The sequence below is a fragment of the Pecten maximus genome, chromosome 10 (assembly GCF_902652985.1).
Source record: "Pecten maximus chromosome 10, xPecMax1.1, whole genome shotgun sequence".
Taxonomy (NCBI): Eukaryota; Metazoa; Mollusca; class Bivalvia; order Pectinida; family Pectinidae; genus Pecten; species Pecten maximus.
Genome location: NC_047024.1, coordinates 35793462 through 35937640, shown reverse-complemented (window position 1 = coordinate 35937640; position 144179 = coordinate 35793462). Strand labels below are relative to the sequence as shown.

At 35.8% G+C, this 144179-nt stretch overlaps 7 protein-coding genes across 21 annotated transcripts in view; 4 read left to right on the top strand and 3 right to left on the bottom strand.

Moving 5' to 3' along the window:
- LOC117335480 overlaps positions 1 to 9143 on the top strand; it is a 35475-nt gene extending 26332 nt beyond the window's left edge. The window contains exons 6-8 of one of the 5 annotated variants that reach the window (XR_004534414.1): positions 255 to 406; positions 3959 to 5427; positions 5784 to 9143. Coding sequence is in view for 1 of the 5 variants with exons in the window: in XM_033895505.1 (XP_033751396.1) it covers positions 255 to 406; positions 3959 to 4752 (946 nt within the window). In the remaining 4 variants the exon portion in view is untranslated. Of the gene's footprint in view, positions 1 to 254; positions 407 to 3958 lie in introns of all 5 variants that reach the window. The other 4 variants (XR_004534413.1, XR_004534412.1, XR_004534411.1 and 1 more) reach the window with 4 other exon arrangements.
- Positions 9144 to 13735: 4592 nt separating this feature from the next.
- LOC117335833 (isocitrate dehydrogenase [NADP] cytoplasmic-like) lies at positions 13736 to 29579 on the bottom strand. Its single transcript, XM_033896067.1, has 12 exons — positions 29482 to 29579; positions 29347 to 29386; positions 26325 to 26431; positions 23987 to 24073; positions 23480 to 23640; positions 23064 to 23210; positions 21963 to 22030; positions 21227 to 21295; positions 20272 to 20423; positions 18300 to 18440; positions 16144 to 16306; positions 13736 to 15659 (listed from the first exon to the last, which is right to left on the bottom strand). The coding sequence occupies exons 1-12, from the start codon at positions 29495 to 29497 to the stop codon at positions 15572 to 15574; spliced, it is 1239 nt and encodes a 412-aa protein (XP_033751958.1). The 5' UTR covers positions 29498 to 29579; the 3' UTR covers positions 13736 to 15571.
- Positions 29580 to 33710: 4131 nt separating this feature from the next.
- On the top strand, positions 33711 to 52338 carry LOC117335360 (SPRY domain-containing protein 3-like). Of its 10 annotated transcripts, none has more exons than XM_033895312.1 (13): positions 33711 to 33802; positions 36803 to 36960; positions 37297 to 37412; positions 37839 to 37926; positions 38276 to 38420; positions 38989 to 39174; positions 39635 to 39784; positions 40396 to 40516; positions 42195 to 42376; positions 43186 to 44193; positions 44294 to 44657; positions 45014 to 45377; positions 45478 to 52338. In XM_033895312.1, exons 1-10 carry the CDS (start codon positions 33770 to 33772, stop codon positions 43318 to 43320), a joined length of 1314 nt encoding a protein of 437 aa, XP_033751203.1. In that variant the 5' UTR covers positions 33711 to 33769; the 3' UTR covers positions 43321 to 44193; positions 44294 to 44657; positions 45014 to 45377; positions 45478 to 52338. The 10 variants fall into 10 exon arrangements, with proteins under 10 accessions (XP_033751203.1, XP_033751204.1, XP_033751201.1 ...); XM_033895313.1 differs by having other exon boundaries at positions 45014 to 45425; positions 45582 to 52338; XM_033895310.1 differs by having other exon boundaries at positions 45014 to 45581; positions 45678 to 52338.
- Positions 52339 to 60018: 7680 nt separating this feature from the next.
- Positions 60019 to 84941, bottom strand: LOC117335893 (syndetin-like). Of its 2 annotated transcripts, none has more exons than XM_033896150.1 (26): positions 84832 to 84941; positions 83316 to 83393; positions 80433 to 80537; positions 79649 to 79720; positions 78413 to 78537; positions 77994 to 78147; positions 77599 to 77681; positions 76909 to 77050; positions 75939 to 76079; positions 75544 to 75808; positions 75196 to 75367; positions 74214 to 74312; positions 73601 to 73691; positions 73118 to 73327; positions 72516 to 72616; positions 72039 to 72127; positions 71245 to 71336; positions 70952 to 70978; positions 70364 to 70486; positions 69525 to 69622; positions 65965 to 66061; positions 65486 to 65644; positions 65118 to 65239; positions 63677 to 63775; positions 63169 to 63259; positions 60019 to 61466 (listed from the first exon to the last, which is right to left on the bottom strand). In XM_033896150.1, the coding sequence occupies exons 1-26, from the start codon at positions 84880 to 84882 to the stop codon at positions 61353 to 61355; spliced, it is 3000 nt and encodes a 999-aa protein (XP_033752041.1). In that variant the 5' UTR covers positions 84883 to 84941; the 3' UTR covers positions 60019 to 61352. The 2 variants fall into 2 exon arrangements, with proteins under 2 accessions (XP_033752041.1, XP_033752043.1); XM_033896152.1 differs by having other exon boundaries at positions 75679 to 75808.
- A 106-nt stretch (positions 84942 to 85047) lies between these two features.
- On the top strand, positions 85048 to 128754 carry LOC117335932 (chromodomain-helicase-DNA-binding protein 1-like). The gene is made up of 25 exons (XM_033896216.1): positions 85048 to 85271; positions 92974 to 93086; positions 98879 to 98985; positions 99086 to 99215; positions 99542 to 99664; positions 101726 to 101882; positions 102733 to 102891; positions 103261 to 103374; positions 103912 to 104082; positions 105157 to 105270; positions 107371 to 107485; positions 108230 to 108383; positions 111730 to 111882; positions 112257 to 112359; positions 112546 to 112691; positions 114944 to 115023; positions 115235 to 115455; positions 117128 to 117226; positions 117783 to 117853; positions 119174 to 119288; positions 119797 to 119905; positions 120114 to 120184; positions 120475 to 120619; positions 121882 to 121957; positions 126004 to 128754. The coding sequence occupies exons 1-25, from the start codon at positions 85160 to 85162 to the stop codon at positions 126118 to 126120; spliced, it is 3075 nt and encodes a 1024-aa protein (XP_033752107.1). The 5' UTR covers positions 85048 to 85159; the 3' UTR covers positions 126121 to 128754.
- A 5581-nt stretch (positions 128755 to 134335) lies between these two features.
- On the top strand, positions 134336 to 135580 carry LOC117335373 (tigger transposable element-derived protein 4-like). Its single transcript, XM_033895332.1, has 2 exons — positions 134336 to 134769; positions 134947 to 135580. The coding sequence occupies exons 1-2, from the start codon at positions 134735 to 134737 to the stop codon at positions 135524 to 135526; spliced, it is 615 nt and encodes a 204-aa protein (XP_033751223.1). The 5' UTR covers positions 134336 to 134734; the 3' UTR covers positions 135527 to 135580.
- Positions 135581 to 141565: 5985 nt separating this feature from the next.
- Positions 141566 to 144179, bottom strand: part of LOC117336251 (sulfotransferase 1C2-like) — an 8774-nt gene continuing 6160 nt past the window's right edge. Inside the window, exon 6 of the mRNA XM_033896725.1 lies at positions 141566 to 142106. Coding sequence (XP_033752616.1) covers positions 141994 to 142106 — 113 coding nt within the window. The 3' untranslated portion in view covers positions 141566 to 141993. The remainder of the gene's footprint in view (positions 142107 to 144179) is intronic.

Here is a 144179-nt window from a genome sequence, read left to right as displayed (position 1 = left end):
TCAAAGTCTAGATGTGTATAGTCTCTAACTTTTGTGGCTGTAAATTTTCCTACTATTAATTCTAAATATCGTATTGAGAAAATTAAATATACAAAAAATCCCCAGGAAATTACTGACTACATGTTAATCTGTAACCAGGAACAACATCGTTTATAGTAAGGTAAACTACTAGACATTATTGTTTATAGTAAGGTAAACTACTAGACATTATTGTTTATAGTAAGGTAAATTACTAGACATTATTGTTTTTACAGGAAGAGAACTGAGATGATTATAGAGAATGACGGTCTGGATGTCCAAGAGAACAGCCTGTTTCATGGCACTACAAGCTCGGTACTAGATGCCATTTGTAAAAAAGGTTTTGATTGGAGAGTGTGTGGAAAAAATGCTACAGTTTATGGTCAAGGTAAGGGCAGACACTATGAAAAATAAACATAGCCCTGTATGACATCATGCATACTCATGACACTGTCTTTAAAGGCTATTAATATTCATAGAACTATCATTGGATAGTATGAATACTGTATACCTGGTAATTTTCGCCCCCGTTTAATTTTCGCCCTTTGAAGATAGGGCGAATTTAAGATGAAGACGAAAATTTCAAGCTGAATTGAAGGATTTATAAACCATAGTACATGGGTCAAGTGTAGTCAGATCACAAACATACCCTCTTATTTTTCAACTGTAAAATCACGTACTAGGCTTAGTATTTTCAATCAAAAAACGATAGATACCAAGTTATTTTAAAAATTCAGTCATTTTTATACGCCCGACGAAAGACGGGACGTATTATGTTATCATGTTGGCGGGCGGGTGGGTGGGCACATATGGTGTCCGGACCATAACTCCAATACTACTCGAACCAGGCTCTCCATACTTGACACAAATATACATCTTGATGAGCCGGAGTGTCGCATACCAAAATCATGCCCCTTACCCCCGTATTTGTGGAGTTATTCCCCTTCAATGATTTTACTTGTCCGGACCATAACTCCAATACTACTCAACCCAGGCTCTCCATACTTGACACAAATATACATCTTGATGAGCCGGAGTGTCGCATACCAAAATCATGCCCCTTACCCCGTATTTGCGGAGTTATTCCCCTTTGATGATTTTACTTGTCCGGACCATAACTCCAATACTACTCGACCCAGGCTCTCCATACTTGACACAAATATACATCTTGATGAGCCGGAGTGACGCATACCAAAATAATGCCCCTTACCCCGTATTTGCGGAGTTATTCCCCTTTGATGATTTTGTAACTGCTCACCATTCACTTAATAATGATATTAGGAGACTGATTCTTTCCAAAGAGGTTCTTTTAATGTATATATTCTGTATATAAACATGTGAACTAATTTTTGTGTTGTGTCTAAACCAAGGTTTCCCATATTTGCAACATATTAATATATACATCTCATCATTCAAAGTTGCCTTTTGGTTTCGAATTCACACCATTATGTGTATCAATATCTCCTTCCAACTTTCCAACAATGATACTTCATTTTAAAGCATTACAACCTGTGAAACTACCCCCTTCCAAGTGTCAAATATTGCGGCGGGCGTATGTTGTGGCCCTCCAACGGGCCCTTGTTTTAAAATTGTGTAGTCCGGTCATGATAAAAACGAAATACAGAGTGGCATCAATTTCCTGCCATGGATAAGACTAATTTTATGAGTTCACCCTCCCTTAATTTTGGCTTCCATTCATGTGCATGTGAACAAGAGAAAACACTGGTCAGTCATTAATCATGGTGCCGTGAACTTACAATTGATCGTGTTTGCTTAAAGTCACCCATGCATACCCGATACTACTTGAATTAGCACAGACTAAAAGAAAATCTGAGCACAGGTAAACTTTCTTTGTTATACACTTGATTACATTTCACATCTGGTTATAAGACAATTGGGGAACTCGATAAGTCCCGAGTGGTCCGAGTGCAACCTTATTGAGAATTCCGAACGGAATTTTACGATTTTACAAACGAGGAAAAGGATATTTCTTGAAAACCATTTAGGGCGAATTTTAAACGGGGCGAATATGTTTTGTGTTGGTCAAGGGCGAAAATAACCTGGGGCAAAAATTACCAGGTATACAGTATTCATAGTACTATCATCGGATGCTATGAATATTCATGATACAGTCATTGGATGCTATGAATATTCATGGTACAGTCAAACTTGTAATAGCGGACACCCTTATATAACGGACACCTGTCCATAACGGACACTTTCAGGAATCCCCAATGAAAATCACTATATAAATATCATGTATATAGCGGACACCTTCCTAATGCGGACAGCGGACACTTATTTTTGTCCGTAAAGTTGTTAAAAATTCCGTATAACGGACACGCGAAACCATAGCTGTGTTGATATTTGTGTGTAAAACGTTTCTAAATAACAAGCAAAGCCTTAATTACTCAACTCCCCTGGCAGCAATGCTAACTTAGGAAGCCACTTCATCAGTCACTAATTGTCCTGTTACCTGTAAGTTGCTGTAACAATGGGCAGTAATTACAAGAGAGTGACCGATCGCCATCGGCAGAGGTGTTTGTTTACTCAACCCCACCGGTGACAACTAAGCTTAGCCATTCAACCATAGCCTAGACAACAAGAATGGTCAAGGGGTAATTAAATCATTATCAAGACCAATAAAAGAGGGACAAAGCAATAGTTATGTCTGTCATAATTGTTTTACTTACAAAATCAACCGTATGCAAAATCTGACAGGGCAGGCACATGGTTGTCAGCCGCCATTTTCTCACACTCGGAACTCCTCGGAATATGACTACGTAACATATTAAGAACAGCTGATGAGTTCCGAGTGTCTTTGTATACACTATACTAATTGACAGAACCAGAAAACGGTATTTATTAAATTAAATCCCTACATAGATTTCAGAAAATATGTCTCAAAATAAATGCTTAGGGATTATAATTTTCAGAGGAAAATGCACTTTCATTTATAAAGAGTTAATGTTGTAATAGAAAAGATATTTCAAACATATTTATTTTTCAAAATATTGAGGATTAATGAAAATTGTTTTACTATGATAATAATTACCTTTACATTTTTGACTATGTTGAGTATTTGTCTGAATAGATATTCAGTATAGTATGATATTGTGAAGATTTTTTTGGAACATATAGGCTTAATATAAATTATCAAAAATATCAACTTCAATTTTTGTGTCAGATGAATTTTAATTAATTAATTTTAATGAAAATTAATTAATTAAGCATTTATCTTTAATTATTTGTCTTATATTCATTTGTTTAAGTGTTTAAATATAATAAATCAGGAGACATATAGTGTACTATCAACAGACTTTGGTTTGTTTCTTCGTTTATAAGGGACATAACTCGTTGAACCTCTATATAAAGGACACCTCTCTATAAAGGACACTTTTGTCTTGTCCTTTAGGTGTCCTTTATAGACAGGTTCGACTGTACTGTCATTAAAGGCTATGAATATTCATAGCACTATTATCGGTTGCTATGAATATTCATAGTACTGTCATTAGATGCTATCGTATTATCTAAAATAGATTACCTGTCTTTGGATGCTATGAATAGTGCATGTACTGTCATTAGATGGTATGGTATTATCTTTGGATGCTATGAAATATTTGCTACAGTATTTGCAATATTAAAAAAGCCAATTAATTAAAACCTGATTATAGATACTGTACAGCACCAAATATTTATGGTAAGCTTTTCAAGGTTCCAAGCTATTACATCAATTTTTGGTAGAATCATTTTGTCTCAAGTCAATTGGATCTTCAAAATTTGTTGTATTTATTTACATGTCTCCCTGCCACAAATAAGAAGGAAATTTTGATTTGAAAATATTTTAATATTTAGTATAAACACATTATATTTATTATATTATTATAACATGCATACTATTTCTGTTTAGCTATGACAGACTTCTGTTTACTGTCTTCAGGTTCGTACTTTGCTGTGAATGCTTCCTATTCTCACATGTACACGGATAATGGGAACGAGAACCGTCGTCGTGGACGTGTTGTCACTTTGTTGTCTGGGATGCCTCGACCAATGCCGGCCCATGTGCCATACCTGTCGACACCCCCAACCTCAAACGTTCTGTCTACACAGATTGGGTTTGGTCCTTCAGCAATACAAGTGTACCCTCCACCTACTCCGATTACTTCCATCTCCACCGGAGCCAATACTAACCCTCTCTCCAACATCTCTACGCCATCTAATCCTTCCAGCTCCTCCCACATGGTAGCTCAGGGTCTGGGGGCTCCTCCCCCTTCCGACAAAGGATCCAATAATTCCAGTCAGGTGCCACAGCAACAGGCCGCAGCATCTTCTGCCCAGCCAGCTCCAGGACCAATCAGAAACAGGCGTATCACACATCAGCTCACCTCAATACGCAGACAACTGAATGTGCTGCGTTCTAGTGTGCAGCAGTTGAGGAATACCTCTATACCTTCCCAGATTGGTCAGCCTGCTCTGGGCAACCCAGCAGATATTCAACCATCTAACAAAACTGTACATAGAATGTTTCTGGCTAAGGTGCTTGTGGGTAAATACACAGGGGGTCACAATGGACTGAGGAAGCCACCTCCCTTATACCCGTGTACAGATCCGTATGGCAAGTGCTACGACTCTTGTGTTGACAACATACATAACCCAAAAATATTTGTCATCTTCGACACAGCCCAGGCTTACCCTTCCTATGTGCTGGAGTATCATTGTGAAGAGGGTCAGTGAGAATTGTGGTGGTGTGCTGTATGGACGTTTGGATGTGTGTAGTTAGTGTACAGATGTAGTACTTTTAAGGTTGTCCAATATGTTGATACTGTTATAATTACCATGGAAATATATATGTGTGTATACAAATAGAAATTGCTGCAGGCATACAACTGTTTTAATATATAGAAACAGTGAGTAGTATTTTGTAAGTTTTTAGTGGCTGTGATCATATATATGTATAGCATTGATTTAGTCTCTTTCCAACTTCATATTTACGGAAAAGTCATGGACACATTTGCTACCTCCTGACGTTGCTACAGAAAGTCACCCTTAATGTTCATACATCAAGCATCAATTGAAATGTTGCTAGTGTAATAAATTAACTGGTCACACTTCAAGTGTCGACTGAGGCGTCTCTAGAGTAATCTGTTAACTGGCCACACTTCAAGTGTTTACTGACATATGGTTAGAGTAACTAGTTAACAGGCCACACTTCAAGTGTCGACTGAGGCATCTCTAGAGTAACTAGTTAACAGGCCACAGGTCAAGTGTCGACTGACGCGTCTCTAGAGAAATAAGTTAACAGGCCACAGGTCAAGTGTCGACTGACGCGTCTCTAGAGTAATCTGTTAACTGGCCACACTTCAAGTGTTTACTGATATATGGCTAGAGTAACTAGTTAACTGGCCACAGGTCAAGTGTCGACTGAGGCGTCTCTAGAGTAATCAGTAATTAACTGGCCACACGTCAAGTGTCGACTGAGGTGTCTGTAGAGTAATTAGTTAACTGGCCACACATCAAGTGTCGACTGACGCGTCTCTAGAGAAATAAGTTAACAGGCCACAGGTCAAGTGTCGACCGACGCGTCTCTAGAGTAATCTGTTAACTGGCCACACTTCAAGTGTTTACTGACATATGGCTAGAGTAACTAGTTAACTGGCCACAGGTCAAGTGTTTACTGATATATGGCTAGAGTAACTAGTTAACTGGCCACAGGTCAAGTGTCGACTGACGCGTCTCTAGAGTAATTAGTAATTAACTGGCCACAGGTCAAGTGTCGACTGACGCGTCTCTAGAGTAATCAGTAATTAACTGGCCACAGGTCAAGTGTCGACTGGGGTGTCTGTAGAGTAATTAGTTAACAGGCCACAGGTCAAGTGTCGACTGACGCGTCTCTAGAGAAATTAGTTAACAGGCCACAGGTCAAGTGTCGACTGACGCGTCTCTAGAGTAATCTGTTAACTGGCCACTCTTCAAGTGTTTACTGACATATGGCTAGAGTAACTAGTTAACTGGCCACAGGTCAAGTGTTTACTGATATATGGCTAGAGTAACTAGTATTAACTGGCCACACTTCAAGTGTCGACTGACGCGTCTCTAGAGTAATTATAAATTAACTGGCCAAAGGTCAAGTGTCGACTGAGGCGTCTGTAGATTAATCAGTAACTGGCCACACTTCAAGTGTCCACCCTTGGTTTTTAACAAAAATAACAAATCCCGATGATAAATTCCAGAAGATAAAATGGGAAACATTGAAATATTTTTTAAATATCATTTTTGAATTTGCTTTCCTCATTACAAGGATTATATGTTAATCTATATGTTTGACGTAGTTTTCATGATTTTTATTAGATACAAGAAAGACTGACATTTTCTAGGCCACTTGCAGTAGTTATAATAATTTATTAAATAGTCATTTGTAAGGCAGTGTAAAAGTTAAAATGGGGGCCTGCCCAGATGTAAATAGTTAATGTGTCATCATGAAACACAGATATACAAATGTTATACGTTATGCTGAGGTACAGAAATTACATAATTGTAACAGATCAGAAATTTTAAAATATGACATGTGATTCACCACTTCTAATTTGTTGTCATTGGAGTAGTTTTCTTTAACAAACCGAGCTGTTCTAATATCAAGAGTGCCACTATAGAATCTTACGTTTCCTAGATAATTCACAATAGATGTGTATGGTGTCCATGTTAAATATCATTGAGATTTATGTGTATATATATATACTTACAATCATGAAAACACTCATCAGTGATATTATAAGATCGTATTCTATGGATGATGGCCATGGTCTTCATTGGTGTTTATGTTTTTGTCTTCACAGATTCCCAAAGTCAATATGACCATGAATCTGAAATCTGCAAAGTAATCTAGCTGTGGTGAAAGCTTTACAAGCTTTACGAGATTTTTTTTATTAGCAGCAAATTCAAGTACTTCATAATTCTACACCAAACTTCCTGTGGTAGAACATGTATAACTAGTTATACTGTAGTATGTGTGAATTACCTGTCAAACATACTAATACATTGTACCATAATTCTACACAAAGATTCCTGTGGAATGACTTGTAGCTATTTATAGACATGATGAAACTTTCAGTAGAATACCAGTTCGTCTGTCTGAATTACCAGTACTACACCAAACTTCCTGTGGTATCTTGTATCAAACAAATGTGTGTGATTTGTTGTCTTTCAAATATCAACTGTATGCTGGAATCTCTGTACATTTTATAACTTTTAATCCTTTAATTAATTGATGATTGATATTCTTGTATAATGCATTGGATTTATTCACAATTTTTAAACTTTTTGATCATGAGAAATTTAATTGTATGATAGCCTGTTTCTTCTGTTCTGTTACTAATATTTTAACTGCCAGATATTTACGAATTACCTTGAATACATCTTGAATACATTCAACTAGTAAATGAATCGGTTAACTCACCTTCGTCTTCAAAATCCAATGTATCTGATATTGATGCATCTTTCTCTGGTCTTGTTCCCTTAAATGCTTTGTGTTGTAGAAGCTGAGAGGATCGGTCGCTTTACCAGCCCAGCTAGTGGTAATTTGCATTTACCGGGTAGCTTTATGGTAGGGTATGTGCCAAGAAAGAGTGAGAGGTTGCTATCTCAAGACCTTCATGGACACGATATTTAGATACTCCTTCCCTATTAAAGCATAAAGACGTTAGAACTCTTTGATTTCAAAGATGAACCCTGTCCTACATTTGTAAATAAAATTTGTTTTATAATCAACAACTACAAGGTAGAGAGATTGACATCAGGGCCTTGTGTTTGTTGAACGACTGTGTAGGAGGGTGTATACTTAAGTTAACCACAGCTGTAAGGAAGCTCTGCATTGACATGCTATATACATGATGGACTAATTACGGTAACTGGTGGTTAGGTAGTGATGCAGGACGTTGTTACCATACTATGTATATATACGTATATAATATATATACATGTAAGTAAATAGTGCTGCTGTGACACTTAGAAATGTGCCAACTAATTTATAATCATCACAGAATATCGATTTGAAAAAAAATTACTGATGATTTCACTTTTAAATTACAGAACAGGAAGTCTACTTTGTCTGAAAAATATCTGAATGAAGTTATCAAATTATTGTATAGATTTCTGTCTAAATGCCTAGCTATATATACTGTATTACTTATTTAAGATGTTTTCAATATTGTTATGTTTGAACCTCTTGATTAAGAGGCTATTTTTATGTGATGGTTGTTGTTTTTATGGAATCTCGTGTAGCCTTATAAATTCTGACACCAGGATTAACTGGAGAAAACTGAGTCATCTCTTTTGCTAACATATTGTTACCTAACTGCATTCAAAATTTCCAAAAAAAATCTGAGAATGAGAGACAGATGTGTAGCTGTTGATGAGAAGTAACACCTGCGGCTAAAAGAGCATATTCCAAGAGGGAAAGGTGAAATTATACATATGTATTAAACTGAGTAACAGGACTGAACTTGTATGATAATATGGTGATGTTCTTCTCAGAAGTCAGTGATCAAGTTTTATTGCAATTAGAAATGAACAATGCTCCTAGTATTATTTTTTTGGGGGTCAGTATGAAATCCAAGATGACTGCCCTAGCCCCACACTGATGAGACATTTCAAAAAAATCATTCTTCTATGCAGCTGTTTAAACACATTTCTTAATTTACATGCCTATTATTTGATCATGTCTTAACCAAAGTAAAAATGATTCCTTTATGGTCATAAACCTTTGTCATTGAAGCAATTAACCCAAGATGGTCTCCATGGTGATATATTGGTTCTGACTTACACATAAAAATAGTACAATGATTCAGGCCCAGAAGGCCTATTATCAAGTAGATTTAGATTTGAAGATAAATAAGTAGTGCTTTCAATAAAACTTCCACTTTTGTTGCGAATAGTTATATGGTATGAAAGTCTGTGAAAAGTTGATTGTTTTCACAATGAAGATTTATGTATTAAGCTAATGTTCGTGTCCAGTATTCATACAGAAGAGAGACTAGCTGTATAGACCTGTACAGGCCTCGGACTGTGAGGCTGTCATCAAGTGTACAATCATATTATTTGTACTACAGAATAAATGTAAAACATGTCATTCTCAGTCTTCTTTGTTTATCTCCAATTACTGTTAAAAGCTCGCTTGTGTGATACTGTGAATCACAGAATCAGGGGTATCGGAAAGTCCACTTGTGTGATAGTGAATGGCAGAATGAGGGGTTTTGAAAAGCTTACATGTGGTATTGTGAATCACTGCACATTGGATATTCAAATCTCACTCTTGTGATATTGTGAATTGAAGAATGAAGGCCATTCAAAAGCGCACTTGTGTGATATTGTGAATTGAATAATGAGGGGTTCTCAAAAGCTTATTAATACAATGTTTGCCATGAAATATATATTTATACAATGTTTGCCATGAAATATATATTTATACAATGTTTGCCATGAAATATACAAGAGGCCAATGGGGCCAAATCGCTCACCTGCTATCCAGAGATCCTTTTCATACATAAACATAATTAAGACCAGTGTATCAGAGACTAAATATAAGATCTCAGGATCTCGCATTTATTAGCTCACCTGGTCCAAAGGACCAAGGTGAGCTTATGCCATACCGTTGCGTCCGTCGTCCGTCCGTCCGTCGTCTGTCGTCCGTCCATCCGTCAACAATTGACTTCTTCTTCATAACCACACATCAGAATTTGACCAAATTTGGTCAGAAGTATCCCTACGGGTAGGGGACTCAAAATTGTACAAATGATGGGGCTGACCCCCTGGGGGCCTCTGGGGTGGGGCCAAAAGGGATCATTTTTGCACTATTGATATAAACGACTTCTTCTCTGAAACCAAGCAATGGCTATCGCTCATATTTGCCTGGTAGCATCATTATGGGGTGGGGATTCAAAATTGTACAAATGATGGGGCTGACCCCCTAGGGGCCTGAGGGGTGGGGCCGAATGTGGTCAATTTAGCTATATTTATATAAACGACTTCTTCTCTGAAACCAATCAATGCCTGTCACTCATATTTGCCTTGTAGCATCCCTATGGGGTGGGGATTCAAAATTGTACAAATGATGGGGCTGACACCCTAGGGGCCTGAGGGGTGGGGCCGAATGTGGTCAATTTAGCAATATTGATATAAACGACTTCTTCTCTGAAACCAATCAATGCCTGTCACTCATATTTGCCTTGTAGCATGCCTATGGGGTGGGGATTCAAAATTGTACAAATGGTGGGGCTGACCCTGAAGGGGTCTGAGGGGCGAGGCCAAAAGGGGTCAATTTGGCTCTCTTAATATAAACAACTTCTTCTCTGAAACCAAGCGATAGATATCACTCATATTTGCCTGGTAGCATCACTATGGTGTGGGGATTAAAAATTGTACAAATGATGGAGCTGACCCCTCAGGGGTCTGAGGGGCGGGGCCAAAAGGGGTCAATTTGGCTCTCTTAATATAAACGACTTCTCTGAAACCAAGCGATGGATATCGCTCATATTTGCCTGGTAGCATCATTATGGGGTGGGGATTCAAAATTGTACAAATGATGGGGCTGACCCCCCAGGGGCCTGAGGGGTGGGGCCGAATGTGGTCAATTTGGCTATATTGATATAAACAACTTCTTCTCTGAAACCGAGCAATGCCTGTCACTCATATTTGCCTTGTAGCATCACTATGGGGTTGGGATTCAAAATTGAACAAATGATGGGACTGACCCCCCAGGGGCCTGAGGGGTGGGGCCAAATGTGGTAAATCGGGCTATATTCATATAATTGACTTCTTCTCTGGAACCAAACAATGGATATCTCTCATATTTTACTGGTAGCATCACCTTGGGGTAGGAATTTGAAATTGACCAAATGACTGGGCTGACCCCCTGGGGTCTGAGGGGCGGGGCCAAAAGGGGTCAGTTTTACAGAATTGATATAAACGACTTCTGCTCTGAAATTAAGCAATGGATATCACTCATATTTTCCTGGTAGCATCCCTATTGGGTGGGGATTCAAAATTGTACAAATGGTGGGGCTGACCCTCAAGGGGTCTGAGGGGCGGGGCCAAAAGGGGTCAATTTGGCTCTCTTAATATGAACGACTTCTTCTCTGAAACCAAGCGATGGATATCGCTCATATTTGCCTGGTAGCATCACTATGGGGTGGGGATTAAAAATTGTACAAATGATGGAGCTGACCCCCCAGGGGTCTGAGGGGCGGGGCCAAAAGGGGTCAATTTGGCTCTCTTAATATAAACGACTTCTTCTCTGAAACCAAACGATGGATATCGCTCATATTTGCCTGGTAGCATCATTATGGGGTGGGGATTAAAAATTGTACAAATGATGGAGCTGACCCCCCAGGGGCCTGAGGGGCGGGGCCAAATGTGGTCAATTGGGCTATATTGATATTAGCAACTTCTTCTCTGAAACCAAGCAATGGATATTGCTCATATTTGCCTGGTAGCATCACTATTGGGTGGGCATTCAAAATTGTACAAATGGTGAGGCTGACCCCCCGGGGGCCTGAGGGGCGGGGCCAAGAGGGGTCAATTTGGCTGAATTGATATGAACAACTTCTTCTCTGAAACTAAGCAAGGGATATCGCTCATATTTGCCTGGTAGCATCCTTTTGGGTAGGGATTCAAAATTTTATGAAGGAAGGAACTGACCCCCACTCCCCCCGGGGTGCAGAGGGCGGGGTCAAAAGGGGTCAATTGGTTTAAACAACTTCTTTTCTGAAACTAAGCAATGTATATCACTCACATTTGTGTGGTAGCATCCCTATGGGGTTGTGCCAAAAGTTAATTTTATTTCATGGATTAATGCATTTTTTTTACATAAATCCTCACATACCCATATAAAATGCCTATGATATATTGACATAGCAATACCAGTGACAAATATACTTAATCATCATTCTTGTTTCATGTCTCATGAAATCCAGGTGAGCGATACAGGCCCTCTGGGCCTCTTGTTTGAAAAGGTGTCTTAAATATTTTGGTCAATTTAACTCTTTCAAATTTAAATTATGGTCCAGGTAATTCATTTGGAACAAACTTCCTAGCCTTCACCCAAGCATGCTTCAAGCCAAATATCAGGTCTCTGTTATTGAAAATAAGTCGGAGATATTTTAGTCCATTTGACCCATGTGATCTTGAATGAAGGTCAAGGTCATTCATTTGAACAAACTTGGTTGCCTTTCACCCAAGCATGCTATACAGGCCCAATATCAAGTCCCAGGGCCACTTGGTTATTGAGAAGTCATTTAAAGATTTTAGCTTATTCTACCCCTTTGACCTTGAATTAAGGTCAAGGTCATGCATTTTAACAAACTTGGTTACCCGTCACTCCAGCATGCTGCAAACCCAATATCGGGCAGGTGAGCTAAAAATATTACCTCATTTGACTAGACCAGGGACAATATCTTGACCAACAGCCTAATTGGCATCATTCAAGTAGCCTCGACAATTTTAACTTGGCAACCATCTTAATCATCAAATCAAACTTAAATATATATGTCCTGCAGTGAACATGTCCCTAATTTTTATGGGGGTCCCTTCTGTTCTTATGGAAAAGCAAATGGCAGGGTTGATATCCTGTCTTCACATCAGTAAAGTTGAGAAATAGTGTTAAAAAGCTTCCCAAATGTTGACAACACCCATGGTCAAAACAAATTTAAACAAACATACAGTTTAGCATGCACAAATTTCAAGAAAAATCTCTTGTACTTCTCGAGAATTTCATAATGGGTTGCCAAGTGGCAGGACGACCACTTAATTAATGTGGAAAAGTATCGGATAACCTGTCCCAACACGCTGGTTTTCTCAATAAACCACAGCAGTGTCCTAAATCAAGACCACTGTGCACTAGCTTCCTTCTGGGCAATCAGGAGTGATTACTAATGATGAATAAATCTTGTTTCATGATTATTGTAAAATAAATACCCCCAAAGTTTAAGTTTGAATTACACGACCTTTAGAACCCACACTTAACAGATTCCAAAAGCTTCATGCAGATCCCTTCAGTAGTCCCGAGAAATACTGGACACAAATTTCAAAGATCCTTAATTCCTCAAGCTAAAAAGATAGCATGAATTACTAGGACCCCTGCCAAACATATGTTGAAAGTTCCAAGAAGTTCATGTCTACAGAGAAATAGTACTGTTATATAACTTAGGATGTCAAAATGGTATTCGGTGGCCATCTTGAATATGACCAGACTCAAAACATAATATTCATACATGTAGCTAGGGCATATAATGAACATGTCCCAAAAGTTTCAAGATGATTCAAGATTTGTTCTTGAAAAATGGCTGTAAAAGGATTTGTTTGAGAGGACAACAGACAGGTGGCCGCGGTGGTCGAGTGGTTAAGGTGTCCAAACACTTTATCACTAGCCCTCTACCTCTGGGTTGCGAGTTCGAAAACTACATGGGGCAGTTGCCAGGTACTGCCTGTAGGCGGAGGTTTTTTCTCCAGGTACTCCGGCTTTCCTCCAACTCCAAAACCTGGCAGTCCTTATATGACCCTGGCTGTTAATAGGACGTTAAAAAAAACAACCCAAACAGACAGATGGCTGTACCATCAAAAAATGATTGGAGATGCCTACCATTATAAACAACAAAACAATATAAATTTTTTTTCATAATGCCAATCTATTAAATTTGCAAATATTTAATACAGTACATTATATATATATATATATAATTTCTTTAATCCATTTATCATGACATCAAATTAAAATGTTAGTAATTTTTACCCATAAATTAGATCTTCACATTAAACCAATTAAAAACATGTGATTGCACATAAACAGTTTTTTTTAAAGTTAACAAAAATATAATTCAATATCAAAATTATATTTTTTAATATCTAGACTACAATAACATTTCAAACCCTGGTAACTACATCCTCCAAAACAAAGCAATACTATAAACCCACCATCTTGTGATTTCCCTACTTTTCCAAGTTGTTACAATCTCCCTGTTTCTCACCATTGTAATCACATTCAAATTCACACACAATCATGCAACAAGTCAAAACAATAGGATTCACTTTCTCCTTTTTTGATTTTAAATCACCCAACACCTAAACTTAAGTTATTGTTCCTATACAAAGTATAAAACTGATTACATTATAGGTACAACTTCAAAAACAGACTGAAAAAAAAAAAAAAAAAAAAAACAACTTGTGATAATAAAAGAGATCAACTCGAACCTGAAAATGGTAAATTATGAATACATTTAAACAGTATAAGTAGATAAAAAATAACAGTAACACCAGTGTAGGGGTAAACTGTAAAGTTAAAAAATTTTAACATTGATTGTATCTTTAAAATTTATTTGTAAGAGATTACAAAGTAATGAAATATTACATAAAATATATCCAGCAAAAGTTTAAATAGTATAAAAGAATATCTGATTAAAATATTGTACATTTACTGACCTCAACATTAGTAATATTAAAACCCAAATACAGAAATATCCTACAAAAACTTTATCCAACGGAATAAAACTTTGTAGATTTTATTTCGAAAACAAATTAGTGACTGAAATTTGAGAACACCATAAGATAAATAGGTTATGATCCTACAAAGCTGGTGTCAGGAGAGATGGAGATTTCTACTTCACACAGACTTCCAGGCCATGAACACGACAACTACATGCTCCATTTAGTACAAGCACTGTAGAATATAACCAACCTGATGATATCAAGCACCCATATCACATTATGAAATGTTGGAAGACTTCTATCTATACAAAGACTTCTGTAGAAAGTTCGATTAAGCTCCAAGATCTACCAGCACATTCATGGAAAGGCCCTACCAATCTGTCGATACCGTACTAGCAAAAAGCTCACTTATCTGTTAGACACTTTCTGAAATGATGGCAAAATAACTTCATGGAAAGATGAATATCCGTCAATCTGCAAGATACTAGCTACGACTTGAGAGATACTACAGTAACAGCCAACCCATCAGAGTGATCATGGTAAATAGGAACTTAACCAACCTGTAGTTAGAAGGGAAATTGAAGATGAAATGGACATTAAAAAAAAAGACCTCAAATTATCGAGAACTACTACAGACATGACATAACAAAGTAGTTGCAAACTCATTACATAAACAATCACGAATTGTACATTTTGATTTTTTAAAACATTATACATTTACTCTATACAGTAAAGAAAATTAACTTAGAACAAAAGAACATAAATTTTCCTTTAAAAATCAACTAAAAAAAGAGAAAGACATAACTAAACAACAAAGTCAGTAACAGAATTATTGTGGAATTAACTGATTTTGGCATCATCATTCAAAATTATCCAGTAAGCAAACAGGTGCTATGATTGTTATGGTGATCCCTTAGCCGATCAAGATTTCTGTCCAATACTCATGTCATTAAGACATGTCACAACATGGAAATATCATTAACTAAATGTTGTCATCTGGATCCTAAATTTGAAAATCCTAATGAAGCCAACATTCCAACTGACTTCACAGTCGACTTGCTGGTTCATCCTCCATGTCTAGTCAACTTAATTGGCCCATTCTCTTTTGCAGATCCTCGGCTACTTTGTCGATAAATTCAAATGTGTTCAGATAATCCTTGCGGGCAATTCTGAAAGGAGGGGTAGAAATCAATAATTAACATGATTCTACAATACATAGATTGTATTCATGAAATGTTATAACCGGCAAAGCAGAGGAATTTTACAGACCCTACATGAGTCTACAATGCATAGATTGTATTACTGAAATGTACTTATAACTGGTATATAGCTGAAGAGTTTTACAGAACCTACATGAGTCTACAATATATATATATATTACTGAAATGTACTTATAACAGGTATATAGCTGAAGAGTTTCATAGACCCTTCATGAGCCCTACACAGACTTTTTACTGAAGTAATTACAGGTTAAGATGAAATGTTATACAGACCCATCCTTTATATTAAGTTTAATGTTCACATCTCTCTTATTTCACTCTATTACAGCTTCATTAAAAAGCAACATATCTAAATGGAACCTTCCTCATGTATTCCCTTGATGTAAGGAGGCCTAGTGCCACCATGGTGATAGATACTGTTATATCTACTTACCCATTCATTCCTTTGATACAAATGGCCAAATCCTTTGTCATAATTCCTGACTCTATCGTATCCACACAGGCACGCTCCAGGCTCTCAGCAAATTGTTTCAGGCTACCATTCTTGTCCAGTTTGGCTCTATGTATTAAACCCCTTGTCCATGCAAATATGGATGCTGAAAAAATTAAATCTAAATTGTCACAGCACAGAAGACAAGACCTTTCTTTATTCAAACTAAGTAGAATTTGAACAAAATTAATACATACAAATTGTAATAATTGAACTTCACAGTCAAATATATTTAGACACAACAAAGTACTGAAACACTTTCAACAACAACATATTGGCAAAGCTTTAGCTTGTCCTCATAAAATACTTTTTAATGTCAGGATGCCTTTGGCACCTGCCGTTTTAGTCGTGGTGGATAAATTTTGTTAGCCACACTTTTGTTTCCAGCTAATAACTTCTCTTTTCTGTAATACAAATGATATACATCCGCAGCCTAATATAGTTCCTATTTCAACAGCAATTATTGACACGATTTAACTGATGGTTCCCGTGTTTACAGCAATTATTTAAAATGAAATATGAATGTTTGGTGTTCTAGACTATTTTCGATTATAAATATATACATTTTCCTCATCAGTATATGCAATTTGTTGGCGTAGGATTAAGTAGTTCTGTCTCAATCTTGTCTTGAAAATGAAAGTTAAAAAAATTAAGTTTGCTAATCGTCGTGGAAATTTACATGCGTCCACAGAGAAACTATCCATATGTCTTAGACTCGTATGTTCATCCTGAGTTCATATGCAAGAACATTTCATGTAAGCCTAAAGTTTGGTTTGTTTTTGTTTAACGTCCCATTAACAGCCAGGGTCATTTAAGGACGTGCCAGGTTTTGGAGGTGGAACCACAGGCCTACAGTCAGTACCTTGCAATTGTCCCACGTAGGTTTCGAACTCACAACCCAGAGGTGGGGGGCTAGTGATAAAGGGACACCTTAACCACTCGGCCCCCATCCCTAAGCCTAAAACCAACCGTGTTTAAGTAGTCAAATGTTTACAATTCTATAAATAGTTTTGCAGCCAAACATTCCACGGGATAACTTCAGCTGTCACGTGATAATAAATTATCGGCCAAAATGGCGGTTATGTCTAATGTGTAACTAAACCAGTGACCGTTCGCAGTTTCATATTTATTTGTATGTCGCTAGAATATATATAGAAATATCAACATGAATTAAGGCAAGTTGTAACAAACTACATTGCCGTTTTTCATGAGGATTCATTGAAATAAGATTATTATTTGTTTATTTGAAAATAATCTAACGCTTATGATCCATGACTGTTGTCTTGTTTGTCAAAACTGTACTGGTCAGTAGGCCTATATAATTATGTCTCGTCGGACAGCGTGACCGACAGCGTGAGGTTAAATATTATCATTTTCGATGTTACTAGTAGGGGTCATAAAATAGATGTTTGCTAGGCCTAATTAACATCTTATAATATAAATTTTAAAAAACTTAGGCTGTGTACATCTTGGATTTTATCTCTGCATGTTGCACATATAACCGTTAATAGACCGATTTGTCCTTCAGTTGATTTTTTTCAAAGTTTACAATCAGCTTTACTGATTCAGAGGTATATCAATACTCTTCCACAAACATTAAAGAAAAAGATCAGGGAAAGAACTATACTCAGCTCTTGAAAAGTTTTCAGCAGATAAATATGTTATACATGTTTTCTTGAATAATATAGAATAAGAATAACCAGATTATGACATTTCATCTGATACAAATGTAGCTGTCTGACTATAAAATTCAATTTTAAATTTCTTATTTTATGACCCCAGACCCTGACGTTTCTCAGGGCCTTTGGCCCTTTGATTATTGTTAAATTATCCTAACTAACTGATACAGTGAATTTTTTCTTTCTATTTCAAATACTTTTTCTTGCTACATCTATTTCAAATACTTTTTCTTGCTAAATTTTCCGAACTAATTGATACATTGAAGTTTTTTTCTATTTCAAATACTTTTCTTTGTTAAATTGTCCTTACCAGTAGATTTAGTGGAGGTTCATCAAAATATTTTCTTTGTTAATTACCCTTAACCAAAGATTTGGTTGAGAACTTTTAAAAAGTATTTTTCTTCAATAAAGTCTCTCTACCTATAGAGTTGGTGGATGTCTCCTTGCCCTGTTGGTGCATTCTGTAATGTCTTGTAACTGTTCCATGGGCAGCCTCCGACTCTATTGTTTTACCGTCCGGACAAATCAGGACACTAGTCATCATACCCAAGGATCCGAAACCTGGAATAGGGAAATTGTCAGTACTACAGTACAGCAGATTCAGACAAAACATTTAGAAGCACATGACAATCCTGAAAAAGAGCCCCATGGGCCTTAATGCTCACCTGAGTTCTGATATATATATTTCAGTCAATTTGACCCTTTTAGCCCCACCCATCAACCTCTAGGAGTCCGTCAGGTCCAATATTTACATACCTTCAAACTGATAATTCTAATCAAGTTGATATGCTTCAAACTGATCATTCTAATCAAGTTGATATGCTTCCCGATTTAAACGAATATATCCCCTCCCCAAGGGGAAATATGATACCCAAGGTAAGAAATTGATAATTTTAATAAAGCACCTCAAGACCCTTCCATAAATAAACAAGGGCCCAATGGGCCCGAATCGCTCACCTGCTATCCAGTGATCCATTTCATAAAAACATAATTAAGAATAGGTGTATCAGAGACCATATATAAGATCCAAGGTCAATTTAACTTTTTCAAACTTAAATTATGATCAAGGTCATTCATTTGAACAAATTAAACTTAATAGCCTTCATCTAAGAATGCTAAAAGTCAAATATAAGGTCTCCGGACCTTTCAGTTATTGAAAATAAGTCATGGAAATATTTTAACCTATTTAACTGCTCTCACCTTGAATGAAGGTCGTCATTCATTTCAACAAACTTGGTAGCCCTTACCCCAGCATGCTTCAGACCACATATCAACTCCCTGGGACTCTTGGTTATTGAAAAGAAGTCGTTTAAAAGATTCTAGCATATCTGACCCGTGTGACTGTGAATGACGGTCAAGGTCATTCATTTGAACAAACTTGGTAGCCCTTCACCCAAGCATGCTACAGACCTAATATCAAGTCCCTGGGTGTTTTGGTTAATGAGAAGAAGTTGTTGAAAGATTTTAGCCTATTTGACCCCTGTGACCTTGAATGAAGGTCAATTTCATTCATTTGAACAAACTTGGTAGCCCTTCATCCCAGCATGCTACAGGCCCTGTATTAGGTCTCTGAGCCTCTTGGTTATTGAGAAGAATTCGAGGTTGTTTAAATGGAAAAGTTCATGCTGGACGGACAGCCAGACGATGGACGGACGCCACGCCACTGCATAAGCTCACTTGCCCTTCGGGCAGGTGAGCTAAAAAGTATTTGATTCAACATATCTTGGTGTTAAGAAAAAGATTTTTGAAATTTCAGTCAAGTTGACCCTTTTTGGCCTTGCTTATCATCCCCTGGGGGTCAGTAAGGGCCACTATGTACATACTATTAAACTGCAATCCCAAACTGATAATTCTAATCAAGCTTGAAATAATTTCAATGAAAAACGTGATTTTCCATACATAAACAATAGTAAAATCCCCTCCCCTCTTCCAAGGGGGTTGCACGAGACCCCAGGGTCATGAAATTCACAATTTTGGTAAAGCACCTTAAAATCCTTCCATCTAAGAAAAGTATTTCATTCTGCCATGTCTGGGTCATGAGTAGAAGACTTTTATAATTTCATGGCATAAATTAATGTCCAACTGATTACATGAACAAAATTTCAATGTCAATTACATGAATTTGCCCCATTTTTGCCCTGCCCCACAGGTTTCTGGGGGATGGGGATCACCGATCATATAATTCACAATTATGGTTGACCTTTTAGCCATGAAAGGTAACTGCAAAATTTCATTGAAAGTAGTTTGAGAAGATCAGAGAACATTACCTGACAAAAGGTCCAGAGCAGGTCACTTGAGATTAGATTTCAGTTAACCTCAAAATCGCTATTCCAGATTTTATTTTCAACAAAAGACATGAAGATGGAATAAAAAATAGTCTTAAAATGCTTACCTTGAGCAACCGAGTCCGACTGGACATCTCCGTCATAGTTCTTGCAGGCCCACACAAAGCCTCCTTCTGACTTCATCGCGTAGGCCACCATGTCATCAATCAGACGATGTTCATACCAGATGGACTTAGCCTCAAACTTGGACTTGTACTCTCTGGAAGAAGTATTTTTTAGTTTAAAATAAGTGAACAAGTACAATATTGTGAAACTCATTAATATCGAGCGCTAATTAGATACTAAATTAATGAAATCAAATTGATAAAACTGAACAGGTGGAGTTAAGTCTCTCTATATGCCTTATTTAAGCTCCTCCATACTTGACAACATAAAGGGGTGGAGAAAAAACATTTCTACGTACTCCTCTACTGAAAATAAGGCTTCTTTAATGTAATCATCCAGACTAAAAGTTGGTTACACAGGTTTTCTTACATCAGCGATCAGTGTTTTTCCTGGACATTTTAGGAAGTTGCCATCTAGTGCAAATTAGGAATTTTTTTGTGTATTAAGCGATTTTAAAGAAAATTGGAAACAAATTTTCATGGATTTCATGTCCTCGTATGAAAAACATCAGATTTAAAAGATGTTGGGAATTTTGATGATTTCACTAGAAAAATTAAACAACATGGTACACAATTGGGAATGGGGCCTCCTTTGGACCCAAATATAGGCAGGAAATGATACACATGTATGTATTACGAAGTGCTGTAGCTATAAAATATCTAGTCACCAGTGGTACAGAAACAGGGGGGGGGGGGATATGATAGAGCACTCTCATCAGACATTAGTATGCACATATATAGCTAGCAGTAGGCAACTGTTTTTTTCTGATTTTTTTCTTTAGGTTGCAAAATGATGTAACTTGCATGCAAGGTTAGTTAAACAAACTTAGTTAAACACAGTATGTTGTTTATCTACATGTATACATGTATGCATCGGACTGTCAAAACTTATCCGTACCTGTCATAGATGTCTTGAAAGATGTCCTTGAATCGACCATCATATTTCTTCAGGATTGTGTTCTTAGTGCTGGAAATTAAGATACACAATGTATAAACAGCTGTGTTGAGGAATGGTTTAAATATTTTCACACAATACTGCTTTATGGTGCAGGTTAAATGTCTCTCTACAACATTCTAATTTTAACAAAGTATGTTAATAACCTCTTCTCTTTTTAGCAATATGTGCTTTAACAGGATTTATTACATAATGATGTCCGATACTTGTTTTGAACATGTTTTAATACAACTGAAGTATTAGCATTATATGCTCAATTATGAACTTGAAAATATGGCAAACACAAAATGATTTTCTAGTACAGGACTGATATACTCATTGAACTTAGAATATAATCACTTATACTGTAGATATCTTATTTGACAAGAAATACATTACAAACAAAATGACACTTTATCACTGCCTGATATGGTCACAGCAAATACAATGGATGTGAATACATTTTCATAATTTACATCAAACTGAGGTTAATATGGATTTTATCTGTAACATGTTGACGACTTTATTCCGTCACCTTCAGCAGGCAAATGACCAAGGAAATGTATGTTCAGTGAAGTGTGAAAATATTTAAAATTATAATCAAATTGACAGCGTAGACTAAGTTGGACCAGACAACAATGTTGACAAAATTAGAGTAATTCTCTACCACTGTGATGGTTGTAAGTTAAATATCACATACCTCAGGTAAAGTGGCCAGCCTTTCTCCAAGGCAAACACAAATGAACTGTGTGCAAACTCTGTTATACTCTGTAAATAACCAAACACATATTAATGTAATATCAAACATTTTACCCACAGCAACAGGTTGATTCTAGCTTTTATTAGAGTAAGTTTGTGGCTTCATGGAAATGGAGCTAAAATGTAAACTTTATTTATTTTACAACTATTGCGAAACAAGTTATATCAACTTATATTAATTACACTTGTTGGCCCGGATGGAAGTGAGCGAGGGGTCTTACTGTGGGAGGAAACCGGATAACCCAAGGAAAACCCATGTGGTCGGGCAGGTGACCCCAGAAATGGAGCTAAAAGTAGTCTGATTTTACCAAAAAATGTAAGAAAATTGAAATAATTATATATTTCTACTATCAAACTCACCAAAACATTCACATTAACCCTAAAAAGAAACTTTGTACAGAACATCAACCTTCTTAAACCATTACTTACTGAAAAAAAGGACTTAAACCCAAAGCCTTACCAAAGTGTGATGGACAGGACACTTACTACACAGCAACAATTTCTATATCAATTTTCATCCAAATCTCTCCTTAATTATACCTACAGCATCACACTGTGAATATAATGATCAAATCCGTCCTTAATTATACCTAACAGCATCACACTGTGAATACAATGATCAAATCCGTCCTTAATTATACCTACAGCATCACACTGTGAATACAATTATCAAATACGTCCTTAATTATACCTAGAGCATCACACTGTGAATATAATGATCAAATCCGTCCTTAATTATACCTACAGCATCACACTGTGAATACAATGATCAAATCCATCCTTAATTATACCTAACAGCATCACACTGAATACAAAGATCAAATCTGTCCTTAATTATACCTACAGCATCACACTGTGAATACAATGACCAAATCCGTCCTTAATTATACCTACAGCATCACACTGTGAATACAATGACCAAATCCGTCCTTAATTATACCTACAGCATCACACCGTGAATACAATGATCAAATCTGTCCTTAATTATACCTACAGCATCACACTGTGAATACAATGAGTCCTGACTACTTGGTCTATATACCTTATCTGTATTGTACATTCCTAAAGAGACACCACCGCCATCTTGGAATTCAAACACTGTGTAGTTGACTGCTTCTCCGCCATCACTTGGTGTGAACTTCATCTCAAGTTTCCCAGGACCAGGTACCACAAAGTCTGTGGCTTTGTACTGGTAAAGATGGATAATTTATACTGGGCATTTACATAGCATTACCAAACATTGATATAGGGTAATCAAACATACCATTACCAAACATTGATATAGCATTGATAAAGTGTCATCATTCAAAACATTGATTTAAGGTAATCAAATATAGCATCATCAAACATCTTTAGTATCATCAAACATTGTTTAAAATATCCCCATTGTACAATATGGCTACCTGAACATTAAAACTGTTATTTCATCAAAAATTAAGTTATAAATTTATCAAGTACCTGATCTCCATAAGCATGTCTGCCTATGACAATACTCTTTGTCCAGCCAGGTACCAGACGGGGAATGTTGTTACATATGATGGCCTCTCGGAATACTGTTCCTCCAAGGATATTTCTAATTGTCCCATTCGGAGATTTCCACATTTTCTTCAGTTTAAATTCTGTAGATCAAATAATAGTAGTACAAAACAAATTTCACAGAGTAAGTTTTCTATTTTCTATATCAAAATATATTCCAATTAAAACAAAATATTTAGATACAGAAATGATTGTCATGTTTGTTCAGTAAAAAGTACACATCTGACAAGGTATATCTATTGAATCCTAACTTCTAATTGGTTGATAGAGAGTTAAGGGGTAGGAGGTGTGTGTGGGTGAGGGTTTAGGGTGACATAGTACAGAGAGGATATTAGGACATTATATAATATTTATGTACAGAGAGAAATATTAGGACATTTTATAATATCTTATGTACAGAGAGAGGATATCTGGACATTATATAATTACCTTCCACTCTTTTCTCATCAGGAGTAATGGTGGCACATTTAATACCCACATTGTATTTCTTAATGGCAAAGGCAGCATCTATGGTCACTGAAAAACAAAACCAATTGTGTGTCATAACTTTATTGAATAACAAGAGGCCTGCAAGTCTCAACTGAATATTTCAGCAATAATGGTAAAATACTCTTAATCCTGTCATTCTTGAAAAAGAAAAAGTATTTTAAAGTTTGTTTTTTTTGCTATATTTCCCCTATTGGGGCCCCTTTCTCGACCCAAGGGCGTCACATTATTCATTTATGCAACATGCAACATGTCAAATGATTCTCCAGACCAAATTTCATTTAAATCCATTCAGTTATTTAGGACTAATAGCATTTTAAAAAGATTTACCCTTTGGGCCAGGTGAGCTAGAAAATATGTTAATAATAATATTATTACAATTGTTAATAGCAGTATTACAAAGGGCAACAAGAGGCCCAATGGGCCTGTATCGCTCACCTGGCTCTACAGCAACTTTGAAGTTGATTGAGGTCATTTCTACAGATACTATGCTGATTATCATAGTAAGCTAGGTTTATTCATATTAATAAATTTTCTAGTCCTTCATTCCAGCATTTTATTGGCCAAATATCTGGTCTAGGAGGCTCTTGGCTATCGCAAAATTATTGTTAACAGATTTAAGCCGATTTCACCCCTGTGACCTTAACTGTAGGTCAAGGCTCATTAATTTGAACAAACTTTGTAGCCCTTCACCCCAGCATGCTACAGGCCCAATATCAAGTCCCTGGGCCTTTTGGTTATTAAGAAGAAATCATTTGAAGAATATAGCCTATTTGACCAATATGACCTTAAATGATGGTCAAGGTCATTTATTTGAACAAACTTGGTAGCCCTTCCCCCAAGCATGCTACAGACCCAATACCAAGTCCCTGAGCCTCTTGGTTATTGAGAAGAAGTTGTTTGAAGAATATAGCCTATTTGACCCATGTGACCTTGAATGAAGGTCAAGGTCATTTATTTGAACAAACTTTGTAGCCCTTCACCCTAGCATACTACAGGCCCAATATCAAGTACCTGGGCCTCTTGGTTATTGAGAAGAAGTTGTTTGAAGAGTATAGCCTATTTGACCCATGTGACCTTGAATGAAGGTCAACGTCATTTATTTGAACAAACTTTGTAGCCCTTCACCCCAGCATGCTACAGGTCCAATATCGAGTCCCTGGGCCTCTTGGTTATTGAGAAGAAGTCGTTTGAAGATTATAGCCTATTTGACCAGTGTGACCTTGAATGAAGGTCAAGGTCATTTATTTGAACAAACTTGGTAGTCCTTCACCCCAGCAAGCTACAGGCTCAATATCAAGTCCCTTGGCCTCTTGGTTATTGAGAAGAAGTCGTTTGAAGATTATAGCCTATTTGACCCATGTGACCTTGAATGAAGGTCAAGGTCAATTATTTGAACAAACTTGGAAGCCCTTCACCCCAGTATGCTACAGGCCCAATATGAAGTTCCTGGGTCTCTTGGTTATTGAGAAGAAGTTGTTTAAATGAAAAAGTTGACGCCGGCCGGACGGACGGACGGAAGCCGCACCATGGCATAAGCTCACTTGCCCTTCTGGCAGGTGAGCTAATAACTGTAAGTTATTGTTGAATCATTCCCATTTTCGAACTCCTCTGAGATCGTGTCGATATATGGCTACATACAAAGTTTTATCAAACTTGGTTGATATTTACTCCAGTTATCCCATTCACAAGGTCCAATAATAAAAAATATAATATGCAAAGGGCAATAACTCTGTAAGTTATTGCTGTGAAATAATTTCCATTTTTGAACTCATGCAAGATTACATGGTAACATACAAGGTTTCATCAAACTTGGATGATATTTACTCCAGTTATTGTGTTCACAAGGTCCAATAATAATATTATTACAAAGGTCAATAACTCTGTAAGTTACTGTTGAATAATTCCCATTTTCGAACTCGTCGGATCTTTTTGATATCTGACTGCATACAAAGTTTCATAAAACTTGGTTGATATTTACTCAAGTTATCGTGTTCACAAGGTAACTGTTGACAGGCAGATGTATTGATACTGTACGCCATGGTATGGCAAATTAAGATCACTTTGGTCCTTTGGACCAGATGAGCTAATAAAAACTATGTAATTCAGTGATTAAGGAAATAAACATTCAAGGAATCTACACTTTGTTACAGGGTAAAGTTTTCTAGTTTTAGCAACCCACTCTTACTATTATTCATGCCAAGGTTGCATGACCAAACTGACAATTTACAAGCCGAGACCTCTTTTCAGATGCTGCAGCTTGGAAGCAGCATGGAATTACCTTGATCATCAGTTGCATCCCTGTTCTCAATGCCAAGGTCATATGTGTGAAGCTCTAAATCAACAAACGGCAAAATCAGTTTCTGTTTGATGAGATCCCAAATTACCCTACAAATAGAAAAGATTTATATGGCAACAATGTCTACAGAGCATAAATGAAATTCGGAACGAAAAATATTCACACTAAACAATGATGAGCAATAATGGTTTTTGGTTGGTATGATGATGGTAAGGGCTGTAAAATGGGAATTAAATACAACAGGCTGTAGTCTTTCTTTTTTACCATTTTTGTTATTTTAAACTTATATTATGGGTATAATCTATTTTCACATTATTACTTAAGCCTTGAATTTTCATTAATAACAGAAGGCCCAGAAGGCCAGTATTGCTCACCAGGAAATTTCAGTGACTATGGCAAAACATTCCACAATTCTACAGAATAATTTAATTATGTAATTATGATATATTCCCCCCATGGGGTAACCTTTAGCCCCCCAGGGGGGGGGAGGAGACCCACCTTTTATACAAATATTAATCCATTTCCAAAGGATGCTTAAAATTTACACTACATTTTGACAAAATTCTGATATTCCTACAAAAACAGATTTTGAAAATAGCCCGATGCTCATATCAAATATGGATGGTACCAAATCCTTTTTTAATCCTACCAAGAAAACCTATTTGTTTTAATGGGATGCTACCAGTAAAATATAAGTGATAGTTCTAAAAATAAGTATTTTCTAGCAACCAATTACATATCATAGGCTATTTTGCCCTTAGACTCCATCCTTCAGCCCCCTCATTTGTACTATTTTTTATCTCCAAATCAGTATGCTGCACAGATGCAATACAGAAACATTTAAAGGATTATATTCCCACATATATTTAAGTCAATGCAAGTGCTATTGAGTTTACAAATGCTGCAGTCAAGAGCTGAATTTTAGCATGTCTTCCTGAAAGAGACAAACTCTAAGATTAGAGCGATGTATAGTCCAGTGAAACTCAGGCATATGTAACTTTTAATAGAACACTGACAGAACCTAAGCAATTGAGGTGGAAAACTTCATAACTATATATCGTAAAACTTCATAACTATCAAAAATTGTAGTATCATTATTGACCTGGGTATTTTTCATGAAATGTATGCAGGTAATATAAAATATAGTTGCCATAGATACACATGTAACGTGCACCAGGGGTACAACGGAGCGGTCACCCATCCAAGAGCTTACCACGCTCTACGTTGCTTAATTACGGTACACAGACGTGACACTCAACCACACAGCCACAAAAGCTAGCTATTGGACTATGCAGCTGAAATGCCCATATCCATGAACCATCACATTACCCCCTTCGCCGATAAGCTTCGTTCCGAAGCTTCCATGGGTTCAACCTGGCATCCTCAGCAAACACAACTGTCCCTCTTGTTGTTATAGCGGTACCGCCTCATGACCAGACCCCCAAGTCACCAACAAGTCTCCAGGAACATTGTGCTTCCCATGCTGTCCGAGGGCACCCTACAGGATACCAGGCCCGTTCGCTGCCACCAAATGTAACGTGCACCGGGGGTACAAGGGAGCGGTCACCAATCCAAGAGCTTACCCCGCTCAGCGTTGCTTAACTACGGTACACTCAACCACACAGCCACAAAAGCTAGCTATTGGACTATGCTGCTGAAATGCCCATATCATGACCATCACACACAATATATATATATATATATGGGTCAAAGAAGTAATATAAACAGTATAAACCAGATAACACTGGATCCTCACATAAATGTATGGAGGATACGAATTACTTGTAATGATTATATGGGGCAAAGAAGTAATTCAAACAGTGTGGACAATGATATATATATATATATACACAAACGCAATTATTTGCAGGGATTCCCTAGCCTTCTACTATTATGAAAAACTTGTTATTTAACAAGAGGTTAATTAATTTCCATCTTTCTAGAAAAAAAAATAAACTAAATAAACATGTTTTTCATACAATGATTTGGTTCTAAACCAGGAAAAAAGAAATTATATAACTGCTCAGGTACCATGCAATGTTTTGTCTTAGTTTAAATCAATTATATACATGTGGGCTAATTTATATTAACGTAACAGAGTATGTGATGAATTGTATTTATTTTAATGCCTCTGCTTGGGATCGAACCTGAGACCTCTACTGTAGCTTACAAGTCATGACACTCAATGATGGAGATAAAAAGATGTTCCCTCTAGCAAGACAAGAAACCAGCCTGGTTTATTGCGTCTGGTAGGCTTATTTACATGTACCAGGCAAATTACATTAGTCAATTTGACAGGTTGGACCACAGGGGCATGATTACATGGGTTTGTATGTGCCTGTTTTGTCTTCCTTCAGCCGCAGTTTAATACCCAATGATTCATATTGACCTTGTCCTGTGACAGACATTAAACAGACAAGCCAAGCATATATATAGAAAGCCATACTGTGAACAATCATACCACAGGAAAATGTCTAGACTTATATGTTTGTCTGGTCTATGATGAATACATATTATGATAGGTATTTCTGGCTATTATAAGAGTAGTAGACATGTCCCTATGCACTGCATTCAATCAATGAAACGAAGTCAATAACTAGGACGTACGTGACAGTGATCATGTATGTACAATGACCAGGATTTCTCCGAAATAAATTGAATATGACCATTGGTGCGTATCAGACATCGAAAACAAACATACTTCTACTGTATCTTATTACACAGACAACGCCTAGTCAAAAAAAACTAAGTCAAATTCCGTATCGTATTGATCGAGTTACGATCAGCTGGTCGGGTCACAAGTTCTACAAACCGTCGCCCGGCGAGACATCGTTCAAAGTTTAGATATCTTTGGCCCTTTGTGTGATCAGTATAGATACACGTAACTGTATAGAAGGGAGTAAATGAGACATTAATGCTACGCTTATAATGTTTACTGAGCTTGATTTTAATTTGACTCTCTTGTCTGGGTATTTGACACGGGACAGCTTGACACATTTCTTACCGCGTCATCTCATCTCCCTGCATTTCCACAACCGGTCCTCCTGTTAAATAGACAGAAAATACACATTGAATTTGAATTAAACAATTTCACATTTACAAATTAAAGAATATTAAAGAGTCAATGTGTCCTTCTTACCTTTAATTTTGCCCATATTCGATGCCGGTTGTGCAGATACAACAAAATATTCTGTAGACAGATCAACGTGAGCTAACAGGACTTGACCTTTACCCTGGTCTGTGATTGGCTCATCAGTGTGAGGCTGCAGAAGGGAGAGGTCGAGGCACACAGGCTAGGCCTACCTCACGACTCTGAAAATTTTACAAAGCAGCCTATTTTAGGCCTAGCATATTATTTTAAAATGCAGCTATTTAATCAAAATAGCCGTATAACATCTGAGATAAGGACGTATTTGTACCAGCTACTGACTTCTTTGGAACCCTGAAAAGCATATAGGCCTAGCTGTCCAGAGACCTATATATATACTAAATTAAATTACCTTTATATCTTTTTCTATGACGTTATGGAAACAGCAATGTCTTGCCTGGGGTATCTATAGGCCCTATTTATTTTAAACAAATAAAAAAAAAAATACCTGGATAAACTCCTGTTCATCATGTTTGGATACATCTACATGAAGGCCACATGATATCTCTTACTATTAAAGCTAATTATATTATGAAGAGATATCTTGCGGTCCCTATATCTATATGGAGGAGATCAATCAACATTGAAAATTTAAATGGGTGGTTTTGGGCGGAAAGGCGGCCATTTCTTACCGCCTCCCCAGTAAGTTTGCCATTATCATATGCGCTTCCATATGGGCAGAGACTTGTATATCAGGCCAGTGAAGCTACGTATCCTATTTATTCCGCAACCCTTTGGTTCTGTCAGGGACATACATAGGGTGTCTTCTCACTTAGCCAACATTCTGAATTTTGTGGTATACAGGTAAGGTATTTTGTTGGCCAAGTGAGACTAGGTGTGAAAGGTAGAACAATAGGAGATAATTACAGGTAAGGCTATAGACTGCTTCATAAAACTTTAATGAGGATGACATCGTGATCTATTTCTATTGAGTCATTTCTTATTTATTTCAATTTCAACAGACCAAAAGGTCCAATTACAGAATTGATAACAAATTAATAAAATATATCATAAGATAAAATAAAATGCATAGTAAGAACAAATACGGTATATAAAGAGTATACACGTGTAAAATAGAATTGACGTCCTAAATATATACCATCTAGACAATCATGTTATGAACAGTAAAAAAACTTAATTCTAAAAACAAATCTCCATGTCCAACTTAAATCTTTCAAGTAAGACGCTAAAAACCTGTCAGAAACATGCCCAAATGTAGTTAATTTGGACACTACATTATCTTACATTAATCCGGCATTTACAGGGACACAACAGAGTTGAGCTACCCAACCTTAAAACCCGATGTGGAACTGAAAAGTGAATTTCTTCTGTGAAATAACTACAAAGTTCAATCAAGCAGGCTATGTACAGATTTGAATAAACATATAAACTATATGAATTTACGTCTACATTCCAGACTAGGAAAATTGAATTGTGTACACATTTGCAAGTAATTAAGATAGACCAATCTAATTAAAATACAGATCCTAATACTATGTGTTGACACGATAGTATTAGGATCTGTATTTTAATCAGATTGAAGATAGACCATTATAGTTTAATTTCGATTTAATCAGAGACGTGTATATCACGTTACAGAAATGTTTGTAAATGGCCTGCAAGTACGTTTTAAAAATCCAAACATTGGCATGGCCTTACCAACCGCTTATTAAACATGTAATGAAAAGTAAAAATTTTGAGTGAGCCATACAATTAAGTCTTTAACATGTGTTTCCTTCTTAAGAGATTCACACGGCAAAAAGGAAAGTTTTGCAAAAACGTACAACAGCTAGAGGGTAAATAATTCAAATTGTGTAGTTTCAGGCCCGACATTACATTGTGTATATAGACATTTTTGGTGTCATCTCACTAACATCACCTCATCAATGGTAGTTGGAATAGCACAAACTTCTTCACAACAACATTGTTTTATTTCATTAAGAAACACACCCACTGCTAGTTTGATATAATTTCATAAGAACTGGTACAAACGGAATAGATTTAATTTGGTTTCTTTTCGTATTTTTTTTTAAAATGAAATAAATAAATACGTACACACAGATTTAAGTAACAGCGATTAAAGACAATTGTACTTGTAATACATCTAGATGATATCATTAAAATTACAATTTAAACTTGAAATTAGATATGAAGCTAGGTTCCATAATATATCTCGATTAAATAAAATTGGGTATAGTTTAAGTATTTACCGCAAACATCTAAGATTTATTATGATAAGTAGCCTACATAAATTCATTTAAATCTTTATCACACAAGTCCTATTCAACTTGTCATTTTCATATTTTCTTTCATGAAAAGTAAGAACAGACTATAGCTGAAACTCACTCAGGTGTAAATTTTGACGTTGGTCAGGTAATACAGGTAAATTTCAGAATGTTGGCTAAGTGAGAATGAACCCATACATACGTAATGGTTTTCCGAAACGGTGGTAAATTAAGAAAAGAAGAAAAGTGGTTATATGACGGATGTGTATTAGAAACCGTAGATGAATTTAATTATCTGGGGATACAAATGAATTTTAATGGTAAATTTAAGAAAACTCAACAAAAAATTGCTGAACAAGGAAGAAAAGCATTATTTTCAATTTCGGGAGTATCAAAGAAAATCTTTTTTAACGTTGAAACCCAACTACATGTTTTTGATACATACGTCGGTAGTATATTTAACTATGGGGCTGAAATTTGGGGTTTTCATAAAGCACCGGATATAGAGAAAATCCACTTACAGTTTTTAAAAAGATTATTGGGGGTTAAGAAAAGTACTTCTAATTGTATGATTTACCAAGAATTAGGGAGATTACCTTTTGTAATAGTGAGGAAATTTAGAATTTTTAAATATTGGTTGAAATTAAAACAAACCAATAACTGTGTGTTAAATGCTTGTTATCAAGATATGTTAGAAAACGGGAATGAATGGTTGAATGAAGTAAAAGAAGAACTGTATAGAATGGGTGTTGGGTATATATGGCAAAATGGGGATATTTATACAGCTGATTATATTATGAATATTGTTAAATGCAGACTATGTGATATATTTATACAAGAATGTAAAGAAAAAATCAATTCATCTTCCAAGTGTTCACTGTACAAGTTTATTAGTGAAAAGTTCTACTTACAGCCATATTTATCAAAACCAATAGGTACTTCTAATTTAAAAGAAATAACTAGAATTAGATTGTCATCACATAAATTAAATATTGAAATTGGTAGATTTAATAACTTAGAAAGAAATCAAAGAATTTGTTCCTATTGTAACAGTGGAGACATTGAAGATGAATTTCATTTTATTATTAAATGTGAATTTCATTTAGACCTAAGAAAACGTTTTATTAAGAAATATTATTATAATAAACCTAGTATGTACAAATTTATTCAACTTCTAGAAACAGTAAACAAAAAAGATCTTTCAAATTTAGCAAAATATATTAAATACAGTAATAAACAAAGAACAGATTTTTTATTAGTATAAAAAAAAAATGTCCTTCTACACTCTACCTGTTGTACAATGTATGTGTTAGTCCGGTTGTGTGTGAGTGTGTGTATGCGAGTGTGTGTTTTTTTGTATTGTATCATTTCTGTACATGTATATATTTGTTGAACCGATGAGCCGTAAGGCTCAAGGAAATAAAGAACTTGAACTTGAACATAGATGTACGTCCCTGGTTTATTGAAGTCATTCTTTTTTACACAGGTAAAGCTGACTCAGTAATATAGCAAAGTTACCGACGAGGCGGTAAAAAATGACCGCCTTTCTACTCAAAACACAACCGGGTGATTACGTGAACTGCATCTGTATAACTTGTTTCACAATTGTTGTAAAATGAATAAAGTTTGATTTATTATTAAACAAGCGACACGTATGGAAAGCTTTTTGGGGGGTTTTACACATTTAATTCAGATATCTGTATCTAGATATAAGAGATATGTTCACGGACTTAGATATGTTATACAGATATCTGAATCAAATTGGTAAAACCCTAGACCCTAATGGCTCTGATTTTAATCAGACTGGTAGCCTAATTTAACCACATTATTGTCTGTCACAGTGAACTTCATGTTTTCCCGCTGAAAAAAATCAAGCGTCTTTGCTGTTATAAAACAGTTTCTTAACCTTGATCTGACCGATATTTTGAAAGTGACATAAACGCTTGATTGGATCGTTAACCTAAGCTTGTATCTGAAGGTTGTCGTTGTCGTAGACAAAAAGCAGCGCCACCTGTCGGCGAAATGACGAACAAAACACGATGCGTTGACGAGAGATGAACGAGAAAGATGTGGTGTCTTCGTTACAGGTAAGTGAATTGCCTTATCAGTCTAACGGACTTGACGTTCTGACAACAAACTTCGTTTATTTTTATTTAAGGTCACTACTCATAGCAATCGGTTGACAACAAACGCGTTTTGTAACAGCTGTTGCATTCAGAGGCTTCCCTTACTGGGCCCCTCATGGAAATGACAACATTACGTTGTTGTTATTTTTGTTTGCAAAAGGAAGTAACGTAGCTGGATATTATGAAATTGTTACACAAAAAATGCTGGCACGGAGTAACATATATTCACATGAGGTAGATAGTTTATTCCTCCATATTAATCAGCCATACATACATGGTATGTAGTACTGTAGTACATGTAGATAATGCACCAGGTGTATACGTTCGTTACAAATGATATGATATATACGTCTCTGGTCGCACATATACGAACCCTTGTGACCCCTTTGATAAAACTGATATGTCCACTAAATATCGATTGCATTTTTGTCAGGGTTTCCACTTTCCAGTTCAGTTGACCATTTGAATCCAATTACCATTTTTTATGTCCTAATTAAACCAAGAGTCAAACCTCCTTTCGAGGAGTCAAAACATAAAACCAAGCTTCTATATTACTTAAAGTCCTTGAACCTTTTCAACTGATCTTTATTTTTCTGACAGGTTAGTTTTTGAGCATATGTTAATGTATTTCTGAACATGCTGTAAAGCTCACTTTATATATAGCTACTGGCTATTTATCGAACAGGAAACATTGCATGAAAATAGAAAATGTTTCCAGTACATATGAAAATACTGTAAAGAGAGTACCTCAAGGTTCCATCCAAGGACCCCTACATCTTAATGTGTTCATAAATAACATTGTATACAGCAAAACTAATGCAACATTACTTAATTATGCTGACGTCAATAATGAATATACCTTATATTATCAATTCATGTTATAGAAAGGGAAAGCTCAGATTTAATCAAGTGGTTTGACATAAACAGACTTTTGAATAGAAATTAGTTTTTGACATTGTACAACTTCTTGGAGTCGAAATTGACTGTTTTCTTTTTTTTTCTGAACATGTCACAAATATTTTGTAATAAGGCATCTAGACAGATTGATGTATTGAAACAAATTGGACAATACCTGACCTAACTTTCGTCCCCTGGTTTGGCAATTCTGCAATAAAAGTAGTACTGACAAAATTGACAAAGTAAACTAATAGGGCCCTGAAATTTGTCTTCTAGGATTTTGACTCAAATTGGGAGGTTTTTATAAGAAAATAATATTTCAATAGGTGTGATATATAGCATGAACACATCTTGTTATAATATTAATCTAACCCTGTTTTATGTATGTTTTATTTAAGTTCATGAAATGAGCTTGTGTATTCATGTTTTAAATATTGAAGTTAGATATCATTTACTTGAACTTTAACTACTTGGCATATTGAAACAAAATGATTTGTTCGATGTGGCTTGTACATGTACATGTATATATCTACGTTTGTGCTCCCAAATGAGAAATGAAGCTAACAAGTAAACATATTATTTTCATATAATTATGAAAACACAAAGCTGAATGCATTGATGTTTGATGCTGATGCTGTATAAGGTAACCCTAATAGAGAATCCATGATAAGTTAAATTAACAATGTTTGTAAAAAAAATCTTAATAACAAGCATATATCTGCATCAGGTTTAAAAAGAATATAGATAAAAATGTCTTAAACATAACTATATCAATAAGTTAATAAGAAAAGTAATGATTATTATGTACTAGAAAAGAATAAGACTAAGGAGTCTTAATGATATTATAACTACTGTATTAAATGTGCCAATTCTTTCTATGCAAGTATATTTATGATATTCTATTTCTGTCTAAATATCACAGGCTTGTAATATAATCATACAAATTTCAAACCATCACCATTATATGATTATTTATATTTCTCTACAAGGCATCCAGTAGACCCTTGAGAGTATGTTTTTGACTCCCCAAATTGAGATCTGACTCTTGGGTTTGAAGGGACATGTCTATTTGACATATGTTTTGACCCTTCAGATTTCTGAGAAATAGGTGATTTGACTTCTGAAATTGCTAAAAGTCAAGGGTCAACTGGATGCCCTGCTCTAGCAAAATGAAAACGGTAACTTGTTCATTTAGAAAACTTTAACAAAACTGGGTCAAATTGACATAAGTTGCTAGCCAACTATCAGTTCTGCTACAATGTTTTAATTGTGGCTGTTGTAAAGTGATATCTTATATTATATAATTTGTGTTTTATATATATATATTGTTGCAACTTTTACCTGTCTATATCTTTAAGCATTCATGATCCTAATTATATTGAAAATTGATTTGTTATAAAGATTTCGGTCATTGATTCTTCTCAATCAATTTGAATTTTTATAATGAACTTTTAATGTAATTGAATATTTAATTGACAGTCAAATGATATTATTTCAAGGTATTGTAATAATGAAGATTTGAATGACTGTTATTTGATAACATATTATAGATGGAAAGTAATTTTTGAACCTTCATGTCAGTATGCATAGCCTTTATGTTAAATATTGATCTGTAAACGGTTTTCCTTTGTACAAATATATGAATCTGATCATTGCTTGACTAAACTGACCATTGCTCTATTTGAACCGGAGTAGTCTTAAGTTATTCAGGGCTTTTTCTGAGGGCTTTCTTGGGCTGTTAATGGGCCCCATTCTCAATCGGAATTATTTCATTTTAAAGCCAAATTTCCAAAAATATGCAGTTTACTCCTGAAAATGTCTTTCCCAATTCACCAAAATTTTTCCCAAAATGAGACAAAAAGGACCCTTCCAAACCAATGAGAAAAAGCCCTGTTATTTGCCGTTGATGAATTGGTAGAGTAGCAGGAATATACTGATCTGTTTACTGACGTAAAATAATCTCAATTAATAGGAGTGTCTGTCTAGAGTTAGGATATCTCATGTTTAAGTCTTGTCTGATTGTACCTTTTTTTGTACAGTTCTTTCTCTTCTTTTTTTCAACAGAACTTAGTGGCCATGGAAATACGATATCCAAATCAATTCATGCATGTATTTAGACATCACCAGAGAATTCACCAGGATGCAGGTCAGGTGCGAGATGCTGACGTAGAAGCAGGACAACCAAGATATGCCAACATCAGTGTTGATGGAGATATTCTCAGGTAGTATGGACCTATACATATCCCGGTGTCATCCACAATTATGTTACAATTCAAATGTTCAGCCTAAAAAACCACACATTTTACAGTTACCAGAATGTGTCATATGAGATTTAGAAGCTTTTTGTATAAATGGATTGAGTGCTGAAGATACATTGTATAGGCTCTTCAAGGCATCTGTTCTCTGGTTGTTGACATTTGAAAATTTCCAAATAGTTTACAAAAAATAGCTGAAATCTATTCACTAGCCGTGCTTCATAATGTCGCTTTAGAGTTGATTACCTGATACTATTAATTTACTATTAATTTTCAACCATAATCATTATTTTGTAATTTCAGCTATTCCCCTAATGACAGATTCAGTGTTGGCTTGTACGTAGCTGGGGAACCTCTCACACCAGAAGATTACTACTTTGAGGTGGAAATTCTTGACATTGGCAGTCGTGGGACCATAGGTAAATTTATTACTTGTTAGATAATATACTAGTTTTATGGAACCAGAGGTAAATCTATCACTTGGATAAGATACTAGTTTTGTGAAACCAAAGGTAAATCTATTTCATTTATTGAATTATCAATTAAAATTTATCACTTGTTTAAGCTATAGGTTTAGGCTAATGTTGTCCTTCCTTGGTTTCTATGCACTAAGTAGGTATTTACTTAGTTTATGCAAAAATCCATGCTTGTAAAGGAAATGATATATGATTGACTGAAGAAAATCATAGTATTGAGACAAGAATTTATACTCTTTGGCATGTGACAAAACTTTTGTACATGACACTTTACATAGCTGATCACTTAGATTTACTTATTTAGTTGTTTATGAAGTTGTAGTAGAGTTGTTAGAATGAGTTATATTATTATACTAATTTTGATTTTAGGCGTGGGTCTGGTACCTCAGAGATACCCATTAGATGCCCAGCCTGGATGGAGAGCATTTTCTGTAGGGTTCCATGCTGATGACGGGAAGTATGTAGAAATTATCCAAAGTGTCTGTTCTGTTATCTATTTCCCATGGCGTTTGATAATGCAACTGGACAACCACTTTGAGTTTGATCAACTTCTGCTTGACATACAGAATCCACATCTATTTTAACTTTGCTAAACTATATAAACAGGTTAACTCACAGATATATGGTGCTCAGGAACTTGTTGATTGTTAATCATCATGAAATAACTGTTTATTAAATATGAAATGAGGTTTTGATCAATAGAGATTGTATCTTAATATTTCTGATAAGAAAATAGCAGAATATCTTTGATAACCTAAATTTGATACACTATGAACTATATGAACTTATCCTGATTGTGACTGCAGGCTTTACAAAGCTAATGGTTTTGGCAAACCTTTTGGCACCAAGAGTCAGACTGGGGACAGGATAGGATGTGGAATCAAATTCTCAGCTCCAGAGGAGGGGCCAGGGCAGTCTGTAAAGGTCTTCTTCACACACAATGGGAAGGAGGTTGGTCAAGTTCAGGGATTGTCTCCCTTCTTCATAAGAGTGCTACCTGCTTTTAGCATCACAATAGATAGAGCCAGCATGAATGAATTTCAGATTTCATGATGACCTACAAACTTAGGTTTCCTGTTATATTTTCCACAATAATAATTTGAAAGTCATTCCTTTTCAAATTTACACTGAGGTTCAAATAGCACAGTAGTGGTAACTGTATGCTTGGTGTCACTGTGACTCACAGATGTGTTTGATTTTTACACAGTTAATAATTGAGTACTAGCAATCAGACTTGCTGTATTATAGATTTAACAGCAAACCCATTGATTTTCTATTATTTGCCTTTCAATAGTTTTTAACTATTTCTTTTAATTAGTATGTGCTGTAGTTGAGTTATAAAATGGAAATTAAGTTATAAAATAATATTGGTTAAAATTAAAAGTATCCAATAGCTCTATATCTGATAAACTGAGGAATGATTCTTTTTCTCTTTGTAAAAATAACCCACCATCAAGTGGTTGATCAGAAATAACATATTAAAGTTAACTTACAATATTTTAATGGATGTTTCATACAGGTTGGCATGATGATGATGCAGGCCCCAGCCCGGGGGTTGTATCCTGCTGTAGGAATGCATTCCTCAGGGGAAGAGGTCCGTCTGAACCTGGAAGCCGAGTGGCTGTACGAAGATCTGGTCCTTATGGCTGTTGACAATGGGGAAGAGGACTGGTCTCGTCTCCATGATGTCAGACTAAATGGCACAGTAAGTATTAAGGAATCATTGGTAACCCTCACATGACTTTGTCTGGGAGAAGTATTACCTGTGGCATGTTGACCTTGAACTCTTTGACAAGTTTGTTACAGCTCCAATAATGTTACTATGCCGACAGCATATACATTGCTTATAAGTAGGTTACATTTAAAGTATAGAGATGGAACACTATAGAATTTGGATGCGATAATTTATCCACTTTTAAGTTAAAAGATGAAATTAGAACCTTAACATTTGAGGGGGTAATAGCTCTTTGAGGGGGTAATAGCATAAAGTAGCATAAAGTATGTAACTTTTGGTATTAAAAATACACAACTGCCTATTCTTAGATTCAATCAAGTGTAACTACCCGTTGTTGTGTATACATTTTAATTTAATTTTCAGTGAAATGTAAAATTCTGTTAATCTGCAGTATATTGTGAGTCTGTGTTTGTTGCGATGATTATTTCAGACCTTGGAGTACATGGGACGAGGGAAAAGTATACATGATGTTGGTCTAGCTCAAGCCAGATGGCCCCTTGACACAACATACCATTATTTTGAAATTGAAATAATGGATCCTGGTGAAAACTGCTACATTGCCATAGGTGTTGCCAGGAGAGTAAGTACACCCTGTGTAACTGACAGTTTTGGGGTATATGGAGTTCTGTGTAGGTCATTTGCTAGTCTTCAGTCACAATCAGAGGTCATAGATATTTCAGTCAATATCCTTACTAGGATAGGGGTTTATTCTTTGGACATTGAGAAATCTAAAATGGTGTAAAAGACATTTACTAGATGACAATTTCTTAAAATTTCAATCTGATTTAGAAATCACAGAGATTCCTCATTTATTTAAGCAATCAAATTTGACACTTCATTCTTAGAATTTACTCAAACCTTGATCAATAGCTATTAATCATGATTTGATTAATTCACAAATTGACAAGGCTTGAATGCTTGGATGTATAGAATCTACAAAGTTTACAGGCTAAAAACATTGTAGAATTAATTGATTTTTTCTGGCTAGAAACTATAGCATTTACAAATTTTGCAAAATGAACCCTGTACGTTATTCATAACACAGGGAAGCATATAGAACGACCATTACAGAAATAAGATAGAGTTGAAATTAACTGCTTTTTGAATGGAAAGTATGAGGAGCTGGTAATACATGTACTTAAATCTCTTTTATCTATTGTGTTGCCACTTATTTAAAACTGTTGTTTGTAGAATTATCCCCACCACCGACACCCTGGATGGAACAAAGGATCCATAGCCTACCACGCTGATGATGGTAAAATATTTGTCGGCTCTGGAGTTGGAGATCCATTTGGACCAAGATGTCATAAAGGTAGGGCCTTGGTTGTTGTAGGAATTTGACGATAAGTAAATATATGGAATTACTGTAGACATGGTTATTCTGCTGGGGTTTTATTTTTAAGTCACCTGAGACAAAGTCTTATAGCCATTTGTCAATCGTATGCCATCTGTTCATAACAGTTGACCTTTTTAGACTTCTTCTCAATAATCAAGAGGCCTAGAGACCTGATATTGGGTCTATAGCATGCTGGGATAAAGGGCTATCGGAATTGTTCAAATGAGTGATCGTGACATGCATTCAAGGTCACAGGAGTCAGATATGCTAAATAAAATCTTTATACAGTGCAACTTCCGAAAACCAAACCTTCTAAAAACGGAACACCTCTGATTACCGAACGAATTGTCATTGTACGGAATTGGTCCTTCTTTATTATAGTATTAAAAAACTTTTAAATACCGATCCCTCTGAATTCGGAACACCGGACCGATTTTGTGTCCGGTTCCTGTTAAAATATACCAAAAATTGCTTATGAAAACCGGCCTTACCTGAGTGATTATGACATGAGGTCAGGCCAGCCAACCGTGAAACAACACCTGTGATGGGTATTGTGTGAAGCCTAATTGTCTCGGGACCTATGTATACCTGTACGTGATTTGTACCGATATCCAATATATATCCCAAGGGGGCATTATGACGGTAGGCCTAGTGTATAGTCAACACGACAATTACGAAACAACGCCACACTTCATTGAAGCGCAGCGTTTTGTTTATCTTCTCAATGCAGGTATTAAGTAGAGCTAGAAGCCTGAGTTTCGCATCTAATTTAAATGAGGCTCAAAGGGGGTTGTTTTTGCATGGTCGTAAATGAAGCCCATGATGTTGTTTTAAGACAATACCGATGTCAGAAATACGACCAGTATCAACTGATCAATTGTAATTAATATTGAAACAAAACAAAGTGCAGTTGTACATGTACAAATACTGTTTAAAACTACAGTTATAGTCATTTGCCTTTCTTATATAATCTGCAATATATACATTGATTAACTTTCACTATATTTATATTATTCAGACAATCGAAATTGTCTACGTACATAGGTACCGGGTTTTAATCGGGTACATTCTAATAAAACATCGTCCGACTAATTATATCCGGAATTTGACCGGTCATTTCGATCAACTTCTCAAAACTGAACCCTCTGTAAACTGAACAAATATCAATGTCCCATGCATGTTCGGTTTATAGAGGTTCCACTGTATCACTTTTAAAAAGAAAGAGGCCCAGGGATCTGATATTGGCTGCTTAAGCATGCTGATGTGAATGATATGAACCTCAAATTCAAGGTCACAGGAATCAAATCTGCCAAAATATATCAAAACTCAGGGGACTGTTAAGGCCCATGGGCCTCTTGTTTAATTTTCAATGTTATGTTTGTTGGGGTTATTTCCACAATTGTTTTTTTTTTTTGCACATTTGCATATTTAGTGTATATGTAAATTTCCCCCTTGCATAATTTTTCACCTTTACAGTAGCATGTGTTAAAGTACTGTTTGAATATTAATTAGAAGTTTTGTTAAGTTATAGTCTAGGAAGTGTTCAGATGATACATATTTTGCACTTGAAAATTCATTTCAATATAACATCAGTGAAAATTGACAAGAAATTTCCAAAAATGTCATATGTAAGTGTTATATCTTTGTTTGATAGGTGATATAATGGGCTGTGGTATCCTGTTCCCTCCGGACTACGACGGAGAAACAGACAGTGACCTTTCTCCTGATGACCCAGATGTTCATAATGATATGATCGACGACTTCAGTGATGATTCTGACGAAGATGACATCATACCAGGTGGACGATTTTTAGACCAAAATGGTACCAAAGTATGGGTAGGTATCCATGGTAATATAACATGATCTAAATTAAGGATTAGAAAGAAGTTCTCTATTTAAAAGGTTTAAAATCATATTATTCACAGAGGATTTTATGATTTGTCTGTAAACTGTAGCAAGTGCTTGACAATCAGTTAATTTCTTACAGTACCAAAAGGCAATTACAATTATCCATTTTGTTTTAGCAATCTTGTTTGTATTTTCGCTTACTGGACTTAGTATTAATTTTGTACAGGACTTGTCGGGTTTCTGGAGAGTATTAATTTTGTACAGGACTTGTCAGGCTTCTGGAGAGTAGCAATGCCAGGACTAACTTATACACTATATACAGTGGTCAGTGGTCTGCTCTTCAGATTAGAATCTAGATTGGTCATTCTTTATAAGTGATCATAAACTGGTCATCTGTAGCTATCTCTCAGTCATGTGTTCTGATCCGGTTATATTTGTCATTCCAGTCAACATAGTATGAATCATATGTCATCCTTATTGAACTATCAGTCATCCATACCAACACTTCAATTCTTCTAGACTGCTATCTATGTTTTATATATTTTTTATTACCCTTCCATCATGAGATTCAGATGATTAAAAGTCTTATTAATACAGGAAAATCAGTGAAAAGGTCAAACTCACATAGAACCAATTAAGGTCATGCGCTGGTGGGTTCCAAGACCCCTCTGTGATATCCTGTTAAGTACTTAAGTCTCTGTAGTATTTTATCATGTACATCAACAACAACAATAATTAAAATGAAATTTTGTAAATATTGATCATTTGAATTCTAAAACTCAAAATTTTTTTTCCAGATATTTTTTACAAGAAATGGAAAAATGATTGGGAAAAAACAGGTTCCTATACCAAAAGGAGGTTTCTTCCCTACTGTGGGTATGTTGAGTAGTTGTGAAAAGGTGAAGATCGACCTCAGACCACTCACTGGTTGATGATGGACATTTGGCCTGGATCTGGGCCAGTTATTGGAGCTACCAGTAACTTATGGCCCTAGGATGATTTAACACAAACGTGTCTGACAGTATTCTGTGACTCAAAGCCCTAATCATCCTTACCAGGGATCAACAATCACAATCATGCTACACACGGACAAAGAACCCTTAACAGGTTTTCAGTGTCGCACTACTAAAGGAGTCAGAGAAATGGATGATAATCAAATGTGCTTTAAATATTATATGTTTTATTGTGATAAAATTTTCTTCTGCCCCTGTATAGGGCTCCATAATAGAGAGGACAATGACCTGCACATAGTAAATGCTGTATATAATATATATTGGGGCCACATAGAGTGTTATTGGTCAGTTTAAGTATGTTAAATAATGATTCTGCTGTCTATAGTTATTAAGTATTACCGGTACATGTGTGAATTTCCTTGTTTGAGTATCATTCATATTTTCGTACCATATTGTCATTTGCACAGCCAGCTTCTTTGAACTTGGTAGAGTATCAATGATGGTTACACTGAGAATGATAAATGTCACCTTCTTTTTACAAGGTAGAGTGTCAATGACAATAGCTGAGTATGAATGTCACCAACTTTGTACAAGGTAGAGTGTTAATGACACTAGCTGAGTATGAATGTCACCAACTTTGTACAAGTAGAGTATCAATGACGCTAGCTAAGTATGAATGTCACCAACTTTGTACAAGGTAAAGTGTCAATGACACTAGCTGAGTATCAATGTCACCAACTTTGTACAAGGTAGAGTATCAATGACACTAGCTGAGTATGAATGTCACCAACTTTGTACAAGGTAAAGTGTCAATGACACTAGCTGAGTATGAATGTCACCAACTTTGTACAAGTAAAGTGTCAATGACACTGAGTATGAATGTCACCAACTTTGTACAAGGTAAAGTGTCAATCACACTAACTGAGTATGAATGTCACCAACTTTGTACAAGGTAGAGTGTTAATGACACTAACTGAGTATAAATGTCACCAACTTTGTACAAGGTAGAGTGTCAATGACACTAGCTAAGTATGAATGTCACCAACTTTGTACAAGGTAAAGTGTCAATGACACTAGCTGAGTATAAATGTCACCAACTTTGTACAAGGTAGAGTGTCAATGATACTAGCTGAGTATGAATGTCACCAACTTTGTACAAGGTAAAGTGTCAATGACACTAGTCGAGTATGAATGTCACCAACTTTGTACAAGGTAAAGAGACAATGACAATAGCTAAGTATGAATGTCACCAACTTTGTACAAGGTAGAGTGTCAATGACACTAGCTAAGTATGAATGTCACCAACTTTGTACAAGGTAAAGTGTCAATGACACTAGCTGATTATAAATGTCACCAACTTTGTACAAGGTAAAGTGTCAATGACACTAGCTGATTATAAATGTCACCAACTTTGTACAAGGTAAAGTGTCAATGACACTAGCTGATTATAAATGTCACCAACTTTGTACAAGGTAAAGTGTCAATGACACTAGCTGAGTATAAATGTCACCAACTTTGTACAAGGTAAAGTGTCAATGACACTAGCTGATTATAAATGTCACCAACTTTGTACAAGGTAAAGTGTCAATGACACTGAGTATGAATGTCACCAACTTTGTACAAGGTAGAGTGTCAATGACACTGAGTATAAATGTCACCAACTTTGTACAAGGTAGAGTGTTAATGACACTAGCTGAGTATGAATGTCACCAACTTTGTACAAGGTAGAGTGTTAATGACACTAGCTGAGTATGAATGTCACCAACTTTGTACAAGGTAGAGTGTTAATGACACTAGCTGAGTATGAATGTCACCAACTTTGTACAAGGTAGAGTGTCAATGACACTAGCTGAGTATGAATGTCACCAACTTTGTACAAGGTAGAGTGTCAATGACACTAGCTAAGTATGAATGTCACCAACTTTGTACAAGGTAGAGTGTCAATGACACTAGCTGAGTATGAATGTCACCAACTTTGTACAAGGTAGAGTGTTAATGACACTAGCTGAGTATGAATGTCACCAACTTTGTACAAGGTAGAGTGTCAATGACACTGAGTATGAATGTCACCAACTTTGTACAAGGTAAAGTGTCAATGACACTAGCTGATTATAAATGTCACCAACTTTGTACAAGGTAAAGTGTCAATGACACTAGCTGAGTATGAATGTCACCAACTTTGTACAAGGTAGAGTGTCAATGACACTAGCTAAGTATGAATGTCACCAACTTTGTACAAGGTAGAGTGTCAATGACACTGAGTATGAATGTCACCAACTTTGTACAAGGTAGAGTGACAATGACACTGAGTATGAATGTCACCAACTTTGTACAAGGTAGAGTGTCAATGACACTAGCTGAGTATGAATGTCACCAACTTTGTACAAGGTAGAGTGTCAATGACACTGAGTATGAATGTCACCAACTTTGTACAAGGTAAAGTGTCAATGACACTGACTGAGTATGAATGTCACCAACTTTGTACAAGGTAGAGTGTCAATGACACTAGCTGAGTATGAATGTCACCAACTTTGTACAAGGTAGAGTGTCAATGACACTGAGTATGAATGTCACCAACTTTGTACAAGGTAAAGTGTCAATGACACTGACTGAGTATGAATGTCACCAACCTTGTACAAGGTAGAGTGTTAATGACAATAGCTGAGTATGAATGTCACCAACTTTGTACAAGGTAGAGTGTCAATGACACTAGCTGAGTATGAATGTCACCAACTTTGTACAAGGTAAAGTGTCAATGACACTAGCTAAGTATGAATGTCACCAACTTTGTACAAGGTAGAGTGTCAATGACACTAGCTGAGTATGAATGTCACCAACTTTGTACAAGGTAGAATGACAATGACACTAGCTAAGTATGAATGTCACCAACTTTGTACAAGGTAGAGTGTTAATGACACTAGCTAAGTATGAATGTCACCAACTTTGTACAAGGTAGAGTGTCAATGACACTAGCTGAGTATGAATGTCACCAACTTTGTTCAAGGTAGAGTGTTAATGACACTAGCTAAGTATGAATGTCACCAACTTTGTACAAGGTAGAGTGTCAATGACACTAGCTGAGTATGAATGTCACCAACTTTGTACAAGGTAGAGTGTCAATGACACTAGCTAAGTATGAATGTCACCAACTTTGTACAAGGTAAAGTGTCAATGACACTAGCTAAGTATGAATGTCACCAACTTTGTACAAGGTAGAGTGTTAATGACACTAGCTGAGTATGAATGTCACCAACTTTGTACAAGTAAAGTGACAATGACACTAGCTGAGTATGAATGTCACCAACTTTGTACAAGGTAAAGTGTTAATGACACTAGCTAAGTATGAATGTCACCAACTTTGTACAAGGTAGAGTGTTAATGACACTAGCTGAGTATGAATGTCACCAACTTTGTACAAGGTAAAGTGTCAATGACACTAGCTAAGTATGAATGTCACCAACTTTGTACAAGTAGAGTGTACAGCAAACTTTACCTGGGATTAACTACCAGGTAGTTTACATCATAATACTCTATGAAGAGAGCATTTATTTGAGTTAATAGAATAAGTAATTTAAAAGTACAAGTTTTTGTGATAAAAACAAAAGTTCAAAATTGACATCTAGCATTATGAAAAAATTGATTATAATATTGTCACCATTAAAAAGATTTGAAAGCTGTTTGAATGCATGTTAAAAATGATAGAATTTTTATGTTGATCATGAGTGGTCCTAACTAATCATCTAAGCACCTATATGTAGATAAGGTAGTCATGGCCGTTATGGTAAATCATCGCCATTATGATGACCTCTTTGTATTGAATCAGGATGGCAGTCACCTTCAGGTGTTTTTTCTAGTCTTGAGAAGGGAGCCTATATGTATAAAAGGGTCTACACTGTTGCTAATACTAATAGTGCTATGTATGCTGAATGCTTTCACCCCTGGGGGGATCTTCAGGTAAATATATATACATATCTGTTTTGTATGTAATAAAGCTTTGTAGTGAACCTTTCACAGTTTGTACTATGTGCCACTATATGTACTAGCAGCTTTTCAAGTCAGAATCATTGTTTTGTACTGTTAGTTATGTAATGTTTGTTTGTTAGCTGTTAAAGTTCACCTACCGTAAGTGTTAAGATAGAAGAACAACATTTGGATACCGTATTATCCTCAAATACCCTCCTCCTTATTGTAATATTTAGTACAGCTGTAGTAAAGTTTTTGTGGACAGGGAATTTTTTGAACAAATACTTATTAGCAGACAGGGACTTATTTGTGGACCGAGACCTATTTGGAGACTGGCTTATTTGCAGATTAATACGGTAATACTAAAGAAGTTACCCTTTTAGCACATTGTACTGTTGAAGTGCCTGTTATGACGTTAATATTTGTGGATTTGTTAAGCACCTAATTTAATTTTTTTTTTTTTAGAAATTAAATGAAGCTTGTCATTTTGGTATGATGTAAAATGTTTTATGTCTGACGGTGATTTGTAAAACAAGAGATGATCAAGGCAGTGCCATTTCCTTAAAACATTTATGCAAATAATAATTGATTCAGAAAGGCAATATACACAATTAAATGTTTCCTGGTTGAAATTGAAATAAAAATATACATCTTTTGTATTATCTTTTAGAATAGCCATTTCTTTGTAAAATTATCTTGAACCAAAATATTAAACATGATATCCATTGTAAAATACAAATCCCATGCCAGAAGTTAAACAATAGTTGTCAGTAGAATTATAAAATTAAACATTTTATTTTAAAATAATGAATTTTAAAGATTCTTTTTTATAATTATATACATATGTATACTTTCATAAAGTCTTCCTAAGTGAAAAATAAAAATGAATCGAATGTGTAAGGACAGAGATCATATTACCGGTAATCCTGTATGATATACATGTAATAATATTAGATGTGTTTAGACTTAATACATTGTATATGGTCGTGGCATTGTAATATCTATGATATTGAAGTATATTGACAAAGTTTCAGACTCACGAAATTAAACTCAATCTGGTCGTGGGCCAGGTAAGGAAGTAAATTGACCTAGACCCAAACAAATATACACTGTCCCAGGTTCAGACTTGAATGGCCTACTGTATTTGTTCGATATGGGCACGGTCGGAACTTGTGCCAGCTTATTGCCATACCTTAGCTAAATCACCTACAAGGTGATCCAGTGTATGCTGAGTATGCTGCTGCCATAAGTTCCATCCTATCAATCAACATGTTCGTTGGTCAGTCGTCCACAGTGACCCCTGTCCCCACTCAGAACATATCAGACAGGGTCTAAGATACTATTTTGTACACTAAAATAATTTTAAGATGTAGTTAAGTTACTGCTTTGCATACTAGAGCAGTACTGCAGACTAGATTGGTTTGAATTAGTAAATTCCTGTTATATATATAAGCATATTGTTGTATATACATTTTCTATGATGTGTGGCCATATTGTTGAAAAAATTGTTGAGAAATTACTTTGAAATTTGAATTTAACATTGTATGCGTATGGGAGTTTTATGTATTTATCCTGGGTAGCGACATTGTGATATTAGTTGTATGTAATGTTGTAGTGTTCACTCCGTTTAAGTGGCATGGACATGAATGTTATTTCAATAATTGTGTAAATGGTTGATGTATAAAATCCTTAAGTATTGTTAATGTTTGTTAATTTTATTGTGTTAGATAGAAGTCATCAAGCTATAGATGTTAATTTTATTGTGTTAGATAGAAGTCATCAAGCTATAGATGTTAATTTTGTTGTGTTAGATAGAAGTCTTCAAGCTATAGATGTTAATTTTATTGTGTTAGATAGAAGTCTTCAAGCTATAGATGTTAATTTTATTGTGTTAGATAGAAGTCTTCAAGCTATAGATGTTAATTTTGTTGTGTTAATGTATAGTTATAGAGCTTTTGTTAGAGGTTTACCTGGTATTTTATTGTATTGATGTATATTTCTAGAGTCGCTTTAGTAACAGGAGTTGTATATCTGACGTTTGTATCTTCTAATCAATCTTCTTTACTGTAGTATAATCTAACACTTAACTTTATTATATCACACTGAGTTCAAGATTATACCCATATGATATAATATAAGTCCACTCTGTTGACTTCATTAACAGTGATAAGTCCCCCTCTTGGTATTACTACGCAGGCAAAATACCTTACTGTCATTACTTGTACATTATATAACACTTTCCATAGAGATTTATTTCTCGCGTATGTGACACTTGGTACAAAATTATTTTGTATCCCGGTGTCTTCCTGACACATTACCCAAAAGGGAGGTAATTCATTCAAATTGAAAAACATGAAAAGTTATTCATAAAGTTTTTATGCAATTTTGACACAATTACATATAAGAGGGAAAAATCTGTGAGCTTTATGTGTTTGAGATTGATACAGTATCGGTCCGACATAATGTAACATCTCATTCTCATAATTAGGTTTTGTTATTGGGTGTCTTGTCTTCACTGACATTAATCGATCTCAGACATATAGATGTTCTAGTAAACTGAATTGGTACAATAGACCAGTTGTGATTAATACTTGATTTTTTTTTATATTTGTTTGAGTGCTAACAGAAAGTACTGTATAGTTGGTAATATCAACAGGGATTAAATTTTGTTGTGTTGTTTTAATGCCTATTGACAATTTGAGTCAGTCAGGGCTAAACAACATCAGATTAGAAGGACATTCACAGAAAAAACACATCCAACTCACTTATATCAAACAAACTGGTCGCAAAACATTATATTTTATGGTATAGTTCTGTTGCATGTAAATAATCAAGTATTCAAATATAAGCAATGCGGAAATTATTTCACAAATGTAACGTTAAAATGGTCTTACTGGCTATTTGAAATCATGAGAATTCAATCTATAAATGAGCACCAAATTAAATACCAAGCAAATATTAACAGGAGGAAATCCATCTCTGTGAACATATTGTATATAATTTGTACATGTCTGTTTACATATTGTTTGCTGAATACAGTGTATAATGCAATCTAACAATTTACCCTTGACTATACCAAATGGAATTATCCATGTGGCTTCAAAATCAAGGCAGGGATGCTCAAAAATTTCATACTGAAGAACCAAGAAGTCCTGACAGAGACAACCGGGAAATGAAATAATAAAACTAACTCTGTCGGCAACTTCCAGTAGAAGCATGTAGATATTTCTAGGACAATAATGAATTTTTTCTAAACTAAATTATAAATCTGATCATAATTTCATATATGTGATATAACATTGTTTATACAATGTAAATTAATTACCAGTTAGGATTGGAGATGACATTCTGAGATTGACTGGACATTTTGTATGTGTGCTGTATTTCAACTCACTTGGAGTAAACTGAACTCACAGAAGTTTTTCTCTTTTTATTTTGTAAGGATTTAATATTTTTGGGTGATTTTCAAACTCTCTAGAAGAGGTTTTGTATGTCAATTTCATATGCTTTCTTACATTATACTTCACATTGTTATCTTCACTTTCTCTAAAAGTCGGCCCAATCTCATGTCTTGGTGTCATCGTATATCCAGTGATATGAGAATAAGGTAGTTCTACATCTCACTATGTATATTCAGCTGTATGCTACGTTGCTTTGGTATTGAAATTTCTTACCAATATACTATATATTGTGTACCTCATGTCTGTATATCAGTATGAATGACACTACATTGGTGTTTAGCTTCCTAGCGTACATACCATGTATTGTGTATCTCAAATGGCGATGTATACATCAGCATGAATGACACTACATTGGTGTTGAGCTTCCTAGCGTACATACCATGTATTGTGTATCTCAAATGGCGATGTTTACATCAGCATGAATGACACTACATTGGTGTTGAGTTTCCTAGCTTACATACCATATATTGTGTGTCTCAAATGTCGGTGTATATATCAGCATGAATGACACTACATTGGTGTTGAGCTTCCTAGTGTACATACCATGTATTGTGTATCTCAAATGGCGATGTATATATCAGCATGAATGACACTACATTGATGTTGGGTTTCCTAGCGTACATACCATATATTGTGTGTCTCATATGTTGCTGTATACATCAGCAAGAATGATATTACATAGGCGTTAAATTTTCTAGCAAGTATATGAACTTTGTACAAAAAAGTAAAGTGTGTACCTTGCATAACGCTGTGTATATCAGCGTGAATGACACACAAGTTTTCTAGCTAGTGTACCTTATATAACATTTATATTGTGTACCTCACATAACGCAGTGTATATCAGCGTGAATGACACACAAGTTTTATAGCTAGTGAACCTTATATAAAACTTATATTGTGTACCTCACATAACGCAGTGTATATCGGCGTGAATGACACACAAGTTTTCTAGCTAGTGTACCTTATATAAAACTTATATTGTGTACCTCACATAACGCAGTGTATATCGGCATGAATGACACACAAGTTTTCTTGCTAGTATACCTTACTTATATAAAACTTATATTGTGTTCCTCACATGACGCTGTGTATATCGGTGTGAATTCCACACACGTTTTCTAGCTAGTGTACCTTATATAAAACTTATATTGTGTATCTCACATGACGCAGTGTATATCGGTGTAAATGACACACAAGTTTTCTAGCTAGTATACCTTACTGATATCAAACGTATATTGTGTACCTCACATGACGTGTGTATATATGCGTGAATGACACACAAGTTTCTAGCTTGTATACCTTATATAAAATGTATATTGTGTACCTTGCTGTTTGCCGTGTTATACTTCTATGAATGTTTGTTGTTAATATTATTTGTTTTATAATTACCTGTGTGATATTTTGAATGAGGAAAGAATGTTCAGCAGCTAGAAGAGGCTTTGAAAGGGTTATTCTGTATTGAAATGTTTCTATTTTTGTTGCCAATAACACACTATTAATTAACACATTACCAGTACAAATTTCCCGTTGCTTTGAAAGCTAGCAATCTAATAAATTTGATATATAATAATGATTTGTTGTTCTTCATGTTTTGATCCTGGGTCAACCAGAGTGGTCTGTGATGTTGACCTCCTATTGCCACATTTTTTACAGGCAAGTGACATTCAATCAAATCAAATTAAAGATAAGATACACAGTGTACTCCTACTGGTGGAATGGAAGAAGTTGGGAATATGTATTGTTTATGAAAACCATGATTGCATAATCATGTTACAAAATGGTCGCCTTTGGCTACCATGTAGACCACTTTACAAGGCAGAAAAAATAACAACGCTATGTCAGTTTGCTTTCCTTAACATCTCCATAGATTTTTAGCTCCATGGTACCATTCTAACTGGAGAAGTTTTAAATGTGCTCCACATTAACTAACAGTTAATTTCTTGGTATACATCGGACAATAATTGATTTAATTGTGGGAATCATTTCACAAAATGTAACACGATATTCAACTTCAAAGAACTTTTAAATCTTAACATTCCTGGTCTTCAACATACTTTAATATGAAAAAGTGTAACTTGTGTATTTTGGGAAAGGAGAACATTCCATTTAAAAGTTCATGGATCTTGAGGTCCTGGTACCAAGTCCACATTCAATGAACAGTTTTAATGTCTAACTTAGCCCAATTCCATATAAATAAATCTGTTCCTACCTGTGCACACAATAACTTAAATATGAATGGATTTTCATGAAACTTCGGGTTGATTCAATGGCAGCTTAACTAGTTATGGCCCTTTGTAGTTCTATTGTCATTGGACCTTGGTGAACATTCAGGTCAATTCATCTGTAACTTACAGACTTATAGCCCTTTGTAGTTTTTTTTGGTCACCTGCAAAACAGGTTACAATTTGTTGGCAGCGGAGGTGGAGGCTACGTTCACACATAGGTTTCCGTGCAATAACTCAAGCTCCCCGTAGCTGATCAAACTCAAACTTCATGCAGATCTTCCTCACTAAATGAGTTCAATAATGGGACCTGTTTAATTTACAACAGAGTTTAGCCCATTGCAGCTTTATTACCATTGGACCTTATTAGCATGGCTTGGAAAAATATGAATGGATTTCGATAAAATGTGGAATGCTGTGAGCTTTATATTGATAAGATCATGAACAATATCCTCATTTGGACAGATCTAATTGTTATAGTTATGGCCCTTTGCAGTTAAGGTCTAGGGTCATGATATTGGGCCAGTAGCATGCTGGGATGATGGACTACCCAGTTTATTCAAATGAAGGACCTTAGCTTACTTTCATGGTGGTCACAATGTTCAACTTCTTCTCATCTAGGGATTTAAAGGAAATGTTGGCGGATGCCAGACGACGGACCCTGCGCCATGGCATAAGCTCAACGGCTCTTCGGGCCAGGTGAGCTAAAAAGTTGTACAAAGGACGACTGATGCTGCACCACAGATAAGCTCATTTGGTCCTTTGGTTCATGTGATCCAAAACTACTTCATGGATCACTGTACATGGATGGTAAACTCTAAGAATTTCATTAAAATATTTTCTTCAGGTAAGGACTCTGCAGGCAAGATGAAAGTCAATCATGAAACACCTATTAATTGTTCCCGTACAACTGGTATGTACTAGCATAGTTCCTGTAGGTAAGATTTTAATTGTCATTCGTAATAATTTTCCTGGAACATCATTCTTAAAAATAATTGGAAGATCTTGATGGCACTTTTGGTAAGAGGTAACATAAGAAGGTACTTGTACCAATATGCGTCTGTAGTGGTTTTACTCCAGGTACTCTGGCTTTCCTCCACCTCCAAAACCTGGCACATCCTTAAATAACCCTACATTTCTCCACCTCAAGGTTGTCTACATCAACATTTCTCCACCTCAAGGTTGTCTCCCAATTAATCCACATTTCTCCACCACAAGGTTGTCTACATCAACATTTCTCAACCTCAAGGTTGTCTACATCAACATTTCTTCATCTCAAGGTTGTCTCCCAATTAATCAACATTTCTCCACCACAAGGTTGTCTCCCAATTAATCAACATTTCTCCACCACAAGGTTGTCTACATCAACATTTCTCCACCTCAAGGTTGTCTCCCAATTAATCAACATTTCTCCACCTCAAGGTTGTCTCCCAATTAATCAACATTTCTCCACCACAAGGTTGTCTCCCAATTAATCAACATTTCTCCACCACAAGGTTGTCTACATCAACATTTCTCCACCACAAGGTTGTCTCCCAATTAATCAACATTTCTCCACCACAAGGTTGTCTACATCAACATTTCTCCACCTCAAGGTTGTCTACATCAACATTTCTCCACCACAAGGTTGTCTACATCAACATTTCTCCACCTCAAGGTTGTCTACATCAACATTTCTCCACCACAAGGTTGTCTACATCAACATTTCTCCACCACAAGGTTGTCTACATCAACATTTCTCCACCTCAAGGTTGTCTACATCAACATTTCTCCACCTCAAGGTTGTCTCCCAATTAATCAACATTTCTCCACCTCAAGGTTGTCTCCCAATTAATCAACATTTCTCCACCACAAGGTTGTCTACATCAACATTTCTCCACCTCAAGGTTGTCTCCCAATTAATCAACATTTCTCCACCTCAAGGTTGTCTACATCAACATTTCTCCACCACAAGGTTGTCTCCCAATTAATCAACATTTCTCCACCACAAGGTTGTCTACATCAACATTTCTCCACCTCAATGTTGTCTCCCAATTAATCAACATTTCTCCACCTCAAGGTTGTCTCCCAATTAATCAACATTTCTCCACCTCAAGGTTGTCTACATCAACATTTCTCCACCTCAAGGTTGTCTCCCAATTAATCAACATTTCTCCACCTCAATGTTGTCTCCCAATTAATCAACATTTCTCCACCTCAATGTTGTCTCCCAATTAATCAACATTTCTCCACCACAAGGTTGTCTACATCAACATTTCTCCACCACAAGGTTGTCTCCCAATTAATCAACATTTCTCCACCACAAGGTTGTCTCCCAATTAATCAACATTTCTCCACCACAAGGTTGTCTACATCAACATTTCTCCACCTCAAGGTTGTCTCCCAATTAATCAACATTTCTCCACCTCAAGGTTGTCTCCCAATTAATCAACATTTCTCCACCTCAAGGTTGTCTACATCAACATTTCTCCACCTCAAGGTTGTCTCCCAATTAATCAACATTTCTCCACCTCAATGTTGTCTCCCAATTAATCAACATTTCTCCACCTCAATGTTGTCTCCCAATTAATCAACATTTCTCCACCACAAGGTTGTCTCCCAATTAATCAACATTTCTCCACCTCAAGGTTGTCTACATCAACATTTCTCCACCTCAAGGTTGTCTACATCAACATTTCTCCACCACAAGGTTGTCTCCCAATTAATCAACATTTCTCCACCACAAGGTTGTCTACATCAACATTTCTCCACCTCAAGGTTGTCTCCCAATTAATCAACATTTCTCCACCTCAATGTTGTCTCCCAATTAATCAACATTTCTCCACCACAAGGTTGTCTACATCAACATTTCTCCACCACAAGGTTGTCTCCCAATTAATCAACATTTCTCCACCTCAAGGTTGTCTACATCAACATTTCTCCACCTCAAGGTTGTCTCCCAATTAATCAACATTTCTCCACCTCAAGGTTGTCTACATCAACATTTCTCCACCTCAAGGTTGTCTACATCAACATTTCTCCACCTCAAGGTTGTCTACATCAACATTTCTCCACCTCAAGGTTGTCTTCCAATTAATCAACATTTCTCCACCTCAAGGTTGTCTACATCAACATTTCTCCACCACAAGGTTGTCTACATCAACATTTCTCCACCTCAAGGTTGTCTACATCAACATTTCTCCACCACAAGGTTGTCTACATCAACATTTCTCCACCACAAGGTTGTCTACATCAACATTTCTCCACCTCAAGGTTGTCTCCCAATTAATCAACATTTCTCCACCTCAAGGTTGTCTCCCAATTAATCAACATTTCTCCACCACAAGGTTGTCTACATCAACATTTCTCCACCTCAAGGTTGTCTCCCAATTAATCAACATTTCTCCACCTCAAGGTTGTCTCCCAATTAATCAACATTTCTCCACCACAAGGTTGTCTACATCAACATTTCTCCACCACAAGGTTGTCTCCCAATTAATCAACATTTCTCCACCTCAAGGTTGTCTACATCAATATTTCTCCACCACAAGATTGTCTACATCAACATTTCTCCACCACAAGGTTGTCTACATCAACATTTCTCCACCTCAAGGTTGTCTCCCAATTAATCAACATTTCTCCACCTCAAGGTTGTCTCCCAATTAATCAACATTTCTCCACCTCAAGGTTGTCTACATCAACATTTCTCCACCTCAAGGTTGTCTCCCAATTAATCAACATTTCTCCACCACAAGGTTGTCTACATCAACATTTCTCCACCTCAAGGTTGTCTCCCAATTAATCAACATTTCTCCACCACAAGGTTGTCTACATCAACATTTCTCCACCACAAGGTTGTCTACATCAACATTTCTCCACCTCAAGGTTGTCTACATCAACATTTCTCCACCTCAAGGTTGTCTACCAATTAATCAACATTTCTCCATTTCAAGGTTGTCTACATCAACATTTCTCCACCTCAAGGTTGTCTTCATCAACATTTCTCCACCTCAAGGTTGTCTCCCAATTAATCAACATTTCTCCACCTCAATGTTGTCTCCCAATTAATCAACATTTCTCCACCACAAGGTTGTCTACATCAACATTTCTCCACCTCAAGGTTGTCTCCCAATTAATCAACATTTCTCCACCTCAAGGTTGTCTCCCAATTAATCAACATTTCTCCACCTCAAGGTTGTCTACATCAACATTTCTCCACCTCAAGGTTGTCTCCGAATTAATCAACATTTCTCCACCACAAGGTTGTCTCCCAATTAATCAACATTTCTCCACCTCAAGGTTGTCTCCGAATTAATCAACATTTCTCCACCACAAGGTTGTCTACATCAACATTTCTCCACCTCAAGGTTGTCTACATCAACATTTCTCCACCTCAAGGTTGTCTACATCAACATTTCTCCACCACAAGGTTGTCTACATCAACATTTCTCCACCTCAAGGTTGTCTACATCAACATTTCTCCACCTCAAGGTTGTCTACATCAACATTTCTCCACCTCAAGGTTGTCTACATCAACATTTCTCCACCTCAAGGTTGTCTACCAATTAATCAACATTTCTCCACCTCAAGGTTGTCTCCCAATTAATCAACATTTCTCCACCTCAAGGTTGTCTACATCAACATTTCTCCACCTCAAGGTTGTCTACATCAACATTTCTCCACCACAAGGTTGTCTACATCAACATTTCTCCACCTCAAGGTTGTCTACATCAACATTTCTCCACCTCAAGGTTGTCTACCAATTAATCAACATTTCTCCACCTCAAGGTTGTCTACATCAACATTTCTCCACCTCAAGGTTGTCTACCAATTAATCAACATTTCTCCACCTCAAGGTTGTCTCCCAATTAATCAACATTTCTCCACCTCAAGGTTGTCTACATCAACATTTCTCCACCACAAGGTTGTCTACATCAACATTTCTCCACCTCAAGGTTGTCTCCCAATTAATCAACATTTCTCCACCTCAAGGTTGTCTACCAATTAATCAACATTTCTCCACCTCAAGGTTGTCTCCCAATTAATCAACATTTCTCCACCTCAAGGTTGTCTACATCAACATTTCTCCACCACAAGGTTGTCTACATCAACATTTCTCCACCTCAAGGTTGTCTACATCAACATTTCTCCACCTCAAGGTTGTCTACCAATTAATCAACATTTCTCCACCTCAAGGTTGTCTACCAATTAATCAACATTTCTCCACCTCAAGGTTGTCTCCCAATTAATCAACATTTCTCCACCTCAAGGTTGTCTACATCAACATTTCTCCACCTCAAGGTTGTCTACCAATTAATCAACATTTCTCCACCTCAAGGTTGTCTACATCAACATTTCTCCACCTCAAGGTTGTCTACCAATTAATCAACATTTCTCCACCTCAAGGTTGTCTCCCAATTAATCAACATTTCTCCACCTCAAGGTTGTCTACATCAACATTTCTCCACCTCAAGGTTGTCTACATCAACATTTCTCCACCTCAAGGTTGTCTCCCAATTAATCAACATTTCTCCACCACAAGGTTGTCTACATCAACATTTCTCCACCTCAAGGTTGTCTACATCAACATTTCTCCACCACAAGGTTGTCTACATCAACATTTCTCCACCACAAGGTTGTCTACATCAACATTTCTCCACCACAAGGTTGTCTCCCAATTAATCAACATTTCTCCACCACAAGGTTGTCTCCCAATTAATCAACATTTCTCCACCTCAAGGTTGTCTACATCAACATTTCTCCACCACAAGGTTGTCTACATCAACATTTCTCCACCACAAGGTTGTCTACATCAACATTTCTCCACCACAAGGTTGTCTCCCAATTAATCAACATTTCTCCACCACAAGGTTGTCTCCCAATTAATCAACATTTCTCCACCTCAAGGTTGTCTACATCAACATTTCTCCACCACAAGGTTGTCTACATCAACATTTCTCCACCACAAGGTTGTCTCCCAATTAATCAACATTTCTCCACCACAAGGTTGTCTACATCAACATTTCTCCACCTCAAGGTTGTCTACATCAACATTTCTCCACCTCAAGGTTGTCTCCCAATTAATCAACATTTCTCCACCTCAATGTTGTCTCCCAATTAATCAACATTTCTCCACCACAAGGTTGTCTCCCAATTAATCAACATTTCTCCACCACAAGGTTGTCTACATCAACATTTCTCCACCACAAGGTTGTCTCCCAATTAATCAACATTTCTCCACCACAAGGTTGTCCTACATCAACATTTCTCCACCTCAAGGTTGTCTCCCAATTAATCAACATTTCTCCACCTCAAGGTTGTCTACATCAACATTTCTCCACCACAAGGTTGTCTACCAATTAATCACAAAGATGTTAAGTTTGATAATATGTTTATTTCATAGCACTATTGTTCATGTAACAAGTTCAACATATCACAACTTACATAGACTATGATTCATCCTCCAATCTCATGTGACAATGCCTATCTACCCTATACTAACACAATAGACAGACGAGAACACTTACAAGCATAAACTAGTACTTGTGTACTAGTGAGTAGATTTTGACCTGATTTTGCCTATAAGTTTTAGAACATGATCAGTAATATTGGATACTATGGTTAAATAAAATACAAAAGGCTAGAGATAACTAGAGAAAGAAGACATTTTACACCCCTGTATTAAGCTCTTTACCAGGCATTTTACGTCCCAAACTGTATAAACGAGGTATTTTACACAGGTATTTTATTCCCCAAACTGTATTGACCAGGTATTTTACGCCCCTAACTGCATTAACCAGGTATTCCCCCCCTAACTGTATTAACCAGGTATTCCCCCCCTAACTGTATTAACCAGGTATTTCACTCCCCCTAACTGTATTAACCAGGTATCCCCCCCCCTAACTGTATAAACCAGGTATTTCACTCCCCCTAACTGTATTAACCAGGTATTCCCCCCCCCCCCTAACTGTATTAACCAGGTATTTTACGCCCCTAACTGTATTAACCAGGTATTTCACTCCCCCTAACTGTATTAACCAGGTATTCCCCCCCCCCCTAACTGTATTAACCAGGTATTTTACACCCCTAACTGTATTAACAAAATATTTTACGCCCCTAACTGTATTAACCAGGTATTTTACGCCCCTAACTGTATTAACCAGGTATTTTATGCCCCTAACTGTATTAACCAGGTATCCCCCCCTCCTAACTGTATTAACCAGGTATTTTATGCCCCTAACTGTATTAACCAGGTATCCCCCCCCAACCCTAACTGTATAAACAGGTATTTCACGCCCCTTACTGTACAAACCAGGTATTTTACGCCCCTAACTGTATTAACCAGGTATTTTACTCCCCTAACTGTATTTATCAAGCATTTTACTCCCCTAGCTAAAGAAAAAGGATTTCTCAATATTCTCATGAGATGTCGTAAAATGAGTTTTAATCTTGAGGATATCCCAAATATTACATGAGATGATGTATAATGAATTGTAATCCCGGGGATATCCCAAATCTCACATGAGATGATGTATAATGAATTATAATCCCAAGGATATCCCAAATCTCACATGAGATGATGTATAATGAATTATAATCCCAAGGATATCCCAAATCTCACATGAGATGTTGTATAATGATTATAATCCCAAGGATATCCCAAATCTCACATGAGATGATGTATAATGAATTATAATCCCGGGGATATCCCAAATCTCACATGAGATGTTGTATAATGATTATAATCCCGGGGATATCCCAAACATTATCTGAGAAGTTGCTTAATAAATTATAACTCCAAGGATATCCCAATTAGTTTACTCTGTGTGTAATACATTATATAATATACTTAATGCTTACATCTGTGTAACAGACAATATATACATAACAAGACTTACTTATCATTTATCTCATAATAAAAATCTACCGTCAAATCACAACAAATAACTATGTCAACTTGAACACTTAATAACATTGTAATTGTACAATACTATTTAACAGTACATTCCTGGAGATTTCATTTGATTATATCACAGATGTCTTTTACCATTATGTAGCAATTATATACAATTACCAAATTAATCATTAGATGGACAGGCCTGTAGACAAAAGAGTTTTGTAATAATACTTTTGACTAATTCGTGAATTTTGAGAGAAAAAAATAAATGTCACTGAAGATGACAGTATCTTTAGTTTACAACCATTTATAACAGGTCAGGATGAAAAACAAGAATATGAAAATGATTTGGTCAGGATTTGATGGATCACGGGTATTAAAATCCATGAATATGACATGATGTAACAACCGATTTAGCCCTCGTACTGGGAATGTATTGGAGCATGGCAAAGTTTCTGGTATGAGTGACATGTTCGTTGAAGCGTGATGTTATCTGCGTTGACGATCCATGTCCTCCACAGTAGCAATAAGTCTCTGTCGTGCCTTTTTGTTGATATGGTCGACTGAATTTATGAGTGATAGTAACTGTTTGTTGGAGTACTCCTACACAGAAAAGAAAACACATGTAAGCCTATATTTATGTTGTTATTGCAAGGACAAATAATAATTGGAAAATTTTTTACATAAAAAAGTTTGATACCATGTTTCAGTCATGAAAATCGCCGGTGATTCAGTGTGGGCTAACGACTAACACACAACATTCATTTCACTACCCTATATAACTAGCGACCCTTAGGTCCTGCATCCTACCACTAGACCACCATGCCTCCAATGAAATGACATTCATTTTTTTAAAGAAATATTAGAATAATTTGGGTTATTTTCATATGTCAAGATATATGATCATATAAGTATACAGTACAGTACATTTACATGTATTATCATTATCTTATACTTATCCTATCACATTTTTTTTCATATGAAATGTTTTATGATCATGTAAACATGTTCATGTACTGCTTCTTTTATGGAGTTAACTTTACTGCTGCTTGACCCATTGATTAACAATCCCCGCTTGGTCCCAAATAATGACCTCTGTATCAGTTAGCGTCCCCACCCTACTATACCCCCGCCCCCCTCCCGTTCCTGTTAAAATCTTTTTTATGGTTCTGATACAATCAACAAAGCTTCAAACAAAGTATTTCTAATCATGTTAGTCTGCTTCCACATTCATTATATGTTAAAATATTAACCACCTTCCCATAAACCCTAGACTGTTAACTTTTATTCTTGTGTCTCGTATTGACTTGTAACAAATATCTTTAACCTAGTGATAATACTTAGATCTGTGTTATAGTCTCCTTTGACCTTGTGCTATAACATTAATCTACTTTGTTCAAATGTATAGTTACCTTTGACCCTATATTGATATATTGATCTACTTTATTCCAGTATCTATAATGACCTTTGACCCTGTGTTGTTACATTGATCTACTTTGTTCTAGTATCTAGTGACCTTTGACCCTTTGCTGCTATATTGATCTACTTTATTCCAGTATCTATAGTGACATTTGACCCTGTGTTATAACATTGATCTACTTTGTTCTAGTATCTAGTGACCTTTGACCCTGTGTTGCTATATTGATCTACTTTGTTCTAGTATCTAGTGACCTTTGACCCTGTGTTATAACATTGATCTACTTTGTTCTAGTATCTAGTGACATTTGACCCTGTGTTGTTACATTGATCTACTTTGTTCTAGTATCTAGTGACCTTTGACCCTGTGTTGCTATATTGATCTACTTTATTCCAGTATCTATAGTGACATTTGACCCTGTGTTGTTACAATGATATACTTTGTTCTAGTATCTAGTGACCTTTGACCCTGTGTTATAACATTGATCTACTTTGTTCTAGTATCTAGTGACCTTTGACCCTGTGTTGCTATATTGATCTACTTTGTTCTAGTATCTAGTGACCTTTGACCCTGTGTTGCTATATTGATCTACTTTGTTCTAGTATCTAGTGACCTTTGACCTTGTGTTATAACATTGATCTACTTTGTTCTAGTATCTAGTGACCTTTGACCCTGTGTTGCTATATTGATCTACTTTGTTCTAGTATCTAGTGACCTTTGACCCTGTGTTGCTATATTGATCTACTTTGTTCTAGTATCTAGTGACCTTTGACCTTGTGTTATAACATTGATCTACTTTGTTCTAGTATCTAGTGACCTTTGACCTTGTGTTTACATAGTGACCTACTCTTCCTTGTATCCCATGACCTGTACACTTGTGTGACTTACCTTGTGCTCTAGTATCCATGAGTCCATTTGACTCTCTGGTAGATAGTAAGCCTTTATGTATGCCTCCACATACTCTCTCTCTGGGATCGGCCTGAAACAGACAGTACAAACTTTACTGACCACATTGTGGTGCAAATTTCATCATTTAAATTCTGGGGGGATTTGGTTTGTTTTTGTTTAACGTCCTATTAACAGCCAGGGTCATTTAAGGACGTGCCAGGTTTTGGAGGTGGAGGAAAGCCGGAGTACCCGGAGAAAAACCACCGGCCTACGGTCAGTACCTGGTGTGTAAGTGTCGGTACACCTTAACCACTCGGCCACAGCGGCCCCCTTCTGGGGGGAAACAATCGCTGAAATTCAGTACCTTTCTCAATAATACAATCAAATCATTTAAAATTTGAAATATATATGACTTTTCAAATCTTTCAAATCAACTAATTGGTCAATAAAGATGAAGATGAAAATGACTTGTAACAGTTAAATGGCTATACAGATAGATATTGAATACCTAAGATCTACGATGGTCTCAAGCTTGGACAGAAACTGTTGGAAATCTAGTTGCATCAACGCTCTACCTTCATTACTGCACTTTTTAGCACCAGCATACCTACAGGATAAAAATAACAAAATATGAATGTTGAAATTTCTTGGCAACAAGCCAAGTTTTATTGATTAAAAAGCAGCACATTTAAAACTCTTCATCATTTGTTTGAGCAGAAAGAACTGGGAATATTTATTACAGAAATTGCAACAAAATTTAATGAGGAATGAGGAAATTACTATCAAGGGAAGCATAAGTGAAATGTCTGCCATAATAAACATTAGAGATTTAAAGCTAGTTCGATCACCAACCATTTATGATAGGCTGTTCCATCAAATGCAATAACATATGCCTATAAGTAACAACCAATCACTGCTGTGCTTCCAAATTGTGAAGCACTTGCAGATGATATTGAGTTGCCGTGGTCAATTCAAAGGAAACCATAGTCACACACCTTGTAACTTTTGTTTCTCTACACAATGATCATAGACATTATGATCCTGTAGCCAAAGTCAGCTCATTCCTCCCATAGTTAGACAAAAGTGACGTAAGTTTCTGATCAAACTTGCTCGATGGGAGCCATCTGCTCATTACTATATTTATCTGCAAGCAAGCCCCTACCTACAAATAAGCCCCTACCCACAAATAAGCCCCTACCCACAAATAAGCCCCTACCTACAAATAAGCCCCTACCTACAAATAAGCCCCTACCTACAAATAAGCCCCTACCCACAAATAAGCCCCTACCTACAAATAAGCCCCTACCCACAAATAAGCCCCTACCTACAAATAAGCCCCTACCTACAAATAAGCCCCTACCTACAAATAAGCCCCTACCCACAAATAAGCCCCTACCTACAAATAAGCCCCTACCCAAAAACAATCATCAATTTTAAGTTACAAATGTAGTGGTTGATAAACAATCTTTTCCTAAACTTTCATACTCAACTTTTACACTTGGGAAAGGGGGCAAGCTGACTTGATATGATTCTAATGTACAATAATTGTTAATTTAGATTTAAAGTACAATTATATTCTTTTCATCATACAGGATCAACATCAAATACTAAAATACTAAATAATGGAATTTATTCAGGAACTTTCAGTACAAATTTCTTATCAATACAATTCTTATTTCATCAATTTCACACCAGATTGATGATGCGTTCTCTAATTTTGTCAGTTTCAACATCAAAAATGAAAAAATATTTCACTCTAGAATTTGTGTACAACCATATGTTTACTCTGAAGTTTGAGTCTAATTACGAACAATGTATACTTTTTGAGTAAGTGATTTCTTGAAATATTATGTCACTGTGCTTATTTCAAATAAAATAATACAGAAACTTCACTTTGATTAAAATGATATAAGGATTGGTTTATGTGCTTCAGTCTGAGGAATCCTTACCCTTCGACAATTGTGCGGTTTGAGAGTCGTACGCAGTGTTCCCAGATGAGGTCATATACAACCTTCGGTATGGGCACTCTCCTGTTGATATCCACTAGTCTTACCGACAACTGCTCCAAACTCTGTCAATTATATCAAATTAATTCATTTACAACCGGTCAAAACTCTTGCTCTGATGGTTAAGATTTTAAGTTTTAATCAAAGTTGGAGACAAATGAATTTTTGGGGGTTGCAAGCATACTGTATGTATTAGGCCAATAGAGTATAATATATAACTGTCACATACAACTGTTCAAACAGTATATGTATTATCCTGAGCGCAACACTAATGCACTTTAAGACCTGATTTGCCTAAGCCTGTGAATTACCTTGAGCATGACATCGACGTAGGAGTTGTGTTGCGACATGATGTCTTTGACGTCCCACTTAACTCCTGACATGTGGTGTAGGATATTATCATAGTCTACCGCCTGTACTGACACGGTCCAGTACACTGGCTTTCGTAACTCAGCAGCCATCTTGACTGTCTGAAAATTTAATTATATTTTTTGTTACAAAATAATTATAAATCTGAAGATATATTCTAACAGTGAGAAGAACTGTTCTATTATCTTCACTTCTTTGATAGTGGACCTTTGTAACTTTGGAAGGTTCATCATATTTATTTTTGAAACAAGAGATCCCAGAGGTATCATGACCCTCAACATTATATGATTTTTATATGTATTACATCTATGTAAGTCTGAACTTTTCTGTACTTTGTCCTCTTTCTCTCTTAATTTCTATCAACACGTGGTGTTCACAAAGCACGATGGCCATCTGCTAGCCCTTACTAAACTCTTTGTACCTGTGAGAAGAACTGCTGGAGGAAGACTTTTTTGTTGCCTGGAATCATAGCTTCTAAATGTGGATACAACAGCTCCATCTGACTGGCCAGGAAAACCCTAAAACAAGAAATCTAAATCATTGAAGCTATGGTCAAACTATGTTATCTCAAACTTTTTTTTTTTATAATTTTTTTATTTTCAAAAGCATTTGATAATAAAGACATATACATGTTATATCCACTCACATGCAAGTAAACAATTCATTCCATTATCATTCCCATCCTTCATCAAAATCATCATCTTTCTCGTTAATCGTCTATTATTTGTTTAATATTAACTAGAGCATATCATCATCATCATTATTCATCATCATCACATTCAACATTTTCACAATCATCATCATCATCATCATCATCATCATCACATTCAACATTTTCACAATCATCATCATCATCATCATCATCATCATGAGTTCTATCATCATCATCATCATCATCATTATCATCAATCATAATCATTCATAATAATTATCATAATTATTGTCTCATCATCATGATCATGATCATCATGATCATCATCATGAACTCTATCATCATCATCATCATCATCATCATCATCATCAATCATAATCATTCATCATAATCATTCATAATAATTATCATAATTATTGTCTCATCATCATCATTATCATTATCATCAATCATAATCATTCATAATAATTATCATAATTATTGTCTCATCATCATCATCATCATCATCATCACAATCCTTCATCCTAATCATCATTACTATCATAATCATTTTCTCATCCTTGTCATCATCAACATCATCACAAGTTCTCATGTCATGATAAAATAATAAAAACAAAAAATCAAAAACAAACAGACATATGATGTTTGTGGTGTAAGGAACATATGGACAGCCATGAGTATTTCTGCAAAGCAGATAAACATGTATAACTTCCACACACAACCACACATACCTACACACATATCCACACCCACCCTCCCACACAACCTAAACACTCATAATTCATCCACCTCACAAACACATAACACGCACATACACCCTCACCACATAGACAGTACAACCAGACACACATACAATAAACATTAAAGGGAAAGAGACATATATCTAATATATCCATTCAAATAAAGTGATCAACTTACAGAGAGAGAGAGAGAGAGAGAGATAAGCCACATTTACTTACAAGGTATATTCTGTAAGTGTTAGATGAATAACAAAAAAATAGGAAACCTAAATAAGCAATTAAAGCCAAATGTGGAGACTTGGGGTTAGCTGTGTACATATAGTAGGGAAAACAAAATTTAGTGTCGGATAAGCTACATTTCCAGGATAGGTTTCCATTTTCTCCAATTAATTTCAAACTTCCTTCTCATGTAGATGTTTTTCCTATAGTTAATAAAGCTTTGAATAATGAAGTGGTCTTTAATAACATTAATAAGTGCATTGAGGCTCAAGGACTTGTGAAGACATCTAGTTTTATATATATAGTGTTTAATAAGAATTAAAATTTCATTATCAACAGAACTTGCTTGAGCAGTTAATAGACCAAAAAGAAAGGATTCCTTATTTATCAACACAGGAATTAAAAGAATGTCACAAAGAGTTTCAAGTCCCTGTAGCAGTTTCTGAACTTCTTGACATTCCCATAAACAATGGATAATAGTTTCTCTCTCCATATTACACAAAGAACATAATGGACTAGGATATAAATTTATCTTGAAAAGAAAAGTATTTGTTACTAAAATATGGTGTAAAATTCGACTCTGAAACCACTGTAACTTGGAATTTTTTGTGACAGTAAATGGGATTCTAAATATTTTTTGCCATTTCTCAATATCTAACTCATCATTAAACTCTTCATTCCATTTTTTCACTCCAGTAGGTGTTGATGCTGGTGTAATAAGGTAATTATAAAAATCTTTACACCCTTTTTTACTCTTATAGAATATTTCAATGAGAAGAGGTCTGAAAGGTTGGGATGGTCTTTCTATCTGAAAATCATATTTCCTAAGAAAACGCTTAGCTGCTGAGACTAATCCTTGGTACTGCAAGAAATTTGTATTAATTTGAAAATTATGCAGAAATTCATGAAATGAGTAAAAGGTCAGATTATTAGAATTTTTAATAAGGTCATTTACTGTATGAACAGATGCCTGAAACCAGTTTGGATAAAAAACAAAGTTATTTCCTACTTGTATATCAGTATTGTACCAAAGTGGAGTTTTTAGGATTGAAACTTGTGTAACTTCCCTCATCGAATTAGAATTATTCAACCTAATCCAGCCTTTAAAAACATCCTTCCAAAATTTATTTTTGCAGTTAGCTCGACACAGAGAAATATATTCCCTACCACAACTTTGTAACTTTTTTTTATTTATAACCAGATCTAACAGTAAATTCCATTTTCCTGATGAATGGAGTATTCTTCTTGCCCAACCTAGCTTAAGAGCATCTATAAAAGAATGCAAGTCTACCATTTTCAATCCCCCATCTATATAATTTTGAATTACTACATCTTTCTTAATTTTATGAGATTTACCATTCCACAAAAAGTCAAATAATAAGGTGTTAAGTTTAGTAATACATTTTTCAGGTGGGTTAGGTAAGGTAATGAACAGGTAATTAAACTGAGAAATTAGTAGAGACTTAATAATACTAATTCTACCAATTGGAGTCAAGCTCCGCCTACTCCATAAGTTAATAAGAGATTTAAGTTTCACAATTTTTTTATCAAAATTCATTTTGGGGATCTCATTTAAATCAACAGCGAAATCTATTCCTAAGAAAGTAAATTTTTCCATTCCCCATATTAGATTCAGTTATGTTATCTCAAACTTGGTAAAGATCCCATTTAGCTAGAAGTAAAAATTCAGTTTCAACACTAAAAGTGCTATATAAATATAAACTTTAGACTGCAGTACGTGTACATTATTATTAGGATGCTTTTTTTCTGATATATTTGAATATAGTTTTCATATGTTTTGTTATGATTCTGATATGTTTTATCATTTAATGATTTTTTTTCAGTTTGGTAATTATTTGATAAATTAGGAACTTTAACAGCACATATTTCAACCTGTATCAGGTTGAAACAATCCAGTACTAGTTGTATTATACATGTATATGAAAGTCTGTGTAACAAGCTTGTATTTTTTGTGTTCCCATTTATTCTAAATGCAGATGTCCTGAATGTATTTAATTTATGTGATGAAATTACACATACAATCATAATCAATATTTTCAATGATATATACAAAATGTACATGATAGATTTAATTATACCAGCTGCCATATAGAACCAATTTCTATAGAACCAGTGAACAGGGACACAGATGGAGCCACAAAACATGACCAAATTTCAAAACCATGCAGTTAAAACCAAAATGGAAATAACAATCAAGCTGGGAAATTGATGTATTATATATGGTGAAATCGACAATGACTTCAGTTTAAAAAATATTTACAAGGGTTATGATTCCAAACAAATGTTATATAGTACAGCTAAACGTCACCACTTTGTACAGTTAGAACCCATTATATAAGATAGACTCACAGAGACTCAGCAGCCACCACTCTCTCAGCCAGACCAAACAGGCGTCCACTCCCACTGAGGTCCACGATGGGGGAGAGGTGTGGCTGGGGAATCTTGTCCTGTCAACAGCAAAACACATAATCAACAATGATCTTGTGATATCTGTGAGAATATTTTAATAGATTAGCTGGGAAGTTGATGAATTACAGTAATATAATGATATAGTACATCACATTTCTATAGAAATAGTCTGTAATAATTGCAATAATATTTAAGTGTAATGCACAGAAATAACTTCATTGTTAAAACATATACATATGTGTTTAAAAGTTTATTAAGTCACAAAGGAAGGGGTGAAAACAGTGAATGGGGATCACGATGGGAGAGGTGTGGGATGTTGTCCTGTTAACAGCAAAACACTTAATTATTCAACAATCAGTTAGCGATATCTTTGAGAGATATAGAGGTGTAGAGGGGACGAGAGATGTGGTACATTGGGATGCTAATGTGGATGTACCATGTACTTAATTTGGTGTTCTCAAAATTTAGAACATCATCAAATTTTAATCGATTAAGGCAATGATGAAATGGTACAACACCATTATTGACTTTAGAAATAGTGTATAGAAACTATTTATTAATAGAAATAGTGTATAGAAACTATTTATTATAGAAATAGTGTATAGAAACTATTTACTATAGAAATAGTGTATAGAAACTATCTTGTACAATAATGTTTAAGAGTAAAGTTTTTTTTCATCAGGTAAATCACAAAGATTACCACTCAAATATATTAAACATTAACATATGTTCTAAAGGAGGGGTGATAACAGAGAATGGGGATCACATGGATGTCTTACTCTGCCGTTTTCTGGGTCAGTGGGGGGAGCCCCAGGGACGGGCGTCTCTGCTATCAGATTATTCCTGATTCTCTGTAGTGTCAGGTGTAATCGGTTGTTCAATGATCGCTCATTCATCACCCACTAAAACATGAAAAGTATCGATTACTATCTGTCTTGTGGATCCTTATTTCAATCTACTGTACATTCAACAAAGTTATGAAATCTTACAATTTTACAAAATTGACAGAATATTCAATTTCACTATTTCATGCAAATCTATTTAGTGTCAAATGATTACAATGGTAGCCATAATTGAACACAAAAACATTTTCATTCAACAACCAATCAGAATACTCAAATATTGACTTGAGGTACCATATTCATGTCTCTATATACACCTCCATCAGAGTACCTTATGGTAGGCTGTTTTCTGATAACCATACAGACACCCTGCAGAAATATTTGCCTAATATCTATTCATATTTTGGAATCAAGTATGGTGAGTGATTGAAAAATATCTTTCTACTGTAAACTTCACTTTATACTTTATGACTGATATTACAAAATTTGCACAAACACAATCATTAAAGACCATACAGTACTTACTGTATCCGCTCCAAAGAATATATGGACCTACAAACAAACAAATTAAACACTGATCGCTCCATAAACTGTTGTCATGGTAACAACACAACACCGAACAGGATCATTCTTTAAATTACACATGTATATAATACATACAACAATATTCATTTATTAATAATCGTGGTTCCATAGCAACCACAAAATCAATGAAAGTTTATACACAACAAACGTTTAATGGTATACAGATCTGTTATACAGCCATATATTTATATATACTATCGTACTGTACAGATGGTCATTCTGTTTGTACTTACTGTGTACAGGTAATATTCAAATAGTTGTGACATACAGTTGATCACGTCAAATGCTATTGGTTTCAGGACGGTCATCATCTGCATATATTTACCTGTTCAAAAACAACAAATGTTTCAATTAATAAATAGACCAGTGTAAAAAATCAGGACAGACATCAATCTTGATCCAATTATTCATGTATATGACAGTATTGATGGCCCCATGAACCTTGTCATCAGCAATCACTACTGGGTCATGCAGAGAGACAGTATAAAAAAGAATAGATAGAATCTTTCACCTCCTTTTGGGTGAGACACATGGATCTCAACCGGAGGGAGGATATTCTTATGTTGACTAACAAAGAACTTTCTGAGTGTTTTGCAGTTTTAGAATCTTGTCTCGAAGGTTGAGATCAGCAACTGATCGAGCTAAAGAGAGGTTTTCTCTAGCCGAGCGGTATATTGCAGCTAGTATTTACCAGGATATCTTATGGTAATAAACATCATTTTGGTCAGCTTACCTATCAACATTAGTTCATCATTGATATATAACAAACATCATTTTAATTAGTTGGACTATTCAGTTTACCAATCACTCTCAGTACAGTACTGATATATGTAACATAGCACGATTAATTCAATTTAGGGATTGAACCCAGGACCTCTAGTTTACTGGTCTTATACTCAACCGATTGAGCTAAAGAGAAGTTCTTGCCAGCTGAGCAGTATATTGCGGCTATTATTTACCAGTCTGAGGGTATATGTGATAATACATATAATAATAAACATCATTTTGGTCAGACTATTCGGCTTACCTATCACCCTCAGTACATTAAGTGTTGTATTGGTCACAATTGGAATGTGTCTTTGATTCTTGTTTCTTGATATTCTTCTTCTAAATTGTCTGAAATAAAAATAAAAATTTTCCATGTTTTTATTTTGACTTCATCCAAACATAGTAAAAACAAGTTGAGATTACTCTTTATCCAAAATCTCCAACAACTTTAAATCATTATCAAAAAGATTTGTCAAACTTTAGACAACCGTTTAAAAATCTATGCTGCAGATATTGAAAATTGTTTCGGTGAAAACTACAGTACAGTAATTACCTTAGTTGTTACTATAGTGAGACATTGTATTCGGAGAGTATTGGATCAAACACTTGTTAAACCATTCAGCTTGCGAACAGTGTTAATACCATTCTAAAGGCTAGATGAACTGCCCTGTTGTAGACAAAATCACCTTTACTATGATATATATTTTTTTCTGTTATAATGGTTTAACAGGCGTACCTATTAGACTGGGCCTCTCCAGTCAGTTCGTCGATGTAATCCTGCTTGAGTTCATCAGGCTCATCTGAGTCCGTATCACTGCCTCCTCCATCTTCATCATCCTACAACACCAGTACACCAGCTTATCACAAAAATTCCCATTTTCAGTTAATAAAACTAAACATATATATTCAAAAGAAACAATTCACTGAAAAAGTCTTACGGTCCTCAGTCACCAAATATAAAATTGTATGTCAAGGGAAATAACTCTAGACACAGAATGTTGGACAGATCCACCACATTCAATAAAGAATAGTGCCAGTGTTACTATTGTATGATTTTGTTTTTTCTTCAATGCAAGTGAACCAATCCCCCAAGTAGGAAGTTCCAGTAACAAGTAGTGTAGAAGATCTAGCCCAAACAAACATTTTCTTTGATGTACATGAAAGGTCAAAATGTAGGTCAACATGACCTACTTTTGGTACACACTGCCTCAACTAGGTCAACCTAAGTATGAAGTTCCATTGACAAGTGGTGCCGTAAAAAACTAACCAATTCCAATTATTGGGACATGTAATTTCTCTTTATAAAGACCAACAAGATTAACAGAGTACAGTACATACCCAGCTTCCAGAAAATACATCTTCATTTTCTTCTTCATCAGGCTGGACATCAAAAGGACTGCCTTCATCTTTGTACTGGTCAAAGTAGCGTTCCCCTCCTCCTCGATGATCTCCATTTGGCAATGATTCCTCTCCCTCTGCTACATATTGAGAGTTCACCAAGGAGTTGGTGGTAGGAGAGCGGGTCCAGCTCTTCATGAATCTGAATTCCTGGAATTTAAATTATCACACTTCTTAATCACTTATTACTATATAAGAAATGGCAGCATTTAAGACATACATTTTCAACATTACATATCAATATTTCCCAGGTCAGAACACTACTACCGGTTATATATAAAACATTTGGTAAAGTTTTGAAAGTATTTGATCACCCTAAATTTTTAATACCATCTCAACTGAAATGATTTACCATAAACTTTTTAAACATCACATAATAATTGATTTTAAACTGTGCTCAATCAGTCAATTTGAACTTCTTACCAGCAACTGTAATAGTGTGAAATTGGATTTGACAGGACATATCTCCCATCCTTCGTTCTCCAGGAACATTCCTAACTCATCCATACGGTACCTACAAAACAAGAATTACATTTCATGGCTAATTGAAGTATGTAGGAACATTCCTAGCTCATCCATACGGTACCTATAAAACAAGAATTACATTTCATGGCTATTGAAGTATGTAGGAACATTCCTAGCTCATCCATACGGTACCTATAAAACAAGCATTACATTTCATGGCTATTGAAGTATGTAGGAACATTCCTAGCTCATCCATACGGTACCTATAAAACAAGCATTACATTTCATGGCTATTGAAGTATGTAGGAACATTCCTAGCTCATCCATACGGTACCTATAAAACAAGCATTACATTTCATGGCTAATTGAAGTATGCAGGACTAAGAGTTCTATAATATATGTAAGATTTATAATCAAATTTCCTTGTAAATGAGACAAGAGGATAAGACAGTTATAGACCTGTGGATGTTTTTGAAATAGTTGAGACTTTGATGTCTGTCAGTCATTATACAGACCTGTGGTGGTTTTTGAAATAGTTGAGACTTTGATGTCTGTCAGTCATTATACAGACCTGTGGTGGTTTTTGAAATAGTTGAGACTCTGTTGTTTAAGGGAATCCTGGAGACCCTCTGACTTGCTGCCACAAAACTCTTCCCCGATCTCGATCAACCTGTCATGATAACAAGGGTAACCCGAAATACAATACCTGTAGTTCTAACAAGATAATGAGACAGCTGATACTGGTTACCAAGGGTAGCACTTCTATTTTACTTGCTAATTCACCAAGTGTAGTACTGATGTTATACCAGCTTACTCTGTGTACTGTTTTACCTGCTAACCAGGTGCAATATGATGTTTTACTAATTTAACCAGGTGTAGTACTGATGTTTCTATGGTAACTAGGTGCACTTCTGATGTTTTACCTGCTAACCAAGTGTAGTACTGATGTTATACCAGCTTATTTTGTGTAGTACTGATGTTTTACCTGGTAACCAGGCATAGTACTGATGTTTTACCTGGTAACCAGGCATAATACTGATGTTTTACCTGGTAACCAGGCGTAATACTGATGTTTTACCTGGTAACCAGGTGTAGTACTGATGTTTTACCTGGTAACCAGGTGTAGTACTGATGTTTTATCTGGTAACCAGATGTATATTGATGTTTTACCTGGTAACCAGGTGTAGTACTGATGTTTTACCTGGTAACCAGGTGTAGTACATACTGATGTTTTACCTGGTAACCAGGTGTAGTACATACAGATGTTTTACCTGGTAACCAGGTGTAGTACTGATGTTTTACCTGGTAACCAGGTGTAGTACTGATGTTTTACCTGGTAACCAGGTGTAGTACTGATGTTTTACCTGGTAACCAGGTGTAGTACTGATGTTTTACCTGGTAACCAGGTGTAGTACTGATGTTTTACCTGGTAACCAGGTGTAGTACTTATTTGTTTCCTGTTGACACAAACTAGTACTTAATTATCATCACCTGTTGATAATGTTTATCACTTTTATCGTACCTGGTACCTATCAGATTACAACAAGCTTTACCTGTTAACAAGGTCCAGCACTCGTATGAAATCCTCTAGTTTGAAGTTGGCCATGTCCGTACCCAGGATATAGATTTTGACCTTTTGTTGGACGTCATGCCAGATCCGAGTTAGGCCGTGGTCAAGCTTCTGTCGTATGTACTTCATCTTCAATGAAATATCCACATCCACTCCTGGCAAACAATGAAGATAGTGATTTAAGTTTATATTTCAGACAAAAAAACTTTTGAGTGAATCCCTCATCATTTAAAAGAACAGCCTGACTCCTGAATGGTTTCTTCATCAATGTGAAACAATGACATACCTGACTCTCGAATGGACTCTTCATTAATGTGAAACAATGACATACCTGACTCCCGAATGAACTCTTCATCAATGTGAAACAATGACATACCTGACTCTCGAATGGACTCTTCATCAATGTGAAACAATGACATACCTGACTCCCGAATGAACTCTTCATCAATGTGAAACAATGACATACCTGACTCCCGAATGAACTCTTCATCGTGAGACTCATGCCATAGGATTGTTTTGTGGTAGCTCTTCATTACTTCCCATAATGCTTTGCACAGATCTACCAAACATGGTTTGAAACTTTCCTGTGTTATATTCTGTAACGGATAGAAAGCATATGTGACTGACACAAGATGACCTTGTAAGTCTCATTTCAGGAATAAGAAAGATACATTTACAAATTGTAAAGGAAAGGAAAGATTTCACACTCTTTACTAAGACACTTACCTTACAGAGATCTACGTAGGATCTTTTCTGGAAGTTTGAGTCCCCTGTTCCAGAGCACAGCTCCACGTAGCCCAGGACGATCTGGAAAGCTGTACTATGTATAGCACTGGTAAAATGCATGTGTAACTGATCCATGGCTGTCTGCAGTAACAAAACACCTCAAGGTCAAATATTTTCTCATAAGGTCATTTTCATTTGATATCTAAATTATTTTCAACAGTCCAATTGGGCAACAGCTAAACAGTAGAAACTGGGCATTATAAAACAAGAGGCCCAGATGGCCTGTATCGCTCACCTGGTTTCATATGAAACAAGAATGATGCTATGTATATTTGTTGCTGGTATTGCTATGTCAATATATCATAAGCATTTTATATGGGTTTTATTGTAATTCTAAAAATGTGAGATTTTTATGCCAAAAAGTGCATTAATCCAAAAATGAAATGAAATTGACCTTTGGTGCAACCCCATAGGGATGCTACCACACAAATGTGAGAGTGATATCCTTTGCTTAGTTTCAGAAAAGAAGTTGTTTCAACCAATTGAGCCCTTTTGACCCTGTCATTTGTACAATTTTGAATCCCGACCCCAAAGGGATGCCAACAGTCAAATATGAGCAATATCCATTGCTTAGTTTCAGAGGAGAGGTCGTTTATATCAATTTAGCCAAATTGACCCCTTTTGGCCCCGCCCCTAAGACCCCCAGGGGTTCAGCCCCACCATTTGTACAATTCCGATCTGTGGTTATGAAGAAGAAGAATTGTTGACGAATGGATGGACGGACGACGGACGCCACAGTATGGCATAAAAATTATAGTCAGTATCAAAATAGTGTAGTAGAACTGTAGTATGTGTACCTGAGTTTTATGGAGGAGTCAATATCATTATTGTAAAACTGTAGTAATCATACCTGGGTTTTATCGAGGAGTCTATAAGCTATATCATTATTGTAAAACTGTAGTAATCATACCTGGGTTTTATCGAGGAGTCTATAAGCTATCTGTACTTTCTCATAATGGACTACATCAAAGTGACTACACGTTTTGGACAGAGCCACATCCAGTTGTTCTTCAATCATTTCCAGTGTGTCCTGTAGTTTGGAACTTAACTCACTGTAAAAAATAAACAAGCTTGAATCTCAGTAACCACTGTCAATTTATATGATATTTTACTGGCATTGATCTCGTAATAAGGTTTATACACAGACCCTAGAGACTCCAGGTACAATAACCATAGAGTTATCTTGTTCTAACTGACCCTATCCAGATCTTCTACACAGGTTGGATAAGGCTTATCCAGCGGTTGCTAAGGAAAAAATAAATTGATCTCACACAGGGGGGTAAAGACAGCTGGCACACACTGTATGACGCTGTTCACAATAACCTATGCGTCATCAGTGTAAGAGTTTGGCTGACCAGCACTCGGCAAGCCTCGTGCTGACTGGCCAAACTCTTACACTCGGGTTGAGATATCCCTGTCCAGGGAACAGACCCGTGTTAGATTCTATAAACTTCAAGTCATTTATTGTTGCTGTCTGATATGGTACATGTACAGTAATACTGTATGCTTTCTGCTTCTTCGTTGATGTCTGTGCAATTTTGTGACAATGAGGAACAGTATCTAGTAATAGTATTCATTGTTGAGAGAATAATAGCTTTACCTTATACAGGTGAAGTGTTTGAATGTGCTAGCTGCCTTCTGACATTCCAGACACAGTTGTATAGCACTACAGTAGTCCTCCTCCTGAAATAATAGAAACTTTCTAAGAAACATGATTACAGGGAGATTGTAAAATCTACAATTACAATCATATCGTATATGGATTGTATTCTTTTAATTTTCTTGTATTAAAACAAAAATATATTTAAGAAATGAGACAGAATTCTTCCAATATGTGTACTTACTGTGAGGATTTTGGCTAACATTACATGTACTGGTACATCAGTGTTCTACAATCAAAATAAATGTTCCCCCTCTTAAGGAACCTACCCTGGATTATCTACAATAGTTTGGTAAGGACAGAAACTTTTCATTAAACTTTTCAAGGAAACTTACCTCCATCATTTCCCTCAGCCTCAGATCTGTTCGTTGCAGTGTTTTTATTGTTCTCAGGGACTTAAGTAAACCAATCAGCTGCTGTCGTTTTCTATAGTTAGCCAACATCTTAAGGCTAGCTGTCGTAAAGCTCTTCCTTGCACCGGACAATTGTCTGAAAGTTTTACATTGATTTATTGAACAATCATAAGTATCTCTCAAGGACAAATCTAACAGAAACCTCTAAAGGACAAATCTAAGGAACCTCTCTCAAGGACAAATAAAACCAAAGGAACCCCTCTCAAGGACAAATATAAACAAAGGAACCTCTCTCAAGGACAAATAAAACCAAAGGAATCCCTCTAAAGGACAAATTTAACTGAAACCTCTAATGACTAAAACATGTCTGTCCAGAAATTAATTGTCTGTCTATAATTTACCTGCGTCCATTAGCACAGATGATGCTGGCGAGTTGTAGAGTTTTCTGTAGCTCCATCACCCTCTGTAGCTCGGTAGCATATGCTGGATGGTTCTGTAGCACTAAGTCGGATACCTTCTTGGAAACCTGCCAATATAAAATATGCATGTTTCACTTATGCATTTGGCTACATTTTACATGTATGACCCATTGTAAAACATGGCTTCATTCAAATGTTGTTAGTTGACCAACTTGTCTTTCAGCAATATACAAGTATTCCTAATGACCAACTTGTCTTTTAACAGTATACAAGTAGTCCTAACAGGAATTACATTTATTCTTCTAAATTCAACCTCACAAATCTATCCACTAATTAAGATACAAGTAGGATGAATACCATTACCTTATAACCAGAAAAGGTACATTGACAATTAAGAGTCCAGTAAATGCACTCTACTTAAAGTAATGAATGTTGTTTGGTTCACAAACAACAAATATGTACTCAAAAAAAAGGAAGAAGTTCCGCTAAATACAAATCCAGATATCAATCATTTCCATACAACAATAATAAGAATATTATGAAAAGACTACATCAAAAAGGAAAACATAAAACACACAGCTATTATAGGTTTAACTCACACCGAACTAAATTATTCAGTGTCATCACGCCTAAATAACACAGGGTAAGATATCATACACACATACAGGTAAATACTGCCTGAAGCTGGCAACAAGGCTTGAATTGTATTTTCTACCACAATACCCTGTGTTATTCCACTCTCAAGCCATTGTATAAATGTGCCGACTGTTGGATATATATGTATATATATGTCCGGTCTTTTGATTGGTCAAGAATTTGAACTTTGACCCAAGCTGCAATTGTTATTGACGTCATTAATAGTCGAATGATGTCACATCACCGGGACCCGGCCTTATGTACATCTTATTTGCATACACGAAATAAGACTTGGCCACAAGATTTAAGCCAATATTATTGTGGTAGAAACAGGTCACATAACTTGTGATTTTTGGATATGGAATTTATTTCACACGAGTAAGTTATTTTTTAAAAGTTACAAAAGACACTCGCTAAAGCTCGTGTCTTTTGTAACTTTTAAAAAATAGCTTACTCGTGTCTAATTTCCATATCCAACAACCACTCGTGCAACTTCTATAACTAAATTAGTGTTGTTACTATATAATACAGCTAAATAAACCATCATAAAGACCATCTCTAGAGGCAGGCGTAAGTACCCACCACTTGCAGTTGTTTCCTCAGCTTCTGTCTGTCTCGGTCAATCTGATCCAGGTCAGGGTTCTCCGGTACTTTCTGTAATATAGAACATTAACAAATGTCACAGTTTAATCCTGTTGAAGTAACTGTCAGCTGAAAGGAGTTTGATCACTAAAATGTTAATGTCCCTGGTGTTTAATGTCTATATTTTAGTAATTATTCTCACCAATTGTTATCTAGAGACTACAGTCAAACCTGCTCTAACTACAGCCTGTATATAACGACCGCCTGTCTATAACGACCAATTTTAAGATTCTCTGTGAGATTTTACTATATAACAACCCTCTGTATAGCGACCACCTCTATATATTGACCACCTGTCTATATCGACCACCTGCCTATAACGACCAATTTTAAGATTCCCCGTGATATTTTACTATATAACAACCCTCTGTATAGCGACCACATCTATATATTGACCACCTGCCTATAACGACCAATTTTAAGATTCCCCGTGATATTTTACTATATAACAACCCTCTGTATAGCGACCACCTGTCTTTAACGACCAATTTTAAGATTCCCCGTGAAATTTTATTATATAACGACCCTCTGTATATATAATAGCGACCCCCCTGTACATGTACATCATACTCCTGTTAAATGTTCCTTCCTTCTGGAATTATTCAGTGATGCTAACTAAGGTCTGAAGTGTGAAAATCCAGACGAGATGCTAGAAAAATCATAATGGGGAGATGTGCTATTACCAACTAATTTAATCAATTTGATAAATTTCAAATTTAATGACCTGGAGTTCGTATTCACTGGTGTCGACATGCCTGTTGTTAAAGTACACCTCCTCTATGTTCTCCAGCACCTCCTGTTCCTCGTGAGGATTCACCACATGACTGTGCTGTAAAACAAGCAACTTTGTTTTAACTCCCTAGTAAAACAGACCACATAGCTAATGGATGTACTCCCTAGTAAAACAGACCACACAGCTAATGGATGTACAACATCTGTGACATGTCTGACATTACATAGCAGTATAATTGTCCAAGCTTGTGTGTCACATTACTGTGTATCAACAAGAGACCTGTAATAATAACCATTGTTGTAACATTTAACATTCAGGAGTCATTTATTCATTATGATTAAAACACATCTTTTTAAAGCTTCTTTGGCAATTTTGTTACAAGTAATTGTTTTATATAGTAGAATATATAAAAATATTTATAATGATTATTTTTTCAAAACAAGATTTTGCTTTCCATCTATGGCTGAATTTTCCATTATTGAAATTGTATATAAATTAGCCAGCTGAATTTGAATGTGAAGAGCTGATATCAAGGAGACCTAACATCATCATCATAAACAAACCATTTGTGTCAAAATGACATTTCTTAAACATTTTTAAACCAACAATTATTAAAAAAAACAAAAAACAAACAAAAGCTGGATAATAAATGGCTGATGCCAGCATGTATTGGACCCTCATTAAAATGTAAATGCTGTCACTTCTATCTCTTTTGCATCATTCCATTTCACATTACTTTTCATTCTTCATTCATTACTACACACAATTGTGTTCAGAAACATTCACAATATATGAGCGTCCGGCTGGCATTTAGGTCCTTAAGTTCTATCAAATGAAAAGGGAGAAAACTAGAACTGTCGCCAGGATGGCTGACTAATACCCCCGCAATCTGCACGAGTCAATGGTGAATTGGAACTGTTAATAAGAGGCTAACTAAGATAACCCAGTAATACAGTGACCAGTTGCCATAGCAACCATAATTTTGAGAAAAAGAAAGTGGCATGCATATCTACACATGGTCCTCTATATTTGTGTGAAGTTTCATTGAAATCAGCCCTTCAGTTAAGGAGGAGTTGTCAGGACAATTTAAAGTTATGGTCTTTATCGGGAAAGATGTTTATAGTGACCAGTTGCCATAGCAACCATAATTTTGAGAAAAAGAAAATGGCATGCACATCTATACATGGTCCTCTATATTTGTGTGAAGTTTCATTGAAATCTGCCCTTTGGTTAAGGAGTTGTCCGGACAAACTTAAAGTTATGGTTCTTATCGGAAAACCTGTTTATAGTGACCAGTTGCCATAGCAACCATAATTTTGAGAAAAAGAAAGTGGCATGCACATCTACACATGGTCCTCTATATTTGTGTGAAGTTTCATTGAAATTGGCCATTTAGTTTAGGAGGAGTTGTCAAGACAAACTTAAAGTTATGGTTCTTATCGGAAAACCTGTTTATAGTGACCAGTTGCCATAGCAACCATAATTTTGTGAAAAATAAAGTGGCATGCACATCTACACATGGTCCTCTATATTTGTGTGAAGTTTCATTGAAATCAGCCCTTCGGTTTAGGAGGAGTTGTCCGGACAAACTTAAAGTTATGGTTCTTATCGGAAAACCTGTTTATAGTGACCAGTTGCCATAACAACCATAATTTTGAGAAAAAGAAAGTGTGGCATGCACACACATGATCATTAATATTTGTGTGAAGTTTCATTGGAATCGGCCTATTGGTTTAGGAGGAGTTGTCCGGACAAAATGTGTCTACAGACGGACGGACAGACAGACAACCTGATTACAGTATACCCCCCTAACTTTGTTGCGGGGGTACAGGTATAAAAAGGGAATTCCGTCAGACGTTATTGTTGTCATTCTATTTCCATTTCGCACAAAAGTAGGAATTCAACTTGTGTTGCAAAAACACAAAATACAGCTGATATGCCTTGTTATACGTGAACTTTTCATACCTGTACTTAAAATATAGATATGTCGGTTAATTTCCCAAACAATAACATTAACTGTAATATGATATAGTTGAGTCAACATACAAAAACCTCATTAGTTTTAGCAGTACTTAGAATTCTCTTTCAAATTCTGCTGGAAATTATGACGCTGATTCTCCGACATAATTGTCAACTTTCACTGGTGACAAACTGTCTTGTTGTGTACCAAATTATAGGCATACACAAATCTGGGAGATCTTATTTGATATTACTGGTGTATACGTATACCTTCACACGATTCTATCAAAATTGATCTGAATATCAGTAATGACAGAACAGAAGTATTACCTCCCTTCCCATGGATACAGATCTAGAGTTTATACAAAATCATCACCTAATTTGTTAATGATACTGCTATGTGTTATTCAAATTTAGACATAGGCATTTTACACATTTACCTAGTATGCAGTGGACATATAAAGTAAAACCAACACACAAGTAGATCTAGAAATATGTTTATTAACACTGTTCACTTGTTAAACTGATACAGGTCAACTATATCAGCACTATAAACATATACAGTCGGGGATTCCCTGATGGTGAGGACTGGTACTCAATTACGTATCAGAAAACCCATGGGAAATACACAGAGTGGGCCATCTCTAGATCTGCAGTCTTTGAGTTGTAAAACCATAATTTCAGCTTGTGCAGGCAAAACACAGGAAATTACAGTATTCACGGACTCAAATTTGATGTCAGCATAATCTTTGTATATAAATTGTAGATTAATGGCTTTAAAATTTCATAAAAAAACGCATAATATATATACATTAACAAGTAAGTTCATAAGCAAAAATGAACACACTGGTGCCATGTTTGCCAAACCGAACATGTACAAGTAATCTCCCAATGTGAAGCCATGTAACTAATTACCTTATACTTTGCAATGGCAGGTTCTCCGGTAAATAAGTCATGGTTTATATCCTCCTCTACAGGAGACGGTACAGATTCCTGCAAAAAAAAAAAAGAATTAATTATTGTATTAATCATCAATGCCAATTAGAAAAAAAAAAGAAAAGATAAAAAAAAACTTTCAATTAATTTTCATATTTCATTTCCATCAAACAAGAAAATGTCATGGTGCTATCTGGACTTGGACCATAGCGGATGACCAGCTCATCCATCCAAAACATCTGTCTTATAAATCAAAGAGCGCATGCAACATACAGGTCTCCATGCATTCATCTTTACCTTTAACTGTCATCAAATACAAAATTCCTTCAATTAGTTAAAAAAAGATGACAAACTAAGAAACACCAACCAAAACAAAATACGTATATTTTTCACACATACATATTATTGTACAGAGAAACCTTCCACTTGTGGTACCAATAAAAATAACGGAATATGCAAAGCACATTGCAGTAGCTATAGGTCTTCACAACTTAGCCCATGAAGACATTATAAACACACTCTGTAAGTGTAACACATATCTGTTTTAATACAATATATAATATATGCATGTATATTAAAAAAAATTGCTTTATACATTAATAACACATCAACTGTACCACAGGATCACTAAGCAGCACTTGCTGCTTACAATATGCTCAGATATAAAATTTCATGTTAATTTAAACCAAGGAGCTAAGGTTTGAGGAATAACTACAGAATTGATTTTTAATATGTTTGTATAACAGTAAAGGGAAAATGCAACGACCTGAACTGAAGTCCCATCTTGATCACAGGACCTATGAGCTCTAGATGGTGCTCAAACCATTAAAGCTACGCATATACATGTATAGGCCACAGGCATTCAGTCCAGTCCTGAGGTCTGCTACACGTATCACTCCCTCAACCAAGTCTTCATTCCTGAACGCACACACGAAACCCTTTATACAACAGTACCACCTTCTGTGAATATTTCAATTGGGCACCAAATATAATAGAGGAGGGAAATGCAACAACCAGACCAGGACTCGAACCGAGACCCTCCAAACTCAAGGACAATCTAACCATTTGAGCTAACTGGACACTGGCCGTCAGCCTATTCCAGTTCCGCTATATTTTGATAGACTCAGCTATACAATAACACTTTCCTGAATATAAACTTCGCAAATTATGCCTCCAAGCAGCTTCCTCAAAAACGATTGCTTTACATGTGCACAGATAAAAAAAAATATAATTTAGATCGAAATCACTCTTCCATACCTACTACTTATATATTAAGGGGTTGTTTTATTAACAAGAGCTCAACACCATGATAAGATTCGAAAGTGTTGTTGTTGCAATACAACTTACATGTACAGTGTAGGCCTAGTACCTCTACTGTAGACCAGTTCTGTTTTGAGTCTGCCCTGCCCACTTTCTGTGAAATCATTTGTGCAAACATCATAAATAATGTCATATAAAGGATGCACGCGTGACAATTTCAGTTTAGTATTATTACCTGTTTTCTGAGCAAGTTCTGGAATTTTCTTTTAATGTCCATGACAGCCATCAAACAAAAATAATAGGAAACTTAATTATTGACAGCTCGACACTATCCATTGGAAGCCATCTTGGAAAAATTACTGACGGAACACCTCGCTTATTTTCTATAGAAAATATGATAAAATTGCCGGTTGTTCCGAACATAGAAGGGGGGTAACTCTAACGTCAATACCCGGGAAATATGCAAGTAAGCATAAACAAGTCTATGTTTATCAGCTATTAATGTTAAAAAACCAATATACTTCAGCTGTGTTTAACACATTGTCAACGATCGGATCACAAACATGCACGACATGAGTAGTGACAGCGAAAATGACAGTGAAGGAGAGTGCTCAAAAGAAATACAAAGAAAATACATCGACAGCAATGACAAGTTGAAAGATTTTGGATGGGCCGGTGAGGAATTGATCTCCAATGATAAGGGGAGCGTCGCTCTGCCCTATACTACCACATACTGACCCATACTACCACAAACTAACCCATACTATCACATACAGGTCTAATTGTTAAATATTATGTTTTAAAACATTGATTTTATGTTATAACTGGTTTAATTACCGGTAATTGATTTTTTAATGGATAATTGATTCTAGTACATGTACAAGCAGGTATCAGTGACGGACCAATACACATACAGTAGAGCTACCACATACTATAATACCACACGTACTGTATATCACATACAATTCATATTATAAAATGATCAGAGGGTGATTTTAGGTAAGAATAATCATTGATTGAATTTATTGATGAAATTAATTGATAGGATTAATATTGTGGAAGAAACAGCAACTTGTTGTTTAGGGACACATCAAAAAATGTTTCACATTTTGTGACTTTTCCCTGGTAAAGATTAAACAATTACTTATGTGGGTATGATTTGATCAAAATAGAGAAGATCAAAATATATAGATTACTTCCACTAAGATGAATCAATCACACTGATTCTTATCTTCTTGTAATAAATTATATTTTTATTGATTATATTAATAAGTGTCTTTACTTGTTCCCTGATTTATCTAGCATTCATGAAATTTATACATCTATTACTTTGTACATATAAAACAAATAGAAACGTACATCTTTTTTGCAATTATACATGTAAATGTGTGAAATAGTCCTTCCTTGGTCCAGTCCATTCCTAATCATGATAATACTAGAACCTGTCTCCATTTTTAGGTTACCTGAGACAAAGTCTCAAGTGACCTACTAATCGTCTTTTGTCCGTCGTCGTCCGTCGTGCGTCTGTAAACAATTTACAAATTTCGACTTCTTCTCCAAAACTGCTACACCAAATTCAATGAAATTTGGCAGAAAGCTTCTATGGCTGAAGGTCAACCAAAAAATTGTGAATTATATATGGTCCCCACCCCCCAGGGGCCTGAGGGATGGGGCCAAAAAGGGTCAAATTGACTAAAACTTTAAAAATCTTCTTCTCTCAGTACTCTCAGATATGGTGGAATCAAATACTCTTCATAGATGGAAGGGTCTTATGGTGTTTTACCAAAACTGTGAATTTCATGACCCTGGGGTCTCACGTTTGCCCCTGGGGAGGGGATAAACTTTACTATAGTTTATATAGGGAAATCACATTTTTAGCCCACCATCATCAGATGGTGGGCTATTCAAATCGCCCTGCGTCCGTGGTCCGTGGTCCGTGGTCCGTCCGTCCGTCCGTCCGTAAACAATTCTTGTTATCGCTATTTCTCAGAAAGTACTGAAGGGATCTTTGTCAAATTTCATATATAGGTTCCCCTTGGTTCCTAGTTATGCATATTGCATTTTGAGACTAATGAGAAAACAACATGGCCGACAGGCAGCCATCTTGGATTTTGACAATTGAAGTTTGTTATCGCTATTTCTTCGAAAGTACTGAAGGGATCTTTCTCAAATTTCATATGTAGGTTCCCCTTGGTGCCTAGTTATGCATATTGCATTTTGAGACTAATGAGAAAACAACATGGCCGACAGGCAGCCATCTTGGATTTTGACAATTGAAGTTTTTTATCGCTATTTCTCAGAAAGCACTGAAGGGATCTTACTCAAATTTCACATGTAGGTTCCCCTTGGTGCTTAGTTATGCATATTGCATTTTGAGACCGATTGGAAAACAACATGGCCGACAGGCAGCCATCTTGGATTTTGACAATTGAAGTTTGTTATTGCTATTTCTCAGAAAGCACCAAAGGGATCTTTCTCAAATTTCATATGTAGGTTCCCCTCGGTGTCTAGTTATGCATATTGCATTTTGAGACCGATCAGAAAACAACATGGCCGACAGGCAGCCATCTTGGATTTTGACAATTGAAGTTTGTTATCGCTATTTCTCCGAAAGTACTGAAGGGATCTTTCTCAAATTTGATATGTAGGTTCCCCTCGGTGCCTAGTTATGCATATTGCATTTTGAGACTAATGAGAAAACAACATGGCCGACAGGCAGCCATCTTGGATTTTGACAATTGAAGTTTGTTATCGCTATTTCTCAGAAAGCACTGAAGGGATCTTACTCAAATTTGATATATATGTAGGTTCCCCTCGGTGCCTAGTTATGCATATTGCATTTTGAGACCTATGGGAAAACAACATGGCCGACAGGCAGCCATCTTGGATTTTGACAATTGAAGTTTGTTATCGCTATTTCTCAGAAAGTACTGAAGGGATCTTTCTCAAATTTCATATGTAGGTTCCCTCTGGTGCCTAGTTATGCATATTGCATTTTGAGACTAATCAGGAAAACAACATGGCCGACAGGACAGCCATCTTGGATTTTGAGCAATTGAAGTTTGTTATCGCTATTTCTCAGAAAGTGCTGAAGGGATCTTTCTCAAATTTGATATGTAGGTTCCCTCTGGTGCCTAGTGATGCATATTGCATTTTGAGACAATGGGAAAACAACATGGCCGACAGGCAGCCATCTTGGATTTTGACAATTGAAGTTTGTTATCGCTATTTCTCCGAAAGTACTGAAGGGATCTTTCTCAAATTTGATATGTAGGTTCCCCTCGGTGCCTAGTGATGCATATTGCATTTTGAGACTAATGGGAAAACAACATGGCCAACAGGCAGCCATCTTGGATTTTGACAATTGAAGTTTGTTATCGCTATTTCTCAGAAAGCACTGAAGGGATCTTTCTCAAATTTGATATGTAGGTTCCCCTCGGTGCCTAGTTATGCATATTGTATTTTGAGACTAATCGGGAAAACAACATGGCCGACAGGCAGCCATCTTGGATTTTGACAATTGAAGTTTATCGCTATTTCTCAGAAAGCACTGAAGGGATCTTCCTCAAATTTCACATGTAGGTTGCTTTTGGTGCTTCGTTATGCATATTGCATTTTGAGACCAATCAGAAAAGAACATGGCCGACAGGCAGCCATCTTGGATTTTGACAATTGAAGTTTGTTATTGCTATTTCTCAGAAAGTAATGAAGGGATCTTTCTCAAATTTTTTGTAGGTTCCCCTTGGTGCCTAGTTATGCATATTGCATTTTGAGACCAATAGGAAAACAACATGGCTGACAGGCAGCCATCTTGGATTTTGAGAATTGAAGTTTGTTATCGCTATTTCTCAGAAAGTACTGAAGGGATCTTTCTCAAATTTCATTTGTAGGTTCCTCTTGGTTTCTTTTGATGCATATTGCATTTTGGGACCGATCAGAAAACAACATGGCTGAGAGGCAGCCATCTTTGATTTTGACTATTGAAGTTTGTTATCGCTATTTCTCAGAAATTGCTGAAAGGATCTTTCTCAAATTTCATATGTAGTTTCCCCTTGGTCCCTGGAATTGCATTTTTGGACCAATCTGAAAACAACATGGCCGACAGACAGCCATTATCGCTAAATCTTAAATTTGTTATATAGGTTCCCTTTGTTTGAAAAGTACTAGAAGGCTGTTTCTGAATTTACACAGATTAGTAAGACTTAGAGGAAGGGAAAAGTATAGAAAAGATCAATCTGACATGGAACCTATAAAGATCATTCAATGGTGGGCGCCAAGATCCCTCTGGGATCTCTTGTTGACTATGATTTGTTGGATTTCTATTGGAATTCATTCTAAAATGGTTAACATTATCAGCATGGGATAACAGTTTGATGGTATGCACATGTTGGCCCTGACTGACCCCCAGGGGCTGATGGGTGGGGCCAAAAAGGGTCAAATTGACTGAAATTTCAAAAATCTTCTTCTCAATACCCATATAAGGTAGAATCAAATACTTTTCATAGATGGAAGGGTCTGATAGTGCTTTACCAAAATTGTGAATTTCATGACCCTGGGGTCTCACGTTTGCCCCTGGGGAGGGGGTAAACTTTACTATAGTTTATGTAGGGAAATCACATTTTTGGCTATGATTTGTTGGATTTCTATTGGAATTCATTCTAAAATGGTTAACATTATCAGCATGAGATAACAGTTTGATGGTATGCACATGTTGGCCCTGACTGACCCCAATGGGGCTGATCGGTTGGGCCAAAAAGGGTCAAATTGACTGAAATTTCAAAAATCTTCTTCTTAATACCCATATAAGGTAGAATCAAATACTTTTCATAGATGGAAGGGTCTTATGGTGCTTTACCAAAATTGTGAATTTCATGACCCTGGGATCTCACGTTTGCCCCTGGGGAGGGGGTAGATCTAGACTTTACTATTGTTTATATAGGGAAATCACATTTTTGACTATTATTTGTTTGATTCACTCTAACTTTCTTAACATTATCAGCATTGGATGACAGCTTAATGCTATGCACATGTTAGCCCTGACAGACCCCCAGGGACTGATGGGTGGGGCTAAAAAGGGTCAATTAGATTAACTGAAATATTTCAAATCTCAGGTGACCGTTAAGGCCCATGGGCCTCTATAAGTCTTGTATCAAATAATTTCATCAGTGATAGTATAAGATCATTCTTTTATAAAATATAATCTACTGTTATGACTTGTATGGGACAGTATGTGGTAGTATGGGCTAAATCGACGTGGCAAACAAAAAGGCTGATAATTAAATCTTATTTCAGATTATGTTGACTTGTGGCTGTACATGTGTAGCGATGTTGTTTTGTTTACATGTTAACTGACTCTTTTGACAATTTTTTTTCACACAAGTACATTCATCTTAAACATATATATGGTTTTGTCAAATTTACTTAAAAGATGGTGAAACTGTATATATATGCAGCTGTACTTTCAGTTAGACCAGATATATACTCCTGTCTTTGATTTGGATATCTTTCAATAACTCAGGTTTTCTCTGGCTTCAACGTCACAATTGTAAGTCCTAGACAGTAGACATGGATAAATTAAAAAATTGAAGTTTGGTGTCGCAGTATGTGTATGGCATGCCAAAAATGTGAAATATAATATACATAATTCTGAAGGGGGAAATCACCTTAAGGGCAAATACCTTTCTTATCATATATGTGAATCACCTTATTAGTTAATATCACATGATTTAAACTCAGGTGTAATATATTTTATTTTGTGTTGTAAGATCTCCCATTTTACCAGTTCAAGATTTCTCTGTCACCCCCTAAGCCAAGGTGTGATTTCTCTGTCAACCCCTAAGCCAAGGTGTGATTTCTCTGTCAACCCCTAAGCCAAGGTGTGATTTCTCTGTCAACCCCTAAGCCAAGGTGTGATTTCTCTGTCAACCCCTAAGCCAAGGTGTGATTTCTCTGTCAACCCCTAAGCCAAGGTGTGATTTCTCTGTCAACCCCTAAGCCAAGGTGTGATTTCTCTGTCAACCCCTAAGCCAAGGTGTGATTTCTCTGTCAACCCATGCCAGTTTTTCAATATTTAAACAACTGGATCCTGTGAAGAAAATGCATTTTGTTTGTAGTATGATTAGAAAAATAATATTCCTCTAATTTGGGGATATGGCAGAGAAGTCACCAACCCTTGGGGTGGTATTACAACCTTTGGCAGACCTCATGGATCAGATTATAGACAACCAAAAATATAACCTCTCTGGTTGGAGATTTCTCTGTCACATCCTCAAGGTAGGGGAAGATTTATTTTGCATGTAAAAGTAGAGAATTAGGACGTTATGCTGGCTCAGGCTAGCAGGAATATTCCTAAATCCTTGTAGTAAGATGCTTATACTCGGAGAGGGGAAAGTTTGAGCCCCAGTGTGGGCAGGATATTTTTCATTATTCCTTTCTACATCCACTTTGAGTTGCAATAGCTATATTACAGCTAGTATAGTCTCTCCTTCAAAATATTTTGTGTCGGGTGTTGGGGCCAGAGGATACGTACAATACCTAGTGTCATGTCTAAAGCAGTATAAATTGGGAACCATAATTGGGACCATAAGTTTGATACCTGTAATTGAAGCACATGCACAAGATATATATATATATATGTATGTAACAGAGCAGTGATTTAAATTTAAATCACTGCCTCCGCTAGGGATCGAACCCAGGACCTTGAGTTTTTCCAGGGGTAACAGTGATGCTTTTGCAAGCAGCGATGAGTGTCATTCCCGAGTCCCTTCATGGGCGCCAATGTTCTTTGTTGTCTTCCTTCGTCATTTGTGTTGCTAAGTTATATATATATATATATAGAACGTTGTTAAGTTTTTTTTGTTTTAAAAATAGATATATAATTATAACTTAGCAACACAAATGACGAAGGAAGACAACTTTTTGACTCGTACCCTGACCAGGACTTGAACTCACGATCTACGGCACCCAATCGCCTATAGCTAGCCAGAAATATCCGCAGCCTATAACGCTTAGAAAAAGAACGTTTCAATGGCGCAGTGATGGTCGGCCCGATACCCTGACATGATCATTGTGGAAGTCGTCTATAAGATGATATGAATACCTGGATTGCAATGTATTTACATACATGGATACGAATTGTACATATATTATATATATTTCTCTCGGTACAACTACGACAGGAAATTCAAATCTATATCTTCGGATCAGCAACACATAGTGTATATGATACATTGTACGTGCTGATAAATAGATATATAACTTAGCAACACAAATGACGAAGGAAGACAACTTTTTGACTTGTGCCCTGACCGGGCCTCGAACTCACGATCTACGGCACCCAATCGCCTAGCCAGAAATACCCGCAGCTTATACCGCTGCGCCACATTGGCGTTCTTAGAAAAAGAACGTTTCAATGGCGCAGTGATGGTTGGCCCGATACCCTGACATGATCATTGTGGAAGTTGTCTATAAGATGATATGAATACCTGGATGGCAATGTACAGTGTACCCTCGACCTATCGCCATCCGAATCTACCGCCACCCTCGCATACCACCCGCTACACCCCTAGAATGGATTTCCCTTCTATATAATTCCCTCGTTAAGTTCGCCACCCTCGCATACCGCCATCCGCCACGTTCATAACAATACAAACGTCCCGAATCCCTATATATTACCCTCGACGATATCGCCATCTTGGTCCGTTTTTTCTGCGATCGAGGAACTCTTTAGTGTTCTATTTATAGAATCAGGGTATTTCCTTTTTCACAGGTAACTTAGTTATACGCTTGAATGAGTTTCTATCGGTCAGGTAGATATATGTATCGATGTTTATATATGTGACATCTAAACACAGGGTATGGTTTGATTTGTAATAAAGCATGACTGGTATCTGCTCAATAAGTGTTCTTATTTATGGTATTAATTATTTGGCTTCGTCAGTCGAGATGGAAACTCCGAAACGAAAGCATCTTCTTCGTGATCATGACCAGCAGGGTACGAAATGTACGGTCAATACCATGGTGTCTTATATGTTAACTCATTGTGTATTTAATAAAACGTTGGTACAACATTATCTTTTACTGTTGTAATTTTCATGATTCGATACTAACGCCACCCTCGTTATACCGCCATAATTGACACGGACGAAATGTGGCGATATAACTAGGGTAGACTGTACATATACTATATATATTTCTCTCGGTACAACTACGACAGGAAATTGAAATCTATATATTATATATTAAGTAGAATATAGTTTGATTGAGTTTCCAATAGCTACAGTATTGTATATATATATAGTATGGTTACTTGACTTTTATATGATCTCCTCATACATGCATTTTTGATCTACATACATTATATATTTTTGATCTACAGATCTGCCTCTTCGTCCATACCAGCTGACAGGGGTGAACTGGCTGATCGAATGTTATCAGAAAGGTCACGGTGCTATTCTTGGAGATGAAATGGGTCTTGGGAAAACATGCCAGGTAGCCATTAATTGATTGAAAATATGCATAAAGTCTGAATAACGCTTCATGTTTCGTCTCTCCTAGCCCAGTTTTATTAGCTCACCTGGTCCGTCCGTCAACAATTGAATTATTTGACTTCTTCTTCATAACCACTGATCAGAATTTGAACAAATTTGGTCAGAATCATCGCTATGGGAAGGGGACTCAAAATTGTACAAATAATGGGGCTGACCCCCTGGGAGCCTCTGGGGCGGGGCCAAAAGGGGTCAATTTGGCGCTATTGATATAAACGACTTCTTCTCTGAAACCAAGCAATGGCTATCGCTCATATTTGCCTGGTAGCATCACTATGGGGTGGGGATTCAAAATTGTACAAATGATGGGGCTGACCCCCCAGGGGCTTGAGGGGCGGGGCCGAATATGGTCAATCCGGCTATATTGATATAAACGACTTCTTCTCTGAAACCAAGCAATGGCTATTGCTCATATTTGCCTGGTAGCATCATTATGGGGTGGGGATTCAAAATTGAACAAATGATGGGGCTGACCCCCCAGGGGCCTGAGAGGCGGGGCCAAATGTGGTCAATCCGGCTATATTGATATAAACGACTTCTTCTCTGAAACCGAGCAATGGCTGTCGCTCATATTTGCCTGGTAGCATCACTATAGGGTGGGGATTCAAAATTGTACAAATGATGGGGCTGACCCCCCAGGGGCCTGAGGGGCGGGGCCAAATGTGGTCAATCGGGCTATATTCATATAATTGACTTCTCTGGAACCAAGCAATGGATATCTCTCATATTTTACTGGTAGCATCACCTTGGGGTAGGAATTTGAAATTGTACAAATGATGGGGCAGACCCCCCTGGGGGCTAAGGGGCGGGGCCAAAAGGGGTCAGTTTTGCAGAATTGATATAAACGACTTCTGCTCTGAAACTCAGCAATGGATATCGCTCATATTTGCCTGGTAGCATCCCTATGGGGTGGGGATTCAAAATTGTACAAATGGTGGGGCTGACCCCCCCCCCAGGGGCCTGAGGGGCGGGGCCAAAATTGGTCAATTTGTTTAAACAACTTCTTCTCTGAAACTAAGCAATGGATATTACTCACATTTGTATGCTAGCATGGTTATGGGGTGGGGATTCAAAATTGTACAAATGTTGGGGTTGACATGGGTCGCCAGGGGGCTGAGGGGTGGGGCCAAAAGGGGTCAATTTGGCTAAATTGATTTAATCAACTTATTCTCTGAAACTTAGCAATGGTTTGACTGGTAGCATCCTATTGGGGTAGGGATTCAAAATTGTATAAAGGAAGGAGCTGACCCCCCAGGGGGCAGAGGGCAGGGTCAAAAGGGGTCAATTGATCTAAACAAGTTCTTCTCTGAAACATAATGAGAATGTAATCTCATGATATTGCAAGCACAGTCCCCTGTAAAACAGGACAGTACACATTCTTGTACATATAATAAGTATTGTAGAACTAGTGTTTCTATTGTTTTATTGTTTTTGTTTCATCTTTTCATAATCATTATTATAGCATTCCTGTTGTTCAAAAAAAAAAAAAAAAAAAAAAAACTATCAATGTTTTTACTATGATTCATGTTATTCTTTTCCAACCGAACTATATTATACTGGTGCGAGTATTGAACTACGATCCTTTTATACGGATGCATATGAATATTATCCATAATGAAAGTGATTTTGAACCAGATAAATGGAATTTTTGATACCATATCCGAATTGATCATTGAACTTTAAACCTGCAAATTTTGTCTTAATGATATACTTGATGTGAATTTTATCTACAACATGTCAACTATGTTTTGTTAGGTTGCTTAAGCTAGTACGTCGTTATAGGAAATTCTTAGGAAACTATTTAAGATAATGTTTTTGTATATATTGTTGCTGCTAAAATACGGTACCCATTGTTGTTCTTAACTTTACAAATGTATTCTAGCTTCGTCCCTGGATTAAAGCCTTAACTTTCTCACCTAGCCCTTACTATTTCTATTTCTTTAACTTTCCCCCTCCTTCTACCCCCCAAAATATATGATTGGTCTTGAACAATATAGATGCTCGATTGGCATTTGGAGCCTCAGAATAAGTAACCCTATACGTAACTTGAAAAGTAAAATACATACAAAGTACCGATCTATTCTCCATCGCACACATGCACATGTTGTTAGTTACGATGTTCTTCTTTTGCTTTGCCTGTGCTACCTACCTTCCATAATACTTCTTTGTGGTGACATTCATACAAATCCTGGTCCCAGTAAGTTTGATGACCTCTCGATATGTCATATAAACGTCCGAAGTATTCTTGCCTCAACCAATGACAATAACCATCATCACTATAAGCTAGATGAGATAGAAAGTATAGTATACTCTGTAACCAATTAATGTACGACATCATTGCTGTCAGTGAGACATGGTTATGTCCAGAGCTAAATGATTCCATCATTCTTCTTCCTGGCTATATTCTTTTTCGAAATGATAGAAATAGGCATGGCGGTGGTGTGGCAATTTACATTCGCGAAGCCATTACTAGTAAACGGCGGTTAGATCTTGAGTCGCCTAACATCGAAAGCATTATCCTAGAAATATCCCATCCGTTAGGGAGTATCTTCTTTGGAACATTTTACAGACCACCTAATCAAGATGCCCAAACTAAAACTTCTTTTCTAACTTACTTATCTGATAATATCCAAGCCATGCAGTCTGAAAATCCTTTAAATATCGTCCTTGTCGGCGATTTTAACGATAGATGTTCATCATGGGATGACCGCCACATTAACAGTGAACTAGGAAAACGTCTTTTTAATATTACCCATCAAAATAACATGCACCAACTAATAGACCTACCAACTCACATCACGGACACCTCTGCTTACATTCTTGATCTAATTTTTGTTGATAAAACCCAGTTTGTCGTAAATCACGGAGTAAGTTCCCCACTTTGTAATCTTGATCATTGTACTATACACTGTAAACTAAAGTATAAAGTACCTAAACAACAATCCTATCAAAGAACTACATGGGATTACAAAACAGCGGATCTTGTAGGCCTTAACAATGCTTTTACCACTGCTCACATAGACATATTTTTTGGCTTATTCGATCACATAGATGACATCATAACAAATGTAAATAAATTTATCCTCGATACATGTAAATCCTTTATCTTATGCAAAAATGTAACCGTTCGTCCCCGTGACAAACCTTGGTTAACAAACGAGGTCAGGAGAGCATTCAGAACTAGGGATAGGTGTTTAAAATCATTTCAGCGTACTAAAAACGAGTGTGACAAGCTAAGATACCAAGTAGCCCGTAGGGAAGCAAATCGCCTAAAACGAGACGCATTAAAACGATATCAAGAATCCACTATCCATACACTAACGAACAAAAACACTAATACAAAAAAATTCTGGTCTATCACCAAATCACTTCTAGGGAAAAAGTCGGATCATCTAATCCCTCCTCTTACTGAAAACAACCAAATTATTAACGACGATAAAAATAAAGCAGAACTATTCAATAAGTATTTCTCCGATCAATGTACAATTAATGACAATGTCGACAAACCAGTTCTACCTACCATAGATGCACATGTTAATATGCCATCTATCACTGATATTCAAACTAGTCCAGAGGAAGTATGTAAATTATTGCGGTCACTTAACACAAGCAAATTCACTGGGCCTGACGGCATAGGAAATTTCATTCTAAAACATTGTGCAGAATCCCTTTGTCATATATGGGCGTATATATTTAATCTGTCTCTAAGCTTAGGCTGCTTTCCAGGCATATGGAAAACGGCCCAAGTGTGTCCAATCCATAAAAAGAATAGCAAAAAAGATGTAAAAAATTACCGTCCTATATCTCTGCTTTCAAATATATCAAAATGTCTCGAAAAAATTGTCTACAAACGCATTTATGAATTTCTTGTGTCAAATAATATCCTTATAAAAGAAAACTCTGGTTTTAAAAAACATGACTCTACCGTTAACCAATTACTTAAAATTATTCATAAAATTTATAAAAGCATTAACGATGGGAAAGAAGTCTGTACTGTATTCTTAGATGTTTCAAAAGCTTTTGATAAGGTATGGCACGAAGGATTAATATACAAACTAGAAAACATTGGTATCAGAGGAAATCTACTTAAATGGCTTAAAAGTTATCTTACCAACAGAAATCAATTTGTTGTTTTAAATGGACAATCATCAGAACGCATGTACATCAATGCGGGTGTCCCTCAAGGCTCTATACTAGGCCCTCTTTTATTTCTAATATATGTTAATGATATCAACATTGGAATTCTTTCTGACATTAATTTATTTGCAGATGACACATCTCTCTCATCTGAAATTAATAACCGTGGCTCTATCGACAATCTAAATAACGACCTATCTACTCTATCAAGCTGGGCTAAACGATGGTTGATAACTTTTAATGCAGCTAAAACAGAACTAGTTTTATTCTCCAAAAAACGTGTCTTAAACTACCCCGATATTACACTCAATAATGTTCCTATTCAGCACTTCAACACGCATAAACACCTTGGCATATCATTATCTGGAGACTTGAGCTGGCAAGTGCATATATCTGACATTGTTGCTAGGGCAAATAAAATACTAAACATGTTACAGTCATTAGCATACTTAATCCCTCGGGGCGGTTTAGTGAAACTCTATAAATCATTGGTTAGGTCTATTCTAGAATATGGCAGTATACTCTTTGATAATTGCAACCAATACGAATCCGACCTTATTGAAAGTGTCCAGCGAAGGGCAGCTCTAATTTGCACAGGAGGGTATAAAGTTACCAAATATACTAAACTTCTATCTGAACTAGGTTGGGAGTTACTTAGTGACAGAAGGAAAAATTCTCGATTAAAAATGATTTTCAAAATCAAACATAATATGGGTCCTTCATATTTGGAAAACATCTGTCCACTTCTCTGTCATCGCACACAAAATTACAACTTCAGAAATTCAAACACAATTCTACCTATTCCTTCCAGAAAGTCGTTCTATCACCAATCTTTCTTTCCCAGAACTATAAGAGACTGGAACAACCTACCTGAACATATTCGGAACAAACCAACGCTTGAATCTTTTTCACAAGCCCTATCACAACTCTCTACTCCAGTCTCAAATGATTTATATATTTATGGCCATGGGAAAGGAAAAATCAATCATTGTAGACTAAGAATGGGTCTTAGCGCCCTGAACAAACAAAGATTCTTATACCGATTAACACCCAATAAATATTGTGACGACTGTACGGATTCCCCCGAAGACGAAAAACATTTCTTTTTTACCTGTCCAAAATATAACAACTTGCGTATGAAATTGTTAAGACAAACTTGCAACGAATTGGCTCCAAATGTAAATCCAGATCTCATTGTAAATCTTATGCCTGATCTCCTTTTAAACATTATATTGCATGGCTCTGACAACAATATCGATTCCTCAAACAAAAATATTTTTGACTTTGTATTTGAATATATTGTTGATTCAAAAAGGTTCTAATTTCATCTTTAACACACACCCCTCCCCCCCTCCCCCCCTTCCCATACCTTCACTCTCTTTGCTTTACCACTTTCCCTCTATCCTCATCCTTCCTCTCCACCTCATCTTCTTTATGTTATGGAATGTATGTGTGCGTGAGAGAGCGTTTGTTATGATTACGTCTTGTACATACTGTATTGTTTTATGTGTTGAGGAGAGCATCTCGTAGCCCTAGGGCTGTTTGTGATCCTCATTAAACAAATAAAGAATTAGAACATTCCTGTTGTTTTTTTGCTAGACCATAGCATTCCTGACCTACGTAGACTCCAGAGCCAAGAAGTGGAAACCGAATCTGATCATCTGTCCTAGATCCATATTGGAGAATTGGGTAGCCGAGCTCAAGAGGTATGTACGTATGTGTGGTGTATTTCTATAAAATAAACCATAATGAACGACAGTTGTGAAAGTGAAATGGATTTAAAACTTTTAATGTGTATTTACTTAGGTTTGCCCCTGATACAGAAGTACAGAGTTATGTAGGGGATAAAGATGAGAGGAACGCCATGGCTCAGAAGCTGCGGTCTCAAGTGAAGGCAGGCAAGCAGCCTTTCAACGTCCTTGTTACCACGTATGAGGTATCTCATCAAGCTGTTGTAAATTTGTTCATTTAGTTTAAAAATATTTGTGTTCATATAAGTGCTTCATGAGAACTTAATTTGTAACAAAATAAAACGGGGCATTAAAGCTGCTTTTTAGCTCACCGGAACAATGTTTCAGAGACCTTACACTATAACCAAAGTGTCAACAAGCAGCTGAACTTTGTAGATAGAAATATCACCAAATTTGAGTTAATTGTTGACACATAGAGGCTTGAATGCTGCCAATTTCACAAGAATCCTTTGCCAGAATATTAATTTTGAAATCAATGTTTTACTAAGCCATGTGTTTGTTTCTGTTGTAGCTTTGTATGAAGGACACAGGGTTCAATGGATTCTTGTCTTCAATGGACTGGAAAGTTGTAGTGGTGGATGAAGCTCACCGTCTCAAAAACAGTCAATCTTTGTTGTACACAACTCTCAGTAATGTAAGTTTGACATATACATGGACAAATCTGTGCTGGACACAACTCTTATTAATGAAAGTTTGACAAATACATGGACAAATCTGTGCTGGACACAACTCTCATTAATGTAAGTTTGACATATACATGGACAAATCTGTGCTGGACACAACTCTCATTAATGTAAGTTTGACATATACATGGACAAATCTGTGCTGGACACAACTCTTATTAATGTAAGTTTGACATATACATGGACAAATCTGTGCTGGACACAACTCTCATTAATGTAAGTTTGACATATACATGGACAAATCTGTGCTGGACACAACTCTTATTAATGAAAGTTTGACATATACATGGACAAATCTGTGCTGGACACAACTCTTATTAATGAAAGTTTGACATATACATGGACAAATCTCTGTTGTACACAACTCTCAGTAATGTAAGTTTGACATATACATGGACAAATCTGTGTTGGACACAACTCTTATTAATGAAAGTTTGACATATACATGGACAAATCTGTGCTGGACACAACTCTTATTAATGAAAGTTTGACATATACATGGACAAATCTGTGCTGGACACAACTCTCATTAATGTAAGTTTGACATATACATGGACAAATCTGTGCTGGACACAACTCTCATTGATTTAAGTTTGACATATACATAGACAAATCTGTGCTGGACACAACTCTCATTGATTTAAGTTTGACATATACATGGACAAATCTGTGCTGGACACAACTCTCAGTAATGTAAGTTTGACATATACATGGACAAATCTGTGTTGGACACAACTCTCAGTAATGTAAGTTTGACATATACATGGACAAATCTGTGCTGGACACAACTCTTATCAATGTAAGTTTGCCATACACAGACAAATCAGTGTTGGACACAACTCTCAGTAATGTAAGTTTGACATATACATGGACAAATCTGTGTTGGACACAACTCTCATTGATGTAAGTTTGACATATACATGGACAAATCTGTGCTGGACACAACTCTCATTAATGTAAGTTTGACATATACATGGACAAATCTGTGCTGGACACAACTCTCATTGATTTAAGTTTGACATATACATGGACAAATCTGTGCTGGACACAACTCTCATCAATGTAAGTTTGACATACACAGACAAATCAGTGTTGGACACAACTCTCAGTAATGTAAGTTTGACATACACAGACAAATCAGTGTTGTACACAACTCTCATTAATGTAAGTTTGACATACATGGACAAATCTGTGTTGGACACAACTCTCAGTAATGTAAGTTTGACATACATGGACAAATCTGTGCTGGACACAACTCTCATTAATGTAAGTTTGACATATACAGGACAAATCTGTGCTGGACACAACTCTCATTAATGTAAGTTTGACATATACAGGACAAATCTGTGCTGGACACAACTCTCATTAATGTAAGTTTGACATATATACAGACCAATCTGTGTTGGACACAACTCTCAGTAATGTAAGTTTGACATATACATGGACAACTCTGTGTTGACACAACTCTCATTAATGTAAGTTTGACATACATGGACAAATCTGTGCTGGACACAACTCTCATTAATGTAAGTTAGACATATGCACAGACAAATCTGTGCTGGACACAACTCTCATTAATGTAAGTTTGACATACATGGACAAATCTGTGCTGGACACAACTCTCATTAATGTAAGTTTGACATATACATGGACAACTCTGTGTTGACACAACTCTCATTAATGTAAGTTTGACATACATGGACAAATCTGTGTTGTACACAACTCTCATTAATGTAAGTTTGACATACATGGACAAATCTGTGTTGTACACAACTCTCATTAATGTAAGTTTGACATACATGGACAAATCTGTGCTGGACACAACTCTCATTAATGTAAGTTTGACATATACATGGACAAATCTTTGCTGGACACAACTCTAATCAATGTAAGTTTGACATATACACGGACAAATCTTTGCTGGACACAACTCTCACACATAGTATCTGGTGTACATACCAGTCCAACACTCCAACAAATATACTCTGATTTACATATTTGATCTGTTACAGTGGAGTATGAGACATCGTGTCCTGTTAACAGGAACACCTGTACAGAATAACCTGGAGGAACTCTATTCTCTCCTTGGCTTCATCTACCCCACTAGGTTCAGACTCTCTGGTCTGGAGAAATTTCTTCGAAAGTTCAAGGACATTGACCGTTCTAAAGGTAACAGGTCTTAGTGACATGGGATTTGCTTATAATACAGCCTTAAATGATCATTCTAAATGATATAATTTAGAGGGAAATAGAATGTTGAGGGAAATATGATTCATGTATAGAGAAAAATGATGAGATGATGAGGGAAAAAGTGGTGATGAGGGAAATATAATGTAGTGGGAAATTAGATAATGAGGGAAAAAGATTGTGATGGAAATATAAAGTAGATGGAAATAGAATGACAAGGGAAATAGCATGATGAGGGAAATAATGAATGTTGTGGGAAACAAAGAGTGGAGGGAAATGGAATAATGTGGGAAATAAAGATAAGAGAGAAATGTGATGAAGAGGGAAATAGATTGAACAGGTAAAATAGTTTCTGGAAAAGAGTGTAGAGGGAAATAGAATAAAGAGGGAAGTAAATTGATGAAGGAAAAAGCATGAGAAAAAAGAATGATGTGGGAAATAGTGTTATGAGGGAAATAAAAGGTGGGAAATATCTTCAAATATGAATTATGTAGAGGGAAATAGAATAAAGAGGGAAGTAAATTGATGAAGGAAAAAGCGTGAGAAAAAAGAATGATGTGGGAAATAGTGTTATGAGGGAAATAAAAGGTGGGAAATATCTTCAAATATGAATTATGTAGAGGGAAATAGAATGATGAGATGTTGAAGGGAATAGAATGAAGAGGGAAATAAGATGATGAGGTAAATAGCATGATGAGGGAACTAAAGAGTAGAGAGAAATAGAATGATATTGATTGATATCACTCATTATTATATATTAAATTTCTATGTTTGCTGGAGATACAGGCTCATGTTAGGCTGTCAAACTTTTAAGTGTGAGTTGTTGGTACAGGTGTGTCGGAGCTCCACGCCCTCCTCCAGCCTTACCTGCTGAGGAGGACCAAGGAGGGAGTACTAAAGGACCTACCCAAAAAAACAGAAGTTGTCCTCTACCATGGTGTCTCAAAGCTACAGAAAAAACTCTACAAGGCGATTCTCACCAAGGACCTAAGTAAGGGCAGAATTGGAGTTCTCACATTCTCTCACATTGTTCAGATTTAGATTTAAAGGCCAGCAAAATTTAAATTAGTTCTTGATTTGGAGTTGTATTAGCAAGAATCTTTAAAGTATACAATTGTCATACAAAATTAATGTATATCATTTTGATCCATAACACACTATCCTTATGATATATTACATATAATATAATTGTTATGTATATGATTATTATACATGGTGGCAATCCTGTCTTTGTACTTTGCGTACTATATTTGACCTCAGGAGCAGTGCCGCATTTTGATACATCAGGAGTGTTGGTTCTCTCACTTTTTCAAGTTTATATTTGACCTTGTTCAACCCTGCTCTTTTTGACCTGTTTTAGCGGTCTTTGAGACAATGGCGAACTACTCAGGAGGAGGAGGAGGAGGAAGCCCGCGCCTGATGAACATCCTAATGCAGCTCCGCAAGTGTGTCAACCATCCCTACCTGTTCGATGGTAAGAAAGGTCTCCTTTGTTACAGTTTCTTCTTTTTAAGCATTCGTTGCATCAAAACACCTATGTATCTGTCTTTGTCTGGAAAGTCTACACGTATATTTCAAAAGGTGTAACTGTATCTTTTGTGTGACATTTTCCTGAATTTGACAGGTGTAAATATTTACCTGTATGTGACAGGTGTGACTTTGTACCTCTGTGTGATAGGTGTGACTATTTACCTGTATGTGATAGGTGTGACTATTTACCTGTATGTGATAGATATGACTATCTACCTGTATGTGATAGGTATGACTATTTACCTGTATATGATAGATATGACGATCTACCTGTATGTGATAGGTATGACTATCTACCTGTATGTGATAGGTATGACTATTTACCTGTATGTGATATATGTGACTCTTTACCTGTATTTGATAGGTGTAACTATGTATCACTATCATATGAGTATCAAAGTATATACAATTATATTTTAATATGACAAATGTGTACCTGTAGACAGGTGTTACTGTTTACAATTGTATTTTTATGTGACAGGTGTGGAGCCAGAGCCATTTGTGTTGGGAGACCACTTGGTGGAGGCGAGTGGTAAACTGGTGCTGATTGATAAACTTCTGTGTCATCTGAAACAGACTGGACATAAAGTCCTCCTGTTTTCTCAGATGACACACATGCTAGACATCTTACAGGACTACCTTGGTTACAGAGGTAAGGTTTGTATGTATACTGGTATCAGCATGTCCGTCCATCTGTCTGTATACTGATACCAAGGTGTCTGTCTGTTTACTGGTATCAGGATGTCCGTCCCATCTGTCTGTATACTGATAACAAGGTGTCTGTCTGTATACTGGTATCAGGATGACCATCCATCTGTCTGTATACTGGAATCAGGATGTCTGTCCGTCTGTCTGTATACTGTTATCAGGATGTCTGTCCGTCTGTCTGTATACTGTCAGGATGTCTGTCCGTCTGTCTGTATACTGTTATCAGGATGTCTGTCCGTCTGTCTGTATACTGTTATCAGGATGTCTGTCTATCTGTCTGTATACTGGAATCAGGATGTCTGTCCGTCTGTATACTGTTATCAGGATGTCTGTCCGTCTGTCTGTATACTGGTATCAGGATGTCTGTCCATCTGTCTGTATACTGGTATCAGGATGTCTGTTCATCTGTCTGTTTACTGGAATCAGGATGTCCGTCCATCTGTCTGTATACTGATAACAAGGTGTCTGTCTGTATACTGGTATCAGGATGCCCATCCATCTGTCTGTATACTGGAATCAGGATGTCTGTCCGTCTGTCTGTTTACTGGAATCAGGATGTCTGTCCATCTGTCTGTTTACTGGAATCAGGATGTCTGTCCATCTGTCTGTATCTGGTATCAGGATGTCCATCCATCTGTCTGTATACTGTTATCAGGATGTCTGTCCATCTGTCTGTTTACTGGAATCAGGATGTCTGTCCATCTGTCTGTATCTGGTATCAGGATGTCTGTCCATCTGTCTATACTGATATCAGGGTGTTTGTCCATCTGTCTGTATACTGGAATCAGGGTGTACGTCTGAATACTTTTATCAGGATGTTTGTCCATTTGTAGGTGAAGTTTTATTTAGAGTAATGCAAATTAATTCATTTTTAGGGATGTCTTAAAATTTGCTTTTACTTTAGATTCAATCAAAGGGGAATTGTAACACATATGTTTCACAAACATTCTCTGCCTAGGGTTTGTATAGTAGTTTTGTAAAATGATGAAATTCTACTATGTTTTATTTCTTTGGACAGATTATAACTATGAACGTCTGGATGGATCTGTAAGGGGAGAAGAAAGGTTTCTAGCAGTACAAAACTTCAACAAAAATGAGGAAACTTTTGTGTTCTTACTAAGCACAAAAGCAGGTATAAGATTACTTTTTATGTCACATTTCAGTTTTTAGATATCACATTGTACTCAGAGAGGGTGGATACTTTAGGTGTCTGGAGACTGAGAAAGTTTTGATATTGTAATACAAAAACAAAGTCAGACCTTCTGGTATGAGTGACCATCTGTATTAAATGACCACCTTTCTAAAGAGACCACCTGTATTAAATGACCCCCTGTCTAATGAGACCATCTGTATTAAATGATCCCCTGTCTAATGAGACCACCTGTATTAAATGATCCCCTGTCTAATAAGACCACCTGTATTAAATTATCCCCTGTCTAATAAGACCGTATGTATTAAATGATCCCCTGTCTAATGAGACCACCTGTATTAAATGACCACCTATCTAAATGTGATCACCTGTATTAAATGACCACCTATCTAACGTGACCACCTGTATTAAAGGACCACCTATCTAATGTGACCACCTGTATTAAATGACCACCTCTGTAATGTGACCACCAGTATTAAATGACCACCTATCTAATGTGACCACCTGTATTAAATGACCACCTATCGAAATGTGACCACCTGTATTAAATGATCACCTATCTAATATGACCACCTGTATTAAATGACCACCTATCTAATGTGACCACCTATATTAAATGACCACCTATCTAATGTGACCACCTGTATTAAATGATCACCTATCTAATGTGACCACCTGTATTAAATGACCACCTATCTAATGTGATCACCTGTATTAAATGACCACCTATGTAATGTGACCACCTGTATTAAATGATCACCTATCTAATGTGACCACCTGTATTAAATGACCACCTATCTAATGTGACCACCTGTATTAAATGACCACCTATCTAATGTGACCACCTGTATTAAATGACCACCTATCTAATGTGACCACCTGTATTAAATGACCACCGATCTAATGTGACCACCTGTATTAAATGTCCACCTATTTAGTGTGACCACCTGTATTAAATGATAACCTATCTAATGTGACCACCTGTATTAAATGATAACCTATCTAATGTGACCACCTGTATTAAATGACCACCTATCTAATGAGACCACCTGTATTAAATGGCCACCTATCTAATGTGACCACCTGTATCAGTTTACCACCTGTCTAATACAGCCAACTTAGTCTGACACCAGTTTTTACAGTCATAATTAAATTCTTTCTGATCACATATATTACCATTTTATATATCATACAAGTAAACGAGAGCTGTGTTAGACTTAAGTTAGAGCAATTTAATGTAGATCTGTGAGGCTGTATTCACAATTTCCTATTTATGTGATGGATGTTAAGACCTGACAACAGGGTAGTTATATATGTGTGATGGATGTTATGTGATTGTTATTTCACATTCATTGAAGTTAAAGAAACATTGTATCATGTTATACATGTACATAGATATTTGCGTGATTCAAACATGTATTATTAAGACACACATGTATTATTATTAAGACACACATGTATTATTATTAAGACATACATGTACTATCATTAGGACTCACATGTATTATCATTAAGACACATGTATTATCATTAAGACATGCATGTATTATTATTAAGACATACATGTGTTATTATTAAGACATGCATGTATTATTATTAAGACATGCATGTATTATAATTAAGATGCACATGTATTATCATTAAGACACATGTATTATCATTAAGACACACATGTTTTATCATTAAGACAGACATGTTTTATCATTAAGACACACATGTATTATTATTAAGACACACATGTATTATCATTAAGACACATGTATTATTATTAAGACACACATGTATTATCATTAAGACATGCATGTATTATTATTCAGACACGCATGTATTATTATTAAGACACACATGTATTATCATTAAGACATACATGTATTATTATGAAGACAGACATGTATTATCATGAAGACACACATGTATTATCATTAAGACACACATGTATTACCATTAAGGCACACATGTATTATCATTAAGACACATGTATTATCATTAAGGCACACATGTATTATTATTAAGACACACATGTATTATCATTAAGACACACATGTATTATCATTAAGACACACATGTATAAAACATTTACAGGTGGTCAGGGATTAAACTTGGTGGCAGCTGATACTGTGATATTTGTGGACAGTGACTTTAACCCTCAGAATGACCTCCAGGCCGCGGCTAGGGCACATCGTATTGGACAAGTCCGGTAACTCCTAATATCACTCTATATACCATTAATGACATTGGAAATACATATTTTGTAATTAGGGCTCCACATGAAAATTCAGGTGACCAATGATAATCGTAGTATATGTCCATTTGTCTGCACTTTTGTTTCCAGGAATTATCTTGGAATCCAGAAGGTCAAATTTAACTTGAAATTTCTCATGATGTTTCCCTGTGATTAGCAGATGTGGGGTTTATTAGATTTGAATGGCCATCGTTCCAAGTTAAAGGGTCAAAGGTCACATTTAGTTAATCATAGTAGAGTATCCTAGTATCAAATCAATATATTACATAATTATGATGTTGTTTATTGTGTATTTGGACCATATAAATAGTAATTCATTAACAATATACCACTTCAAATCACTTCAAATCAGTGGATAATTCAAATACATATTTGAATTTTTTTTTTTTAAATGAAATTTGCTAGCTAGTGTTAGTTTGAACTCTGATTGTTAATAATTGACCCTATGATGTATAACACTTATGAAGCCCTTTTTTACATGTCTGTATTCTCTTTAAAAGTTGATAAATGTCCCTTTATAGCCTTTCCACACAATGAAGATGGATCTGTATTACATGTAGTATATATTTGAGTACTGTCCCCATATTAAATGAAGCAAAGAAATATTGAGGACCCTGATCATTTGATTGTGTTGTATTGACATCATATTATTGTGTAATTGAGACGTTGAGATTTAATACTGATCACATGATCCCACAGACCAGTGAAAATAATGAGGCTGATAGCAACTAATACTGTTGAGGAGATTATTCTACGGCGGGCAGAGGACAAACTCCGCCTCACAGAGAAAGTCATCGAGGAAGGACAGTTCACACTCGGGGCCAAATCTCTCATTACCAATGACAAAGTAGGGGTAAGTTAACACAAATCTCTCATCACTAATGACAAAGTGGGGGTAAGTTAACACAAATTTCTCATCACCAATGACAAAGTAAGGGTAAGTTAACACAAATCTCTCATCACCAATGACAAAGTGGGGGTAAGTTAACACAAATCTCTCGTCACTAATGACAAAGTGGGGGTAAGTTAACACAAATCTCTCATCACCAATGACAAAGTAAGGGTAAGTTAACACAAATCTCTCATCACCAATGACAAAGTGGGGGTAAGTTAACACAAATCTCTCATCACCAATGACAAAGTGGGGGTAAGTTAACACAAATCTCTCATCACTAATGACAAATTAGGGGTAAGTTAACACAAATCTCTCGTCACTAATGACAAAGTAAGGGTAAGTTAACACAAATCTCTCATCACCAATGACAAAGTGAGGGTAAGTTAACACAAATCTCTCATCACCAATGACGAAGTGGGGGTAAGTTAACACAAATCTCTCATCACTAATGACAAATTAAATTAGGGGTTAGTTAACACAAATCTCTCGTCACCAATGACAAAGTAAGGGGTAAGTTAACACAAATCTCTCATCACCAATGACAAAGTAGGGGTAAGTTAACACAAATCTCTCATCACCAATGACAAAGTAAGGGTAAGTTAACACAAATCTCTCATCACCAATGACAAAGTGGGGGTAAGTTAACACAAATCTCTCATCACCAATGACAAAGTAGGGTAAGTTAACACAAATCTCTCATCACCAATGACAAAGTAGGGGTAAGTTAACACAAATCTCTCATCACTAATGACAAATTAGGGGTAAGTTAACACAAATCTCTCATCACCAATGACAAAGTAGGGTAAGTTAACACAAATCTCTCATCACCAATGACAAAGTAGGGGTAAGTTAACACAAATCTCTCATCACCAATGACAAAGTGGGGTAAGTTAACACAAATCTCTCATCACCAATGACAAAGTAGGGGTAAGTTAACACAAATCTCTCATCACCAATGACAAAGTAGGGGTAAGTTAACACAAATCTCTCATCACCAATGACAAAGTAGGGGTAAGTTAACACAAATCTCCCATCACCAGTGACAAAGTGGGGGTAAGTTAACACAAATCTCTCATCACTAATGACAAAGTGGGGGTAAGTTAACACAAATCTCTCATCACCAATGACAAAGTAGGGGTAAGTTAACACAAATCTCTCATCACTAATGACAAATTAGGGGTAAGTTAACACAAATCTCTCGTCACTAATGACAAAGTGAGGGTAAGTTAACACAAATCTCTCATCACCAATGACAAAGTGGGGGTAAGTTAACACAAATCTCTCATCACCAATGACAAAGTGGGGTTAAGTTAACACAAATCTCTCATCACCAATGACACAGTAGGGTTAAGCTAACACAAATCTCTCATCACCAATGACAAAGTAGGGGTAAGTTAACACAAATCTCTCATCACCAATGACAAAGTGGGGGTAAGTTAACACAAATCTCTCATCACCAATGACAAAGTAAGGGTAAGTTAACATAAATCTCTCGTCACTAATGACAAAGTGGGGGTAAGTTAACACAAATCTCTCGTCACTAATGACAAAGTAAGGGTAAGTTAACACAAATCTCTCATCACCAATGACAAATTAGGGGTAAGTTAACACAAATATCTCATCACCAATGACAAATTAGGGGTAAGTTAACACAAATCTCTCATCACCAATGACAAAGTAGGGTTAAGCTAACACAATTCTCTCATCACCAATGACAAAGTAGGGGTAAGTTAACACAAATCTCTCGTCACATATGACAAAGTAGGGGTAAGTTAACACAAATCTCTCATCACTAATGACAAATTAGGGGTAAGTTAACACAAATCTCCTATCACCAATGACAAAGTAGGGGTAAGTTAACACAAATCTCTCATCACCAATGACAAAGTGGGGTAAGTTAACACAAATCTCTCATCACCATTGACAAAGTAGGGGTAAGTTAACACAAATCTCTCATCACCAATGACAAAGTAGGGGTAAGCTAACACAAATCTCTCATCACCAATGACAAAGTGGGGATAAGTTAACACAAATCTCTCGTCACTGATGACAAATTAGGGGTAAGTTAACACAAATCTCTCGTCACTGATGACAAATTAGGGGTAAGTTAACACAAATCTCTCATCACCATTGACAAAGTAGGGGTAAGTTAACACAAATCTCTCATCACCAATGACAAAGTGGGGGTAAGTTAACACAAATCTCTCATCACCAATGACAAATTGGGGATAAGCTAACACAAATCTCTCATCACCAATGACAAAGTAGGGGTAAGTTAACATAAATCTCTCGTCACTAATGACAAAGTGGGGGTAAGTTAACACAAATCTCTCATCACCAATGACAAAGTAGGGATAAGTTAACACAAATCTCTCATCACCAATGACAAAGTAGGGGTAAGTTTACACAAATCTCTCATCACCAATGACAAAGTAGGGGTAAGTTTACACAAATCTCTCATCACCAATGACAAAGTAGGGGTAAGTTAACACAAATCTCTCATCACCAATGACAAATTAGGGGTAAGTTAACACAAATCTCTCATCACCAATGACACAGCATAGGTAAGTTAACACAAATCTCTCATCACCAATGACAAAGTAGGGGTAAGTTAACACAGATATCTTATCTTCATTGACAAAACATGTTATTAAATATTAAAATTTTGACAGGAAAATGGAATGTGTGTTAAACATTTTCTTTATTTTTTTGACAGCAAGCCTGTGTCTACTACATTATAGGCTTATATTATTCTCCTGCAATGGACCTATCCCATTCCCATGCTGAGTCAGATGTGTTGATCCTATAGGCCAAAATGAATATTAATTAATGTTTAATAAGTCTTTTTTTTTTGGGGGGGGGGGGCTAGGGAAAGTGTCAAAGTGTCACTTGTCACCCCTATATATCAGGCTCATAGATGGGTTTGTCAGTGCTTCAACCATGTTTTGGTCAAGATGGTCCTTTTGATGTTACTTTTAGAATACTTTTGGAAATTAGTGAAGATGTACATATTCTAGAGGTATTTTATATATTATTTATATTTTAGCATTTTCCGCGCTGGAAGCATTCCGCTAAATTATGGTTGTACTAATTGTAGTTTATCCACATTGGTTTCTATGGCAATCTTTGTTGGTGTGCTAATCTGTTTTAATTTGATTTTGCGCTAAAATTTGAGTGCATAAAATTAAGTAAGTATACAGTATATCAATAAAAGAATATTCACTGACACCAAACTTTGTAAAAGCAACTCCCAGAACTTTCTGTTGGGTGATAATTTATATAAAGTAGACATCTTAACCTTCAGCTTCAGGATATACTCAAGTTTGGTGTGGACAGCCTGCTGAATGAGGAGGATGCTGACGAACCTGATATAGACTTCACAAAGATTCTAGGCCCATCGATCAATGGCGAGTGGCAACCTGATGAGGAACCAGAAGCCAAGGCTAGCCAATCAGTAGTGAGTGTGACTGATCATGTGACATTTATATTACAGGTTTCAGCCTCACTGAGGGTAATTACTGAAACTTGATGACTAGTGTTGAAATTTGGACAACATTATCAAGATTAAACTGAATACTTCTAAGAATGAAATTAATTTGATCATGGCATAAATAAAAAAGTGAATCATGGACAAATATTGTTTAACAGTTCATAATTAATGCTTTGTTGTCGTTTAATTGTGGTGTGAGGATGATATTTTGATAGAGAGATAGTATAATTCAGACCAAACATACACAGGACAATGGAGGCTCCAGCTTTCAGCCTTTGTGAGTGTCCCTCTTTTATCACACCATATTTATTGACATGTTTGACATTGTTTGTATTATTCAGGAGATGGAGGAGGGGCCGTCCAGTATGTATGAGTTTGAGGGTACAGACTACTCAAAGGAACCCACAGCTGACGACATTAAGGCATTTGAACAACTTTTAGCAGGTTTGTTGTAAATCCAATTTTTTTTTACAAAGTTGATATTTGGAATATTAAGTATAGCAAGAGTGAGTCCAACACGGTGTTTCTTCGAAAAAATTATTCCTGCAGTTGTTTGGAATATTAGTTTATAAATTGATATGAAAAAACTGCATTGGACAATTATTTTATGACATGTTGTGTATTGTACAGTTCAGAAACAAGTATTGGAGGAAGACGATGCAGTGGGGCGATCCCGACGTGGTAAAAACACACAGTTGATGGAACTTTTCCCGGACAGTACACGGAAACCAAGGAAACCATTGACTCCTGAGGAACTGGAGGAAAGAAATGCCAAGGTAAAGACATGTCTTAAGATATACATGTAAACAAGAGGCCCAAGAGACTGCATTCAGATGTGTTCACAATCTCTTTTTACACATGTGATCTGCAAAGTATATTAAGGAGAAATGTTAAGATTCCTGTGATCTTAACTCTTTCCGTACTCACGACGACTACACACATCACAAAAACATGCTCTTGTATATCCTTCATGACGACTACACACGTCGCAATTAACATGCCTTCCATCCTTTGTGACAACTCAAATCGTCGCAAAATATCGCGAAAGATGTTGATATTACTTGCTGTTCAGCATAGTTATACGAAGGAATTGACACGAAAATAATGTTTTTAAGAAATAATAAGCAATGTAAATATTGTATTGATGAATTATTTTACGTACCAGAAGCATATTCATTCGTGAAGATTGTCTATTTCAAAGAATTCCGCCGGTTCATGCCGGGTTGTTTACATAGCTACAAAATGGCGGCCTCAAATTTACTTTCGTTTTCTGTGAGATTGTGGAGGTGTTAAACACAATAAAGCTATTAAAAACGATAGAATATATATAATTGAGTAACCCTTAACATCAAAATGAGTAAGAAATACGTAAAATATTTTTACACAACGAAAAAACGATGTTTTGGCTGCGTGATTACATGCACACATGTGACACATGTGCCGATCAACATGTCATTTCCCGCGATTCTGCCTAGTGATTTCACCGTATTTCAAAGGAAAATTGGGTAAAAGAGTTTCCATACTCAGTACTCGTTCCATATGATAAACTTCATTTAATATTAAGCATCACACAACAACAGTAAAAGATCGTTTTATCGACGTCTGATGTGATAGCCATATGCTCCATTACACAAAGGACCTACCCAGCATTCACTTCCGGTAGCGACCGCGAAATTTGAATGAGTACGTAAAGAGTTAAAGGTTTTTGTACTCTAAACAACATTGTTCTTATCGCATGAAGAGAGGCAAATATCAAATATCAATAGACATCATTAGAATAATTCAACAAACAATTGATCCCTGTGACCTTGAATAAAGATCATGACAAAACTGTTTGACTGTTTTAAAAAAGTTGACTCATGAATACAGGTCAAGGTTATTTTCTCACAAGCTTTAATTTGTGTTGGAACACACTTTCATTTTCACTTTCATTTCAAAGAAGATGATATTGTTTAATAGCAAAATTGACACTATGACTTTGAATGAGTCTAGACTTCTGGATAATCTAGAAAATGCCATATGAATGCTAATGTTGATGCCAGATAGATGCAGCACAACTGCTTAGACTCGTCTGGTCCTTTGGAGCTGATGATAATATAAGTACATGTATTAGATCGATGTTATAGCCTGTTGTTTCTATCAAGGTCATGGGGCTGATGATAATATAAGTACATGTATTAGATAGATGTTATATCCTGTTGTTTCTATCAAGGTCATGGGGCTGATGATAATATAAGTACATGTATTAGATAGATGTTGTATCCTGTTGTTTCTATCAAGGTCATGGGGCTGATGATAATATAAGTACATGTATTAGATAGATGTTGTATCCTGTTGTTTATATCAAGGTCATGGGGCTGATGATAATATAAGTACATGTATTAGATAGATGTTGTATCCTGTTGTTTCTATCAAGGTCATGGGGCTGATGATAATATAAGTACATGTATTAGATAGATGTTATATCCTGTTGTTTCTATCAAGGTCATGGGGCTGATGATAATATAAGTACATGTATTAGATAGATGTTGTATCCTGTTGTTTCTATCAAAGTCATGGGGCTGATGATAATATAAGTACATGTATTAGATCGATGTTGTATCCTGTTGTTTCTATCAAAGTCATGGGGCTGATGATAATATAAGTACATGTATTAGATAGATGTTGTATCCTGTTGTTTCTATCAAGGTCATGGGGCTGATGATAATATAAGTACATGTATTAGATAGATGTTGTATCCTGTTGTTTCTATCAAAGTCATGGGGCTGATGATAATATAAGTACATGTATTAGATCGATGTTGTATCCTGTTGTTTCTATCAAAGTCATGGGGCTGATGATAATATAAGTACATGTATTAGATAGATGTTGTATCCTGTTGTTTCTATCAAAGTCATGTTCATGCTGCCCTTTCTATTTCTGATTCCTTTGTTCAATATTTTCTCTTGGTGTTATTGATTTTGAGTTTTCAGTTTCAGATATGATTCTGTTTACACTTCAATTCATTATTTTCTGACTATTTTTTCAGAGAAAAGAGGCAGCAGAGAAGAGAGCGAAGCTTGCTGAAGAAAAGAGAATAAGGAAAGAGAAACAAAGGATAAAACAGAGGTAAGTTCTGTGTAAGGCGGACAGTTGATTTGGAGTGGAAGTAAAGAAAACATAATTGAAATCAGTGTCTGAGTAGGAAGGCTAAGGAACATTACTACGAACAGTATCAAGCCAAATGCACTAGAATAAGTTTATCTTTTAAATATGTATGTTTGCAGTACATGTTTTTATCACATTTGAAAAAAAGTTTGCTATGACTTCTGTTGGACAGGGAAGCTATGTGGAAGTCGGCAGGGTACATATCTTCATGTGTACAGATTGAAAGCGATGAGGAGAAGGAGGAGGAAGAGAATGGAGAGGAGGAGATATTTGATATCACTCAGGAAGATGATGGAGGAGTTACTAAGAATACATCTATCAACTATGTCAGCGGAGACGTGACACGTCCAGTTCAGACACAGACATTGGTCAATGTCATTGTACATTGTGCAGGTAATTATTGGCTTTAACATTTGATATCAGCTGAGTATATGGTAGGGCAGTGCAAGAAATGCTATGTGTAAACTGTTCCGAAATGGCTGCTCCAGCTGTATGCTCCACAGGGACAAAAGTTCCACCTCTTCAAAGATAGCAACAGTTATTGAATTCTCCCTTCAAAAAAGGCAATAGTTAATGGTTTCTCCCCTTCACGGACGGCAATGATTAATGGTTCCTCCCCTTCACTGATGACAATAATTAATGGTTACTCCCCTTCACTGATGACAATAATTAATGGTTACTCCCCTTCACTGATGACAATAATTAATGGTTGTTCCCCTTCACAGACGGCAATAATTAATGGTTCCTCCCCTTCACAGACGGCAATGATTAATGGTTCCTCCCCTTCACTGATAATTACACAATTATTAACAATACGACAGTAATTAATGGTTACTCCCCTTCACTGATGACAATAATTAATGGTTACTCCCCTTCACTGATGACAATAATTAATGGTTCCTCCCCTTCACAGACGGCAATAATTAATGGTTCCTCCCCTTCACTGATAATTACACAATTATTAACAATACGACAGTAATTAATGGTTCCTCCCCTTCACAGATGACAATAATTAATGGTTACTCCCCTTCACAGATGACAATAATTAATGGTTACTCCTCTTTACAGATGACAATAATTAATGGTTACTCCCCTTCACAGATGACAATAATTAATGGTTCCTACCCTTCACAGACGACAACAATTAGTGGTTCCTCCTCTTTACAGATGACAATAATTAATGGTTACTCCCCTTCACAGATGACAATAATTAATGGTTCCTCCTCTTTACAGATGACAACAATTAATGGTTACTCCCCTTCACAGATGACAATAATTAATGGTTTCTCCGGCTTCCTCCACCTCCAAAACCTGGCACGTCCTTAAATGACCCTGGCTGTTAATAGGACGTTAAACAAAAACAAACCAAAAATCCTCCTCTTTAAAGATGACAATAATTAATGGTTCCTCCCCTTCACAGATGACAATAATTAATGGTTCCTCCTCTTTACAGATGACAATAATTAATGGTTACTCCCCTTCACAGATGACAATAATTAATGGTTCCTCCTCTTTACAGATGACAACAATTAATGGTTACTCCCCTTCACAGATGACAATAATTAATGGTTACTCCCCTTCACAGATGACAACAATTAGTGGTTACTCCCCTTCACAGATGACAACAATTAGTGGTTCCTCCCCTTCACAGACGGCAATAATTAATGGTTACTCCCCTTCACTGATGACAATAATTAATGGTTACTCCCCTTCACTGATGACAATAATTAATGGTTACTCCCCTTCACAGACAGCAATAATTAATGGTTACTCCCCTATGAAGATGACAATAATTAATGGTTACTCCCCTTCACAGATGACAACAATTAATGGTTCCTCCTCTTTACAGATGACAACAATTAATGGTTACTCCCCTTCACAGGTGACAACAATTAATGGTTACTCCCCTTCACAGATGACAATAATTAATGGTTCCTCCCCTTCACTGATGACAATAATTAATGGTTACTCCCCTTCACAGATGACAACAATTAATGGTTCCTCCCCAAGAAAATAATAGAAGTTACCTAGTATACATTTCTTTTACCTGTTATGGTTTATGTAGATGACTCTGGAGGCTGGGGGCGTGGTGGTATTTTCTCCGCGATAGGACGACGCTCCACAGCACCACAAGAACAGTACGAGTTGGCAGGAGATATGGGAGGTAGGGTCTTCCAGCTGTTGTCCAGGATTATTTCTCTCTAATATACTTTTTAAGATGCAATGAAAAAATTCTTAAGTTTAATAAAGTTTTGATTTGTGATGTAGTATCTATCTTTGTGAAATGGCACAGAGATATGTACACACACATTGAAGCATAAGTGTTATTTAAGAAACAGCTGATTACCTTTATCAGAACCACACACAAACATCTGGTTTAATATTCTGTTCAAGTAATCCTGTTGTTACTTATTCAAATCTGAGCTATATGATAGCATATATCATTAAAGTAATATTAAAATTTTATAAAATATATTCATATTAGTTTTTTTCAATTTTAGTTAATGACACTTGATAAAGTTTTTGTTATACTGACTTTTAGTAATCTACATCTGCATAATAATGGTCTCCTTCATCCTAACTGAAAATAATGTCATTTCGGAGAGTGATTGAGACATCATATATTACAATGAAAACTTTTACAGTGATAGTAATATACAAATTAATAGATTAGTGTAATCTTTTATGTGTAGATTTAATGATAACTATTTTATTTGTAGATTTGGCACTAGGGGATTGTCATCTCATCTCCCTTGATGATAAGTTCACCCGAGATGGAGAAGAAGACTGGGTTAGTACATCTTACATGTCGATTTTCTCACAGATATCACCATTTGTATTATAGTCCTATTTTTTTGCTTTCACCTGCCCAATTTTAATTGACCTTTCAGTAACCAAGAGTCTTATACAGTTTGTCACTAGCATGCTGGGATGAAAGGCCTTTGATTTTGTTTGTCACTAGCATGCTGTGATGAAAGTCCTTTGATTTTGTTTGTCACCAGCATGCTGTGATGAAAGGCCTTTGATTTTGTTCAAATGAATGAATCTGAACTACTTTCAATGTAATAGGTCAAATACACTAATTAATTTACAAGCTACTGAATATTACCAAAAGGTAAATGGCAAGGATTTTTGTCTGTATTGTGCTGGGATTAAGGGATATCCTGTTTAATCAAAATCCTAACACTGAATGATTTCACATTCACCCTTAAGTCATGTCAAATTCTTTTTAAAAATTATTTGAATTACCTTTATATTAGACCTATGATATTTGAATAATACCATACTAGAATGATAGATATTAAGTTTTAGACCCACACCAATGACTAAGACCTACCAAAAAATTGCTCTCTGTAAGATGTAGAATTACAAGCTTTTCTGAAAAAAAGTCCTTCAACTAATACAGATGTTAGTTAGATTAGTAAGGAGTGAACAGAGCAGGCCCAATGGGTCTTTTGTTATTTTGCATTCTTATGCATCAGACCACTGTAGAAAGTTTTACTAACTTTACTATGAAACACTTACATTACTGATGTTGATTCTAAGTGTTGAGATGAACATGATTTAAACAAACCTGATCTAAAAATTATGTTGTTTTTTTTGTTTTTTGTTTTTATTTATTTTTTTTTTATTCAAATTTTTGTTGTCACATTCAAAATATACATTATGTATAATATATATTGATAGTAATAGTAATAGTAAAGGGCCACTGTATGTCTGTTACTATATCTCAGAAAACAAACACATGCATCTCCACAAATTAAACTGCAACTGGCAGAAATATAGTACTTTTTTCCACCATTAATATATTTTTACATTTTACATAGTACAATGTATCAATTATTTTGTTTTACAGTTCACTCATATATCCATATTAAAAAGTCTCTCAATGAAAATCCATTTTTGATTCACCATGTTCTGTTTCTTATTCGAATTTTCATATGTAATAGTACCACATTCTTCTACCTTTTTGTAAAAAAGCATGCAAGTTTTCCATTCAGAAATTGTAGGGCTTTTACTCCTAAGTTTACACAAATATATGTGTTGAGATGAACATGATTTAAACAAACCTGATCTAAAAATTATAATGTTAATCCTGTTTCACTTGCAGTTGGGTCTGATAATCGGCCAGCACAGGGATAAACACAACCACCTGTCTGGTATAAAGTTGTCTGCCCTTCAGCAGGGTCTAAAGGCTGTTCATTACCTCGCCAAGGCAAGGAAAGGTAGGTACCAAAATGTCACGGCAAAAGTTGGGATATAGGAGTTTTCATTGTTTATATTTGATACAACCTCCAGATCACCTACCAGATGTTAATTTTAAGTTTGGTTCTATCTGAGCTCGATTGTAGTTTTCTTTGATTTCATGAATGTAATTGCTTTATTGTTTGATGAGTAAATTGCATTAAATGTTTCGAATAGAATCAACCTAGAGTTTCTTTGATTTATTTTAGCACTTACAGTTTTATTATCAATATGAATTTCATTTGGAAACTGAAAAAAAAAATCAATATTATAATGCATGCTGTGTATTTAAAAGATTTGATCATTATATTTTTCAGTATCATAAGAATTAATCTTTTTTTTATAATAATTTAGAATTTAAATTAAAGATGTGTATAGTATTTTACACAATAAGTAGAACAGCCAACTTCCAGGAAGATTAACAATAACTCTATAAGATTTACTGTGGAAATTTCGGCCAACAATTTTGCATCATTAATGTATTGACAGCCAGCGTACACCTGCCCCGAATTGGACATGACACACCTGGGTTTAACTGGTACGGTACAGAGAGACTGATAAAGAAACACCTAGCATCAGAAGGCATTCCCACCTACATGTATCCTTGTCTGACGGTGTAGGATCGATCATAGTGATACTGTCAATCAGATTACCTCAGATCTTTAACATATCTATAACATAACTTGTTTTGACAATCAGGTTTGTTGTAGTCCGCAATTTGTGACAAAAGTAGCGATTTTTTAGCAGCATATAAATCGTCCATATGAATCAGATAAATGTAAAAAAAAATCTTTAACATAATTAAGTTATTATTATCCTCGTAAACAACAACTTTTAAAGCGGATATCCTCAGAAGAAAGTGACCCACCTGCTAAAAGTAAGTATACAAGCCTGGAGGTATATGATTATAATAATTGTACATTATGTGTATAACATGGTTGTGTGGACACTTTCATTTGATATCTTACTTAATTAGTTGATCATTTATTAATTTTCTATCTGCTAGTACATTACATTACATTAATTTACTCGTACATAACTTATGTGTGTATAGATTATTGTAGCTTAATATGTCAATTCTTGAATGCAATTTTATGTGAAAGAAATTATACCACAGTTACTTCTATTCTACATCTTGTACAATTAAATATGGATGTGTATTTTCAGAGAAGAAGATATCCAATGTTAATTTAAAGGAGAATGAGAGTAAACTTCATACCCTCCCAGATATCTTCCATGGCGTCACAGCTTACCTGTATCCCTCCAACATCACTGCCGACCAGATCAAAAGATACCGTCGATATCTTGTGGCATATCCTTGTGTTTATATTGCTCAAGTATTAAGTTATACAATTAACTAATTATAAAGTATTAAGTTCTACAATTAACTAAATTATCAAGTACATGTATTAAGTTATACAATTAACTAATTATCAAGTATTAAGTTATACAATTAACTAAATTATCAAGTACATGTATATAGTTATATAATTAACTAATTATAAAGTATTATAAAGTAACTAATTATGAAATATTAATTTATACAGTTAACTAATTATGAAGTATTAAGTTATACAATTAACTATTAAAAGTATTTATGAAAAATTAAGTTATACAATTAACTATTAAAAGTATTTATGAAGAATTAAGTTATACAATTAACTATTAAAAGTATTTATGTAGAATTTAGTTAAACAATTAAATTCATGAGACAGGGAAATCTGATATATTGCTGATTTTTTTTGCCCTGTCCCCTGTATCTGGCATGATTTATGGTGCATAGGGATGTCATATTTAAAGTGATGTAATATTTTCTTTTGGCTTCCTAGATCACAAGGGAGGTAATTTAGTCCAAAATGAAGAACTTGGAAATGACAACTGTTTGTATTGATTTTTGTAATTTTGATCAACTTTATGAGAAAGAACGACTCTTATTATCCATTCACCTGAAACAAAATGTTTCAGAGTTCCAGTCCTCAACTGAGATAAATTGATCTCTCACATCTGAGGTTACAGATTAAATTCTCAATATGTTTCAAAAATATATTTTCATTACATACATGTCAACCCCTGAAACTTCCAATGAGGGAGATCTCCCTCATTCCACATCCAAAATGAGGGAGAAAGAGTGTGAAAAAAATTGTGACATTTTTGTTGCATTACCACAGGCTACATATTTTATATATGACATTATCAGAACAAAAATTAATGCTTTTATACATGTGTCACCATACTAAATGAATTGTGTGATGACAGATCTGTGAATGCCATAACACAGTGATACAAGAAAGGAAAATATTATGAAACATTGTTAGACACAACAAGATTTTATCATCTTCTAACAAAAAAATATATATTTCACACTACAAATACATAATTGTAATGCACCCATTGTCTCCAGAAATAGGTAGTTTTCCATAGCTATGTGATTCTGTATACACAGTTAAGTATTGAAAATCTACTTATACTCATTTTGTATTATCAATTTGATAATCCTAGCCAATCATTTACATAATTAAAGATGTAGATATAAAATAATAAGTTATAATACAGTTTTTTCCTTAATGTCCCCACATATGATGCCGATGTTGACACTTCCGTAGGAGACAAGACCACTCATGTGATAGTCCACTCTAGCTGCTCAGCTGAGGTAAGCTAAAGCATTCTTTCCATTTAACTTCAATTTTATTGAGCCTGAGTGTACACCCAAATAACCCTTTTCTTTACTGACACTGTACACCACAAACTCCCTTACCATCCTGACAGTGTACACCCCAAACTACCTTACCATCCTGACAGTATACACCCGAAACTCCCTTACCATCCTGACAATGTACACCCCAAACTCCCTTACCATCCTGACAATGTACACCCCAAACTCCCTTACCATCCTGACAGTGTACACCCCAAACTCCCTTACCATCCTGACAATGTACACCCCAAACTCCCTTACCATCCTGACAATGTACACCCCAAACTCCCTTACCATCCTGACAGTGTACACCCCAAACTACCTTACCATTCTGACAATGTACACCCCAAACTACCTTACCATCCTGACAATGTACACCCCAAACTCCCTTACCATCCTGACAGTGTACACCCCAAACTCCCTAACCATCCTGACAGTGTACACCCCAAACTACCTTACCATTCTGACAATGTACACCCCAAACTACCTTACCATCCTGACAATGTACACCCCAAACTCCCTTACCATCCTGACAGTGTACACCCCAAACTCCCTTACCATCCTGACAGTGTACACCCCAAACTCCCTTACCATCCTGACAATGTACACCCCAAACTACCTTACCATCCTGACAGTGTACACCCCAAACTCCCTTACCATCCTGACAGTGTACACCCCAAACTCCCTTACCATCCTGACAATGTACACCCCAAACTCCCTTACCATTCTGACAATGTACACCCCAAACTACCTTACCATCCTGACAATGTACACCCCAAACTCCCTTACCATCCTGACAATGTACACCCCAAACTCCCTTACCATCCTGACAGTGTACACCCCAAACTCCCTTACCATCCTGACAATGTACACCCCAAACTCCCTTACCATCCTGACAATGTACACCCCAAACTCCCTTACCATCCTGACAGTGTACACCCCAAACTACCTTACCATTCTGACAATGTACACCCCAAACTACCTTACCATCCTGACAATGTACACCCCAAACTCCCTTACCATCCTGACAGTGTACACCCCAAACTCCCTAACCATCCTGACAGTGTACACCCCAAACTACCTTACCATTCTGACAATGTACACCCCAAACTACCTTACCATCCTGACAGTGTACACCCCAAACTCCCTTACCATCCTGACAGTGTACACCCCAAACTACCTTACCATTCTGACAATGTACACCCCAAACTACCTTACCATCCTGACAATGTACACCCCAAACTCCCTTACCATCCTGACAGTGTACACCCCAAACTCCCTTACCATCCTGACAGTGTACACCCCAAACTCCCTTACCATCCTGACAATGTACACCCCAAACTCCCTTACCATCATGACAGTGTACACCCCAAACTACCTTACCATTCCTGACAATGTACACCCCAAACTACCTTACCATCCTGACAATGTACACCCCAAACTCCCTTACCATCCTGACAGTGTACACCCCAAACTCCCTAACCATCCTGACAATGTACACCCCAAACTCCCTTACCATCCTGACAGTGTACACCCCAAACTCCCTTACCATCCTGACAATGTACACCCCAAACTCCCTTACCATCCTGACAGTATACACCCCAAACTCCCTTACCATCCTGACAGTATACACCCCAAACTCCCTTACCATCCTGACAGTGTACACCCCAAACTCCCTTACCATCCTGACAGTATACACCCCAAACTCCCTTACCATCCTGACAGTGTACACCCCAAACTCCCTTACCATCCTGACAGTGTACACCCCAAACTCCCTTACCATCCTGACAGTGTACACCCCAAACTCCCTTACCATCCTGACAGTATACACCCCAAACTCCCTTACCATCCTGACAATGTACACCCCAAACTCCCTTACCATCCTGACAATGTACACCGCCAAACTACCTTACCATCCTGACAGTGTACCCCCCAAACTCCCTTACCATCCTGACAATGTACACCCCAAACTCCCTTACCATCCTGACAATGTACACCGCAAACTACCTTACCATCCTGACAGTGTACCCCCCAAACTCCCTTACCATCCTGACAGTATACACCCCAAACTCCCTTACCATCCTGACAATGTACACCCCAAACTCCCTTACCATCCTGACAATGTACACCGCAAACTCCCTTACCATCCTGACAGTGTACCCCCCAAACTCCCTTACCATCCTGACAGTATACACCCCAAACTCCCTTACCATCCTGACAATGTACACCCCAAACTCCCTTACCATCCTGACAATGTACACCCCAACTCCCTTACTATCCTGACAATGTACACCCCAAACTCTCTTACCATCCTGACAGTGTACACCCCAAACTCCCTTACCATCCTGACAATGTACACCCCAAACTCCCTTACCATCCTGACAGTGTACACCCCAAACTCCCTTACCATCCTGACAGTGTACCCCCCAAACTCCCTTACCATCCTGACAGTGTACACCCCAAACTCCCTTACTATCCTGACAATGTACACCCCAAACTCCCTTCCCATCCTGACAATGTACAATGTACACCCCAAACTCCCTTACCATCCTGACAGTGTACACCCCAAACTCCCTTCCCATCCTGACAATGTACACCCCAAACTCCCTAACCATCCTGACAATGTACAATGTACACCCCAAACTCCCTAACCATCCTGACAGTGTACACCCCAAACTCCCTTTCCAACCTGACAATGTACACCCCAAACTCCCTTACCATCCTGACAGTGTACACCCCAAACTCCCTTACCATCCTGACAGTGTACACCCCAAACTCCCTTCCCATCCTGACAATGTACACCCCAAACTCCCTTTCCAACCTGACAATGTACACCCCAAACTCCCTTACCATCCTGACAGTGTACACCCCAAACTCCCTTACCATCCTGACAGTGTACACCCCAAACTCCCTTACCATCCTGACAGTGTACACCCCAAACTCCCTTACCATCCTGACAATGTACACCCCAAACTACCTTACCATCCTGACAATGTACACCCCAAACTCCCTTACCATCCTGACAGTGTACACCCCAAACTCCCTTACCATCCTGACAGTGTACACCCCAAACTCCCTTACCATCCTGATAATGTACACCCCCAAACTACCTTACCATCCTGACAATGTACACCCCAAACTCCCTTACCATCCTGACAGTGTACACCCCAAACTCCCTTACCATCCTGACAATGTACACCCCAAACTCCCTTACCATCCTGACAATGTACACTGCAAACTCCCTTACCATCCTGACAATGTACACCCCAAACTCCCTTACCATCCTGACAGTGTACACCCCAAACTCCCTTACCATCCTGACAATGTACACCCAAAACTCCCTTACCATCCTGACAGTGTACACCCCAAACTCCCTTACCATCCTGACAGTGTACACCCCAAACTCCCTTACCATCCTGACAGTGTACACCCCAAACTCCCTTACCATCCTGACAGTGTACACCCCAAACTCCCTTACCATCCTGACAGTGTACACCCCAAACTCCCTTACCATCCTGACAATGTACACCCCAAACTCCCTTACCATCCTGACAGTGTACACCCCAAACTCCCTTACCATTCTGACAATGTACACCCCAAACTTCCTTACCATCCTGACAATGTGTATACTAAAACTAAAACTAAATAATCCATTTAATAACCAAGTATACTTAAATAGAATCCTCCTTTCAATTACCCTGGTAAAACTAGTTGTCCTTCTCACTAAGCTTTCTATAATCTCTATAATATTATATTATCTTCTGAGTTAATAGCGTACTCAGGTTTCTGGTTTTCCCATAATGCAGCTGTCATTTTAGGGAGGTAATGGTCAGGTTTCTGGGGCCTGTTTTTTATTTGGACAAACTAGTTCATCAATTCTTAATTGTAACATGTCAGCCTTAAGTCTTGGTGAACCTGCAAATATTTCATCTCATTTCTAGATCCAAATAATAATTTTTTGTGTTTAAAATAAGATCATTTCATTTGTATTTGTGTATTTACAGGATATGAAATCGATTGGGACACCAAATGATGCTGTAGTTGTATCAGAAAAATGGCTTGATGATAGTTTGAGGAAAGGGCGCTGCTTACCATCACAAGAGTACTTGATAGACAGATAGACGGGGCTCTTAATAACCTGTTACCCCATAGAATGACCACTTCCCATCTTGAATGAAGGGGAAACTGGTTGTAACCATGGTCAATTTGTGTGCTGTGGTGAATACTATAACTACTGTACATCAGAGTTGAACCTGATAAAAGGTTGATCACTAGAACTTCTTTAACTAATTTGAGTTGATGAATTTAGATGAGAATAAAAATTTAGGTTATCAACTATATTTTCCTAGTCCCTAATAACAGGGGTATATTATAGGTATGACAAAGGATTTTAGAGGTTTGTGACTATAAAGTTTGAGGTATACATGTATTGTACAGTTCATTTTCATTGTCCAACTTATTTTACCATCAGCAAAAATTTCACAAATTATTACGTAGAATATCATTTACTGCAAGTTCAATACATTAAAGTAACATTCTTTTAAATATAGTGCACCAGTCCTTATTGATAAATTCAATTTTAAATAATTATTGTACCGTGTTATACTTTGAGTTAGATTAATTCTTAGTTATTGTATCAGTAATTTTAATCACTCATGTCCTCTTCACGATTTTACAAACTTAACGATCTTCTCTGTTAAGGAGGCAGAAAACAATCTTCTCTGTTAAGGAGGCAGACCCATGTTATTTTTTCTCTAAACTTAGAAACGAGTTATTAGTAAAATCTTTATTGTTACCTTCAGAAATACAATTAGTTTAACATCAAAGGCAGCTTAATATATGCTGTTTTAATTAAGGTACTGTATAAAAGTTTTTTTAATTAAATTTTTTTAATTAATTTTTTTCACTTTTAAAAGACATCACAAACCATTATGCAATACATACAATATTGACAATACATTCACGCTCAGCATCTAGATTGTAAGGTTTACATCCTTTGTCTTCTTGTGCTGATTAAATATCACATTGGTATTGTACTATTTACTAATAATAAAAGGTTTACGCTAAGGAACCGTATCAGTTTGACAAAAAGTGGTCTAAAATTTGAACACGTACAATCTCCCATGATGGAAATTCCAAGAACTGCACAAGGTTAGTAATGTCCATTATTGTTTACATTGATTGTTTTCGTACACATTTTATTCGTAGTATCATTGTGATGTTTTTGTTTTAGTTAGGACTGTTGTATGTTAGTTGTTAACTGGTATTAAACATTTTGTTCAGTTTTGGTACATGCATTTAAAGCATTTCGTAGATTAAGACACTTAACAAATATTGTACAGTAAAGTCATACATATTGTACAGTAAAGTAAAAATAGTAATATCATTAGTAAGTAGAAGATTTTTTATTGTGCAAGTTGTACAAGTGATTAATATCCATCTGTCCTAGAACTATGGGTACCGTCAAAAACTTTTAGTAAATGCTGTTCCTGTCCAGAAGTATTCAGCTCGACATTGTCACGTTCTTTGATGCCCTGAACCTTCAATTCTGGAGAATCAGGGTGCATGGAATACAAGCCTTTCATCCAGTTTTGGTATATCTGTGGTTGATGTCTTTTTCTGTGAATTCTGTCCGCACAAAATTTCTGAACTCTCTTAATAATAGCTAGGCATGCTCTTCACCACTGGATAATTCTATTGTTTTAATTGCAACTTCTTGCTAGCATAATGTACTTGAAGGTCCTGGAAGGTCATTCCCGTGTTCTTGGACTAGGAAGCTACAACTCCTTGGTCAGAGCATGTGATCTGAGAATGTTCAGTATAGTGTTCTGTTTTGCACGTCGCCGTTATTTCAGAGCTCTTCACAACCGTTATTGGAACCTGCCAATAACCATTTGTAAGGTCAGGCTTTGGAAATTATGAGAAATGGGCAAGTCTGATGAAAATGCTCTCGGTGTTGGTCTCAATTTAATAAGTCTGGCATCAAACTTTGTAACCAGTTCAGAAACTCTTGTTATGCATTTAACCATAATGGTGACCGGTACAAATTACAATAAAGTTGGCGGTTCTATCACATCCTAGACCTAGATGGAAGTAGAATTAGCACATTGTCTTCTGCATTGAATTATGTAATCTTTGCCTTTTTGTTACAACATTTCTTCATTGGCCCACCATTTTACTTAAGTGTTTGGTACTGTTTTATTACTGTTCATGAAGAAATTATCACTATTTTGGAAATTGATTTTGTGGTCTATTGTTTAAATCTATGTTTGAAGCTATTACTCCAGGCTGATATATTTGTTCCTTTCTGGAAAGAAAGGGACCAAGTAAAGAGAACATAATGCTTCACAATGCAAACTATTCATGTTCAAGAAATAGTTGTAAGGTCTGTTAAAAGCAATCAAAATGGTACAGAAAAATTGTTAGTGCTTAGTTGTTACCCAATCTCCATGAATAACACATATTTTTAAATTGTTCAGTACAAATAATGATCAGACTGTCACTGTATCTCTAATAGTCATTGGCGAATAATTTTGAAGCCATTGGCTAGCGAGGATGATGTCACCCATTCGAAATGTTATAAATTGGCAGCTTGTTGAAATAGTCATTAATATATGTGTATATGATATGTATATTGTTTGTTTGTATTTAGTGCAGTACTATGTAGTGTCTAGATTATAAATAGATTTATTTACTAACAGACTGTGATATTTTCTATTTTGAAATTTAGAAATAAATTCTTTTTTCCAAACGAATCAATTTGTCATTGTTGTCAGATTGTTAGGTTGTCAAAATTAATATTGTCAACTGACTTATTAAAGGAACATTTTACATTTAAAATCCTGTATATATATAGTGATAGCTGCATATCGTAATATTCCTACAACTATTGCGGTTTACCTCAATTCTAATAGAATTCTGAAAAAAAAACTGTGCATTCATGGCTGTATGTTGTGATGCCAGATAATATGTATTGTGAAGTTGTTGCGTTGATAACAATAAGAATATTCGATATCAACTGGAATTCTTTTAATTTAAGTTTAAATGTCTATTTTTAGTAACAACGGTGAAGCACATGTATAAGCTATACCTCCTACTAGGCGACACCGTTGGGTTAACGTTGTATACATGGCCTTACTATATATATTTCTCCCTTATCAATCACAATAAGGAGCGTGCGCTGTGCACCCCCACACCGAAATAAAGTACAAAAAAAGTATGGGAAAAAAGTACTAAAAAAGCATAGAAAAAGTATGCTTTTTTTGACTCAATTTGGAACCGATATTCCAACACGGTTCCAAATTGAGTCAAAAAAAGTACTAAAGTACAAAAAAAGTCTAACAAAAGTATACCTTTAGTACATTTTATTGTTTTCATTAAGTACAGAAAAAGCACAAATATAGTACAGAAAAAGTACATTAAAAGTACAATAACAGTATAAAGTGAACAGGGCCAAATTGATGGTGTACTTTTTTTGTGCTTTTATACTTTTTTAGTACTTTTACAGGTAAGTCCATAAAGTACAAAAAAAGTACAAAAGTACAAAAAAAGTATGAAAATGGTACAGAAAAAGCAGGAAATTAGTACTGAAAAAGTAGGAAAAAAGTACCAATAAGGTAGGAAATTAGTACTGAAAAAGTAGTGGAAAAGTAGGAAAAAAGTACTAGAAAAGTAGGAAAATAGTACTAAAAAAGTAGGAAATTTGTACTGAAAAAGTATCAAAAAAGTAGGAAAATGGTATTGAAAAGAAGGAAATTAGGACTGAAAAAGTAGGAAAAAAGTACCAATAAGGTAGGAAATTAGTACTGAAAAAGTAGTGGAAAAGTAGGAAAAAAGTACTAGAAAAGTAGGAAAATAGTACTAAAAAAGTAGGAAATTTGTACTGAAAAAGTATAAAAAAAGTACTGAAAAAGTAGGAAAAAATTACCAAAAAAAGGGACTTAATTTAATGGTGTAGGAAATTAGTTCTGAAAATATAGGAGATAAGCTTAAATGAGAATACTGCATGCTTAAACAATACATACATCAGTCCCATTCCTAAGAGAAATGCACAATTGTATCAAGTGAAAACAAACATTGAAATACAAGATTAGTTATCCAATCACAATTCCACGGAGTATAATTTCATGCCATAGCAAAGTCTTGATCTAATAAGCTCGAAATTTGTTTAAGGGTGAGGTTAAGGATTTACAGATGGACATCTATGTATAAGGGCAATAACTTTTGATAAATTATTCTAATATTTTTTTCAAGCAGGAAAACACAATTTTATATCATGTGTATGTAGGAGATCCAGACAAAAAAAATATACTCTTCTAAATAAAAAGGGCAATAACATTTGTAAAAATTGTCGAATCATAATTCCTCTTGAGGAAACACAACAAAAAAATGTAAATAAAAAACAATGCATAAATGCATACTGAATACAATGAAGTGTGGTATATGCATAATGTTGCTTGCTTAAACTGGTCAAATCCAAGTAAGTGTGAATTCGAAAAATAAAATGTCTGATTCTCTTCATTCCTTTTTTGCTTGATGCGAATCATTGCCCTCAATTCGGACCACAATGCAATATCTTCAAGCTTTCCGTCACTTCAGAATGTACTGCATAATCTGTTGGAAGAAAGAGAAAATTTTAAAATATTTTTTATATCAAAACTTAGAATAATTGTGAAGATTTGTTCAATATAAAAATGTAGATAATTTTCCTTATATATGCACCTGATCACTTTACTGTCATTTATTACATGCATGTCTGCTTGGAAGTCTTTTTATCAAGAAAAGCTAGCCACAGGTATACAAGTTTAAAGCTACAACATAAAACTTTTAATTATAAGGATAAGTACTTTTAATAGAAATCAAGCTACTCCAGAATTCTCTGACAGTTTGTTTCATCTGAAACTATCAAAATACTCCAAAACACAGATTTTTTTTATTCAATCATTTCTTGAGATCATTTTTTTTGTGAATTGATCATGATCATGACATACAACAAATTTTCAATGGATTTTATTGACTTCGTTTTTGAATGTATTTTCTTCAAATTCCATATACTATAGTAGACAATTATTAGTTCATTTACCGATATTTTTACATATATTCCCTAAAATAGATATACACATGTTGCCCGAAATGTGACGTTACTTTCGTTCTTATATTCTAACTTAAAAATGTCATTGCTATTTTTTTTGAAATTGTATGCAATATCTCTTGAAATCAACTACAAAAAATTCTGTAAATATTATCAGATGAATAAGCAAATAATTCTTTACATGTAAGTGAAATTTCAATAAATTCCATTGAAAAACGAAGTCATAAAAATTAATTGGAAATTTGTCAAAATGCATGAAATATGTAGTAAAGATATTACGAATTTACCGTTACGTGACAGAAATAAAAATGCAATATAACTACGTCGAAGTTCGTCAATAAAGAAATAAAATTCTTCTTGTTCTCAATATTTGGGTGCTATCAATCAGGATGCTTATAAAATCCCAGGCGTATGGTAGCATAAATCTGTAAATTGAATACTTACGATTGAAACACACGTGGATCTAGCAGTTCTTTGTTAATTAAACTCGGGCCGTGTAAACTGTAATCGGTGATGAATTCATTATGAAAACCCTGAAACACGAAGTAATCAAGTATTAATATTAACATGTGTAGGCCCCTATTCACCTATATAATGTGAAACGATGTAGGAACGTGCAGAAGACGAAATAGATTTAAATAATAAAATTGTAAACTTACCTGGTCGCGATATCTGTGATATTTTCGGGTGAAAATGAGCATTTGTCGCCAAAAACAACAAGAAAGCTGATATTCTTTGGCCACTTACTGACAGATAGTCGATCTTCTTCAGTTAGGCAAGAAAATGAATTTCGTTTTTAGGCTATTCTATATCAAAATCGTGTTTGTTTATGTTTCTTCCGTAGATAAACATCCGGTGAAATTCAAACATGGCTATCAGACTTCCCGCTAAAATCTCGCTGTTTGTTGCATCATGGGATAAAAAAAAAAGTTTTGTCGGAGATCTACTGTATCGATTTCATTCTTTTATTACTTGTTTTTTTATATTCTACTTCCTTAACCTCTATTGTTTCATACTTTTGGTATTACTACTTCAGCATTTAAAGCTTGCACATTGCACAAAATGATCGCACGAAGCGAACTCGTCAAATCTCGGTAGATTCCGTAAACCGAAGTAAACAAACGAGATCACGGCCCCGAGGTCATAGGTGAACCGACCGATGGTAATCTGACACAGGTATAAGCCTCGTCAGTACCTGTTATGTAATCCGGATGTTTTGTTTAAATGAGGGTAGGCACCTGTGATCTGATCGTAGTGAAAGGCAGTCAAGCTTGACAATATAAATTGTTATAATTAACGCCGCGGGCATAAGACTTAGTCTTAGAGGGGCAATATGTGTACAGGTGAGACGGGAGGTACACAGGTAACTCCAATAAACAATAAAGCTAGGTATGATTTGCCATTACAGTCGACTGTCGCTTATATTAATTAACACCACGGGTGAAATTAACTTTCGGTACGACGTTAAGCATATATCCTGATCGCTTTGTTAGCTTAACACACAGGTTTCAAGATTTAGTTTAAAACAGTTGAAATATTTTTGATCGATCTTGGTGTAGCAGTTTTTCAAGCCGTCTACTATATCAATTAAAATATTTATGATAGATCTTGGTATTGATCTTGATTTTTGTATACAATAGAGTATTTTATTTGTACACACAACACTCCTACGAGATCATTCTACAACAGATTAGAGTACAGCTACATTGTGTCGTTGTCCGAATTATCGTACGATCTTGCTAAATAAATATCAGACAAATTAAAGTTTTCTTTTTGTGTTCACTTTCACCGTTTCAATGAATGCGATGTAATTCTGATTTAAATACCGGAATATTGTTCCTTGATCATGCCTGTTTGTTGTCAGTCAAGCCATATCGAGATCATCACAGCGCTTGACTTCAATATACGTTTTACAAAGAAGCGTCCGAGTGACTATATCAGTATTACACATGTTTATATGAGTATATCGGTGAATATTTTGACAGAACACGACGTGATTTCGGGTGCAATTATCAGATGTAATCTTAAAACCACGTATATCCAGCAAGTATATGATATGCAGACAAAGAGCAGGTGATTTTAATTTCATTTGAATGAATTAAAAGCGTATTACAGGCACGGGAACGTGTGTTCGTAGAGTGATCCCCGATCTGGTAGAGGTTAACGTTTGGATAAACGAAATGTTTTAAACTCCGTTAAAGAGTTTATAATTAAAGCCAAAATACTGTAACTTCAAAGAACGATCTGGAACAAAATTTTTATAGAGCTAAGTTTTGACGTTCGTCACATGAACGTATAGTAACATTCATCAATGTGAAGTTTATTACTTCTGAGATGCATATGGAAATACAAACGAAAAGTGACAAAGAAATCGCCGTTAAAATGTGTGAACCTTACTAACAAAGTACATTGAAGTGAAATACTTATGAAAATAATTGTTGAATTTAATTATTTTTAGATAAATTTCTGTGGTACTGATCAAAGTATGAAAAGTATTTTTTAGAACATAAAAAAGACAAAAAAAAACAAAAAACGAGATCAAAAACATTTAATATTTCCAAATGATAATTTTCTGTATCTTATTTGATAGATATTTGTTGTGGTTAATCCTGGGTATTATTTTTTTAGTCTTAGATTTGTAGTCGACTGAAAAAGTCAGATTTAATTTTGAAAATATTAATATGCTATAACCCCTCGCAATGTCTGAAAATATTCTAAGTCCATAATAAGTACAAAAAAAGCACAATGGCATTAGCTGAAAAATTCTAAGTCCCAAAAAAGTAGGAAAAAAGTACATCCATATTTTCACAATCTTTCAAAAAAATTCTAAGTCAGATTTTAGCACAAAAAAAGTACATGTACTCTGAAAAATTTCAGAGTCCAAATAAAGTACAGAAAAAGTACCCTGAAAAATTTCTAAGTCCAGAATAAGTACAAAAAAAGTACTCTGAAAAATTTCAGAGTCCAAATAAAGTACAGAAAAAGTACCCTGAAAAGTTTCTAAGTCCAGAAAAGTACAAAAAAAGTACTCTGAGAAATTTCAGAGTCCAAATTTAGTACAGAAAAAGTACTCTGAAAAATTTCTAAGTCCAGAAAAGTACAAAAAAAGTATACTTTTTTGGTACTTTTTCAAAAAAGTAGGAAAAAGTGTATACTTAAAGTAGCATAAAAGTATACTTTAGTGTGCTTTATTTCGGTATGGGCCAGCTCAAATAGGGGTCGTTTTGACTGTTGTTCCTAGCTATCTGATAAGATCGGTGACTAAAATTTGGCTTATTTTACAAGTGTCTCCCCAACAAAACTCTCCAACTGAAGGGCGAGTCCTGTCATGGAGGTAAAAATGGTAATGAAAGACTAACTGTTCTGACGTGTGCAAACCTCGATGGCTCAGAAAAAATGAAACTCATGGTCATAGGAAAATTTAAAAATCCAAGATGCTTTTAAAATGTCCAGAGTTTGTCCGTGGAGTATAGATGGAATGAGAAAGCTTGGATGACAAGCGAACTGTTTTCCGAGTGGGTTAGAAAAAAGACAGAAAAATCGAGAGAAAAAAACAGAAAAAATTATTTTGTTCATGGATAACTGTACAGCCCACCCGAAACTTGAACTTTTCCCCACCTAACACAACGTCTGTTCTACAACCCATGGACCAGGGATTGATCTACAACCTAAAGTATCGGTAAGTCTAATATTTACGCAATTTTAATTTTAATTTTCAGCATAATTAAATTCTAAGAAAGACCGAACGATTTTTTTATTGCAACATCAGTATTGAGTTTTGGTAGTTAAGGGGAGATAACCCTTATGTTACATATTTTGACCCATAATCTGACATACATTTTTTTTTTCGTCACAGGTATCGCACACGACTGATTAAACGTTACCTTGACAATTTAGAAAAGAAACGCGAGACAGAGGTCAATGTGTTGATTGCTATTCACACAGTGTACAGTGCCTGGCAGGAACTTACAAAGGATTGTATCCACAACTGTTTTTTTGAAAGCTGGATTCCCTCCGTCGGGCCCCATACCGATGTAGACATCGGGGACACCTCGGACGACGAGGATGATTTACCACTATCCTGCTTTCTTCAATGGAACAGTGTTCCGAAAGACCGTGACATGAGTCTCCATGAGTATGTCGCCATAGACGACAGTGTTACAACCTCCCACGGACTTGATGACGACGAAATTATTGCATGTGTCGCTAACAAAAATGGCACAGGTGACAGTTCGGATGACGATTCAATTGACTGTATCGAACCAGTAAAAACCGAAACGGCCGTCCAATGTGTTGAAACGTTACGCAGATATATTTGTCAGACAGAAAACACTCCGCAAGAACTATTCAGCAACTTATCAGCATTCGAAGCATACTTTGAAAAAGTCTCAGTCAAAAAACAATTCAAAATTACAGATTGGTTTGAAAAGATGTAAGCTTAAGAAATAAAATGAGTTAGAAAAAAAAACGATGTCTATTTATGAAATAAAATATTTGTAACGTGCAGTCGTCTTTGGTTGTGTTTACGGACTAACATACGTGGAATCGGGATGGAACTAAGCTTACATATGTATAATGTAGGCCTATATGACTTTAACGTTTAGTTTCAGAAACTCTATAACGAATTTCTGTTATAACGATTTATTTCTCCTGGTCCCATGGAATTCGTTATAGCAAGGTTTTACTGTAGTAAATATGAACGTATTTTGAATAATTTCAATTCCTTCAAATGTAAACATGCAGATACTCAAAATGTCCACTATAACTATTGTTTATAACGTACAAATAATGACAACATGAACATCATTCGGACGACGACAGCTACCACATAATTCATAAGATAATAATATGATACATCATAATAACATTTTTAGCAATTTTTCAAAACAGATAATTCGTTGGAGATCAATTATTGATTTCCTTCAGTTATCGATTTTCGATTGATGATAAGATTTAATCGGTTATTCGCTTACAGATTGATTGATGGTCGGTTGATTGTTGATTTATGGTTGCAGACTGAGCGGAAAGTTTGAAATTTTAGCCGAGAAAGTGGTAAGAGCTGCACTGTAAAAGATCATTTAGAGTTGAGTTGTTGGTTCTGAAATACAAATTATAATTGCCAAATTCAAGAAAATTGACAACAATAAATAGAAAAATAATACCATGCCCAGAGAACTATGTGGCCCTTGGCCTCTTTTTCATTTATGCATAATTCTTTATATCTTCAGTGATTTGAAGATATTACGACGAAAATGAGCCATAAGTGACCAATTAAACAATATTTGCCGTTTAAAGCACAATCTCGGGTATATACAAGCGCTACAGTAACATTACGTAGTCTTTACTATTGCTAGTCCAGCGTTATAGTTATGTTATCCAGGAATAACTATGGGAAGACAACAATGGTTGTTAAGTCAGTAGTACAAATGCAGAACTTTATTACATAAATTATGTACTAGTATATCATCTGTATTACAGCCCTGTCACCATGATGGCATTATCTTGATATGTTTTGGTGTAGATTTTTTATGTTTAGGAAACGATATACGCACCACAGTAAAGTGTATTTTCATAATTATATCTTTGATATACTCTGATATTAATAATATGATATACGATATACGCACCACAGTAAATTATATTTACATAAGTAAAACTTTTGATATACTCTTATATAAGTAACATAATATACGATAAACGTCCCACAGCAATGTATATTTACATATATATAACTTTGATATATGTATATAATTTACTTAATATGGTTTCCTTAACAACACCTCCCGCCTATTGTTGAAAAATATATTGACATTATCTGAATCACTATTGGGAAATGTGTCCTGTGCTCCCCAGAAATGAGAGGTCTAAATCCATTTGGTCTCCACAGGTCGGGTCTATACGTCTTTAGACACGAAGGAACTGCACAAATCTTTGTAAAGTTACATATTACCTCCAATGTACGACTTTAAGAACAACATATTCTCAAACTCAATTATCGGAATATATTATATAGTAGTCATTTTGTGGATGAAAAAGAAAAGGTTACTCTGATCTAGATGTCGTCTAAATGCTGCTTCAGTCACATCTTAAGTTGAGGTTGAATATCTTACTTGTAACATGACATTTTTTATTGTATGATATTGTTATACATATTGCCAAATGTTCAGTATGATTAATCAATGTCCACCGGTAAAATAGTCCATATAAACACACTATGTATGTCACGTTGTAGCCGGTGTTCAATTGTAAATGGTATGTGATGGTGTGTGAGCGCATACATAAGGTCCTCACGTGTACAAATTCATGTCGTCATGCTTACATGTATACGGATACAATTTGTTCGGTAAATTCCGACGGTGTAAATACATTTATGTGTGATCAATGTAGATATCATACTGGATATTTTTATTTTTATTTTTTTTGTAAAAGTAATATTATATGTAGTTCGAAATCTTGATTGTTTTGTTATTTGGATCTTTCACTCCAACCAGTTATTCATGGTTTTACATTCTATCTGTAGTGTAAACCTTTCAAAAGAAGCATACTTTTAGCCAAAATCAGTACTTATAACATATAAACCACAATATAGTAGACATGAGACCATTATGATCCCTACATACATGTATATATAACAATCTTTTGCAACTGTTTAGTAGCTTATACCTTTCATATATAATATATATATATCTTATTCATTATCTATCATGATTCATCATATATATTTAGTATACAAGTGATTGTTGTATTCAATATATTCTGTATAAATAATGAACTTATCTACAATATCCATAGTACACCTGTATCCATACATATAATATAAATACCCACCACTCAATCCCGATACTCAATCGAGAATATGCTGAAAATAAGCTGTAATTTATCTGTATATTTTATCCTCTTTTCTGTCTTCCTCTTTCTAAAGCATTCATTCTGTTCTTTTTCCTCTATATCTTCTCCTTACCCGACTCCCCCTCCTTCCCAAGATGTATGTGCGGACACCAGCTATCACCTACGGCAGACCTCCTTATCTTCTTTGAGATTTTCACCTTTGACCCTCCATGACGGGTAATGATGTTTGCGCTTGGAGGGCTGCCATAGGATGCTTCTATTGTAAGTTGTCTTGTATTCCAGTCACCTTTGTTTTCAACAATGACTTCTTCAGAGTTTTTAAAAGAGTTATCTGCAATCTCAACTGTCTTCATAGGATCTATATTTTATTACTGCAGTTGTCCCACTACATCCAGCATCCATTTAACGCAACCTTGATAATTTTATTAATAGCTGGGGATATCCACCAAAACCCAGGACCCAATTCTGAAAGTTCAGTTCCCAGTGTCCTTAGTTTGCTCCATCTAAACATTCGAAGTTTGCGTAACAAGGTTCAATATTTGAGCTCTTTAATAGACGATATTGATATAGTTTGTATAACTGAGACCCATCTTGACAACTCTATCCCCAACTCTGCAATATAAATCGATGGTTTTTCGGAACCTTTTCGCAAAGATCGTAACATGTTTGGGGGAGGTGTTGCCCTATACTTTTCTGAAACACTTGTAGCTAAACGGAGAATTGATCTCAAATCTGTAACGTATACAGGCCACCCTCTTATAATGGCGCTGGTTTGTGGCATCATTTACGACATTCCATTGGAACAGCACTCGAAGAAACGCACAATCTATTAATTACAGGTGATTTAAATATTGATTTTCTTAAACCCATCAGAGGTGATCTATGTGATATTTTGTCCAATTATAATTTAACCAATGTCATTACCGAACCCACTAGACAAACCGATACCTCCTCAACCCTTCTTCACCCTATCATTGTAAGTGATACTGTAAATGTAATTTTTTCCGATGTTATTGACATTGAGCGAACTATAAGTGACCATGGTGCCGTTTTCGCAATTATAAATATTCCTGTTAAAATCAAACATTATTTTAAAAGAAAAGTGTGGCTGTATGATCAAACTGATATTAATAAGTTAAAAGAAATGATAAACAGTATTCCCTGGTTTGACACTTTTACCAGTCTTTCAAATGTTTATGAAATGTGTAATTTCTTTACTGAAAAATTCCATGATGCTATTGATAAATGTATACCATCAAAAGAAATATTAGTACGCGACAGTGATAAACCGTGGATGAATGGAATGGTAAGACGTAATATAAGCAAAAGAGACAGACTTAAAAAAAAAGTAATGTTTAATAATAATTCAGAGTCCAATAAGAATAAATACAAACATATGAGGAATAAAGTAAATAATATGATAAAGAGGGCTAAAGAAATATTTTATGAAAACATTAACACAGTTATAGACAATAGTAATAACAACCCAAAAGTGTATTGGAAACTTCTTGGAAACCTTATCAGAGGTAAAAAAAACACAGATATATCTCCCCTACTTGAAAGTACTACAAATGAAATTATATATGACAACAATAGGAAATGTGAACTGTTGAATAATTATTTTAGCTCTGTGTGTACTCTGTCAGAAAATGTCACAGATAAAGAATTACTCTTTTTTGAAAAGAGGACAGATTCTATTTTATCAGAAATACATATAGTTTCCAGTGAAGTTGAAGATATTATAAAAATTCTAGATGTTAAAAAGGCGTCAGGTCCTGACGGTATTAGCCACAGAATGCTAAAATTACTCTCAAAGGAAATTTCTATAACACTTTCTTTTATATTCAATTATTCTTTGTCATCTTGTATATTTCCTGAGAGCTGGAAAATTGCTAATGTAATGCCTATATTTAAGGCCAATGACGCAAGCATTGTCTCTAATTACAGACCTATCTCGCTGCTAAGTTGTATAGGTAAACTTTTTGAGCGTGTAGTATATAAGCATATCTACAATTTTTTAATCTTAAACGACCTTATTTATAAGTATCAGTCTGGATTCCTTCCAAATCACTCCACAACACATCAACTTATTGAAATACATGTATATCATTCAGTCATTTCTTCCTTAGAAAATTATGAACATTCTATCTTATTTTTTTGTGATTTTTCTAAGGCATTTGACCGCGTGTGGCACAAAGGCCTCTTACATAAACTCGACAATTATGGTATCTCTGGACCTCTTCTTCGTTTGGTGGCTAGTTATCTTTCAAAAAGGAAAAAACAAGCTGTATTTATCAATGATTCACTTTCCTCTCTTAAGCCTATAAATGCTGGTGTCCTCCAATGGTCAGTTCTTGGTCCACTTTTCTTTCTACTATACATGAATGATATTTCCTGTAATCTTTCATCTCTATCTAGGCTTTTCGCTGACGATACCTCTGTATCCTACGCGTCATATGACCTCAACCTTATTGAGACGGAGGCTAAACGCGACTTATTAAAACTTGAAATTTGGTCCAATGAATGGCTTATGTCCGTTAATCCTAATAAAACCGAGGCCCTCGTAATATCAACTAGACAACTTCCTTTTGTTCCGTCCTTTACATTCGACAATACCCCGATTAAAATAACAAACCACCATAAACACCTAGGAGTCATTCTTTCTGATGATTGTAAGTGGAACGTACTTGTAGGATCTATAGTCAATGAAGTAACTAAATATATAGCCACCCTCCGTAAATTAAAACTTATCTTAAACAGGAACACATTAGAAAAATGTGCCTTACCTATATACGACCATTACTTGAATATGCATGTGAAGTATGGGACAACTGCGGTACAACAAACTCATTGTTATTAGAAAAGATAAATCTAGAGGCCGCAAGAATAGTCACAGGGCTGCCTATATTAACAAAAACAGAGTTCTTATATCTAGAAACCGGTTGCTTACCACTTTCGAAGAGAAGAGATGCTCGGAAACTCTCCTTATTCTATTCTATAGTCAATAATCTGGCACCTACTTTTCTTATCGACTACTACCAATGTATATTGGCAACATAGCTCCTTATAATTAACGAAATGCAGATTTATTTAGGGAACAACACTTTCGTCTACAACTATCAAAAAACTCTTTCTTTCCTTCTACTTCAAAACTTTGGAATGACTTACACAACACTATCAGAAACTCGCCTACTTTAAGTTCCTTCAAATCTAATCTAAAAAAATCTATGACAGTAAACAGTATATATGACAAGCATTTTATCAGTTATGGTCCTCGAAAACTAAAAATTCTACACAACAGAATAAGAAATCGAGCAAGTGCACTAAACAATGATCTTTTTAGAGCCAATCTCGTTGATTCACCTGCTTGTCAATGTGGACATCCCTGTGAAGATTCCCATCATTTTTTCCTTAACTGTCCCCTGTACAACAACTTAGAGGAACTCTTATTGCTGATTTAACATGGTAGGGTCCTGTTGATGTAAATATACTTTGCAATGGTGACACGAATATCTCCTCAACTGACAATATAAAAATCGCCAAAGTTGTGCAAAACTTCTTGAGAAGGTCGGGAAGATTCGACTAATTATCACTTCCTATCCCCCCCCCCCCCCCCCCCCCCTCTCCACTTCTTTTCATACCATTTTCCTAAAAATCCAAAATGCTCCATTTATCCATATAATATAAAAACGTTTTTTTTCTAATCGATTATGTATATTTGAATTCATTCCAAATATTTATATGTCGTGTTCCTGATCCTTCCCGATGCAGTCATTTAACTTTTTATGTACCTATATCCTCCTCCCTCCTGCTCCCCCCCCCCTCTCTCTCTCTCTCTTATAATATTTTCGTTTCTTTATCAAATTTCTGAATATTTGTATATGCCATCATATGACAATGTTATAGTTTATTATTTTGTTATTATTATGGGAGAAGTCGTTTATAAGTTGGTAAAACTTGCTGACTAATCCCTTTGTCATTATTATATGTATGAGTCGTCCGCCATTCTTTTGATGACAATATGATAAATGCCAGTGAATGACCATGATGCACGTTATATTGTATATTTGAAGTTAAATTTGGAATGTTCCATTTCCTTTGTTAAGTATTCGTCAAATACTTCATTCTGTGCAACAGTGAACCATGTTTTCCAATCACCAACTTCTCCTGAAATGTATAACGAGCGACACATTAGTTCAAATGACGAAACTGATGATATCAATGTTGTTTATTCCGGAATATTTGATCGGTACTGAATGCTAAACATATATGTATCATAATGAAAAAAATAAATCTTAATAAAAAAAATATCACAATAAAAGATATCTATAGCATAACATATACATATATCATAATAAAAAAATTATATATACCATATTAAAAGAAAAAAATGTATATCATAATAAAATATATCTATATAATAACACAGTTACTAAAACATTATTCTTATTGTATTTTATTGTATTTCCAGTACTTCTTATATATATTATGTGATTGTATTTGTAATTTTTTGTGTTTTGATAAAGGGGCGGATTGCCTCGAAAATTTAACAAGCCTTATTGTTCACACTGTTTGAATTACTTCTTTGTCCCATATATAATAACACATATATATCATAATAATAAAAAATATATATCATCAAAAGAATAAAAATGTATATCATAATAAATAAATATATAGATATATAACATAATAATATACTTGGTCATGTAGTAATAACGACAGTACAGATAAGTATATTGTCGAATTTGTCTTATGTTCGCCAATACCGTCGTTATTACTTACTAGACCCTAACATAATAATATTATATAATAGTAATAAAAAATGCAAGGACTTCTATGGAAGATATTGATAATTATTTTCATCCAACTCATTATCATCGCACCGACAATAATTACCTACTGGTATACATACAACAAACATTTCTCGCGTGATATTCAAGATAAATGAAACTTTCAAATGTTTTTCATAACACATTATATAGCTTTATCAATTAAAACGGACACATTATATAGTTATATCAATAAAAACGGACACATTATATAGTTATATCAATTAAAACGGACACATTATATAGTTATATCAATTAACACGGACACATTATATAGTTATATCGATTAAAACGGACACATTATATAGTTATATCGATTAACACGGACACATTATATAGTTATATCAATTAAAATGGACACATTATATAGTTATATCGATTAAAACGGACACATTATATAGTTATATCGATTAAAACGGACACATTATATAGTTATATCAATTAAAACGGACACATTATATAGTTATATCAATTAAAACGGACACATTATATAGTTATATCGATTAACACGGACACATTATATAGTTATATCAATTAAAACGGACACATTATATAGTTATATCAATTAAAACGGACACATTATATAGTTATATCGATTAAAACGGACACATTATATAGTTATATCGATTAAAACGGACACATTATATAGTTATATCGATTAACACGGACACATTATATAGTTATATCAATTAAAACGGACACATTATATAGTTATATCGATTAAAACGGACACATTATATAGTTATATCGATTAACACGGACACATTATATAGTTATATCAATTAACACGGACACATTATATAGTTATATCAATTAAAATGGACACATTATATAGTTATATCAATTAAACGGACACATTATATAGTTATATCAATTAACACGGACACATTATATAGTTATATCAATTAAACGGACACATTACATAGCTTTATCGATTAAAACGGACACATTATATAGTTATATCAATTAAAACGGACACATTACATAGCTTTTCGATTAAAACGGACACATTATATAGTTTATCAATTAAAACGGACACATTATATAGTTATATCAATTAAAACGGACACATTATATAGTTATATCGATTAAAACGGACACATTATATAGTTATATCGATTAAAACGGACACATTATATAGCTTATATCGATTAAAACGGACACATTATATAGTTATATCGATTAAAACGGACACATTATATAGTTATATCAATTAAAACGGTTTTAAAATTTTTTTTTTTAAAAAAAGCAATTTAGTTATTCAAATTTTAAAAAAACAATTAATTTTTTAACAGGCCATTTTTAATTTAATTAAAACAAAAATTTTTTTTAAATTAAAAAAAATTTTTATCCTTTTCCCCAAAAAAATTTAAATTAAAACAAAAATTTTTTTTTTTTTTAAAAGGAA

Coding starts and splice junctions, on each gene's coding strand:
- LOC117335893 (XM_033896150.1), bottom strand. CDS start 84,882: ATGGCTGTCATGGACATTAAAAGAAAATTCCAGAACTTGCTCAGAAAA. Junction 77,051..77,598: donor AAACACTTCACCTGTATAAG/GTAAAGCTATTA, acceptor TATTTTTTACAG/TGAGTTAAGTTCCAAACTAC. Junction 70,979..71,244: donor TTGAATATTACCTGTACACA/GTAAGTACAAAC, acceptor GTTTGTTTGTAG/GTCCATATATTCTTTGGAGC.
- LOC117335373 (XM_033895332.1), top strand. CDS start 134,735: ATGGACCAGGGATTGATCTACAACCTAAAGTATCG. Junction 134,770..134,946: donor ATCTACAACCTAAAGTATCG/GTAAGTCTAATA, acceptor TTTTCGTCACAG/GTATCGCACACGACTGATTA.
- LOC117335932 (XM_033896216.1), top strand. CDS start 85,160: ATGCACGACATGAGTAGTGACAGCGAAAATGACAGTGAAGGAGAGTGC. Junction 93,087..98,878: donor GTCTTGGGAAAACATGCCAG/GTAGCCATTAAT, acceptor TTTTTTTGCTAG/ACCATAGCATTCCTGACCTA. Junction 102,892..103,260: donor GATTCTCACCAAGGACCTAA/GTAAGGGCAGAA, acceptor GACCTGTTTTAG/CGGTCTTTGAGACAATGGCG.
- LOC117335833 (XM_033896067.1), bottom strand. Junction 23,641..23,986: donor TGATGAGAAAAGAGTGGAAG/GTAATTATATAA, acceptor TTTGATCTACAG/AATTTAAACTGAAGAAAATG. Junction 23,211..23,479: donor GACATGCTTATGGAGATCAG/GTACTTGATAAA, acceptor CATCTTTACCAG/TACAAAGCCACAGACTTTGT.
- LOC117335360 (XM_033895308.1), top strand. CDS start 33,770: ATGAACGAGAAAGATGTGGTGTCTTCGTTACAG. Junction 38,421..38,988: donor TCACACACAATGGGAAGGAG/GTTGGTCAAGTT, acceptor TGTTTCATACAG/GTTGGCATGATGATGATGCA. Junction 42,377..43,185: donor AAAATGGTACCAAAGTATGG/GTAGGTATCCAT, acceptor TTTTTTTTCCAG/ATATTTTTTACAAGAAATGG.